The 129,920-nt window shown below is 42.8% G+C and overlaps 3 protein-coding genes across 5 annotated transcripts in view; 2 read left to right on the top strand and 1 right to left on the bottom strand.

Moving 5' to 3' along the window:
• Positions 1 to 8,869: 8,869 nt before the first annotated feature.
• On the top strand, positions 8,870 to 42,525 carry pdia6 (protein disulfide isomerase family A, member 6). The gene is made up of 13 exons (XM_060917936.1): positions 8,870 to 8,986; positions 12,128 to 12,272; positions 13,204 to 13,261; positions 14,801 to 14,927; positions 25,969 to 26,075; positions 26,154 to 26,290; positions 26,441 to 26,555; positions 32,433 to 32,573; positions 36,289 to 36,373; positions 39,412 to 39,484; positions 40,916 to 41,074; positions 41,190 to 41,286; positions 41,758 to 42,525. Exons 1-13 carry the CDS (start codon positions 8,971 to 8,973, stop codon positions 41,824 to 41,826), a joined length of 1,329 nt encoding a protein of 442 aa, XP_060773919.1. The 5' UTR covers positions 8,870 to 8,970; the 3' UTR covers positions 41,827 to 42,525.
• Positions 42,462 to 74,153, bottom strand: hpcal1 (hippocalcin-like 1). 3 transcript variants are annotated; one of them, XM_060917938.1, is made up of 4 exons: positions 73,876 to 74,153; positions 60,941 to 61,388; positions 57,882 to 57,987; positions 42,462 to 45,805 (listed from the first exon to the last, which is right to left on the bottom strand). In XM_060917938.1, exons 2-4 carry the CDS (start codon positions 61,316 to 61,318, stop codon positions 45,714 to 45,716), a joined length of 576 nt encoding a protein of 191 aa, XP_060773921.1. In that variant the 5' UTR covers positions 61,319 to 61,388; positions 73,876 to 74,153; the 3' UTR covers positions 42,462 to 45,713. The 3 variants fall into 3 exon arrangements, with proteins under 3 accessions (XP_060773921.1, XP_060773922.1, XP_060773923.1); XM_060917939.1 differs by having other exon boundaries at positions 60,941 to 61,383; XM_060917940.1 differs by lacking the exon at positions 73,876 to 74,153 and adding an exon at positions 72,160 to 72,821.
• Positions 74,154 to 110,346: 36,193 nt separating this feature from the next.
• apobb.1 (apolipoprotein Bb, tandem duplicate 1) overlaps positions 110,347 to 129,920 on the top strand; it is a 28,779-nt gene continuing 9,205 nt past the window's right edge. Inside the window, exons 1-22 of the mRNA XM_060917919.1 lie at positions 110,347 to 110,401; positions 110,630 to 110,659; positions 110,867 to 110,970; positions 111,050 to 111,195; positions 111,408 to 111,555; positions 111,661 to 111,813; positions 111,966 to 112,090; positions 112,185 to 112,270; positions 112,356 to 112,806; positions 112,908 to 113,022; positions 113,117 to 113,263; positions 113,344 to 113,555; positions 113,724 to 113,919; positions 114,018 to 114,194; positions 114,358 to 114,561; positions 117,193 to 117,360; positions 117,463 to 117,668; positions 118,472 to 118,651; positions 119,406 to 119,515; positions 119,627 to 119,834; positions 119,943 to 120,115; positions 129,718 to 129,881. Of these exons, the coding sequence (XP_060773902.1) occupies positions 110,347 to 110,401; positions 110,630 to 110,659; positions 110,867 to 110,970; positions 111,050 to 111,195; positions 111,408 to 111,555; positions 111,661 to 111,813; positions 111,966 to 112,090; positions 112,185 to 112,270; positions 112,356 to 112,806; positions 112,908 to 113,022; positions 113,117 to 113,263; positions 113,344 to 113,555; positions 113,724 to 113,919; positions 114,018 to 114,194; positions 114,358 to 114,561; positions 117,193 to 117,360; positions 117,463 to 117,668; positions 118,472 to 118,651; positions 119,406 to 119,515; positions 119,627 to 119,834; positions 119,943 to 120,115; positions 129,718 to 129,881 (3,558 nt within the window). The remainder of the gene's footprint in view (positions 110,402 to 110,629; positions 110,660 to 110,866; positions 110,971 to 111,049; positions 111,196 to 111,407; positions 111,556 to 111,660; positions 111,814 to 111,965; positions 112,091 to 112,184; positions 112,271 to 112,355; positions 112,807 to 112,907; positions 113,023 to 113,116; positions 113,264 to 113,343; positions 113,556 to 113,723; positions 113,920 to 114,017; positions 114,195 to 114,357; positions 114,562 to 117,192; positions 117,361 to 117,462; positions 117,669 to 118,471; positions 118,652 to 119,405; positions 119,516 to 119,626; positions 119,835 to 119,942; positions 120,116 to 129,717; positions 129,882 to 129,920) is intronic.

Here is a 129,920-nt window from a genome sequence, read left to right as displayed (position 1 = left end):
TACACACAGCACACACACCTCAGGACTGTGCACCTTACACACAACACACACACCTCAGGACTGTGCACCTTACACACAACACACACACCTCAGGACTGCGCACCTTACACACAGCACACACACCTCAGGACTGTGCACCTTACACACAGCACACACACCTCAGGACCGTGCACCTTACACACAACACACACACCTCAGGACTGCGCACCTTACACACAGCACACACACCTCAGGACTGTGCACCTTACACACAGCACACGCACCTCAGGACTGTGCACCTTACACACAGCACACGCACCTCAGGACTGCGCACCTTACACACAACACGCGCACCTTACACACAACACACGCACCTCAGGACCGTGCACCTTACACACAGCACACACACCTCAGGACTGTGCACCTTACACCCAGCACACGCACCTCAGGACTGCGCACCTTACACACAGCACACACACCTCAGGACTGCGCACCTTACACACAGCACACACACCTCAGGACCGTGCACCTTACACACAGCACACGCACCTCAGGACTGCGCACCTTACACACAGCACACACACCTCAGGACCGCGCACCTTACACACAGCACACACACCTCAGGACTGCGCACCTTACACACAGCACACACACCTCAGGACTGCGCACCTTACACACAGCACACGCACCTCAGGACTGTGCACCTTACACCCAGCACACGCACCTCAGGACTGCGCACCTTACACACAGCACACGCACCTCAGGACTGCGCACCTTACACACAGCACACGCACCTCAGGACTGCGCACCTTACACACAGCACACGCACCTCAGGACTGTGCACCTTACACACAGCACACGCACCTCAGGACTGCGCACCTTACACACAACACGCGCACCTTACACACAACACACGCACCTCAGGACCGTGCACCTTACACACAGCACACACACCTCAGGACTGTGCACCTTACACCCAGCACACGCACCTCAGGACTGCGCACCTTACACACAGCACACACACCTCAGGACCGTGCACCTTACACACAGCACACGCACCTCAGGACTGCGCACCTTACACACAGCACACACACCTCAGGACCGCGCACCTTACACACAGCACACACACCTCAGGACTGCGCACCTTACACACAACACACACACCTCAGGACCGTGCACCTTACACACAGCACACGCACCTCAGGACTGCGCACCTTACACACAGCACACACACCTCAGGACCGCGCACCTTACACACAGCACACACACCTCAGGACTGCGCACCTTACACACAGCACACACACCTCAGGACCGCGCACCTTACACACAGCACACACACCTCAGGACTGCGCACCTTACACACAACACACACACCTCAGGACCGTGCACCTTACACACAGCACACGCACCTCAGGACTGCGCACCTTACACACAGCACACACACCTCAGGACCGCGCACCTTACACACAGCACACACACCTCAGGACTGCGCACCTTACACACAGCACACACACCTCAGGACTGCGCACCTTACACACAGCACACACACCTCAGGACTGCGCACCTTACACACAGCACACACACCTCAGGACTGCGCACCTTACACACAGCACACGCACCTCAGGACTGTGCACCTTACACCCAGCACACGCACCTCAGGACTGCGCACCTTACACACAGCACACGCACCTCAGGACTGCGCACCTTACACACAGCACACACACCTCAGGACTGCGCACCTTACACACAACACACGCACCTCAGGACTGCGCACCTTACACACAGCACACGCACCTCAGGACTGCGCACCTTACACACAACACACGCACCTCAGGACTGCGCACCTTACACACAGCACACGCACCTCAGGACTGCGCACCTTACACACAACACACGCACCTCAGGACTGCGCACCTTACACACAGCACACGCACCTCAGGACTGCGCACCTTACACACAACACACGCACCTCAGGACCGTGCACCTTACACACAACACACGCACCTCAGGACTGCGCACCTTACACACAGCACACGCACCTCAGGACTGCGCACCTTACACACAGCACACACACCTCAGGACTGCGCACCTTACACACAGCACACGCACCTCAGGACCGTGCACCTTACACACAGCACACGCACCTCAGGACTGTGCACCTTACACACAACACACACACCTCAGGACTGCGCACCTTACACACAGCACACGCACCTCAGGACTGCGCACCTTACACACAGCACACGCACCTCAGGACCGTGCACCTTACACACAGCACACGCACCTCAGGACTGCGCACCTTACACACAACACACGCACCTCAGGACTGCGCACCTTACACACAGCACACGCACCTCAGGACTGCGCACCTTACACACAACACACGCACCTCAGGACTGCGCACCTTACACACAGCACACGCACCTCAGGACTGCGCACCTTACACACAGCACACGCACCTCAGGACTGTGCACCTTACACACAGCACACGCACCTCAGGACCGTGCACCTTACACACAACACACGCACCTCAGGACTGCGCACCTTACACACAGCACACGCACCTCAGGACTGCGCACCTTACACACAACACACGCACCTCAGGACTGCGCACCTTACACACAACACACGCACCTCAGGACCGTGCACCTTACACACAGCACACGCACCTCAGGACTGCGCACCTTACACACAACACACGCACCTCAGGACCGTGCACCTTACACACAGCACACGCACCTCAGGACTGTGCACCTTACACACAGCACACGCACCTCAGGACTGCGCACCTTACACACAGCACACGCACCTCAGGACCGTGCACCTTACACACAACACACGCACCTCAGGACTGCGCACCTTACACACAGCACACGCACCTCAGGACTGCGCACCTTACACACAACACACGCACCTCAGGACTGCGCACCTTACACACAACACACGCACCTCAGGACTGTGCACCTTACACACAGCACACACACCTCAGGACTGCGCACCTTACACACAACACACGCACCTCAGGACTGCGCACCTTACACACAACACACGCACCTCAGGACTGTGCACCTTACACACAGCACACGCACCTCAGGACTGCGCACCTTACACACAGCACACACACCTCAGGACTGCGCACCTTACACACAACACACGCACCTCAGGACTGCGCACCTTACACACAGCACACGCACCTCAGGACTGCGCACCTTACACACAGCACACGCACCTCAGGACCGCGCACCTTACACACAGCACACGCACCTCAGGACCGTGCACCTTACACACAGCACACGCACCTCAGGACTGTGCACCTTACACACAGCACACGCACCTCAGGACCGTGCACCTTACACACAACACACGCACCTCAGGACTGCGCACCTTACACACAACACACGCACCTCAGGACTGCGCACCTTACACACAGCACACGCACCTCAGGACTGCGCACCTTACACACAGCACACGCACCTCAGGACTGTGCACCTTACACACAACACACGCACCTCAGGACTGCGCACCTTACACACAGCACACGCACCTCAGGACTGCGCACCTTACACACAACACACGCACCTCAGGACTGCGCACCTTACACACAGCACACGCACCTCAGGACCGTGCACCTTACACACAGCACACGCACCTCAGGACTGCGCACCTTACACACAGCACACGCACCTCAGGACTGCGCACCTTACACACAACACACGCACCTCAGGACTGTGCACCTTACACACAACACACACACCTCAGGACTGCGCACCTTACACACAGCACACACACCTCAGGACTGCGCACCTTACACACAGCACACGCACCTCAGGACCGTGCACCTTACACACAACACACGCACCTCAGGACTGTGCACCTTACACACAACACACGCACCTCAGGACTGTGCACCTTACACACAACACACGCACCTCAGGACTGTGCACCTTACACACAGCACACGCACCTCAGGACTGCGCACCTTACACACAGCACACGCACCTCAGGACTGCGCACCTTACACACAGCACATGCACCTCAGGACTGCGCACCTTACACACAACACACACACCTCAGGACCGTGCACCTTACACACAGCACACACACCTCAGGACTGTGCACCTTACACACAACACACACACCTCAGGACTGTGCACCTTACACACAACACACACACCTCAGGACTGTGCACCTTACACACAGCACACACACCTCAGGACTGTGCACCTTACACACAACACACACACCTCAGGACTGTGCACCTTACCTTGCAATACTTCATAATGTGTAATATTTTATCTTATGTGACTGTCTCTGTGCAATACTTTTATATGTGCAATACCTCACTCCATAATATGTAACACAACACGTACACCTCAGACTGTGCAACTTACACCCCCCCTTTTTATTTTTTTTTATTTTTATTTAATTTTTTTTTTCTTTTTCCCCCTTCCCCCCCCCCCCCCTCTCTCTCTCTCTCTCTCCACGCTGTTTGCACTGTTATTGGAGATGCTTTAATCTCATTGTACATGTGTATAGTGACAATAAAGGCATTCTATCTATCTTCTATTCCATCATGGGGTGTAGGTGTGTGTGTGTGTGTGTGTGAGAGAGAGAGAGAGAGAGAGAGAGAGAGAGAGTTTGTGTGTGTGAGAGAGAGAGGGGGGGGTAGAGAAAGAGAGAGGTATGAGTTTTTAAAGGTTGCAGCCAGTACATTACTGAAAAGTCCTTAATCTCCAAATGTCCATTGTTCATCATAATCATATGGGAAAGAAAATCCTACTTGAAAGTCTACCTCCTCCACACGAACTCATTCCTCAACAGAGTCAACAGCGGAGGTTGAGGCTGTAGCAGACTCGGGCGATTTGAAAAAGGTAGTTAGTTTCAGAAGTGCAGCTGCATTCTTTTTGCTTTGTGCCCTTTTTTTCCGTTTAGCGCAAACACTGTCATAACTGCGCTTCATCTTGTTTACAGTTCCCTCTGCTTTGGTTTGAATTTCCGTCGCGCACCTGTCTACGTCGTCAGATCATGGACTAGTCCAATGTAAACCAGTGTGCGTGTGCTGGGACAAATACTATATATACACATGAATTCGATATTCTGATGCTATTTTGGTGTGTTTTTCCATTTATATCGTTGACTACTTAATATCAGAGACAAATTAAGATTACATATATATTGTTTGGTGTTTACCGTGACGGGGCTGACCGTTAGGGGCCCCCAAATTTTGGGGGCCCTAGGCAACCGCCTTGGTTTGCCTAATGGTAAGTCCGCCCCGGTTAACTGGTGCCTCTAAATTGACCATAGGTGTGAATGTGAGTGTGAATGGTTGTCTGTGTCTATGTGTCAGCCCTGTGATGACCTGGCGACTTGTCCAGGGTGTACCCCGCCTTTTGCCCGTAGTCAGCTGGGATAGGCTCCAGCTTGCCTGCGACCCTGTAGAACAGGATAAAGCAGCGAGAGATGATGAGATGAGATAAATTTGAGAAAATAACGCGGTCTTTGCGTCATTCTTTCATCTCATGTTGCGAGCTGTTGAGATGTCGGACAACGATTAGGCCAAATCCGCTTTATCCGGCAGTGTATGGATAGCGTCTCGACATCTTACCCTAGTCAACCGCTTCAGATCTCTCTGTTCTTGTTGTCTTACTGCTCATCAGCCAGAATGTTTCTAAGTAAAAGGTGTCAATGTCAATCGCTCTGCCATAGTGTATTCAACGTTTTCTTGATGTGTTCTAAAAACGGCACACTAAAACTTAGCTTCGAAGCCACAAAATGCAACCTTGATGGAAAAAAAAATAGATAATAAATTGCTTCACGTCGAAAGAAGGAGGAAAGTTTTGCTTGTTTTGACATGGCGCATTATTAACACGAGGAAATACTCGTAATTCGCAACTAAAAAGATTGCAGCTACACTGGCAGCTTGACCATGCTTTCTAGTGTGATCGTGTTGTGGTGTGCTTGCGCAGAACTGGGTTTTCACGCCCAAACCGCAAGAAGTTCATACAAGCTTATAGAAACCCTAATGAGGCTGAAGTGACAATCTAGTTTAAAAAAAAAAAAAGAAAGAAAACACAACTTTATTCATCACACACTTGTGAAATTTCCTCTCTGCATTTAATCCATCTGAAGCAGTGAACACGCACACGTGAGCAAGGAGTGCGCACACATACCCAGAGCAGTGGGCAGCCATGCTACAGTGACTTGAAAACGTGTTCATACCCCTTGAACTTTTTCACGTTTTTCCACCTTACAACCACGAACTTAAAAGTTTTTTATTGAGATTTTATGAGACGGACCAACACAGAGTAGCACATAATTGTGAAGTGAAAGGAAAATGATAAATGGTCTTCAAAATTTTCAACAAATAAAAATCTGAAAAATGTGGTGTGCATTAGTATTCAGCCCCCCTGCGTCAATACTTTGTAGAGCCACCTTTTGCTGCAATTACAGCTGCAAGTCTTTTGTGGTATGTCTCTACCAGCTTTGCACATCTAGACACTGAAATTTTTGCCTGTTCTTCTTTGCAAAATAGCTCAAGCTCAGCCAGATTGGATGGAGAGCGTCTGTGAACAGCAATTTTCAAGTCTTGCCACAGATGCTCAATGGGATTTAGGTCTGGACTTTGACTGGGCCATTCTAACACATGAATATTCTTTGATCTAAACCATTCCATTGTAGCTCTGGCTGTATGTTTAGGGTCATTGTCTTGCTGGAAGGGGAATCTCCTTTCCAGTCTCAAGTCTTTTGCAGCCTCCAACAGGTTTTCTTCCAGGATTGCCCTGTATTTAGCTCCATCCATCTTCCCATCAACTCTGACCAGCTTCCCTGTCCCTGCTGAAGAAAAGCATCCCCGTAGCATGATGCTGCCACCACCATGTTTCACAGTGGGGATGGTGTGTGCAGGGTGATGAGCAGTGTTAGTTTTCTGCCACACATAGCGCTTTGCATTTAGGCCAAAAAGTTCAACTTTGGTATCATCTGACCAAAGCACCTTCTTCCACATGTTTGCTGTGTCCCCTACATGGCTTCTTATGCCTGTCTTTCAACAATGGCTTTCTTCTTGCCACTCTTCCAAAAAGGCCAGATTTGTGGAGTGTACGACTTATAGTTATCCTGTGCACAGATTCTCCCACCTGAGCTGTGGATTTCTGCAGCTCCTCCAGAGTGATCATGGGCCTCTTGGCTGCTTCTCTGACCAGTGCTCTCCTCCTTGCTCGCTCTGTCAGTTTAGGTGGACGGCCATGTCTTGGTAGATTTGCAGTTGTGCCATACTTTTTCCATTTTTGAATGATGGATTGAACAGTGCTTCTTGAGATGTTCAGAGCTTGGGATTTTTTTTAATAACCTAACCCTGCTTTAAACTTCTCCAGAACTTTATCCCTGACCTGTCTGGTGAGTTCTTCAGTGTTCTCTAACAAACCACGGAGGCCTTCACAGAACAAGTGTATTTATGCTGAGAGTAAATTACACACAGTAAGACTATTAACTAATTAGATGACTTCTGAAGGCAATTGATTGCACTGGATTGTCTTTAGAGGTATCAGAGTACAGGGGGGCTGAATACTAATGCACACCACATTTTTCAGATTTTTATTTGTTTAAAATTTTGAAGACCATTTATCATTTTCGTTTCACTTCACAATTATGTGCTACTCTGTGTTGGTCTATCACATAAAATCTCAATAAAAAACTTTTAAGTTCGTGGTTGTAAGGTGGGAAAATGTGAAAAAGTTCAAGGGGTAGGAATACTTTTTCAAGGCACTGTAACAGCAGTTAGGAGTTGGGGGCCTCGCTCAAGGGCACCTCAGCCCAAGGCGTCCCATATTAACCTAACCGCATGTCTTTGGACTGAGACATATGCCGCTTTTCCACTACAAACGTGGCTGAGCCGTGCCGTGCTGAGTCGGGCTGAGCGGGGCTGTTGGAGTTGCATTTCGACTACAACCGCGCTGAACCGTGCTGGCTGGAAGTGGGTGGACACATTGGGTGGAGTTAGCGAAAGTGGGTGGACGTCACGTGATGTCGTTAAGCAGCGCAAACAGTGACATCAGTGAGCTTTTAAGCGGTAGTCTCACGACCCGAATAGTAAACAATAAACATGGAGGACATGGAGTCGTTAGTGTTGCTGGTCTTGGTTCTGTGGCTTGTTGTCACCGACAACGCCAACAGATACTGACAAGAGCGTATAGATGAGGCGAGGCGCATAAGGCTTCAGAAATTCTCGTAATTCGTAATTCTCCTTCTTCCGGGTTTGCGGTATTTACAGATCCCAGCGCGCTCGCGGGGCGTGTGTGGGCATGTGAGGACACTCCTCCTCACCAATCAGTGCACAGAGGAGTGTCTGCTCACGCCCCCAACCTCACTCGGCTCGCTTTGGCTCGCTTCAGCCCCACTCCAAAACGGTGCGAGTTTTAGGGGCTAAGCAGGGCTGAAGCGAGCCGAGTCGTGCTGGTTTTTGGTAGTCGAAACGCGAGCCGTGTCGGGCTGAAGCGAGCTGAAAAAGGGCCAATAGAGACAACATACAAACTCCACACAGAAAGGCCCTTGCCGGCTGCTGGGCTCAAACCCAGAACCTTCTTGCTGTGAGGTGACGGTGCTAACCACAAAAAAAAAAGGTTAGAAAAATGACACAGGCTCCGCCCCTGGTGTTTGTTCCGTAAAGCTGATGTGTGTTCTGTGTAATATCACCGTCAAATAAGACACGTGTCTCAAAAGCGTGACGTCACTGTTACTAATTTTTGCATAGCAACAAGGCGAAGAGGAAATTCGCCGTTCCTGCTCAGGAGGTTTGTCCTCTTTGGCTCCCCGTAGTTCTCCGCCTTTCAAAACTACACGGCGGGAGGTGATTGGCTGTGATTGGCCGTGGGCTTGGGAGAGCCAATCAGCGCGGGCCACGGTGAGCTGGTGCGAGCGCTTTATGGTCCTGAGGTAAAGAGAGAGTGTGAGAGTGTGTGAGGAGTTTAAAGTGTCAGCGGCGCTCTGGAAATAAACATGCGAGCTGTTTTGGGTAAGAAGCGTCTCAGTGAATTAATGCACTTGTAGTTTTGGGTTGTGAACGCGACAGAGGAATGAGAGAACTATTAAAGGTCTTTATGGACAAAATGAAAGCTATCCGGCTAATTAGCAAGTGGCTAATTGGGGGTTCTGAGCTGATGTGATTTCCTGAATGTAAATTAAAATGACTGAATTACTGCTTTTATTATTATTATCGCAATAATATCTGTGAATAAGTGATTCTGAGCTCAAATTTATGAAGAAATGTCAACAAAATCCTCAGTGACTGAGACCCGAGAGCTGATGTGAAGTAAAGTGTTATTTCTGTAAATAAGGGACTGAAATGCTAGTTTGTTTGCTAGTGATGGAGCATCTGACAGGCTACTTTAGGTGAAATATTAAATGTGGTTTTATGTCTGATCGCTGTGCCAGTGTTTATATGTTTTTCATGTCAGTAATGGAAGTAGAATGGATTAAAGTCTTGCTGATGTTTTGTAATGAGGTGTCATTTTCCTTTAATTATGATCTGATTTCAGGTCATCAGGGCTTGGTGTTAACTTTTAAACCCACTGCCCTGGGGCTCTAATCATACGCGAAAACCATAGAATAGTTGTGAATTGCAACATAAACTGAAGATCACACATTGAGTTGGAGTTTGGTTATTGGTTACTTGTAAAGGACAATTTTTCATCCAAAAGAATTAATTTTTCCTGCTTTAGTCGATTTATTTCTATTTCACATTTCACATGCGTGCAGCTGTTGTAAAGTTCAGTGTGTGTTGTGTAGAAATCATAAAACAGAAATCTATAGCAAAGTTTGTATGAAGAAAGCCATAGGGTGCCAAGACTTTTGAACAGTACTGCGTTTGAGGGTTTTTTTTGTTGCATATCATCCACCTCTAGGTTTAAAAAAAAAAAAAAAAACACCCTGTGCTGCGTCATGACAGACAGGATAATGTTTGAGTTTAAAATTTGTTTAAGCTCTGGATGTTTTATACAGACCTGGCAACCTGTAACTGAATCAGTGCAGCCGGTCTGTCATAATGCAGAGGTGGATGTTATATTAAAAAAAAACCCAAAACCTGATATATAAATATTTTGCACAGGACTGTGTTCCTCTGATACCAGAAACAAAGCTCCAGCTCTCTCTGCTCTTAATCTGTTCTGTTCTTTCAGGATTTATTGCACATGTCGCTCCTTGTTAGATTAGATTAGATTAGATTCACTTTATTCATCCCACATCGGGGAAATTCACGTGTTACAGTAGCAAGAAAATGTCAAACAGATAACAAATAAAACTGAAATAAAAATTAGACAAATGAAGGATTAAATACAGAGGGCTATTTGCATTATCTACCGTGAAAAAGTATAGAAAAATTGCCTTATTGAGAGACTCAGAAAAATTGCACATTACAGGTAGACTGTGTATATACACACGTATACATAAATTTTATATATAAAAGTATGCATAAAAATAGTTTAGGGCCTATATTAATTGCACATAATTGAGTTTTTTATGCCCGAGTTGTTTGAAACCACTATATTAATTGCACATAATTGAGTTTTTTATGCCCGAGTTGTTTGAAACCAATCTGGGTTTTCTGTGTCGAATAAGGAAGTGGCTTCACCTGTAAGAAAATCACACGCTTTCATGACAGTGCTGACTCTTAAGCAAACTCCTCCATCCTCACTTCTGATTTTTGTTTTCGTAAAATACATTTTAAATACAATCGTGAATTTCTCTGGCGTTTTCAGGCTGAGCTTCTCTCGTCGTATTCTTTAACCGCTCATTTCCTCATTGTTCTTGAAGCATTTGCTTCTATTGAACATTTTTCTTGATAGCGGGGAGACGATGATTCCTTTTATCTACTTCTCTGTTTGAACACGCAAAAATTAACCATATTGAAGACAGATTAAGCTGCTTGCATGAAAGACGGTGTCTGTCTGACCCCAGCTGTGATTATTACGTGATGCGTGAAGTCATGCACAAGGGGTCTATAAACAGTACACGTACCGTACTACAACAGCGGGGGGATATAAAATAAATGAAACCGAGACGAAGAAAACAGCCAAGACATGATGGCGGATACATAGTGAAGGACGCTTTTAGGAACTGAAATAAAAGCTCAAAAAGCCTAATTTTTGTGGTGCTAGTTCGTAATATATGCTCATTCCAACTTGCCCGAATGTGTGTTTCACTTTTCCCGGGCAATCGGGCAGTCCTTCATGTCGAGCTCTGTTCATGGCTGATCTCTCTCCTCTCCAAACCAACCCTATGTGTTCAGATAGATAAAGATTAACTTAATTTCCCAGGTTGGGATCGATAACATTACAGCAGCATGTTAAAAACATGAAAAGAGACGTACTGTATAACAGAGTTTGAAGGGGGGAAAAATCCCAAGGACAAGCCGACCGATACGATCTACAGATAAAAATGTGCGTTGTACATGTGACTGTGCATTAATAGTCCTGAAAACAAAAATTGTGATGCTGTGCAAAAATGGCAGTATTGAATGGAAGATAAATAAATAAAAAGTTCTAATGGTGTAAAGTGACTGACAGTAAAAAAATAAATAAGCTCTGATGGTGCAAAAGTTACAGGAGGACTAGGGTTATGAACAGAACCATACAGTAGAGAGGTCCGAGTTCTCTTTGTCAGGTTTATATCTGAATAGGGATCCGTCCGCATGAAATTCAGGTGTAAATTCGCCCAGTTAATCTGCATTCGAGACAGATTTCAGTGTGATCCTTCACACCATTATACAGTAGAAAGACAGAGCTGTTCACATGTTTGCAAAAGTCGACAAGTGTAAATGAACATCTTGTGGACCCTTGAAGGAAATGAAAACAGCTTGTGAAACATAAAACCAGCAAAACATAATACAGCAACCAGTCCCTTATCTGGTTAACCAAAAACGAGTGTAAAGTCCCGTCGTTAAACCTTTGAGTACAATCCATGTGCAAGCTGTATGAGACCAGCACAACACCCTGGTGATGCAAGTAATTGGCTCTGGAACTGCATGAAGGTTTCTCCTTCTCGAGCTTGTGTGTACTTTTAGTCACTCTTGTTAGCACAAAGACCAAACGTTCCATCCATGCCAGCGTTAAAGCTGAATATTTGTGAATGAGACCTAACTTACTGCTTATGCTTTCAGGTGTGCTGGTGTGCTCCTTGATGGTCCTCTCCATCCATGGACTCTACTCTGCTAGTGACGATGTGATCGAGCTCAATCCTTCAAACTTCAACAAGGAGGTTCTGCAGAGTGACAGTTTGTGGCTGGTGGAGTTTTATGCCCCCTGGTGAGTTGAGAAGGACAGTGCTTATATCCTTCCACAATTTCAACATGTATATGGATCCTTAAAGCTAGACCGCCTTTCAGATTTTTCAAGTGTAGATCATAAAAAGAATTTTCCCCGACACCCAATTATTTTTGTTTAGTGACCGAAAGCTACTGAATTCGAATCGCGGACTTCCAGTTTTTATTTTTTAAATACAATTAACGAATTAACATCACATGGCCCTAAATTCTCCGTTATTTTTTCCTGCTTCACCATGACCCAATGCTACGTCATGCATCACATCACATCACATCACGTGGTGGGCTTTCCCCGTTCACGCAAGGCATTGTGGGATACAAATTTGAAACAGGAGAGAAAAATGGAGGACGTGAGTGTGCGAATGAAACGTGAAAGACCGACTACAGTAACGGAAAGAAAGCAAGAAGAAAAGACGTTATGTTCTATACGAAGGAAAGGAAACGCAGGACCAAACTAATAAATATGGGCGCTCAGCGAGCACCTCGGTGTGATCAGCTGTTCGTTTAGCGACAGAATGATGGAACTGTCAGTGCACGCTCAAAGGGAAACCTGTAGATGGCAGTAATGCAACACTGTGGATGCCAGCTGCCGTAAAACCCAAAAGAAGAAGGTAAACCTGCGCATGCGCACACGGACTTCCTCTGTCTGCTTGACTGCACAAAGCGAGCGATTTCATGCACATTATTTGCTTTAATCCGCTTAAATTAAATAACTTCCCAGCCACAGAATGGCCTGATATTTTGAGATATTACAGAAATAAACATATTACAATCACCACAAGGACGTCCAGCTCTAATTTTGAGTCACAGTGATGAATTTGTTTAAATGGTGTTTATGTGCCTAACATTGAGGTTTTTTTTTTTTTTTTAATTCTGATTCTGTGCTTCATTAAGTTGTATAATTTCTTGAAAAGGTGCGGACACTGCCAGAACCTGGTCCCAGAATGGAAGAAAGCAGCCACGGCTTTGAAGGTAAAGTTTAATATACAGTATATTGATGTACATGTGTTCTAGCACAGCTTTTATTTTATTTATTTTTTCCTAGGCTGTTTTTCTTTTCTCATTGAGTCTCTGTGCTTCGTTGTAAGGCCAGGTTATTGAGTAATGAAATAAGCTGAGACCGTTCACAACAATGACCGCAAAGTCAAGATTGAAAGCTTAAGTGATCTTTGTTTGAAACAGGCTTGTAGTACTCGAGTCCGACTCGTGCCCTAATTTTAAGGACCTGTGACTCGACTCAGACTCGTGCGTGAACTGCATTTGGTCTCGTAAATTGGAGACGAGGACTTGGATTTTTTTTCTTTATTTTTTGTAACACCATAATAATTTGGCATAAGATATTTATATTTGCATTAATTTTATACTAATTTCATGTAAAGGCCAATTTATGCTGACAACCCAGTTCTCGCAGATGGTGTCTGCGAAGCCCCCCCCCCCCCCCCCCCCCCTCGCAGACGCTCTGCGCACACCTCCCAAAAATTGTGACCACCGCAGACAGCGTTGCAGACGAGGGCTCTGATTGGTCCACTCTACATCCGCTGTACACGCACTTCCGCTTCCCTACTTTCCCGGTTTGGTTTGTTTTCACGACCGCCATTTTTAAAAACACGAGCGAAGATGGAGCAGCACGAAGAGCGGTTGATCGAGGAAGTGAGGAAGTACGGACATCTATACGACTCCAGTTCTAGTCATTATAAGTAACCGGAGGATAAACACTCCACTAACCACACCCACCAACTACTCCTAGTGATTTCGCGACTTCGTGCCCCCTTGCGTTGTGGCGGTGAATAACATCGCGCACGCCTGTTACTCCCCACTCAACGATAAATTACAATTGTCTGCGAAAAGCTATCTGCGAAAGCCTTGTCGCAAGAGCATGCAGAGGCCTTAAGAGTGTCACACCTACGTCTTGACGCATGCATCAGATAGACTCTCGGGCGCGCTCCGGACAGCGCATGCACCAAGCGGACTCTCGTACACGCGCCGTAAATGACTCGCACCTGCACAGGATTAAGGCGCAATCAGCACCCCTATGTGAAAACACACTTGGCGAAGTATTGAGCTGCTTTGCTGACACATTACCGAGCCTTATTTCCTTGTTTGGGTTCCTGAGGCACAAACAGGCTATCGCCTGTTTCACCGTTTTACGATTTTTCCTGCCGTTCTGGATTATTTACCGCCTTCACTTGTATTAATAAACACACCTTCTGCACTCGCATCTGTCTCCCAGCCATCTCTGACAGAATACTTCACACTCCCTGATAAAGAGAAGCACATTCACCTGTTCATACGCCATGTTCAGGAACAAACTAACGTTAATGGCGCTGAAACAGACATCGTCACATGGCGCGGGTGGAGTCTTGGACTCGGAGTCCGTTTTCTTTAATAACTTGGACTCGAGGTTTAGTGACTCGACTACAGCATCTGTGTCTGGTCTGTAAAGCACAATTGCAGAAGGATTTCTCATTTGCCACATTTTTAAATTTGAGTCTGTGTTCTGTAAACCAACAGGGTGTCGTTCAAGTGGGTGCTGTTGATGCCGACCAGCACAAATCACTGGGAGGCCAGTATGGAGTCCGTGGTTTTCCCACCATCAAGATCTTTGGTGCTAACAAGCATAAGCCTGAGGATTACCAAGGTACACGTGCCGTTTTTGTTTGTCCAAAAAGCTGTTATTTTCAGAACATGCTTGAATCAGTATTTTGTAATGTTAACGTGAGAGACGATGTAAAACCCGTCAAATCTGTGCTTCCTTTTCCCTGCTCTGCTGGGATAAGTTTATTTTTTCCCCCTCTCTCCCATGTCTGGTATGTCGTGTTGCTGTAGGATGTTTTGTAATAATTATGATTTTGTGTGAGATGATGAGAAGCAATCTCTCTCTGTATAAATCACAAACATGCTCCACATCGGGGTGCTGGAATTTCAAGCAGCCTTCATATGGTGCGTGCATGCGCGATGATGTCATTCCTGAATAACAGTCGAATCTATTTTCTGTTCAGAGGTGTTGATTAGTGATGTCTCCCACAGCACAGTTTAATTATTGAATCAGAAGGTGTTTAATTTTCTAGAACAGGGCTTTTCAAAGTGTGGGGCGCGCCTCCCCTGGGGGGCGCCAGAGTTCTTCGGGGGGGGCGCAACATGAGGAAAAATAAACCAGAATAAGTTACTATTGCGGACATTTAGCGAACTTCAGCTAGCCTTTACCGGAGACAAAATGGATCGATTTTTAGTACCTAAAGCTACAGTGAGTGAGGAGACAGAGTCTGGGCTAAGCAAAAAAAACCAGAGCCTCCAGGATGTTGCGATTTGCAACTTCAACGCAAATTCAACCAATCCCCGCGAATTCAGGGCGGTGTTGCGATTATATCCAATCACCGCAACTTTCCCGCAAATTTGATCAATCGTTGGCGTCGTCTTCAGGTGACGTCGACAAACTACCTTCCGCCTTACTTCCGTGTATACGTTCAAGAGAAGCAGCATGCGCGCAGTGTTGCCAGATTGGGCGGTTTCAAGTGCATTTTGGCGGGTTTTGAACATATTTTGGGCTGGAAAACGTCAGAAGTATCTGGCAACACTGCATGATGTGCGAGTCAGTGTTTATGTAGGCTTAAATTCTGTTACTGAAAGTGTGTTATGTTTACAGTGAAGGACTGTGTGCACTTTATTTTTTTTTACTTAATACAAGAAATTAATGGATGCCAACATTTTTGCCAAAATGGTATTTTATTTTCCATTGTTTAGGCAGCTTCAGCATCATACTGTGAGATTCTGTTCAAATTGTTTTTTTCTTCTATGAAGCCTGAGCCATTTATTTTATTAGTTTATAATTGTTTAATTTAGTCTTCAGGAGAGACTGCCTGCACACAGTACTAGTATTAATAGTTTTTTTTCTTACATGAAAGCTGAGGCATTTATATTATATTTTAAGGGAACTTCATGTTGTGCTGTGAGGTTCTCTGCACTTTAACTTTTGAACCAACAGGAGCATTTGGATAAGTAAAGCCTATTTTTCTGCATTTTTGTAGTCCTGGTAATCTTTTATAGTGGTAAAGTTGTTTATAGGACCATTTCTCAGTGTCTGTTTTTTTAATCAATAGTTTTTCAGTAATAACTTAATATTTAACATATCACTCAATTTTAATCACAAAAAGAGAAAATCGCAACAATTTCTCGCAACTTTCACTTCCTCCCGCAATGTAATCGCAACAAAAACCTAAAAAACACCGCAACTTTCATCGCAATTTTTTGGAAAACCCCCGCAACATCAGACATTTTAGCCCGCAACAATCACAAAAAAGGCCCGCGGAATCCTGGGGGGACTGAAAAAAGAAGGAAGTATGACCACGATTATTTAAAGTTTGGATTTTCATGGACTGGATCTGAAGATGCTCCACTGCCACAGTGTGTTGTCTGCCAAGAGGTGCTAGCTAACGATGCTATGAGATGTTTAAAATGTGTAAAACAGAATGTTTTAAAAAGCACAGATGTTTAAAATGTGAAAAAGAGAAAAATAAAAATGTGTACAACAACCATTTTTTAAAAATACGAATGGAACATTAAAGGCGTCGTGCGGTAATTTCAGCAATCAGGCTATATCATGTGTCAAAATGTCGGGTTTGGTGGGTTATTCAAGCCCCTCTGTTTCCCGCGATCTCAGTGTCACGATGCGCCCGCTACAAGCATTTAAAGTTGATGCGCACAGCCAAATTTAGGCAGCCAGCCGTTAACTAGGTCAACTTGTGTGTGACGTCATACCAGTAACCTCCCTTGGGTGATGCTGGCCTGTCACCGTGTTTTCTCTATAGCGTGCGTTTACCAGAGTTGTTTACATTGCGGATTTTGTGGATTTATTCAGTTTGTGGATAGTTTTGAACACTCAAAACACTATGAAATGATGTATTAATATTCTGTGATACAAAATGCCTAATCGGTGTATTGTGTTTGGCTGTAACAACGAACACAACACTATTTGTGACTTTTGTTATCAATGGATCTGATTTCAAGGTCATGGCTAGGTATTGATAGAAAAAAAATTATTTTTTTTAAAAACACATTGTGGCAGCGGGGGCGTGGTCAAGCGCCGGTCTGTGACAGGAGGGCGGAGCCAGGGAAGGCGAGTGGCAGAAATCACTACACCTGACGGTAATTAACCTGTGTTTTGTGTGTTTTCCCAGTAACCGCGCCCTATTTAAGGAGGCAGAGCTCATCCCGGGACAAGAACACAGTGTGTTTCGCTGTCAGATTAAAACTGGCGGTTATACTGAAAAGTCTGGCAATAAAAAGCCTATTTGCATCTGAAGCGTTGTCCTGCCGTCCTCTGTGCTCCACCCACACTTCAGAGAGCTCTACAGTGGTGCCAAAACCCGGGACAAGGTGGAGCACCAACCTCGCAGCCCCATGGAATCCTCCCCGTTCGCGGACCTGGTCCACGCCCTCGCCACGGCTCAGCAAAGCCAGCACCAGGCGCTCGTCACGCTCCGAAAGGAGCAAGAGCGGCGCTTCGAAGCCCTGGTGCTGGCCAAGCAGGAAGATCGCGAGGCGCTCCGGCATCTCCTCGCGTCGGCGGGGTCCACCAGCGCCCCGGCCGCGGGCCCGTCTCCCCTCACCGTGACCAAGATGGGCCCGCAGGACGACCCCGAGGCGTTTCTCACATTGTTCGAGCAGGTCGCAGAAGCCTCGGGGTGGCCGATGGAGCAGCGCGCGGCGCGCCTCCTCCCCCTCCTGACGGGAGAGGCGCAGCTGGCCGCGCTATAACTCCCCGCCAACCGCCGCGGAGGACGGCCCGGTGAAGGTCCGCGTAGGCCAGCCGGCGGTTGGCGGGGAGTTATAGCGCGGCCAGCTGCGCCTCTCCCGTCAGGAGGGGGAGGAGGCGCGCCGCTCCATCGGCCACCCCGAGGCTTCGGCGACCTGCTCGAACAATGTGAGAAACGCCTCGGGGTCGTCCTGCGGGCCCATCTTGGTCACGGTGAGGGGAGACGGGCCCGCGGCCGGGGCGCTGGTGGACCCCGCCGACGCGAGGAGATGCCGGAGCGCCTCGCGATCTTCCTGCTGGGCCAGCACCAGGGCTTCGAAGCGCCGCTCTTGCTCCTTTCGGAGCGTGACGAGCGCCTGGTGCTGGCTTTGCTGAGCCGTGGCGAGGGCGTGGACCAGGTCCGCGAACGGGGAGGATTCCATGGGGCTGCGAGGTTGGTGCTCCACCTTGTCCCGGGTTTTGGCACCACTGTAGAGCTCTCTGAAGTGTGGGTGGAGCACAGAGGACGGCAGGACAACGCTTCAGATGCAAATAGGCTTTTTATTGCCAGACTTTTCAGTATAACCGCCAGTTTTAATCTGACAGCGAAACACTGTGTTCTTGTCCCGGGATGAGCTCTGCCTCCTTAAATAGGGCGCGGTTACTGGGAAAACACACAAAACACAGGTTAATTACCGTCAGGTGTAGTGATTTCTGCCACTCGCCTTCCCTGGCTCCGCCCTCCTGTCACAGACCGGCGCTTGACCACGCCCCCGCTGCCACACACATGTTTTAAGTGTTTCTATGTATCAATCATTAATTGTACAAAATGATTTTCATACATTTATGTATTTGTCATATCTTTCTTTGTCACATGAAGTGTTGTCTTGATAACATATGTGGCACATAATTTTAGCAAATGGATGACAGAAGATTAATTGAAAGATTTATGCCACAGAGCTGCCTTTAACTAATAATTATCACTTATTACTGACGATTGTACGTTTACTAAACAATACAATACAAAGCTCAATACTCCCAGCCTATAACATACTGAATATCAAGTTAAAATCAACCGCAATAAAAGGAAAATGATGAAAACTGGAATATCAAGGGGTCTACTGTATCAGAAGGCCCACTGCATTTCGCGAGATCGCAAGCTGTCAAGTTGCTAGAATTCAATCTTTCTAGCTATACTTTCACCCCCTACAGCTATCAGTATTACACATAATCATAGATTAAATCACACAGCATTCTAATTCAAGTGAAATGGTCTTTAAAAATACACACAAGTAGTGATTTAGTCAGAGAAACCAACCAAAACAAGTCTTCAAGTCGCCGGTTTTCATTCTCGTCTTCGTTTCTGTCGTCGTCAGAACTGTCCTCATTTTCTTCTGAAGATGAGCGCTCAGGTTCAGATCTGTAAGGCTGGATACCACCAGGACATTCAGCTGTCAAAATCTCTACTTGTGGGCCATTTTCTTCTTCTGTATCGGTAAAATCAAAGCTAATTTCCTCAGCATCGCTCCTATTTTCTGGTGTGTCCGTCATTGCAACTGCACCGAGTGGTTACTGGTATGACGTCACGCAGCTGTTCCATTGACCGAGAGGGGGCGCTGCGAACGCGGAAAATTTCAAGTGATGGGCATGATCAAATAAGGACCGATTACAACCATGGGAAGCTTTTGAAAAATCGACGGTCAATTTATTTCGAATCTCGAAAGCATTCTGGTGCAGAATAATGCAACTTTTATTGCCACTGCGTGACGCCTTTAAGTATAGCAACAACAAAAATTGTAAAGGGGGGGGCGCTGTTGTTTATTTGCTCTCCGGGGGGGGGGGCTGACTCTCCCACACTTTGAAAGCCCCTGGTCTAGAACAAAGCTCTGTTATAATTATTGTACCCATTATCATAAATGACAGATTTACATTAATGCACACATTTGAGTGTGTTATCGTTCCTGGAGTAACAGCTTTTTCACATAATGTAAGCGTAGTGATGAATGACGACAAAAAACTTTGAAATTTGCATGCCGTCTGGTGCGCTCTCGGCTAATACATTATTAACCATTTCCCTGTAAAACATTTGCAAAATCTGTATGAAATTTCCCTCCAGCTGTGTGCGCGCTTGGCTTTCTCAGTTCCCCTCTGTAGTACGTTGCCTGGCTCTGTAACATATAACTACATACGCTACTGTGTGGTCACGTGGTCTGGCTCGGCCAATCCAACATGGCGTCACTTCCGGTCATGCTCGACCCAAATCAAAGACAATTTTGTGGTGGAGTAAATGGATTTGCAGCGAATTATGGGCAGCGGAGACGATATAAATCGCTTGAACGTTTGAAAGGCAAGGTTTTATTTTATTTTATTTTCTGTGATTGAGTAGCCGGCACAGACCGTCTGTGTAGGCGGAGAAAACCTAATGGAAGGAGTTTGTTCCTGTAGTCCTTGTTAGTGTAGCTGTATGCAATTTTTTTTTCCTTCACCAGGCTCTCCTTTTTCATTCTGTCTCTAGTTAATGAGCCCTCAAAAAAGGTGTGTTTTTTTTTTTTGTTTAATTTAAAGCTAGACGGCCTTTCGATTTCATAAAATCGGTGAAATTTAGTTCTCTCTGAAATGTGGTGATTGTGATACATGTTTTATTTTTGTAATATTTTAAAATATCAGGCCATTCTGTGGCTGGGAAGTTATTTAATTTGAGGGGATTAAAGCAAATAATGTGCATGAAATCGCTCGCTTCATGCAGTCAAGCAGACAGAGGAAGTCCGTGTGCGCATGCGCAGGTTTACCTTCTTTTGGGTTTTACAGCAGCTGGCATCCACAGTGTTGCATTACTGCCATCTACAGGTTTACCTTTGAGCGTGCACTGACAGTTCCATCATTCTGTCGCTAAACGAACAGCTGATCACACCGAGGTGCTCGCTGAGCGCCCATATTTATTAGCTTGGTCCTGCGTTTCCTTTCCTTCGTATATAACATAACGTCTTTTCTTCTCGCTTTCTTTCCGTTACTGTAGTCGCTCTTTCACGTTTCATTCGCACACTCACGTCCTCCATTTTTCTCTCCTGTTTCAAATTTGTATCCCACAATGCCTTGCGTGAACGGGGAAAGCCCACCACGTGATGCATGATGTAGTATCTTGTATTGGGTCATGGGGAAGCAGGAAAAAATAGCGGTGAATTTAGGCCCACTTGGAGATAAATTCATGAATTGTTCTTTTCGGGGGAAAAAAATTGGAAGTCTGCGATTTTGAGTTCAGTAGCTTTCAGTCACGAAATGAAAATAACTGGGTGTCGGGGGGGGGAATTCTTCTTATGATCTATTGAGAAAGTGGAAAGCGCAAACTCCTGTGTCTTGAAGACTGGAGCGTCACGGACATTCCATAAAATAAAATCCATATGGTTGTTAATAAATTAAAAGTAGAAGAGCAGAAGAGGTTCAGCATCTCGATTCCAGGACCGACATGTAACTCAGAAGGACAGATTTGGGGAGAGAGAGAGAGAGGGGGGGAAAAAAAACAGTACTCTCTAAGGTACTTGTTTGTATACCTTTTATATACTGCTTGGGAACATGTGTACCTTTTTGGCCCTGAAAAGGTACACATGATTACCTTGAGGTCCAATAATGAGCCCTCGGGGGTACGTTAGTGTACTGTAGACTGTACCTTGGGGGACAGAAATGGACTCCTAAAAATTTCGGGGGGGGGGGTTCGGTGTGTGTGTGTGTGTGTATGGTTAACGATCTGTGGTCACCTTATAACGCAGACATCCCGAGTCTCCCGGAAGTTCCGGCAGTCTCCTGCATATTGATAGCGGCTCCCTGATGCCCGCAAATTGAAGAATATCTCCCGGAATCTAGAGCAAGCGAGCAAGCGTGTGCACGCGAAACATTAATGTCTGCATCGCGCATCTTAGAATGTGCGCATATGACGGGGAGCGCGAGAGAGAGACTGCGCGTGTGCCTGTTCATGTAGCGCATGCTAGACAAAGAGCATCCTGATTGGGTTACTCAGCAAAATAAGCCAATCAGCTTTCAGTGTGGGCGGGCTTTTATCCCTTTTCTTGAGGACCGAAGTTTTCAGTTGAGTCAGTGCAGCCTACAGGATCGTCATGGCAGAGAGAGAGCGCGCGCCCCAAAAAACCAAAATACAAAACCCACTTCAGCTCAGATTATGCAAAAGAATCTCCCTGTCTAATAAGGGTCAAAAATAATGACAGTTTCGCGTGATGTACTGTTTGCAGCAGTGGTTTCAGCATTGCCCATGGTGGCTTAAATGATTGTAAAGGACATGTTGAGGTGAGGAGTGTCATTTCATGTGCATTATATTTAGGTCAACAACAGGCTGTCATGAAAGGACCAAATTTATTGAAGATTTCCGTAAAGTAACAATGTATGAATATACATCATATCACATATATATCAAATACACGTTATATATAAGCGTGTATCTTTTATAAATGGGGTTAGCTTATGGGTCAGTCCATGAAATGATGTTACTTTTCATTGGTCCGGGTTTACATAATCATTTCATCTTTAATTTCCATGATTTAAAGAAATATTTAGCAGATTATCCATAAATATTGTTTGAAGAAATAAAAAATTTTAAAAAATGAAGTTTTCTTTTGAAATAAAGAAATGTGAAACATTTTCTTCCCCTGTGACTGGACATGGATGACACGTTTTTTGTGACATGGAATATTTGCTGACTTCGAGCTTAAATAAACCTTCATTACTTTGAGAATTTCAATAAAATTAGTTTCATGGTACTTGCAATTTAGTTTTACACTCACATAATAAAGTTAAGAAGGTTCTATAAACTATTTAGCTTCGAATTCATCCACTAAAAATAGGTTGTGAACGTAAAATTGTGGTGTCCTACCGTGTTACGTTAGAAACCAGGCTTATAAAAAATGATAAAACGAGTTGAAATCATGATTGATGTTTTTAATATAAAGAAGAATATACTATAAAACGATGTAGGTAGAAAGAAATTTAAACAAACGGCAATAAAAGAAATTATCGATGTTTTTTCTCACATCCTAACTTAGCGTCCACTCACTTCCTGGTTCGTTCACAACCTGCGAGACCTATTTACTCAATCTAGGTCAGCTGAACTGACACGAGAGAACTTCTCGCGGGATCTCACACACCACAACACGTGCTCTAGAGAAGCGCAGATATAAGTGTGACTAAGTAAAGTAATGAATTCAATAATCTCATTTACCCCATATAGGATGAAACTGTTTCCTGTTAATGACTGTTGTTATTGTTCAAATCTTAGAGATTTTATGAAGTTTGTGAAATACTGGTATTTCATATTTTCAGTGTTTATGATGTTGAACTAATATTTCTAATGAATTCTTATTCTGTGTTTTAAAGTAAGCAAATAAAAGCAAAAAATTGATTTTATCAATATTTTTCCTTTATTTTTAAAAGCTTGTTCGTGTCCTTGTTACATTAGCAACCGGGTAAATATTTATGGATTTTATCATACATTGTAGAGCAGGAGTTATCTTAACAACTATGTTTATATTTTCTTATATGGTCAATGCTTCATGGAAATAAAAGTTGTTTTCAGTTGTAAATTGTTTTAAGTGACTCCCTCTGTCACATTTTGGTAACCCCATTTCATGGACTGACCCTTATCTAATGTAGCATGTTGGGGAGAATCATAGTATCGTATCTATATTTCTGATACAATTTTAGGTATGATACCGTGTATAACTCTCCTACTTATTGCTCATTTCATAGGGGGACGGGGGGGAATTGCTGGCATGTGCCGCGCGGGAGCGTCTGCCCAAATTTTTTAGGCCGAGATGAACTTAGTTTTTGATTTTAAAAAAATTTCCAATATGTAATGCCCATTGTACATGCCTGTTCTTTAATTCAAAATCACCATCTTGATCTTCAGATTGACCATATGGTATATACATTACATTACACAACATCCTGTCCAGATAAAACCTCGTTAGTACACACAACAGTTGAAAGGGAAGTCATGAGTGATGTTGAATGTTGCCTGCTTAATATGCAAGAGCTCCTGCTACCATGAGAACACCAGAAGAAAGCTTAAGAGAATTATATGATTGAACTTTTTTCTGGTTTGCACTTCATTGTAAAGGATTAGAGTATTCAAAGACATGAATAGCAAAAATGCAGAAATATAATACTGTAGAGCTCGTTTATATTAAAAGGTGCATTGATTTTTTTGAAATCATCAAATGTGAATTGATTAAAAACAAGTCTCTTGTCCCATATTAATCATTTTCACCTGGGAGTCCACCAAGAAGGGGAATTTATTTCCAAATACATTGCAACATTTGCTGATAAAATTAATGGTTTTGGGGTAAAAAAAAAAAAAATGGCCAAAAATCATTAGCTCCCGCCCCCTGGGCCCCCACCAGGGCTCTGCCAGGGAAATCGATAAATCAAACGGGATAAAGAACTGTTTCCGATGGGCATGGCTCGATAGTAGCGTTACCGTGCAGATAGGGACACAAATTGTGACGACGTGCCTGACGGAACATATCCGAAAAGTGGACGTGCCGGGAAAGGTTCTGTGTATTCTGTGCTCAGATACGATCAATTATGGAAACAGAGGAGCTAGAAACATCCAGGAGCACATCAAAACAAAAAAGCACAAAGGTACGTTTTACTTAAATTGTCAAAGATAGAGTCAGGAGGAATCTAATACATCGTTACGGTTACCTCCATTATCACTCACGATTATATATTTGTTATCTTAAAGTTTATAAACATTTTAAACCATCATTGAATTTGAAAACATTCATATATAAGGCGCACCCCCCTTTGAAACCCCCCATGCACGCTTTGCGTGCGTTATGTCTGTCCTTGGCAGACATTTCAGTTTTTTTTTTTTTAAATGTCCCATTCTCATCCCTGTATTTCTGACAGTGTAGGTAATTTTGGAAAAACCAGCAGGAGTGTGCTAGATTTTGAAAATATTCTGTAAAATAAAATCCATATGCTCGTTAATACATTAAAAGTTGAAATTATTGGAAAATCGCTATAAACTCGGTGGTTGGTTTTCTGACCAGTCCTTTAAATATCGTCAATTTTGTTGTTCTGTATTTTGAATAGAGTCAGGATTTAGTTTTATTTAGATTTCAACAGGACGTGATGAGTGTGTTTTACTGGAGTGCCTTTTTTCTTCTTCAGTATAAGCACAGTTTCTTTTCCCATAGGATTTAACGGAGTCTTTATCAGCTTGTCAGTTCAGACAGGATTTATATCGGGGTTATTTTTGATAACTAAAAAAAATTTTTTTTAAAAATCCTGATTTGACTGATTTCAGCTAGGACTAAAATCCTAGATAATAATAATAATAATTCCATTATCCCTGTGTAAAACCAGTCCAGTCAAATATGTTTTTTTACTTTACTTTATACACAGATCCATTATTCATCCTTTTTATCCCCCGCTGGCTGAAAGACCCGAAGGGGGATTATGTCGTGGCGATGTCTGTCTGTCCGTCCGTCCCAGGAAGGGTACTCGCCCTCTGAAATCAACTCCTCTCTCAATTTTTGGACAAATTTTACCAAACTTGGCAATTGGCATTATCTGTCGATAATACGCGTATTGTAATTTCGTTCGGTTCGGTCACGTTTTACTAGAGTTATGACATAGTTGCCAGCGGGGGATGTTGTGCTCTCCGAGCACTCTTGTTAATCCACAGTCATGAAAAATCATGTGATTTATGATTTCCAGAACAGACCGTTATTGTGCGGTGTGTTGTTGCTTTGTAACATTGTTCATAGAATATAGTTTGTTTTTTCCAGAAAAAGTGTACAGAACCATACAAAGATCTTGAGTGTTTTATAATTATCTATGGTCATGCTTGTCTTCGCTGCCCAGGCTGTCCATGTGATCGCAGAGTGCTGTGTGTCTGATCTGATCTTCTCGCTGGTGTGTGGTGTTCTGTCTGTAGGTGGACGCAGCGGTCAGGCCATTGTTGAAGCAGCTCTGAATGCAGCACGATCTCTTGTGAAGGACAGACTGAGTGGAAAATCTGGAGGTTCTGACTACAGCAGACAGGTACTGAAGTGCACAAATCTCATTTTCTCCCCCCCCCCCCCCCCCCCTTAATTAATTTATTTTATTTATCTATTTTAGAGTTCTGGTGGTAGCAGTGGTGGCAATAAGAATGATGTGGTCGAGCTGACGGATGATAACTTTGACCGCGTGGTTTTGGGCAGTGGTGATGTGTGGCTGGTGGAGTTCTTTGCCCCGTGGTGTGGACACTGTAAAAAGTAAGCTTGCGTAAAGTTCTCAAGTGATTTATCTTAAAGCCCTGTAATGTCACACAGACTGAAAAGAATAATGCATGCAAAAGAAAATCTGGGTTTTTTTTTTCTTTAAGTTGTGGTCTTGGTTACTAATCTGTAATTGGATCATTTCAGCCTTGAGCCTGAATGGACGGCTGCAGCTACTCAGGTCAAAGAGCAGTCCGGTGGTAGAGTGAAGCTGGGAGCTGTAGACGCTACTGTTCATCAGGGTCTGGCAAGCCGCTACGGAGTGAGTCTGATACCTGAATTACGTGTTTCTCACTTTTCACATCACAGGGCTTTCCGCAGAAAATAATATCAGGTCAGAGCCTTCAACTCTGCTACTGGTAATATTGTAACCCAGTACAACCTGCTACATGGACGGGCGGTCGGCGTCTAAACCGGCTTCACCACCAGCCTTCGGTTGGGTGAGGAGGGTGGCGTGTCGCCCAGCAGGATTAAAAACGAGACCTGTTAAAGGGTGTAGGAGCTTCTTGCGAGCCAACATGCAAAAATGGAGCTGGGGTCCCACTGTAGGCATCCGATGTGCAGTACCACTGACTCTGATGGCAGCCCCTGCACCCAAAATCTCTCTGACGTATTGGCTGAGCCTTTCCTCTGATGCAGAGAGGTTCTGAGCGAGAGAAGCCCTGGATAAGCGACTAGGACCACCCAAGGTAGCTTTCTAGTCCTGGCAGTGTCCTTCCCACTGAGAGAAGTGAAGAGTAGTGGAATGAAGGTCACTTCAGCATTGTATTTTGCCAAACACACACAAAAAAATCCCCAGAAAAAATATCAGATGCACAGCCTGGCCCGGAAGACTGGCTGTTAGGGGGTCGGCACAATTCAACATTATTAAATTTCCTGGTGTGTGTGTGGTGGTTTTTTTTTTATTTATTTATTTATTTTTTAAATAAACCTTGTCAAATCCTGCAAGGGGCAAAATTTAAAGGGCAGAATTAGATTTGAAATGAAAACACTGAAAACTGTCAAGTCAGATGAATATATGTTATTTACCAGCTTCAGGTCGGTCCGTATGGTGAAATACCGTGACTGAGGTCTTGAAAGGACTGACCTTGGCCCAGAGGGCCTTGGTCAGTCCTTTCAAGACCTCGGTCACGGTATTTCACCATACGGACTGACCTTAAAGGAACAGTCCACCGTACTTTCATAATGAAATATGCTCTTATCTGAATTGAGACGAGCTGCTCCGTACCTCTCCGAGCTTTGCGCGACCTCCCAGTCAGTCAGACGCAGTCAGACGCGCTGTCACTCCTGTTAGCAATGTAGCTAGGCTCAGTATGGCCAATGGTATTTTTTGGGGCTGTAGTTAGATGCGACCAAACTCTTCCGCGTTTTTCCTGTTTACATAGGTTTATATGACCAGTGATATGAAACAAGTTCAGTTACACAAATTGAAACGTAGCGATTTTCTATGCTATGGAAAGTCCGCACTATAACGACAGGCGTACTAACACCTTCTGCGCGCTTCGACAGCGCATTGATACGGAGCTCAGATATCAATGCGCTGTCGAAGCGCGCAGAAGGTGTTAGTACGCCTGTCATTATAGTGCGGACTTTCCATAGCATAGAAAATCGCTACGTTTCAATTTGTGTAACTGAACTTGTTTCATATCACTGGTCATATAAACCTATGTAAACAGGAAAAACGCGGAAGAGTTTGGTCGCATCTAACTACAGCCCCAAAAAAATACCATTGGCCATACTGAGCCTAGCTACATTGCTAACAGGAGTGACAGCGCGTCTGACTGATTGGGAGGTCGCGCAAAGCTCGGAGAGGTACGGAGCAGCTCGTCTCAATTCAGATAAGAGCATATTTCATTATGGAAGTACGGTGGACTGTTCCTTTAAGCTGGTAAATAATATATTTTTAAATTTTTTTTTCGTGGTCCAAATCCTGCGCTCTGATTAGCTGGTGAGCGGGTCTTTATCCTACAGTACAGACCCCGATTATGGACCTCTGGCAACTCGCTCGTTCGCAACAACAAACAAAGCATTTTTTGTCAACATTTATCATTTTTTTAAAAATAAGATTTATAAGATTATCAGAAATCTTATAAATGTTTGCCAGCATTTCTCAGGAGAATAGCATTAATTTTACAGCATGGATAGCGATAACGACAGTGTTCACAGCGAAAGTGAGTTTTACTACCCTGATAAAGAAGAAATAAAAGAAAACATTTCAGGAGAAAGCTAAAACCTGTAACTGTTGCTAACGCCGAGCAAAAACATGGCTGAATCCTGAATGACTCCTGTTTGTATAAATAGGGGACGACATAGGCGGCAAAATGTAGTTTTTTTTCCTGCCATGGAAGTGCACTTGTATACCGAGAAGGAAGCCATTTGCATTACAGCCGTGAATGAGGATTCAAAATGTTGGCTCGGCTCAGTTTTCTCTTTCGGGCGCTCTCGTTTTCTGTTAGAATTTGGTAAAGAAAAAAATAAATGTATTATTTACCAGCTTAAGGTCGGTCCGTATGGTGAAATACTGTGACCTCGGCCCAGAGGGCCTCGCTCAGTACTTTCAAGACCTCAGTCATGGTATTTCACGATACGGACCTCTCAGCTGGTAAATAATATATAGAAAACAAAATGAGAGCGCCCGAAAGGGAAAACAAAGCCAAGGCGAGCTGCCATTTTGAATCCTCATTCACGGCTGTAATGCAAACGGCTTCCTCCTCGGTAAACAAGTGCACTTCCATGGCAGGAAAAAAACTACATTTTGCCGCCTATGTAGTCTCCTATTTATACAAATAGGAGTCATTCAGGATTCAGCCATGTTTTTGCTCAGTATTAGCAAGTTAGAAGTTTTTAGCTTTCTCCTGAAATGTTTTCTTTTATTTCTTCTTCCTCCGGGTAGTAAAACTCGCTTTCGCTGTGAAGACTGTCGTTATCGCTATCCATGCTGTAAAATCAATGCTATTCTCCTGAGAAATGTGAAAACAAACAGACACAAATTGCTACTATGTTTGTTGCTGTGAATGAGCGAGTCGCCAGAGGTCCGTAACTGGGGTCCATACCGTAGGATATGGACCCGCTCGCCAGCCAATCAGAGCGCAGGATTCGATGGAAACCGGACCGCGAAAAAAATAATTTTATTGCACAACAATATAGCAGCTGAAATTAGAATATTAGCAATGCAGCTGTCAACTACGGACCTGCAACCCAACAAGTAAAAGTCTCTCTCACACACACACAAGCCTGCAGTACAGCGCCAGGAACAGAATCGAGGTCAAATCATGCAACAGCGCCATCTAGTGACCAGCACAGAGAACGTGGCGAAGTCAGTGCACGCAGTGAAACCCTTTTTCACTTCTGGGTTGAGTATCAGGATAATCTAGACCTATATACAGGGGCGCAGATACGTTTTTTGAACTGGGGGGGACAAAGCTGCCAGCAAACCAACCCCACCCCCACCATGTGTTGTGCGAGGAATATACTCTGATGCCCTCAGGGCGGCGGCATTACTCAGCTAAGACAAAAAACCCATCACTCCTTCATCCCTGCAACCGTTAGCTTAGGCCTACTAATAAATAGAGTAGGAATAGAGCACACTTGTGATGTCTGGTGCTCTCATGTGCTATTTACCACTGACACGACAGGATGTCATGTAGGTTGAGTGTGTGTGTGTTCTGGATGACTGCTGACTGATTTGTCTACCCTTTGTATTTATCTATAGCATCTAGGTCTGTGTATCCTATGTATTGAGACTTGGACTGTCAAACTTAATTACCCATCATTGAAAGAAATAAAGCTTATTGATTCTGATACTGATTCCAATCACTCCCCAAGCATGCCATATGCCGTATGCAAAAACTGTTTTATTTAAACATTAACTGACTTTCAGCACACTGATTCTTTAAGAAAACAGAAAGAGCAGGGTGTAAAAAAAAACAAAACACCATGTAATTAAGTCATTTCTTACTTGATGTTTTCTGCCTGTTGCATACTGACTGCACTGCTCAACTGTGTGCTGATTGGCTTGCTCTCATATGCAGCTGTTGTGACAGCCACTTTGTGACCAGCTGATTTCTCATGGCTGGAACATTTTTCAAGAGCTCTTTTCCAGTTTTTAAAACCGGAACTTACAAAAGCTGGGTCTGTGCTCTTGGCTTGTGCCGGTTTTCCACTTCTATAGTATTTAGAGCAATGAAAACACAGAACACCATCAATACCAGGACTGACATGCAGCCAGGGATACCTTTCATACCATACTTTTTGGAATGACAGTGTACGGTGCTTTATCACCTGCTTTTGAACAGATTTGGGGTCGGGTTGATTTGGTTTTGTATACGACACGTCAACCTCCTCTCCCTTTCCTCCAGCTGTCTCTGCTCTTGCTTTCTCGTCTCCTGTCCGTCCTTCTTCCGACCCTTTTTCTCTCTCTCTCTCTCTTCCTTCTGCCTCTTGCAGTTGCAGGCCTAGTGCACTACTACCGTATTTTCTGGACTATAAGCCGCTACTTTTTTCCTAGGTTTTGAACCATGCGGCTTATACAAAGGTGCGGCTATTCTGTGGATTTTTCTTCCACCGCTAGGGGCGCTCTAACCGGAAGTAGAATCAAAAATAAGATAGACGAAGAATTAGCAGATCTTTAGCAGATAGAACACGCACGACAAATTACTAACTGGTAATTATTTTCAAATCCAGCGAAGATGATTAAAGTGACTTGTGGTTTCAAACACAGGAGAAATGAAGGTAAATAAATACCGGTTATTTTCTCTTGGTTCTGTTCCGTTTTAATCAGCAAAGTTGCTGCCGTGTTAAAAGGCACTGTTCGGAAAGAATCTGTTCAGGTACATACATGTACATTTACAGTACAAAATCGTTCTGTACATGCAGTAAATATCTAATTTTTCAACATAGATATCTGCGGCTTATAGCCCGGTGCGGCTTGTATATCTTTTTTAAAATTTTTTTTTTAAAAATAGAGCGGATGCGGCTTATATACAGGTGCGCTCTATAGTCCAGAAAATACGGTACTACCCTCCTGTGGATCACTTATTTCACCTCCCTCACTGCCATCACCAGGAACTACCTGCAGGCCAGGACAATGATAACATTTTAACATAGCCTATGGAAATCCAAAGTTTACACATTATCATCACGCACAGAAACTGCAAAACTAGTTTTAAAACCGCTAAGTTCCAACTGTTAAACATAGCGAGAGGCTGGGCTACGTGTGTGTGTGTGTGTGTGTGTGTAAAGTGTAAACCAGTGCATCCTGACTTTCTAACTATGCCTGAGCGGCAGTCAGTCAACAACTCTTCGCAAAGTTTCCTTATGAAACAATATGCTCGCTGAAATTATGGCAGGGAACGCCAGATTAAACATTAAAACTGCCTTCTGAGCACTGTATCTACAGGCTACCACCGAAAGAAGGAGGCTACCAGAAAGGCATCTCTACTCCGTACGATTTTACTTTCACTGCGACATTACTTTGAACAGACTATCAAAAAATTGCAAGGTGATATGATAAAGTAAGGCACAGTTTACTTACAGTCGTTTTTTGCCTTTTCGGTTTGGCACCCTTCATCATGCCGTGTTGGGGTCCTGAACTAGGAGCTGTCCCCGATATGCCTGTCAAACTTGTTGTGGGTAACCATAGCAACCAAGCTCGAGCTTGCAACCTGTGCAGTCTGCGCAGCTCAACCAACCGAATATCAGTCTTTATTTTGTTTTATGTGAGTTGTTGCAACTATGTATGTACTGCTGTGCACCTCAATAAACCGAATGGTAATTAGTCTTTTGATTTTTCCGTGAGGTTTGCCTTATGCAAAGAAAGACAGCATAGACGGTTTTTTCCTCCTTATAAGTAGGGGGGACCGAACGAGGTGAATTTAAATCTGGGTGGGACGATATCTTTGTATTTCTAGAGTTACTCATTTTCAGAAGGGGAATAAGAGAGATTTAGGTGCATAAAGCATTCTGGTTTGTTTATTTATTTTGGTGTGCAAGTGACGGACAGCACAGCGGAGTGCCGCGTATCCACGCTTTGGGGAAAGCCCTGGATCAGGTCTCAATTGGTATGAAGGATTGAAAACGCTGGGATTTTAGAATGTTGCTTGGCCTTGATTACTGATTGGTCTTAATTTATCACTTGTAGATCAGAGGATTCCCGACTATTAAGATCTTTCGGAAAGGAGAGGAGCCAGAGGACTACCAGGGTGGACGCACACGCGCCGACATCATTGCCTATGCCATGGACCTTTACTCAGACAACGCCCCTCCTCCAGAATTACGAGAGGTTTGTTCATTCAGGGTGTTTTTATTTATTTATTTTTCCTCTTCCCTTGATTTTATTAAACAGGATGTATTATGAAAAAGCCAAATATATGTACAGTGGAGTGCCTACCCACTCTCAAACTCTGAAAGACGACGACCCGGTCAGTTTCTGTCTGGCTGCCAGTTTCAGAAAACATCCGCTTCGACAAGCCGTTCAGATTCGGCTCTACTTCCTATATGTCACAGGAGACGCTAATTATTCATTCTGTCCATGTTCACCGGATATGAGCAATCGTGCACTCTGATTGGCTATTTTATTACTCGCCTATCAGCTCATGTACTGTGAGTGGAGAAAAACAAAATGGCGGAGCGTGCTGCTGAACCAACCGAGGATGAAATAAAAACTCTACTCGAGAACAAAACCCCCCAAAAAAGCAACAAAATATGGAATAAATATTTGATAGTAAGAACGCATCTTTTTATTTTTCAAGAACACCTCGCATTTTTCACAAATTGCTACCGTCATTTCGCCGGTTTGTTTACCTTCTTAGTGGAAATGATCGTCAGACGTTTTGTAGAAAGTTCTTATTTATCGAATTTGCTCGTCGGCGATCAGCTCATGTACGACTCGATTTAGTGGAATAACTGTTCGTTATACCGCCCCCTTTTCTGTCTCCATTCGTGGCTTGAGAACTGCCTCGGTGAATGCATATTCATGAGGAAAGTGTGACCTGATTGGCCAGCAGAGCGGAATGGCGTGAGCAGCACATCATGATCATTTAAAGGAACAGATGCTCAAATTGGCCGTTTTGATCGGGGTGAGAAGGGAGCCGTGGTATTTTGACTAAAGCAGGTTACAGACGTTTCAGGAAGACCTCAGGGAACTGTGGGAAAGGAGTAGGTCACATTTAAACGCATGCACGTCTTAAAGATGACTCGTCTTTTTATTAAGCAAAATTGCCGATTTGGGATATTTTTAAGTGTTGCTTTGGGTCAGTGAGAAATTTCTCAAGCAGTGAGCAGAACCTGCAGGTGAAGGGTGTCGTATCTGCGTGCGACCTGCTCATCGAGCACTGCTTTCTACAACTACACTTTTGTTTGTTTTAAAGTGAACTTAACATCGCTAAACCCTACTCTTTTCCTTGTACAAAGCAACAACCTTTGTTGTTTGATCGTGTTTTTTCAAGCCATAGCTGATCCAAAAGGCCGTAAATTAATGGGAAATCAATAAGATCAGCCGATTTTTCACGGAATCTGTCCAGACTGGACTGGAAGGTCCCGAAGCGGTGCATGACATCACGCATGTAACAATCCGGGTATCGGTTTTGTTCCCGTGCGCAGCAGTGGTAAGACCAGTCCGATATGGAATCAGGTTTTGAAGAGGATTCTGATTGTGATCGGGATTCTTGTATGTCGGATGAAGGGGCAGATGGTTTATCAAGGATATTCCGGAGGAAACGGTTATCTTTTCGAGTCCCCAAGACGAGAAACTGATGAGTCTTCTTCTGTAGCACGTGCGAGATGGAGAGATAGAGAGAGAGAGATGTGCACAACGCGGTGGTTGCCCTTAATCATGGTTTCCTGAACAAAACAAATCGAGTTTTGTAATGTTGCAATCTGAAAGCATTTAACACGTTTCTGTTAATTGCGCATGCATGGCTCTTCCCCCCCCCCCCCCCCCCCCCCCCCCTTCCTGTTAAAGTGCATCAGATATGATGTGATCGGATGTCGCGAGCGTCTAAATGTTGCTCATAATCCTGCGTCTGGTGCACACTGTGTGTGTGAGCGAGATAACGGAAATCGACGAACTGTCCCAATGTCAGATCAAATCTCATTTATTAAATCAACGGGTTTGTTTTTTGCTCCAGTAATTCCCATGTGGTCGTTCTGGCGGTGGTGAACGCTTGATGAATCAGATTCATTATTAGTCGGAAATCGGCACAAAATCTGCCTGCTTCGTTTGCACAAACCCCACCCACTGCCGCTTTAGCATTTAAAGCGTGTCGTTTCTCGGAAATTGTGAACCGAATGTCCCGTTTGTAGATGGATTTGAACATCCAAACACAACGCAGCACTTTCACATCATTATTTTTGTAAAATTCCAACAATATCCAATTTCAGTGAGTAAACAAGCACAGAGTCAGAAAAACAGAAGTGATTCAGATAACCGCAGTTCTACTGTGATGTCATGTGAGATTCGACCCGGAGGCAAGGCTGTGTTTTTGTTTTTTTTTTTCCCCTCCCTCCCCCCTCTTCCCAGGATCCGGGCGCCATGATTTTTCGATAGTTTCGTCTCATCTCATTATCTCTAGCCGCTTTATCCTGTTCTACAGGGTCGCAGGCAAGCTGGAGCCTATCCCAGCTGACTACGGGCGAAAGGCGGGGTACACCCTGGACAAGTCGCCAGGTCATCACAGGGCTGACACATAGACACAGACAACCATTCACACTCACATTCACACCTACGCTCAATTTAGAGTCACCAGTTAACCTAACCTGCATGTCTTTGGACTGTGTAGTAGAGCCCTGCACTCCCGCGGGACCCGACGCAAAGCAGTGCGGCGCGGGACAAATTTTGAAAGCTCATTGCGGGCGTGGGCGGGAGGGGGAGTGCACAATGCGGGCGGGAGAGGTGATAAGCTGCAGTCCCGCTAACTAAAAACGTGTTTAAAATAAAATTTATAAATTATTAATTTATGTCTATCATATATAATTTGTGCTGGATATTTTATTTGGCATTAATAAAAACATTTTAAGATGCCTAAATTTGCGGATGTGGTCTAATCTCGCGTACGTTTCCGATTCCTTTCCGCTCTTCCGTGTTTGAGATCTCCGATCATGGCAGAAGAGCAGAGCTCCTCTAGTGAAGCTCACAGTGCTTCAGAAGTAAGTGCTGCTTTAAAAAGAGGTACATTTACCGTTAAAAAGTCGAGTATTAGTCCAAAGTATTAAAAAGTATTAACTAGTATTAAAAAGGACTGTGTATCGCACAGATTGTTCAATTTAAAGCAAGAAATAGACAGTGTATAATCTGAGGAGCTGGTTGTGGTTGCGCAGCACTTCATATGAGAGGAGAATGAAATCGCGGTTGGAATCGTAACGCCACAGACTCGGAAGTGGGAGTGCGAGTGCGCAAAGCGAGAGCTGTCAATCAAAGCGAGAGCTGTCAATCATGAGCGCATGCAGCGCTCAACTTGGAATGTGTCAGCAGAATGTCAGAGTCTAAACAATAAACTTATAATAAATGAAGGATCGGTCAGTGGAGAGCTCAGCTAAGCTCAGCATGTTTAATTCCCCAAGCCAATGACAAGAACTTTCGTGAGAAATAATGCGAACGTCTGCATCATGCGGGATTTGCGGGCGGGAGCGGGACTGAAAATCATAATTCTTTGCAGGAGTGGGACTGAAAATTCTGTCCCGCGCAGACCTCTACTGTGGGGGAAACCGGAGCACCCGGAGGAAACCCACACGGACACAGGGAGAACATGCAAACTCCACACAGAAAGGCCCTCGCCGGCCACGGGGCTCGAACCCAGACCTTCTTGCTGTGAGGCGACAGCGCTAACCACTACACCACCGTGCCGCCCCGATAGTTTTGTGCTTGATAAATAATTTTTTATATTTTTCCCCTGGCTTTATTCATTTTGGTCGTTACTAATGATGTATTCATTTTAAAGCATTTACTTTAAGGGATTGACTTGTGTATGTTTAACATAATTGTACGCGGTCCTTTTCAGATTCTGAATGAAGACGTTTTAAAGGAGACTTGTGAGGATCATCAGCTTTGTATCATTGCTGTTTTGCCTCATATTCTAGATACAGGTATGAGAACATTAGTGCATACACAGTGGTGCTTGAAAGTTTGTGAACCCTTTAGAAAATTCTATATTTCTGCATAAATATGACCTAAAACATCAGATTTTCACACAAGTCCTAAAAGTAGATAAAGAGAACCCAGTTAAACAAATGAGACAAAAATATTATACTCGGTCATTTATTTATTGAGGAAAATGATCCAATATTACATCTCTGTGAGTGGCAAAAGTATGTGAACCTCTAGGATTAGCAGTTAATTTGAAGGTGAAATTAGAGTCAGGCGTTTTCAATCAATGGGATGACAATCAGGTGTGAGTGGGCACCCTGTTTTATTTAAAGAACAGGGATCTATCAAAGTCTGATCTTCACAACACATGTTTGTGGAAGTGTATCATGGCACAAACAAAGGAGATTTCTGAGGACCTCAGAAAAAGCATTGTTGATGCTCATCAGGCTGGAAAAGGTTACAAAACCATCTCTAAAGAGTTTGGACTCCACCAATCCACAGTCAGACAGATTGTGTACAAATGGAGGAAATTCCAGACCATTGTTACCCTCCCCAGGAGTGGTCGACCAACAAAGATCACTCCAAGAGCAAGGCGTGTAATAGTCAGCGAGGTCACAAAGGACCCCAGGGTAACTTCTAAGCAACTGAAGGCCTCTCTCACACTGGCTAATGTTCATGAGTCCACCATCAGGAGAACACTGAACAACAATGGTGTGCATGGCAGGGTTGCAAGGAGAAAGCCACTGCTCTCCAAAAAGAACATTGCTGCTCGTCTGCAGTTTGCTAAAGATCACATGGACAAGCCAGAAGGCTATTGGAAAAATGTTTTGTGGACGGATGAGACCAAAATAGAACTTTTTGGTTTAAATGAGAAGCATTATGTTTGGAGAAAGGAAAACACTGCATTCCAGCATAAGAACCTTATCCATCTGTGAAACATGGTGGTGGTGGTATTATGGTTTGGGCCTGTTTTGCTGCATCTGGGCCAGGACGGCTTGCCATCATTGATGGAACAATGAATTCTGAATTATACCAGCGAATTCTAAAGGAAAATGTCAGGACATCTGTCCATGAACTGAATCTCAAGAGAAGGTGGGTCATGCAGCAAGACAACGAACCTAAGCACACAAGTCGTTGTACCAAAGAATGGTTAAAGAAGAATAAAGTGAATGGTTTGGAATGGCCAAGTCAAAGTCCTGACCTTAATCCAATGGAAATGTTATGGAAGGACCTGAAGCGAGCAGTTCATGTGAGGAAACCCACCAACATCCCAGAGTTGAAGCTGTTCTGTACGGAGGAACGGGCTAAAATTCCTCCAAGCCGGTGTGCAGGACTGATCAACAGTTACTGGAAATGTTTCATTGCAGTTATTGCTGCACAAGGGGGTCACACCAGATACTGAAAGCAAAGGTACATATACTTTTACATATAAAGATATGTAATATTGGATCATTTTCCTCAATAAATAAATGACCAAGTATAATATTTTTGTCTCATTTGTTTAACTGAGTTCTCTTTATCTACTTTTAGGACTTGTGTGAAAATCTGATGATGTTTTTGGTCATTTATGCAGAAATATAGAAAATTCTAAAGGGTTCACAAACTTTCAAGCGCCACTGTACACCTTCAGATTATCCAGTCGTGGTCAGAAGTTTACATACGCACACACGGACATGAACATCATGGCAGCAGCGGGCTTTTAAGGATCTCTTTGAACGGTTCTTTTTCTGTGGCCGAGTAATTATACAACACACACTGGTAACGGGGAGAAGAATTTGGTGTGGGGGTGTGTTTAATCCGTTTTGGATTTTCTGAAATCAACACATGGTCAAAAGTTTACATACAGCACTCAATATTTGGTTAAATGTCCCTCTGCATGTTTCCCTCGACCCAATGTTTGTTTTTGGCAGCCATCAACAAGCTTCTTGAAGAGTTATGGTTGGATATTTGACCACACTTCTTCAGAGTTTTTGGTAGAGCTCAACTAAACTTGTTTCCTGGCACAGACCTGACTTTTAAGCGCACATGTGCAATAGGGTTGAGGTTAGGACTTGATGTTAATTTGCTTTATCTGTTCTACAGCCACATCTGCATGTTTTGGCTCGTCATCCAATTGTGTCCACATTTCTGATGGTTTGAGGTTGTGCTGATGTATCCTGACGTTGTCCTTTTTCATTATTCCATCTATTTTGTGCAATGCACCAGTTCTACTGGCAGCAAAACAGCCCCCGAATGTGACGACGACGCCACCACTATGCCTGACATCTCATCCAGGCATAAAACTTTCCACCAGAAGGCTTGTTCTTTGCTTTGAGAAACTTCAAGGTGTCGATTTTGGCACAGGAGCTTCTTTCTTGGATGACAGCCTCTCAGTCCATGGCGATTAAAACTCGCTTGACCGTAGATGGTGTTCCAGCAGGTTCCATTTCATGGCAGGCCTGTGGCTTGGTCGTTCCTGGGTAGTTCCTAACCATTCTAACTGATTTCCTCTCAGCTTTTGGTTTTTCTTCCGGACCTTGGCAGAGTGGCTACACCTCTCAATAACTTGTACTTGCATGCAGTTGTCTGAACTGATCTTGGAATCTGCACTTGTTTAGAAATGGCTCCAAGAGACATTTCCTGAGTTGTGTAAATCCATGATCGTCCTCAGATCTGCCGTGAGCGCTTTAGACTTTCCTATCATACTGTGTGTTGGTCAATCCGATGAGTGCTGTGAAACAAACACACTTTGTTTGTTTGACACAGAGAAGCTACCAGCTGTAGGCACTCGTGATCACGAACAGGAATTTAAAGGACCTTATTGGAGCTTTCAGCACCACTGAATTTATGATCGGAGTGAGCGTATGTAAATGTTTAACCCTGTATGTATAATTTTGGCCCAGTGTTGATTTCAGAAAACCCAAAATTTAATTTATGTAGTACAATCATTCTGTCCCAGAAAAAGAACAGCTTGGAGAAATCACGGTCATGGCAATATTGGGCTTTCGTTCATGCAATGTACGTAATCTAAATTAACTGTTATTTATTGTGTTTGTAGGTGCAGCAGGAAGAAACGCTTATCTGGAAGTCATGATGAAGATGGCGGAGAAGTACAAGAAGAAGATGTGGGGGTCAGTGCGTATAGCCCATTTCCATATAGATTGTTTCTTTATAAAGTGGACAGAAGAGATAAATTTAGATCATGGACAAGACTGCAAGCTGCACGAGTTAAAGCTAGACCACCTTTCAGATTTTTCAAGTTTTAGGTCATAAAAAGAATTTTCCCTGACACCGTTATTTTTGTTTAGTGACCGAAAGCGACTGAATTCGAATCACAGACGTGCATTTTATTTCCATGTAGCCCTAAATTCTCCGCTATTTTTTCATGCTTCACCATGACCCAATTCAAGATACTACGTCATGCATCACGTGGTGGGCTTTCCCCGTTCACGCAATGCATTGTGGGATACAAATTTGAAACAGGAGAGAAAAATGGAGGACGTGAGTGTGCGAATGAAACGTGAAAGACCGACTACAGTAACGGAAAGAAAGCGAGAAGAAAAGACGTTGTTCTATACGAAGGAAAGGAAACGCAGGACCAAACTAATAAATACGGGCGCTCAGCGAGCACCTCGGTGTGATCAGCTGTTCGTTTAGCGACAGAATGATGGAACTGTCAGTGCACGCTCAAAGGGAAACCTGTAGATGGCAGTAATGCAACACTGTGGATGCCAGCTGCCGTAAAACCCAAAAGAAGAAGAAAAGAAACCTGCGCATGCGCACACGGACTTCCTCTGTCTGCTTGACTGCGTGAAGCGAGCGATTTCATGCACATTATTTGCTTTAATCCTTTCAAATTAAATAACTTCCCAGCCACAGAATGGCCTGATATACACTACCGTTCAAAAGTTTGGGGTCACCCAGACAATTTTGTGTTTTCCATGAAAAGTCACACTTTTATTTCCCACCATAAGTTGTAAAATGAATCGAAAATATAGTCAAGACATTTTTCTGGCCATTTTGAGCATTTAATCGACCCCACAAATGTGATGCTCCAGAAACTCAATCTGCTCAAAGGAAGGTCAGTTTTATAGCTTCTCTAAAGAGCTCAACTGTTTTCAGCTGTGCTAACATGATTGTACAAGGGTTTTCTAATCATCCATTAGCCTTCTGAGGCAATGAGCAAACACATTGTACCATTAGAACACTGGAGTGAGAGTTGCTGGAAATGGGCCTCTATACACCTATGGAGATATTGCACCAAAAACCAGACATTTGCAGCTAGAATAGTCATTTACCACATTAGCAATGTATAGAGTGGATTTCTGATTAGTTTAAAGTGATCTTTTCAATGAAGAACAGTGCTTTTCTTTCAAAAATAACGACATTTCAAAGTGACCCCAAACTTTTGAACGGTAGTGTATTTTGAGATATTACAGAAACATCACTGATTTTTTTTTTTTTTTATGAAATCAAAAGGCCATCTAGCTTTAATATGCCTGGTAATGGTTTTTAAATAGTGGCTTGTTTTTTCGTTTAATTGATTTTCCCGTCTTCTGTAGCTGGCTGTGGACTGAATCCGGAGCTCAGATGGAACTTGAAGCCTCTTTGGGGATCGGTGGTTTCGGCTACCCAGCCATGGCAGCTATTAACGCTCGCAAAATGAAGTATGCCCTTCTTAAAGGCTCCTTCAGTGAGACGGGAATCCATGAGTTCTTAAGGTAAGGTAACGCTACGCTACCCAACCCCCACCTTCTGTTCCCACATTTAGCCACATGTATTTCATTGAATGTTATATGATCCCCACCCCCTTGTTTTTTTTCTCCTCGACCGTAGGGATCTCTCTGTTGGGCGTGGTTCCACTGCCACAATAGCAGGTGGGGCTTTACCCAAGATCCACAGTGTAGAAGCCTGGGACGGGAAGGATGGAGTCGTGAGTATTTTTAATTAGAGCTGAACCACCTTGAAGCGTTGCTTTAGTGTGAAAATGTGAATCGGTATGTGGTGGAGCTTTCCAACATGGTGGAAGTTTCTCGGGGGGGGGGAACTCAGTACAGATTAAAAATACAGGGTTAGTCAAAATTATATGAACACTTAAATGGTCAACCATTTATTCACAAAACGTACATCACGTGCAAGATGACTTACAGGACGGTCTCAACCCGTTCGCCATCGTGTTCAACACGTATAAAAACCACCCGTGGCGGCCGTCGATCTGCAAGAGAAAAATGAGCCGTTCGTGTTCACATAATTTTGACTAGCTCTGTATTTATTGGTCCTGATTTCATTTGCACGATGAACATAGATTTTTATTAATTAAATTTTTGATTCCCATCAACACCCTTTCTCGTCCTTTTCACTTAATTTCCTCACAAAACATTCTCTTGTCTGTTCCATCCCCCAGCTTCCTGTGGAGGATGACATTGACTTGAGTGATGTGGATCTGGATGACTTGGACAAGGATGAATTATGAGTTCATGGGCAGTGCAAGGCTTGTCCAGTTTGAGCCGGTCTGCGAGCTACCTCTCCTCTCCCATGGATGAGGGGAAAACTGGGACATTAAGTTACTGAACACTCTTGAAACAAAGACATGTCTCACTTTTAACTTCTCTCCAATCGTTTGAAATGAGGCGGGATGGGGGTTTAAACCGTGGTTGCTTTAGCTTTGCCTCACAGGCCTCCTTTACCTTGATTTGGGTTTGCTGATAAGGATATAGAACAGAATTATTATTATTTTTCCCCCTCCCCTGTCCAGTTGTTCCCAGCATACATGGCTTCATAATAAGGTTTATTTGCTCTATTCCAATAAAATCCCAGATGGTATTCCAGTGACGTCCGTTCCTCAGTGAACAATGCCTGAAACAGGATAAAGCCCCATTAATTACTGACACAGGCCGTTTGCTGAGGAAAGGAAACGACTCTAGACTACCGGATGCAGTCCTGAGTGGTTTTCCACACCTCGTCCTGGATTTAACCTGCCGTTTCCCCTGCTGAAAGTCCGATTGAGGTTTTCCTTTCAAAATAACTTTTTAATGTGAGAAGTGAGTTGGTAAATCTGCTTTCCGCTGTATTTGTGCTGGACAGGAAGTAAAGTGAGGACTGTGTAGATTTTTTCTTACATGAGTGTGTTTAATGTTTTTGTTATGAAAATAAAAAAGGAACATAGATAAAATGACTGCATTATTATTATTTTTTTTAATTATCAACATGCAAATACTACTGAGCTTTATTTACTACTGTTTGCTGGTCTTTTCAGGACATAATTATAAATACAGTATTCAGCTGGAAAGGTGCTCACGTACATATCTATTGCTAACTACACTGAGATGCGGTAATATAGAGCGGCGGCTACAATTATCAACAGTCCATGATTATCGACACCTTTTTCAGATTAACCAGTAAACAGGTGAGTTTCAGGTATAAGTTGTTATTGGTTAATCGGGTGATTCTCATGAAGCTGCAGTGAACATGTCCAGGACGCATTTTCCAAAATCAATACTTAATTCACATAAACTCCTGATATTTTGTGTAAAGAAAATAGGGAGCACTGTATGGACAAATGGTTTTCATCATATAAACTAATTTTTATATCTATGGAAATTCTCATTACCGTTATGTGTCCGCATCCCTTTTTAAAATGTTTACTTTAAATCATATAAAAATTCCTAATTATATAAAAAAATAATAGTGTAAAGTTATTTTAAAACATCTATATTTATGCATAATATTTTTGTGTTGAACAAAAAAAGGTACTTGATTTTAAACAAAATAACTGTGTCCGCACCAAATGTTTCTCATTACCGTTTCATGATTTCGCCCCCCCATAAAAAGTACACCGTGCCTTTAAATTGATCAGCTATCCCATGGTGCATCACTTCAGATATAAGATTCAAAATGGAGACAAGGTCAGTTGCTCACTCTCTTTTCTCTTACTTTGTGATATTTATGTTGCTAAATCTGTCCTCAGTTACACTGTCTATTATCATTACCGTTATGGTTTAATACTCATTACTTTAAAAAAAATTTTTATGATTATTATCACAATATAAGGCTTTAACATGTGGCAAAGTTATAGGTTGCTAGCATTTCAGGTTATTTGTGAAATTAGCCAAGAATATCTCATTACCGTTACTCAATATTCTCATTACCATGCACTGTGAGGGCAATAAATAAATGTCAAAAAAATATAAAGTAATTGTCATGGACTGTGCTGTTCATTTAATGGGATATTTTTAACTCATGATCTAGTGTCATCATTTACTGTAACGGTGATGAGAATTATTCTGGATCATGTAAGCCTCAAATAAGAATAAAATTCCATTAAAATATTTTTCCATTAAAAAAAGATCAACATAGTAAAGTTCACACTCTATTTTAGGCTCTCAACTTGAAAAAATACTGAAATGAGGTGAAAAACTTTGTTAATGTGAAGGTCTTCATGAGAATCACCCAATCAATCAACCGGAAGACCTCGCCCTCGCCCTTTGATCTTGTCGTCTGATGACACGGCTCGTTACCTGAGAGAGAATTTTTTTTTTTATATCAGCTATTTTTTTTTTTTTTTGGAAAACCCGGACATTATCATCGCAGGTGAGCACGGTGGAAAGATCATGGACGTGTTTTTACTGATCAAATTCACCGATATTTCATGATCTCCTCGTCGAAACCGACTTTGTTTCTTACTCTTTCGTTTGACAGCCGCCATTTTGCATGTGAGGTGTCAATAATGGTGATCACTTTCACCGGTGTCCATCATTATCGACACCCTGTGGAATTAAGGGACATTTACAACTGTTATGGATCGATCTTTGTGTCACGTTGAAGTCAATGAAGTACTTTAAAAAATATATATAAAAAGTGCTGTGATTTTATAATTTTTTTTTTTCTGATTCATAACAGAATGGAATAATTGCAGTAAATAGAATTAGACCAGAATTAAATTCCTAATGTATGTTTAAAAAAAATTACATGCTTTAAATATTCAGATTTTTTTTTTTCAGTTTGTTGTAAATATCGACCACATATTACAATATCAGTCGACGTTTTATATTTCGGTTTGAGGAATGAGATGTGACCTTTTGACCTGGATTGTCATGTGGTTACAATCTCAATTGCCTGTTGACGTTTATTGGTAAACTAGAAATTAATACAAACAACAACGGATGATCAACGAACAATGTGATCTACGAAAATACTTAGTGGAACAAAAAGATTTTCTGACGCAGGTTAAACATTTTGTTTACAAACGTTAGAATCACTTCCACATTTACGTAAACACTGACATTTGTATAAAATAAAATATATTTTGTACTAAATGCAAGTATGGATGTAAAACAAATTTTAAATAAATCTGTTTTGTTACCTTAATACCACATACTTATTTTTAAATAAACATCTGGATGTCAATAATTGTGGAACGGTGTCATGTGATCTGATACGCTAAGTAATCTGGAATCAACTTTTTTTCCCCCAGTGGAAGTTTGAGTCATTATTCCTGCACAGTTTACATACTGAGGGTCTTTTCTACTTTTGCGATGGCCAAAAGATCGTTAAGGTGTCGATGACTGATTGTAGCCGCCGCTCGAGCTTTTTGCTCAGGTGCACAAGCCTTGATTACTGACATGTTAATGAACCAAGGACTCAACATAAACACTCGTTTTGGCAAATCACTGATGAAGCACAGCATAGTGGCAGAACTTTAAACTATAAAGCTACTGTATGTAAGCTGGCAAAGAGCAACAGTCCAAAAACTGAAGTCTCAAACAAATTCAATTCAATACAAAACTAAACACTGAAAGTTTTATCATTTTCCGTAAATGGATGCGGGTACGGTTACATCTGCAGACCCAAGTTAATCCTACACGTGCTTTGTATATTAGATTTTTTTTGACTGAGCTTCGACCTCCTGTTACATCTACTAAGCGCTACCTATCGATCTGCTTGCATATTGAGTTTAAAAGTAAAAAAACCCCTCACACGCGGATGTCTTATTCCCGTGGCTGTGACATCCAGATGAATTCATCTAAAACCAGCTGATGCTTTGACCCCAAGCTGAGGTCCCTTTTATGATTATATATTAAGTGGTTTTCTTGACTCTGTCTGATATTCCGTACATTTTAAATAAAATTTGACACTTTAGGAACTTGACATACCAAATAATAAGATCCTTCTTTAACTAGATTAGGCTAAATCTGGGCATCTGAGTAATAAACCAATCAGATTTTGTGACGATCATTCACTGTGAAGCTCGTTCATTACTCAAATGCAGCTCGTGCCTGAGAGAACAACCAGCTGATCCTCCTCTGTAAGTGTGAATATACTGTATGACGTGGTTTTCTGAGTGTGTTGCTGCTGTCGTGACTAGCGAGGCGTGCTCTGATCAGACTGGAGCAGTCGGACGATGGAGGGGTCGCTCTTGGCACCTTTGATGAACTCCTCCAGGGAAAGCCTCCCTGCAATTGGAGGAAAAGATCAGATATCATATATATTTTTATATATACAGTGGTGCTTGAAAGTTTGTGAACCCTTTAGAATTTTCTATATTTCTGCATAAATATGACCTAAAACAACATCAGATTTTCACACAAGTCCTAAAAGTAGATAAAGAGAACCCAGTGAAACAAATGAGACAAAAATATTATACTTGGTCATTTATTTATTGAGGAAAATTATCCAGGATTGCATATCTGTGAGTGGCAAAAGTATGTGAACCTCTAGGATTAGCAGTTAATTTGAAGGTGAAATTAGAGTCAGGTGTTTTCAATCAATGGGATGACAATCAGGTGTGAGTGGGCACCCTGTTTTATTTAAAGAACAGGGATCTATCAAAGTCTGATCTACACAACACATGTTTGTGGAAGTGTATCATGGCATGAACAAAGGAGATTTCTGAGGACCTCAGAAAAAGCGTTGTTGATGCTCATCAGGCTGGAAAAGGTTACAAAACCATCTCTAAAGAGTTTGGACTCCACCAATCCACAGTCAGACAGATTGTGTACAAATGGAGGAAATTCAAGACCATTGTTCCCCTCCCCAGGAGTGGTCGACCAACAAAGATCACTCCGAGAGCAAGGCGTGTAATAGTCGGCGAGGTCACAAAGGACCCCAGGGTAACTTCTAAGCAACTGAAGGCCTCTCTCACATTGGCTAATATTAATGTTCATGAGTCCACCATCAGGAGAACACTGAACAACAATGGTGTACATGGCAGGGTTGCAAGGAGAAAGCCACTGCTCTCCAAAAAGAACATTGCTGCTCATCTGCAGTTTGCTAAAGATCACGTGGACAAGCCAGAAGGCTAGTGGAAAAATTTTTGTGGACGGCTGAGACCAAAATAAAACTTTTTGGTTTAAATGAGAAGCGTTATGTTTGGAGAAAGGAAAAGACTGCATTCCAGCATAAGAACCTTATCCCATCTGTGAAACATGGTGGTGGTAGTATCATGGTTTGGGCCTGTTTTGCTGCATCTGGGCCAGGACGGCTTGCCATCATTGATGGAACAATGAATTCTGAATTATACCAGCGAATTCTAAAGGAAAATGTCAGGACATCTGTCCATGAACTGCATCTCAAGAGAAGGTGGGTCATGCAGCAAGACAACGACCCTAAGCACACAAGTCGTTCTACCAAAGAATGGTTAAAGAAGAATAAAGTTAATGTCAAGTCAAAGTCCTGACCTTAATCTAATCAAAATGGTGTGGAAGGACCTGAAGCAAACAGTTCACATGAGGAAACCCACCAACATCCCAGAGTTGAAGCTGTTCTGTACGGAGGAACGGGCTAAAATTCCTCCAAGCCGGTGTGCAGGACTGATCAACAGTTACCACAAACGTTTAGTTGCAGTTATTGCTGCACAAGGGGGTCACACCAGATACTGAAAGCAAAGGTTCACATACTTTTGCCACTCACAGATATGTAATATTGGATCATTTTCCTCAATAAATAAATGACCAAATATAATATTTTTGTCTCATTTGTTTAACTGGATTCTCTTTATCTACTTTTAGGACTTGTGTGAAAATCTGATGATGTTTTCGGTCATATTTATGCAGAAATATAGAAAATTCTAAAGGGTTCACAAACTTTCAAGCACCACTGTGTATGTGTGTGTGTGTGTGTGTATATATATATATATATATATATATATATATATATATATATATATATATATACACACACACGCACACTACCGTTCAAAAGTTTGGGGTCACCCAGACAATTTTGTGTTTTCCATGAAAAGTCACACTTTTATTTCCCACCATAAGTTGTAAAATGAATAGAAAATATAGTCAAGACATTTTTCTGGCCATTTTGAGCATTTAATCGACCCCACAAATGTGATGCTCCAGAAACTCAATCTGCTCAAAGGAAGGTCAGTTTTATAGCTTCTCTAAAGAGCTCAACTGTTTTCAGCTGTGCTAACATGATTGTACAAGGGTTTTCTAATCATCCATTAGCCTTCTGAGGCAATGAGCAAACACATTGTACCATTAGAACACTGGAGTGAGAGTTGCTGGAAATGGGCCTCTATACACCTATGGAGATATTGCACCAAAAACCAGACATTTACAGCTAGAATAGTCATTTAGCACATTAGCAATGTATAGAGTGGATTTCTGATTAGTTTAAAGTCCTCTTCATTGAAAAGAACAGTGCTTTTCTTTCAAAAATAACGACATTTCAAAGTGACCCCAAACTTTTGAACGGTAGTGTATAACGAGCCATATTTCTGTAATTACTCATGCACCAAGGCAAATAAATATTATATATTATAGCATGCCATTCAGGAAATTAATCTTTGAATATATTGAATGAAACTCTGAATATATGGAATGAAACTTGGCTGAACCATGAAGGCACTGCCGCCGTCCTGCAGCAACAATGAGTCAGTCGGCTCAGGATTTGGTTGCGGCTATTTTAAACAATAAAGACGTTGTTAACACTCTGGCGAATGCTTGTGGTTTTATTAGTGTTTACTTCTTTTATGTGCAACGAAGCTACGGTGACAGTCATTTCCCTCGTGGATCATATTTGTATAACGGTGTTTTCTGTATATAAAACTAACTTGTAAATTTTGTTTGTCGAGTTTTACAGCGTTTCTCAATATACTCTAATACTCTTCTCTGAGTCAGAGTTTTTCTTGGGACCTGTTGTCTATCTGCCGAGCTGTAGGAGCGGGGGCAGAATACAAAGTTTCATTCTATATATTCAAAGATTAATTTCCTGAACAGCATGCCATTTTATATATATATATATATATATATATATATATATATATATATATATATATATGTGTGTGTGTGTGTGTGTGATTAGAGAAGGTAACAGTCCTGGTTCTACTGATAATGCTGGTAACGATTTGTCTTAAAGCAGAACTGAAGTCATTTTTAAACTTGCTTTATTTCTTAATTAACGTGTTATTCAATTACGTTTTGGGTTTTAGTAACCTTATATCGTGACTCGTATTGGCAACTAATTGCAATTAAATATTATACTTATCGGCCTGTTCGGTGTTTAGCCGTGTTGAATTGAGTTCGTTTGGTCCACGGCAGGCGTCGCTTATCCGCGCGATCTTCACGAGACTTGTGCGAGACTTCCAAACGTGAAGCGTCAGCCAGGTGTCGGCGCCGCCATTTTGAAAACTGTTTTCCAAATGAAATATTGCACAAAAACGTGTTTAAATGACGATTACTGCCGACTTTTTTCAAACTTTCCTGATTGCTATCAAAACAAACACAACTTCTGGCTTGATTACATCAGCGTTCGAAAGAGGGCGCGCGCGGCTTTTGACAACCCCCGTGTCCGAAATCGCTCCCTACTCACTATATAGGGCACTATATAGCGACGACGCCATTGTGTAGTGCTGTCCGAAACCTTAGTGAGGATTATTTACACCCTATATAGTGCACTCAAAGTATCCCACAATGCATCATGAAAAGTAGTGTAGAACGATGGTCACTAACCAAAGCAATATATCCCATCATGCATTGCGGTCGCGCTGAAAGAAATCAAATTAAAAGCCTCAAATGTGATTTAATAAAAGTCAGCGGCAAAGAAGAAAGAATTCAGCCTTGATTTAAAAGAACTGAAAGCTGCAGGTACTTTGTACTGATTAATGTGGGAAATGCGCTCAGTATAATATGGATTTATCACAGAAACACACGCATGCATTTATTATTTTTTGAAAACCTACCAGCCGACTGATCTGGCACGTTTTAATCGTGTGATGGCCTAGTGTCTGAAAGTGTTTTAATTTTACCAGTGAGCTCACTGTATAGTCCTGTATACAGTAATTCCCTATATAGGGAAGAGTGAGCGATTTCGGACACAGGGAACATTGGCACACATCGGTCACTTTGATTTCCGCTGTACGTTTTACTTCCGTCCTACGATGTCTCGCACAGGTCTCAACGAATCTCATCAAAAATGCATTCCTATATTTAATAAAATGAGAGAAATAGAATTTTGATGATGAATTTGCCTTCAGTTTTCCTCTAAGGCTGGCATGATTCACCGATGCATCAATATATCACGATTTCTGCAGCCACGATTTGTGTATTGTGTCGTCCACAAGTATTGTGCGATACCTTACCCTAATTGGTCATTTTGTTCATTTTTGTTTTAAAACGATTTTCGTTGAAGAAACTCGGAATTTTTACGTCTGTTCAGCTCTGAAGCGTCTTGCGACGGAGGCCACCGTTTTAGATCTTGCAAAATCGTGCTCGATTAAACAGGCATCTGTTGGAAGTGGATGTGAATGTGCGAGATTTCATTTCTAAGCCATCTATCATTTCTGCTTTACATTTTTAACCCTTTGATGCAAAACATACTGTATGCACACCCCTTCCAATGCACAACATGGGTCAAAAATGACCCGCATTCATTTTCCAGGTTATTTCATGCTGACTGAGTTTTTCTTTGCTCTATCTTTTGAAATCAATTTATTTTATGATTGAATATTCCAAGTATTCTTGAAATATCTTGTTTTTAATTACCACAAATCATTAATTTAATTTTTTCTTTCCTACTTTATGAACAAAAATACTTTTTATATTACTACACATAGGTCATCCAAGTGTGATTTTAAAATTAAATGTCTTAATACTATAATAATAATTTGTTTCAAGTAATTACTTTAGCAGTGAATGGGGCCAGTTATTTATTTATTAAGTATGTAGTTAGCTAAGCCAACTACAATAAAATTAGCGAACTAAAGCTGGGCATACACTGTGCGATTTTTTTTTTTTTTTTTTCAATCGCGGTATTCAGCTGCTGCTCACACTGTAGGAGTGAATCGCAGGGGTAAACAGCACGCAGCTTACGATTCCTGTTCTCACACTATACGATCCGATGCTCGGATGCGATCTAACTGCTCACACTGTACTTCCATACACGACTCGTCGGATTCTTGTATCCGGAACTACTACTACTACTTCTTCTGTCGATTTCTTGGCGGTTAACAATCGATGTGTATTACTGCCATCTACCGGGCTGAGGTGTGATCTCAAGGGATATTAATCATTGCAAATGTCTGCATGAGAATAAATCAAAACTGAGCCTGTAGTCAGACCTTGAGCAGGTCACGTCCTGATAGAATGTTCAAAAAGATATCAATATTATGTCTCGAGCAATGTGTCATCACAACAGTACAGTACACAGTGAGACACAAGGTCACAGAAGAATTCTAGCTGAAATAGTAAAATAGAATGGAGTAGAATATTAGATGTATGCTTGAGTCAATCCTTGCTCTTCTTGACGTGTATTGGTGCTCAGAGGGCGGGCATGCCCTATCAGCCCTCGTCCCACCTCACCGGAGCTTAGAGAAACTCCGGTCAAATTGTCTAGAATTTGTGTAACCAAAAAAAAAAATCTTCCCGTAAACCAATTACGAGGATAACCAAACAAAAACTTCCCGTAAGCTAATTACGAGGATAACCAAACAAAATCTTCCCGTAAACCAATTATGAGGATAACCAAACAAAAACTTCCCGTAAACTAATTACGAGGATAACCAAACAAAAACTTCCCGTAAACCAATTACGAGGATAACCAAACAAAAAAATCTTCCCGTAAACCAATTACGAGGATAACCAAACAAAAAATCTTCCCGTAAACCAATTACGAGGATAACCAAACAAAAAATCTTCCCGTAAACCAATTACGAGGATAACCAAACAAAAAATCTTCCCGTAAACCAATTACGTGGATAACCAAACAAAAAATCTTCCCGTAAACCAATTACGAGGATAACCAAACAAAAAATCTTCCCGTAAACCAATTACGAGGATAACCAAACAAAAAATCTTCCCGTAAACTAATTACAAGGATAACCAAACAAAATCTTCCCGTAAACCAATTACGAGGATAACCAAACAAAAAATCTTCCCATAAACTAATTACGAGGATAACCAAACAAAACCTTCCTGTAAACTAATTACGAGGATAACCAAACAAACTTCCCGTAAACCAATTACGAGGATAACAAACAAAAAATCTTCCCGTAAACCAATTACGAGGATAACCAAACAAAAAATCTTCCCGTAAACTAATTACGAGGATAACCAAACAAAAAATCTTCCCGTAAACCAATTACGAGGATAACCAAACAAAACCTTCCTGTAAACTAATTACGAGGATAACCAAACAAAATCTTCCCGTAAACTAATTACGAGGATAACCAAACAAAACCTTCCTGTAAACCAATTACGAGGATAACCAAACAAAATCTTCCCGTAAACCAATTACGAGGATAACCAAACAAAACCTTCCCGTAAACTAATTACGAGGATAACCAAACAAAACCTTCCTGTAAACTAATTACGAGGATAACCAAACAAACTTCCCGTAAACCAATTACGAGGATAACCAAACAAAAAATCTTCCCGTAAACCAATTACGAGGATAACCAAACAAAAAATCTTCCCGTAAACTAATTACGAGGATAACCAAACAAAAAATCTTCCCGTAAACCAATTACGAGGATAACCAAACAAAACCTTCCCGTAAACTAATTACGAGGATAACCAAACAAAAAATCTTCCCGTAAACCAATTACGAGGATAACCAAACAAAACCTTCCCGTAAACTAATTACGAGGATAACCAAACAAAATCTTCCCGTAAACCAATTACGAGGATAACCAAACAAAACCTTCCTGTAAACCAATTACGAGGATAACCAAACAAAATCTTCCCGTAAACCAATTACGAGGATAACCAAACAAAACCTTCCCGTAAACTAATTACGAGGATAACCAAACAAAACCTTCCCGTAAACCAATTACGAGGATAACCAAACAAAAAATCTTCCCGTAATCAATTAGTATCCGGAACTGCAACGTGAAAAAGAAGAGGAGGAGACCGGAAGTCTGTTTTCTCTTCCGTATCTGTGTTCGCGCGTGTGTAGTGTGACAGGTTGAGGTAAATCGGCTCGTGACACTGCTTCAACAGTGCGATAGCCTCACGATGGGCGACCAGGATTTCAAACGGGTTTGATTTTCATCCGATCGATCGGGAGGAGGTCGTGAGGTGTTAATCGCTTGTCGTTACCCCATGTATACTACACAATCCGAGACACACGATTGAGCCAAAACTCGGCCCAATCTCCAAAATAGTCGCACGAGTGAAAATCGCAGAGTGTTTGCCCAGCTTAAAGTAGAATATGTCGACAGCTCGGTAGCTAATAGTAATTACTTGTAACTTTCTGACAAGTAATCTACTCACTCTCAAGGGAACCTAAACATAATCCATTTTTTCCTAAGGTAATGTTAGAACAATTGAAAAACATTCCTTGCATGTATGAGATGGGCAAAGGGCGCTGTGTGTGCTGAGCTGTGAAATGTCTGACACAAGCACAATTCACAGTTCCCACCAAACGCTGGAGTAAATGCATGCGGGTCGGTTCTGACCCATGTGTGTAAACTCGATGTAGAATTACAAAAGCTGTGCTTGTTCATAACTTAAGAAAGGAAAAATAAAAATGATGATTTGTGCTAAACGAAAAGATATTTACTGCATATTTGGAAAAGTAAATGACAAAATGAATTTATTTCAAAAGTATATCATAGAAACACTCAGCCATACATGAAATAACCTGGGAAATGAACGCAGGTTGTTTTTGACCCATGTTGTGCATTAGAAGGGTAGCGATACAAAAAGGGTTTTTATTCAAAAAGTAAGAAAGGAAAAAATAAAATAAGGATGTATGATGATCAAAAACAAGTTAATTAAGGAATACCTTGAATACTGAATGATGGAATTAATTTATTGCAAAGATATAGAAGATAAAAACTCAGCCGGGTCACTTTTGACCCATGTTTTGCATCAAAGTTAATGTAGTGTGGTGATAACTCGCTCGTGGCTAGTTAATCCGTAATAATTTGACACATATTTCAGAAATACTTCACAAATCCTATCATATTTGTTAGAAAAGTGAAGGAGGATAAAACGTCCATATTGAATGCTCCAATTGGGTACACACCTCCAGTTTGGAGATATTTTGGGGTTAATAAAGGAAATTAGCATTTTCAACCATATTTTTCTTGTTTTTGTCTTTTGAACAGAGGTGGACAGTAACGAAGTACATTTACTTGAGTACTGTAAGTAAATTTTTTTTTTTGGAAACTTATGACTTTAACTTCACTACATTTGAAAGACAAATATCGTACTTTTCACGCCACGACATTTCTATCAAGGTCCTCGTTACTCGTTACTATGAAGCAGCTTTGAAAGTGTATTTTTTTTTTATTTTCTACAACCCCGATTCCAAAAAAGTTGGGACAAAGTACAAATTGTAAATAAAAACGGAATGCAATGATGTGGAAGTTTCAAAATTCCATATTTTATTCAGAATAGAACATAGATGACATATCAAATGTTTAAACTGAGAAAATGTATCATTTAAAGAGAAAAATTAGGTGATTTTTAAATTTCATGACAACAACACATCTCAAAAAAGTTGGGACAAGGCCATGTTTCCCACTGTGAGACATCCCCTTTTCTCTTTACAACAGTCTGTAAACGTCTGGGGACTGAGGAGACAAGTTGCTCAAGTTTAGGGATAGGAATGTTAACCCATTCTTGTCTAATGTAGGATTCTAGTTGCTCAACTGTCTTAGGTCTTTTTTGTCGTATCTTCCGTTTTATGATGCGCCAAATGTTTTCTATGGGTGAAAGATCTGGACTGCAGGCTGGCCAGTTCAGTACCCGGACCCTTCTTCTACGCAGCCATGATGCTGTAATTGATGCAGTATGTGGTTTGGCATTGTCATGTTGGAAAATGCAAGGTCTTCCCTGAAAGAGACGTCGTCTGGATGGGAGCATATGTTGCTCTAGAACCTGGATATACCTTTCAGCATTGATGGTGTCTTTCCAGATGTGTAAGCTGCCCATGCCACACGCACTAATGCAACCCCATACCATCAGAGATGCAGGCTTCTGAACTGAGCGCTGATAACAACTTGGGTTGTCCTTCTCCTCTTTAGTCCGAATGACACGGCGTCCCTGATTTCCATAAAGAACTTCAAATTTTGATTCGTCTGACCACAGAACAGTTTTCCACTTTGCCACAGTCCATTTTAAATGAGCCTTGGCCCAGAGAAGACGTCTGCGCTTCTGGATCATGTTTAGATACGGCTTCTTCTTTGAACTATAGAGTTTTAGCTGGCAACGGCGGATGGCACGGTGAATTGTGTTCACAGATAATGTTCTCTGGAAATATTCCTGAGCCCATTTTGTGATTTCCAATACAGAAGCATGCCTGTATGTGATGCAGTGCCGTCTAAGGGCCCGAAGATCACGGGCACCCAGTATGGTTTTCCGGCCTTGACCCTTACGCACAGAGATTCTTCCAGATTCTCTGAATCTTTTGATGATATTATACACTGTAGATGATGATATGTTCAAACTCTTTGCAATTTTACACTGTCGAACTCCTTTCTGATATTGCCCCACTATTTGTCGGCGCAGAATTAGGGGGATTGGTGATCCTCTTCCCATCTTTACTTCTGAGAGCTGCTGCCACTCCAAGATGCTCTTTTTATACCCAGTCATGTTAATGACCTATTGCCAATTGACCTAATGAGTTGCAATTTGGTCCTCCAGCTGTTCCTTTTTTGTACCTTTAACTTTTCCAGCCTCTTATTGCCCCTGTCCCAACTTTTTTGAGATGTGTTGCTGTCATGAAATTTCAAATGAGCCAATATTTGGCATGAAATTTCAAAATGTCTCACTTTCGATATTTGATATGTTGTCTGTGTTCTATTGTGAATACAATATCAGTTTTTGAGATTTGTAAATTATTGCATTCCGTTTTTATTTACAATTTGTACTTTGTCCCAACTTTTTTGGAATCGGGGTTGTAAAACGTGATGGTTTTTCCGCAGGTGACACTGAGACAGCCGATCAGTAATCACTAGGGTCACGTCACGTCCATAGACTGGATAAAATCAAGATCAGTGATTTCTCAGCAGCGTTATTTGAACCCGGTCAGTTGTTGGCCGAATGGAAGGAGGCGGTTCTTCTGGAGAACGCACACGCACCCATGGCCCATGAACCCATGTTTCAGTTTTCTGTACGGATTAAAGATTTGTTTCGTTTTAAATGTTTGCCGAAAACGAAGCCTACAAAAACTCACCGTCCGACCTGCGGAAGCATATTGAGGGATATATATACGTTTTATTCCAAGAGAAAGCTTGCAATGAAGTTGTCTGTGCTTTTAGAGCTAGCGATAACGTTGCAAACAGAGCTATGCAGTCTGGTTAGTCAAATGACTTTCTATGGATTTGCCCGCCAAGTTGCCGTAGCCTTGTCCACGGCTAACATTTACACATAGCTAGTTAACTTGGACACTGTTAGTTAGCATGTAAAAATGAAGTTACGCTAACATGAATAACGTTAACTTATCTGAAGTCCTTTCAGAAATATGTTTTAGCATAATCTTGCCAAATAAACAATGTAGAAATCTTTCTTTTCTAGTAGCGTTAGCTACCCAATATGATTTTGAGTTTGAAAAGAGTTTGCTAGCATGTCAAGTGGAGCGTCACTGACTAGCTAGCGTAACGTTAAACCACCATGATGCACAGCATGAGTTCATTTTGTGAATCCAGTCGGTTGCTTCAGAGGCATTCGGTACTGAAGCGTTGACAGAAAATGTACTTAAGTATTTTTAAAAGCAAGTACTTTAACTTAAAGGGGTACCAAATATAATATATACAGTTGCTGATGTGACAAAGTAACGTATTCTTAAGTATTCTATCAAATTTATATACTAGAAAACAACGAAATATCTTGGTAATTGTAAATATAATACTTTATACACTAAACCGCACAAGAGTCGCCATTTTTAAAAGACCGTGACGTCAGCGCTACCCACTGCACTAGCGGAACTCTCCGAAATAGAGGAGATAAGCGTGTAATCATGGCGTCGGGCGCATCAAGTGAAAGCGACAGCTCTGTCGAATCATACGAAGAGATCCCGCAAGACACACTGCAAGCAGGCTATGGCTTAGAAGGGTACCAGTTTGAACCTAGGAGAGGTACTCTCGACTCCGGTGATGAAATAAGAGAAGAAAGCTCGGATGACGGCGAGGATGAGACTGATGCTGACCATGGGCATGGCGAGCGTGGGGCAGAGCGTCTGCGTGCAGGTGACACGGCGTGGTGCTCGTGCGGAAAATGTAACGTGGAGTTGCTCACGAGTCCAGCAGAATTTATTTGCTGCAATGAGATAGGCGCCACCCGTGGACTTGCGAAATCGTCGCAAGAGGCAGAAACGGGTATTTCACACGTGCTATTCCCAACCTCAATGAGCCAACACGACTGGGCACGTACATACGTCATGAGTGTTACGCAGAGAAAATGAACGTGCATTCTGATTGGATAAAATTAATATCATGGCGGGCTGTTCAAACTGCGGAAATAGTTTGCTCGAGCTACTTTCAAAACACTATAACTTTCCAACCTTAGAACAAAAAACTTTTGTAAGTCTTGAATAAGGTTCGTTAATGTGCGTTTTATTGTTATATTTACTCTATATATTGCCCTCTGTTCCCCTTTAAGTAAAAATTTGACTGGACAACTTTGGCTTGTATTTGACCAGCGGGATCTGTACTTTGACTAAAGTAATGAAGTTGGGTACTTTGTCCACCTCTGAGTACTTTATTATTATTATTATTATTATTATTAGACGAGCACAGTCGTTTATTTTCTAGACAGTGGATACTATAAGCACTGAACTTACAAATGCCACAGAGTTTATATAATATTCCTGGGCTTTATTTTCCGCTCCCAGTGAGAACACAGCCAGCTGTGTCCTCGAGGGCTTCTGGAGCTCCGAGCTGAATCCCAGGTGTTTAATGCTTACTGAAGCGTGAACGTGCAAAACAAAGTACAGACCTTTCAATAATCCGCTTCTGCTCACTTGAATGTTTCTTCATCATGTCGCTATCTTTACAATAATCACTGAATGAAAAAATACAAATCAGTTTCGGATTGTTTTTGTTTGTTTGTTTGTTTGTTTGTTTGTTTTTACCATCCTTGTCTGTGTCCATTTGTCTGAAGATCTTGTCAGTGCGTTTCTCCGGGGTCGACTCATCCTCTGGCATCTTCATTACCGAGGACACCATTTTGTAAATCGCCTGCGTATGTGATATAAAAACCTCGGGTTAGGGTTACCGAATTTAAAAAAAAAAAAAAAAATTGGTTCTGCAAACAATTAATTTGCTCGCTCATTCTGTAAACATTTTTGATCAGTTAGTTCCAGGAAATATACTTTGTATTATGAAGAACAATCACAGACAGTCAAGATTATTTTTTGTTAAATGCACACAGAGCCTTTGGACTTGATTGCCATTTTTGACACAACCGTATGGCCTGTGGAACAGCAGCTCGACGTGTTCTGTTTATTCAGCTGACGATATCACCAAACGTTCAACTGAACCAATACTGATATGGAACAAACTGCTGTAGCAACAGGGACCTACAGTGCAAACAGAGCAGTGCAGATAAACAAGATCAACTGTGAGCTCCTGCTCCCTTACGTATCCCCCCCCCCCCCCCCCCCCCCCCGCTCTCGCTTATATCAGAACGCAAGTGATCGAAGGAATAGGAGACTTATTATGAACGTTGACTTCAACAAATAATGAACCCTGAAACAAGTAAAGAGCAGCGTCTCTCCCCAGGGATTTCAAACAGCATCCTGGTAAACAGTCATTCTGAAACAACGTCAAAATCCACCCCGTGTGTTTCATAAATACATTCAGTCGGTAAACAGGAAGTTGATGTGCGACAGACCTGAAAACAGCATACATGGTACAAAACCCCAAGCTGAAGCTCCGTACCAAATATCAGCAAGTTGTGATTTGTACAACCCCGATTCCAAAAAGTTGGGACAAAGTACAAATTGTAAATAAAAACGGAATGCAATAATTTACAAATCTCTTGTATTCACAATAGAACACAGACAACATATCAAATGTCGAAAGTGAGACATTTTGAAATTTCATGCCAAATATTGGCTCATTTGAAATTTCATGACAGCAACACATCTCAAAAAAGTTGGGACAGGGGCAATAAGAGGCTGGAAAAGTTAAAGGTACAAAAAAGGAACAGCTGGAGGACCAAATTGCAACTCATTAGGTCAATTGGCAATAGGTCATTAACATGACTGGGTATAAAAAGAGCATCTTGGAGTGGCAGCGGCTCTCAGAAGTAAAGATGGGAAGAGGATCACCAATCCCCCTAATTCTGCGCCGACAAATAGTGGAGCAATATCAGAAAGGAGTTCGACAGTGTAAAATTGCAAAGAGTTTGAACATATCATCATCTACAGTGCATAATATCATCAAAAGATTCAGAGAATCTGGAAGAATCTCTGTGCGTAAGGGTCGAGGCCGGAAAACCATACTGGGTGCCCGTGATCTTCGGGCCCTTAGACGGCACTGCATCACATACAGGCATGCTTCTGTATTGGAAATCACAAAATGGGCTCAGGAATATTTCCAGAAAACATTATCTGTGAACACAATTCACCGTGCCATCCGCCGTTGCCAGCTAAAACTCTATAGTTCAAAGAAGAAGCCGTATCTAAACATGATCCAGAAGCGCAGACGTCTTCTCTGGGCCAAGGCTCATTTAAAATGGACTGTGGCAAAGTGGAAAACTGTTCTGTGGTCAGACGAATCAAAATTTGAAGTTCTTTATGGAAATCAGGGACGCCGTGTCATTCGGACTAAAGAGGAGAAGGACGACCCGAGTTGTCATCAGCGCTCAGTTCAGAAGCCTGCATCTCTGATGGTATGGGGTTGCATTAGTGCGTGTGGCATGGGCAGCTTACACATCTGGAAAGACACCATCAATGCTGAAAGGTATATCCAGGTTCTAGAGCAACATATGCTCCCATCCAGACAACGTCTCTTTCAGGGAAGACCTTGCATTTTCCAACATGACAATGCCAAACCACATACTGCATCAATTACTGCATCATGGCTGCGTAGAAGAAGGGTCCGGGTACTGAACTGGCCAGCCTGCAGTCCAGATCTTTCACCCATAGAAAACATTTGGCGCATCATAAAACGGAAGATACGACAAAAAAGACCTAAGACAATTGAGCAACTAGAATCCTACATTAGACAAGAATGGGTTAACATTCCTCTCCCTAAACTTGAGCAACTTGTCTCCTCAGTCCCCAGACGTTTACAGACTGTTGTAAAGAGAAAAGGGGATGTCTCACAGTGGGAAACATGGCCTTGTCCCAACTTTTTTGAGATGTGTTGTTGTCATGAAATTTAAAATCACCTAATTTTTCTCTTTAAATGATACATTTTCTCAGTTTAAACATTTGATATGTCATCTATGTTCTATTCTGAATAAAATATGGAATTTTGAAACTTCCACATCATTGCATTCCGTTTTTATTTACAATTTGTACTTTGTCCCAACTTTTTTGGAATCGGGGTTGTAGTTGCTGAGAAAAATGTTATGAAAATTTTGTAAATCCACGCTATATGCTTTGTAAATACATTCAATCGGTAAACAGGAAGTCAATGTGCGACAGACCTGAAAACAGATACATGGTACAAAACCCCAAGCTGAAGTTTGGTACCAAGTACCAACTGGCTATGATTTGTAGTTGCTGAGAAAAGTGTTATATGTTTCGTAAATACATTCAGTTGGTAAACAGGAAGTCGATCTGTGACAGACCTGAAAACGGTAAACACGGTATAGAACCCCAAGCTGGAGCTCGGTACCAAATATCAAGCAGCTGTGATTTGTAGTTGCTGAGAAAAATGTTATGAAAATTTTGTAAATCCACACTATATGCTTTGTAAATACATTATGTTGGTAAACAGGAAGTGGATGTGTGACAGACCTGAAAACGGTAAACACGGTATAGAACCCCAAAGCTGAAGTTTGGTACCAAGTACCAAGTGGCTATGATTTGTGGTTGATGAGAAAAAGGGTGTTTCGAACGGACGGACAGAGGTAAAAAAAAAAATAACACTATAACCGCCCCGTCCTTCGGAGTAGGGGTATAATTAACCAAATTAATGAAAACAAACAGTTTCTTCAGAGCTCTTGCTGTTCTCTCACCTGCACTATTTCCAGCATCTCGGCTCGGCTGATGTATCCGTTTCCATCCAGGTCATACATGCTGAAGGCCCAGCGTAGCTTCTGTTCCAGACCTCCGCGTGACGTCACACTCAGGGCTATGATGAACTCCCGGAAATCAATCGTCGCGTCGCTGTTGGTGTCGAAGGTACGGAATACGTGTTCTGCAAATTTAGAGGCGTCTCCGTATGGAAAGAAGTTGGCGTAGATTTTCTTGAACTCATCCACGGTTAAGTGGCCGGTCGGGCAATCTTTCAGGAAGCCGCGGTACCACTCCTGCAACTCGTGGTCTGTGAACTCTGTGTTTTCCCGCAGGTCATTCAGAACCTCAGGACGCAGCTTGCTGTTCTGTTTGCCCATGATGGTAACACACTCTTACACCAGGACCCCTCTGCTGGATCAGTGTGTGTCTGGGTGTCTCACGCCTGCTCTGCACAATGAGAACAATCAATAAAAATAATCAGTCAGTCAGTTCAACATTCTCAGACATGTTTTTTTTTTTTTTTTTTTGTATTTCCATTTTTAGCCACTTCTTTTTTTTCCCTCTCTTTTGTCAGATGAGGATTTGGCCAGATGGAGAAAGATATTACATCTAGTGTGATGACAGAAAGGTGTCTAGTATCCATGGATACCATTTAATGGCCTATTAAGGTGAAAATTTCTCAATTTCTCAGTGCTGGTGGGGTGGGGGTGGTGAGCTGATGGCCATCTGCTGACAAAAGGTCGTGACTCGCATTAGATGACCTCAGAAACCGCCAAGATGTTGAGTTACAAGCCAGATAATGAATACAAAGGCGCTTACAATCCTGCTGTACGAATAAATGTTTGTGTGTGTCACAAGACACCAAGTCACAGTTTTACACCTTCTGCATTCTCTCCATCTCTATCCTAAATTCTACAGACACACTACAACAGTCGGAGCTGTTTCGTTTTTTCAGCATGTGATTTTTCTCTGGTCATATTTCATTCTTGAATGAATGAATGAATGAATTTATTTTTATTTAGAACATGTATAAAATATTTATGTAACTATTTGTACATACAAAAGAAAGAAAACGAGAAATAAAAAAAATAACAAAGAGCTAAGACATTACAAAACACCGCACATTGTTCGAAAAAGGAGTGGGAGGAAGTACAATACTTTTTTAATTTCCCACCCCTTTTTAACGACCCCAAAATCCAAACTACATTAATACACCTATAAAAATATATACCATATATACACTTCATGAATATCTATATAAATATATAATTACAAAAATAAATATATACTACATACCATATATATATATATATATATATATATATACTTCATAAATATCTATATAAATATTTAATTACAAAAATATATACTACATACCATAGATACACTTCATAAATATCTATATAAATATATAATTACAAAAATATATACTACATACCATATATACACTTCATAAATATCTATATAAATATTTAATTACAAAAATATATACTACATACCATATATAAACTTCATAAATATCTATATAAATATTTAATTACAAAAATATATACTACATACCATATATACACTTCATAAATATCTATATAAATATATAATTACAAAAATATATACTACATACCATATATATATATATATATATATATATATATATATATATATACATACACACTTCATAAAAATCTATATAAATATATAATTACAAAAATAAATATATACTACATACTATATATGTATATATATATATATATATATATATATATATATATATAGAGTATGTAGTATATATTTATTTTTGTAATTATATATTTATATAGATTTTTATGAAGTGTGTATGTATATATATATATATATATATATACTTCATAAATATCTATATAAATATTTAATTACAAAAATAAATATATACTACATACCATAGATACACTTCATAAATATCTATATAAATATATAATTACAAAAATATATACTACATACCATATATATATGTGTATATATATATATATATATATATATATACACTTCATAAAAATCTATATAAATATATAATTACATATATATATATATATATATATATATATATATATATATATATATATACTTCATAAATATCTATATAAATATTTAATTACAAAAATAAATATATACTACATACCATATATACACGTCATAAAAATCTATAGAAATATATAATTACAAAAATAAAAATATACTACATACCATATATATATATATATATATATATATATATATATATATATATATACTTCATAAATATCTATATAAATATATAATTACAAAAATAAATATCTACTACATACCTATCCCTGTAAATATGAAGATATAAACTATCCCTATAAATAAATATATACCATACATACCATATACTAAGTTAGTTCTAATATAACAATCAACCCTATTCTATTTGTCCCTCATCATCCTCCGTTAACATACTTCCTCTTCTATATACTTGTTTAAAAATATTTTTTTGTACCTTTTTTAAACAGATTTACGATTCTTAATATTTCATAGTCATTATGGTTATTATACTCATGCAGAAACTTTTCAGCGTCGCTAAGAACGTGCCATGCGCCGTATTAGAGGAGCGTTAACTGTTGAAAAGGTGTGATCTGAACCCGTTAGCTCTCTTTATAACCTCGGCTCTGAAAGCAAGATCTTGGTGATCTGGAAGCAGGCCGCTCAAGGATACAAACACATTTTGGGACTGTACCGGTGAAATGGTTAAGCGAGGCGAAAATGTAATGCCTCAGTTCATCTACAGCAGGGGTCCTCAAACTTTTCTACTTTAAAGCCCACGTATTCATACTTGTAACGAGTCGGGGCCCGTTAAAAAACATCCCCGGTTATTTTGGCTCATCTATTCTGTTAGAATCTAATAATCTGTTGTCAAGTGGATTAATGGGATGCGACATCACTCCCTGTTACAGATGGGAGTCCAGGAATTAAACAGATACAGTAAAAACTATTTTTTTAATTGTAGATATTGTATTTAAAATGGTCTGGATGTCCCAGAAGCCGAACCCATGCATGCAGGGCATTCTCAGTCAAAAGGGATTAATGATCCAAAAGTGGAGTCTGGTTTATTAACACAAGAACTTATTGCCATGTTTGTGTTCAGCAAACACGCAAGTTATTAAAACCAAGAAGTCCACTCAAAAGAAGTGGATATACTGTAGAACCCACTCATTAATTTACTAACTGACTTTAGTAGAATAAATTTTGATCCTACTGTAGCTGTAACAAAATACAATAGTTATGCATACTATTAATTAACTTAATGTGAAGATAATTAACAGATAATCAACATTTTTTAATGAGAACTGAAGGCAAATTTTTATCAAAATTCTATTTCTCATTTTATTAAATATCGGAATGCATTTTTGATCGCTATTTTGTCGCAAGTTCTGAGTGTTTGAAATATGCTCTGTAATATATATCAGTCCATATGTCAAAGCAATGGCCGTAAACGAGATTCATTGAGACCTGTGTGAGACATCGTAGGACGGAAGTAAAACGTACAGCGGAAATCAAAGTGATCGACATCTGCCAACGTTCCCTGTGTCCGAAATCGCTCACTCGTTCACTACTCCCTACATAGGGAATTACTATATAGAGGACTATATATTGAGCTTGTTGGTAAAATGAAAATGCTTTCAGACACTAGTCCGTCACGCTGGTATTTACGTCATTACTGTCGCACGATTAAAACGTGCCAGATCAGTCGGCTGGTGGGTTTCAAAATAATAAATGCATGCGTGTGTTTTTGTGATAAATCCATATTATACTGAGCGCATTTCACACATTAATCAATACAGAGTACCTGCAGCTTTCAGTTCTTTTAAATCAAGGCTGAATACTTTCTTCTTTGCCGCTGACTTTTATTAAATCACATTTCAGACATTTAATTTGATTTCTTTCAGCGTGACCGCAATGCATGATGGGATATATTGCTTTGGTTAGTGACCATCGTTGTACACTACTTTTCATGATGCATTGTGGGATACTTTGAGTGCACTATATAGGGTGTAAATAATCCTCATTAAGGTTTCAGACAGCACTACAAAATGGCGTCCTCACTCTATAGTGCCCTATATAGTGAGTAGGGAGCAATTTCGGACACGGGTTGTCAAAAGACGCGCGTGCCGTCTTTCGAATGCTGATGTAATTTTGTTTGTTTTGATAGCAATCAGGAAAGTTTGAAAAAAGTAGGCGTCGTTTAAACTCGTTTTTGTGCAATATTTCGTTTGGAAAACGGTTTTCAAAATGGCGGCGCTGACACCTGGCTGACACTTCACGTTTCGAAGTCTCGCGCAAGTCTCGTGAAGATCGCGCGGATAAGCGACGCCTGCCGTGGACCAAACGAACTAAATTCAACATGGCTACAAACCGAACAGGCCGATAAGTATAATATTTAATTGCAATTGGGCCATCCTTAAAAAAAATCCGTTTCCTGTCCACGGGATGAGCAAAAAAATTTTGTCGGGAGGGAGGGATTTTTCATCTCATCTCATCTCATTATCTGTAGCCGCTTTATCCTTCTACAGGGTCGCAGGCAAGCTGGAGCCTATCCCAGCTGACTACGGGCGAAAGGCGGGGTACACCCTGGACAAGTCGCCAGGTCATCACAGGGCTGACACAGAGACACAGACAACCATTCACACTCACATTCACACCTACGCTCAATTTAGAGTCACCAGTTAACCTAACCTGCATGTCTTTGGACTGTGGGGGAAACCGGAGCACCCGGAGGAAACCCACGCGGACACGGGGAGAACATGCAAACTCCGCACAGAAAGGCCCTCGCCGGCCCCGGGGCTCGAACCCAGGACCTTCTTGCTGTGAGGCGACAGCGCTAACCACTACACCACCGTGCCGCCGGGAGGGATTTTTTATTTTTTATATTATATATGGATGGATAAGAAATTGCAATGCTGTTTGTTTTTTCTTTCAGTACTTTTTCATTACAAAAGCAGACACATTTAATAAAATGACAGTTTAATCAACTGAAACTTGTACAAAAACTTTAAGGTAGCATTTTAAATGCTGACTGCAACATTTGCAAAACTTTTACAAAGGTACTTAAAATGTCCGACACACGGACTTTTTGTAGTTCTAAATCGAGCGTTAGGCCTAGTTCGGATGAAATTACACTATTAAAATGATCACTGGATGATTTGTTTTTCTGAATCTTTACTATTTTGTTGTTCGCTAGAATACCATTTTGCGATTTCACACTTAAGCAAATGTTTGAAAACTCCGGATCTCCTTCCTTCATGGTGGCTGCCATTTTTTTGTGCCGCACGGCGCATGCGCAGAGCTGATTCGACAGGGCTTTCCACAAGCGCCGGCTGCGGCCACACAATTAAGTCCAGCCGGCTACTTTAATGACTATTATTTCTGTAGCCCACAGGCTCTAAATATTAATTTTCGATTTTAATAAAATTAAATGTTTATCTAACGGACTGACAATAATGTCAAACTGAACCGCACTCATTTAAGTTGTGATTCGCGCTGTTTGTACCGATAATAACCACAAATTCCCCGCCGACTTCGTTGATCAGGGGAGAGTAACTCATCCGTGGCCCCGACATGCGGTGTGCGCGTGCACTCGGCGGAGGCAGTATGAGCCTTAGTGGAAAGCCCTGGGAATGTGTAAATGTCAAGTTCGGGTTTAGATTTACGAGCCCGAAAAAAATGTCGAAAAAACGGCGTTAAAAAAAAAATTTCACCCGCACAAACGGCACTCACCCGGCCGGTGGACCGGAAACAGAACATTTTTTAATAATGGCCTTAGTTGCCAATAAAACCGAAAACGGAATTGAATGAATAACCTGTTAATTAAGAAATAAAGCAAGTTTAAAAATGACTTCAGTTCCTCTTTAATGCCTGGTCTTGAGCTGCAAATATGAAGCCCTCCGTCTCATTCTTCAGGTCGCCTGTCTTTACCCGATTCCAAGATTTGTTCGACAAGTCTTCTGTCCCTCTCTTATACTGCCCATGCATTTCTTTTCCAGTCCAGTCATCGATTCTCTCCCTCTTCTTCCTGTCTTTATACGTCTTTGGTGTTTCAACTTCATCAACATTTTTCCTCTGCCATGCAGCCTTCAAGAGAGGTTTCTGGCTTTGGCTGACATAAACATGAACATTTTCTTTTTTCAGTATTGACGGCATCCTCAACACTCAGCAAGCCACGCCCTCCTTCTCTTCTTGATAGGTACAAACAGCTCACATTGGCCATTATTATTATTATTATTATTATTACTCTTTGTTAAATTTAGTACGCTTGCCTTTATTTCTTACGATTTAAGGTGAGAGGTTTTGTCCAGATTCTAGTCATGGTTTTTGTTTTCTGTTTTTTTTTTTTTTTTTCCAGTGTCACATGTCACTGCTGCTCTGCTTCTTGGAAGTTGCAGTTACGTAACCACAGGCGTAGCTGAGTTTTACTCACTCCCACTTTCCTTCGAATGCTTGCCAAGCCACTATAAAACTCAGAACTTTCCAGTCTGCAGAACAAAATGGAAAAAAGACAGACATACTACATGCCTGGTCTCACACGACCTTTTTTTTTTTTTTTAGTTCAAATAACGATGACATGGGGGTCGTACAAATAAACAGCTGTGTAGAGCAGCGCAGTGACTTTTTTTTTTTTAATAAAAGACACCAAATTAAAATCTTGAACAAGCGAGTCAAAAATAAGCCATTTTCAGGGACGGGGGTGTAAAATGTCGAATTTGTGTTGTGTTATTTGTGGATAATATGATTTACTAGTCGTATAAATAACTAATCACTATTACAGAGAAGGTCTACTGTAGGACTTTTCAAGCCATTTTTCCAGATGTTTTCCAGGTGCTGTGCATTAACAATTGAAGCTACATGCATTCGAATAAAAAAAGTCCAAATCTTATAGAAAAAAAAAATCATATTTGTGAAGTTTTTAATTACGCTAGAGCAAATGGAATTAATCAAAACAGACCACCATTGAAGCTAGACTGTCTTTCAGATTTTTCAAGTTTTAGGTCATAAAAAGAATTTCCCCCTCCCGACACCCAATTATTTTTGTTTAGTGACCGAAAGCGACTGAATCCGAATCACAGACTTCCAATTTTATTTATTTATTTATATTTAACAGAACAATTAATGAATTTATCTCCACGTGGCACTAAATTCTCTGCTATTTTTTCCTGCTTCACCATGACCCAATACAAGATACTACGTCATCCATCACGTGGTGGGCTTTCCCCGTTCACGCAACGCAAACAACTGTGGGATACAAATTTGAAACAGGAGAGAAAAATGGAGGACGTGAGTGTGCAAATGAAACGTGAAAGACTGACTACAGTAACGGAAAGAAAGCGAGAAGAAAAAACGTTATGTTATATACGAAGGAAAGGAAACGCAGGGCCAAACTAATAAATATCGGCGCTCAGCGAGCACCTCGGTGTGATCAGCTGTTCGTTTAGCAACAGAATGATGGAACTGTCAGTGCACGCTCAAAGGGAAACCTGTAGATGGCAGTAATGCAACACTGTGGATGCCAGCTGCCGTAAAACCCAAAAGAAGAAGATGATAAACCTGCGCATGCGCACACGGACTTCCTCTGTCTGGCTGACTGAAAATGTGCATATGGGTAAATATGTGAAATATTAAACTCATTAGCCGAGGTGTTCAAACGGTCCAGCGTACATTTTTCTGCTCGTCAGGCCTTGATTGTGCACTGTGTGGAGATGTTTATGTAACACTGGTGCTCTCCAGGCCATGACTGCTTGTCTTTGTTGTTCTGCCTCTTCTTAGAGCAGTCCACATTGCCACCGCCTAAACCTCACCCATGCTGTCCTGGCTCACCACAACGTTCTTTTGTACTCGGTCACAAAGTTCACACCATCACGCGACATGGAATTCCTTGCAGGACATCTGCGCAAAAATCAAGACCGAAACAAAGCTCTGCACTAAATGTATCACTTATATCAATTGTTTATTAGCTCATATTTGTTCACGCGGGACACTTTAGCATGTGTAGGCTTGATGACATCAGCTCTCTTGATAACAGTACAATCCTCCTGGTGGTTGGAGAGTAGTAGGGAGTCAACTCTGGTCCATCATGCATAAATCATCAAGCCCATTAACCTTTGTGTTTGTGTGAGCCTCATTATGTCCCTGGGCTTGAAAGCAGGCGAACCGAAATCTATCCTGACTGGTGTCAAAAGATCAGCAGAACACAAATCCGACGGCTTTCTCCTCCACTGGACCAGAAGCTGAGCCGAAAAACCAACACCTCCTGTGCCAGCTCATCAGATAATCCAAAGGGTTTTTTTTCTCTTCTTGGGATAGCTTGCTTGTTGAACTTATCAAAAGGTCAATGTTTCCCCCCCCCCTTACTGATTTCTCCACTGAAACGAAGTCACTGCACGTCCAATTGTGTGCCATCAGATCAGTCACAAGATCACGTACACATAGGGGGTACAGTAGGAATCCATTTCTGTCCCCCAAGGTACAATCTACACTAACGGCTCATTATTAGACCTCAAGGTAACTATCAGTGCGTTTACATGCACATCCAAATCGAGCTGCTGTCGGTAATCGAGCTGAGGGTCCCAGCAGGGGTGCCAGAGAAATCCAATCCTACATGCACACAAGGAAATCGAGCTATTGTGTGAGGTCCATTGTGCACCCGAGCCACAGGTGGCGCTACACGCCCCATCGTGTTGGTACACTTCCGGTTGTCATCATGAAGAAGAGCTATTCAAGAGTATAAACAAAGTTATCAGTTCCGTGTTCGTTCGTTCTCCTTGTTCCTCCGGACCTCTTCTGCTGCTCGCTACTACTACTGTTGTCATGCTGACCGAGGCTGTTGTGTTTCCCGCTTGTGGTCTCGTCACTCGTCACTTCCGGAAGGGGCAGTGCTGAAGTAAGTAGCTCGACTACGTAGCTCGATAGGGTTTACATGCACTAAGTAGCTCGGCTACAATCGCATAATCTAGGTCGCGTAGCTCGATTACGAGAAATCCAGTTCGGTTCGATTTCAGCCGAGCTAAGGTGTTTCCATGGCATTTAGAACTTCGATTTCAGTCGAGCTACGGCAGAAATTCGATTTTCTCTATGTGCATGTAAACGCACTGACTGTGTACCTTTTTAGGACCAAAAAGGTAAATACATGTTCCCAATCAGTATATAAAGTGTACAAATAAGTACCTTTAGACCAGTGGTTCTCAACCACTGGGCCACAAAACACCGTGTAGTGGGCCGTAATATTTTTTTTTTCTCAAGTTGAAGCTAATTTTCACTTGTCGTAGGGTACAATTCCTGATTTGAGCGCAATTAGCACGCACATATAAGGACGCTGTTTTCACTGAGGCTTTGAGAAGTATCCTCATTATCACTGTCACGTTTCTTTCGAGTCATGTTTATAACGCTGTTTAAATACTCTGCTTTATGATTCGTTTTTGTAAATATCACGCCTGGTCATAAACACTCTTCCTGCACTTAGATCTGTCTACCGCCACCTATCTTGTAGTGTCCTGATCCCCAGATCTTTAACCCAGCCACATATAAAAAGTCGTACTCCTCCATGCTCTTCCAGCTTTTCATCTGTGTGTCTGTGTAGAACGATGTCTGCACTGCAGCACCAGGTAGTCTGAGATGTCGTGGAACTCAACGGATGGATAATTTTCCAACTTGTAGGAAAAATACTTCTTTTAGCGTGTAAGGATCTAATCCCATTGAGTGGGTTCTGTTGTTGTTGGCACCCATCAGTCTTGGGAGCTTATGGGGTCGCGCTCTTGTTGCCTGGTGCAGAGTTGACGATCCGCTTGTCGGTTTTCACCTTAAACCCCATGCACCCAGTGTGGTTAATGGAGCGTGGCAAGCTAGCACCTTATTGGCTGGGGGCTGCCCAGCTTGAGGCGGGCGGTAGCTACCCAATGAGGCACAAAGGCCTCTCCCACCGGCGGAAGCAACCCCTAGCGTCACGCTCTGCGTCAATCGAGCTGGAGACTTATTACCGGTATACTGCTGTTTCCCGTGTTGTGCCTACGCTACATAGCGAAGCTGGAGTGTCCTCTCCAGTGTGCACGAAGCCTGGGTAGGAAAGATATGGAGGATAGGCTGTTACCCATGCAGCAAATCCCCCCTCTCCAGGTCACTAAAATGGTCCAATGGAAAGGCAAAGGCCAGTATGCTTGGTTCCAGCAGCGTCGCAGGAGTTGCCAGCACATGACCGTATAAAGCCATTTACTGCCTAACAGACTACAACTCTGGATTTTGCCTCGAGGTTGACTCCTGAAACCTTTTCCACGACTGGATGTAGCCACAAGGCAGCAGAGGTTTGCGATCAGAGTTTTCCTTCTCTTAGATGGGCTGCTTTCCCAGGCTAACGAGTCCCATCTACCCGAAGAGTGGGTTCTATATCCACTTCTTTTGAGTGGACTTCTTGGTTTTAATAACTAGCTTGTTTGCTGAACACAAACACGGCAATAAGTTTTTGTGTTAATAAACCAGACTCCACTTTTGGATCATTAATCCCTTTTGACTGAGAATGCCCTGCATGCATGGTCCAGCTTCTGGGACATCCAGACAATTTTAAATACAATATCTACAACTAAATAAAAATGTTTTTACTGCATTTATTTAATTCCTGGACTCCCATCTGTAACAGGGAGTGATGTCGCGTCCCATTAATCCACTTTACAACAGATTATTAGATTCTAATAAAATAGATGAGTCAAAATAATTGGGGGTCTTTTTTAACGGGCCCCGACTCATTACAAGTAAGAATAGGTGGGCTTTAAAGTAGAAAAGTTTGAGGACCCCTGGATTAGACCATATTGACCCAGTAACAAGCCATTGTACCCATAAAGGTACAATAATGCATGTACTTTCTTTTCTGACCATGTAGGTTGCTGGATTGTCTCCCGGTCCCAATTTTTCTGCTGGAAGAAGCCCTCAGTCATGGTGTAGGAGTTATATGTCATAGAAGTGACCCCAGAATGAGCAATTATTCACAAAAATGATAAGAAATCCCCCCTCCCCCCCTGTAACCTTTGCATGTTTTGTTATTCATGCCCAATTTTCACTTCTGTCTGAGAGACCTGAATGTGGTCATGACTCAGTTAGTGACATTTACAGAAGACACACAGCCTGTTTATTTCTTTCCTTTCACACGAGTTAAAACTGGTTATACACCAATTCTTTTTTTTCTCACCATGTTTTAACAGGTTTTAGAGTGAAAAATAATCTCCAAGCTGACCTCAGAAGAATTTGTGTACAGGATGTTTGACAGATAAACACAGCTGGGCCAGACCTACCATCACAGATCATCACAGACCATCACTTACCGTCACAGACCATCACCTACCATCACAAACCATCACTTACCGTCACAGACCATCACTTACCGTCACAGACCATCACTTACCATCACAGACCATCACTTACCATTGCAGACCATCACCTACCATCGCAGACCATCGCAAACCATCACCTACCATCGCAGACCATCGCAAACCATCACCTACCATCGCAGACCATCACCCACCACCACCTACTATCACAAACCATCACAGACCATCACCTGCCAACACAGACCATCACAAACCATCACAGACCATCAACCATCAGACCATCACCTGCCATCACAGACCATTACCTACCAACGCAGACCATTGCAAACCATCACAGACCATCACCCACCATCGCAGACCATCACCCACCATCACAGACCATCACCTGCCAACACAGACCATCATCAACCATCAGACCATCACCTACCATCGCAGACTATCACAGACCATCACCTGCCAACACAGACCATCATCAACCATCACAATCACCTGCCATCACAGACCATCACCTGCCATCACAGACATCACACACCATCACAGACCATCACACCATCACAAACCATCACAGACCATCATCAACCATCACAATCACCTGCCATCACAGACCATCACCTACCATCACAGACCATCACCTGCCATCGCAGACCATCACCTGCCATCACAGACCATCATCTGCCATCGCAGACCATCACAGACCATCATCAACTATCAGACCATCACCTGCCATCACAGACCATCACCTACCATCACAAATCATCACAGACCATCATCGACCATCACAGACCATCACCTGCCATCGCAGACCATCACCTGCCATCGCAGACCATCACCTGCCATCGCAGACCATCACCTGCCATCGCAATCACCTGCCATCACAGACCATCACCTACCATCACCTGCCATCGCAGACCATCACAGACCATCGCCTACCATCACCTGCCATCGCCGACCATCACAGACCATCGCAGACCATCACAGACCATCGCAGACCATCACAGACCATCGCAGACCATCACCTACCATCACAGACCATCACCTGCCAACACAGACCATCACAGACCATCGCCTACCATCACAGACCATCGCAGACCATCACCTACCATCACAGACCATCGCCTACCATCACCTACCATCACAGACCATCACCTACCATCACAGACCATCACCTGCCAATACAGACCATCACCGACCATCGCCTACCATCACAGACCATCGCAGACCATCACATACCATCGCCTACCATCACAGACCATCACCTACCATCACAGACCATCACCTACCATCACAGACCATCACCTGCCAACACAGACCATCACAGACCATCGCCTACCATCACAGACCATCACCTGCCAACACAGACCATCACAGACCATCACCTATCTCCCCTGTAAACGGTTCAGAGATGTAAATAGCCAAAAAAACGGCGTTTCTTTACTTTTAAACACCGTTATTTCCTCTTCAACAAGAAGTGTGTGTATTTTGTGTCAGTAGCGCCACCAGGGCGGCGAGTTTAACTCACAGATGTTGGATGTAAACATGTAAAAACCCGACACTTATACTCAGCGTGAGCGGCTCACCCTCAGAGGCTGAAGATGATCCGTAAACTCCGGCAGGCTTACACAAGAGTCTCCTTAGCAACGGGCGAACCGACCGAAACCTGTTTATCCGTAACCAACACACTTTTAAAGTCGATTCCCAAACGGATATTCCATTGTCGCGTAGCTTTAAGAAAACATTATTTCACCGCCAATCAACACTTTTCACTTTTCCTCTCTGACAGAGCGCTCCATCATCATCATCTTCATCACTCTGCCCGCGCGAGACTCGATACTCTGGACCAGCCCGCTCGCCTGTCCATGGGCGCGACCAAAACTATTCGTAGGGGGGACGTGTTTAAAGACGTCTGATTATTTTGCTACTTTTACCTTTCGCAAATTAATTTTTTCTTCAGAAAAAGCAAATCACGGTGTATTCTGTAGGAATATTCAAATATATTCCTGAAATGAAAGTGTCGAAAGGAAATCATCCACAGTGTTTTTGAGATAACCCCCCAGGGCGTGAAGTGGTCCGGTCCAAATATGCTCCTCATCGGAAAAAGCAGCTGTGGCGACACATTGTGGAAAGAAGCGTCTGCCTGGGGGAAGTGGCTTCCGCACTGGGCTGAACTGTCTTTCGACAAGTAAAATGAGATGAATAAAAGTTTTTGTCAGCTGTTTTCGACGTCTAAACGTCAGTCGAAACCAGATTAATCGGATGAGAGATTGTAGCTAATAAAACAAATGGATTATTTTCCACAAAATAAACAAATGAAGGAACCTAGTAAACTCACAAACCTTGGTTTTGGAAGCCATGACTTGTGTGGTGAATAGTGTTCCTGAAGGAGAGTAGTCAAATCAAGTCAAGTTTATTTCTATAGCACTTTTAACAATAAACATTGTCGTAAAGCAGCTTTACAGAATTTGAACGACTTAAAACATGAGAGAATTTTATCCCTAATCGATCCCCAATGATCAAGCCTGTGGCGACGGTGGCGACATGAGCAGAGCTGGACAAAGAACCCAGCTTCATTACTTAAAGCCCACCGCACACCTTCCCGATTCGCTTACGATTTTGTCGGGCCGATTAAATCACTTGCGAATCGGTTCTCAGTTGCTCGGTTCAGACCAAACTGGTCTCGATATTTTCGGACGCGATCTCCTCATGGGGGCGGCACGGTGGTGTAGTGGTTAGCGCTGTCGCCTCACAGCAAGAAGGTCCGGGTTCGAGCCCCGTGGCCGGCGAAGGCCTTTCTGTGTGGAGTTTGCATGTTCTCCCCGTGTCCGCGTGGGTTTCCTCCGGGTGCTCCGGTTTCCCCCACAGTCCAAAGACATGCAGGTTAGGTTAACTGGTGACTCTAAATTGACCGTAGGTGTGAATGTGAGTGTGAATGGTTGTCTGTGTCTATGTGTCAGCCCTGTGATGACCAGGGGCGTGTTTAGCCTATTTTTGGGGGTGCTCAAGCACCCCCAAAAACGAGCTCAGCACCCCCTAGCTCAGCACCCTCAAAAACACTGCTTTCGGACGTAATTTTCAGAAATAAGTGCCCTTGCGCACTGCGCAATGAATGTGTGCGCGGGCGTGTGTGTGTTCTTGAATTCACCTGTTACGTGATAGTTCTATGACCAGTAAAATACCTCTCCTCCTTGCGTCCCCTCTGATTGGGTTGCCTGTCCACGCGAGTGCTTGCTACGACATGGTGTTTTTTTTAACTGGATTCCACGCCGATGAGGAACTCGAAGTAGCACCTGAGTATTACTGGCATAGCGAGATGTGAAGGTACGGACTGGAGTTACAATTGTTAAACACAACACAATAATATGCATAATGCAATATTGATGTTCCCTGGTCTATGAACAGAATGATAAAAATGACATTTATCATCCATATCGAGATACTTTTGTGCAGAGCTGTACAAGTGCTATGGTGCTAGACCACCGTGTGTTAGTCAATTTTATTTAATGTAACATAGCGTTTACTAATGTAAACTAATGTAAAATCATAATAATACACACTATTATTACACAATATACAATAACACTTTAATTAACAATTACCACTGTTCAAAATGAATAGCTCCAACATTACAAATGCAGTAGTAGGTCTTATTTAGTTAAAAATATAATGTAAATATTTGTGTCAGTGGTTGTAAATGTGTAGATATCATAGTTTATTGGGTCAGCTTCTGTTCAAACATTGCATAAGTCTAGTCTTGTCTAGTCTAGTCTTCTTGTCTAGTTAAGTCTAGTCTAAATGCGGAATTAATGTGGAAACACTGTCGTTCAAGCCAGGTGCCTCTGTCAGCTCTGGGGGCTAAGCACCCCCAAAGATCAGATGCTAGAATCGCCCCTGGTGATGACCTGGCGACTTGTCCAGGGTGCACCCCGCCTTTCGCCCGTAGTCAGCTGGGATAGGCTCCAGCTTGCCTGCGACCCTGTAGAACAGGATAAAGCAGCTAGAGATAATGAGATGAGATGAAATGAGATCTCCTCATACGCAACACAATCGGTAGTGTGTGCGTTCTTACAATGATCTCATCGGTTACTATAATTTTAAACAGCCAATTGGAGGGCCAGGATTGATCACATGGTGTAAATAAGGCAAAATGGCGACTTGCGACAATCACACGTGGACTGCAGACCGGGAAGCACAACTTGTGTCACTTTGGGAAGCGTCCACCTGTCTTTATGACGTTAGTTCACCTGATTACAGCAAACGGGAAAAGAGGAACGAGGCTATGGCTGTAATCATGTCAGCTTTGAAAATGCCTGGTAAAGTATTATAGCATTGTCAGTGGTACAGAAATCGCTTGTCTGGAATCCCAGAACAAGTTGAATTTTAAGAACGACTGAACAAATTAGAATCAATTCTTATTATTGATTTGTCTAGTTGGGATTATTATCCCTTTTTGATTCTAATATCTCATTCTCATCTCATTATCTCTAGCCGCTTTATCCTGTTCTACAGGGTCGCAGGCAAGCTGGAGCCTATCCCAGCTGACTATGGGCGAAAGGAGGGGTAAACCCTGGACAAGTCGCCAGGTCATCACAGGGCTGACACATAGACACAGACAATCATTCACACTCACATTCACACCTACGGTCAATTTAGAGTCACCAGTTAACCTAACCTGCATGTCTTGGGGGAAACCGGAGCACCCGGAGGAAACCCACGCGGACACAGGGAGAACATGCAAACTCCACACAGAAAGGCCCTCGTCGGCCACGGGGCTCGAACCCAGACCTTCTTGCTGTGAGACGACAGCGTTAACCACTACACCACCGTGCCGCCCTGATTCTAATATTCAAAATTTAATACTTCTCTATGCATGTATGTATTATATATATTGTACTATCACGTGATATCTTGAGCACGTGACCATCTATTCGGGCTGAACGTGTACGATGTCTTGCAAATGTGTGTGGGGAATTTTGAACCGATCAAATCAGGCCCGTATACTCATAACCGATCGCCCGACACACGAAGCCCCGATGAAATCAGGAAGGTGTGCACTGGGCTTAAGTCAAAGTACAGATCCCACTGGTCAAATGTTACTCTGATACAAGTGAAAGTCAAATTTTTACTTAAGTTAAAGTACTGAAGTACTTGCTTTTAAAAATACTTAAGTATTAACCGTACATTTTCTGTCAATGCATTGTTGTATTATTGCCACAACGCTTACGAAACCTAACGCCGTTACCAAAGACAGAAATGTGAATTCACAAAATGAACGCATGCTGTACCATCATGGTGGTTTAACGTTACACTAGCTAGTCAGTGACGCTCCACCTGACATGCTAGCAAACTCTTTTTTGAAACTCAAAATCATATTGTGTAGCTAATGCTACTAGAAGAGAAAGATTTCTACATTCTGTTTATTTGGCAAGATTATGCTAAAACATATTTCTGAAAGGACTTCAGATAAGTTAACATTATTCATGTTAGCGTAACTCCGTGTTTACATGCTAACTAATAGTGTCCAAATTAACTAGCTATGTGTAAACATTAGCCATGGACAAGGCTACGGCAACTTGGTGGGCATATCCATAGAAAGTCATTTGACTAACCAGACTGTATAGCTATTGCAACATTATCACTAGCTCTAAAAGCACAGACAACTTCATTACAAGCTTTCTCTTGGAATAAAACATTTTTATCCCTCAATATGCTTCCGCAGGTTGGACGGCGAGTTTTTGTAGGCTGTGATGTGCTCCATTTTCAGCAAAGCAAACATTTAAAATAAAATGAATCTTTATTCCTTTCAGAAAACTGAAACATGGGTTCTAGCTATAGCCACGGGTGCGTGTGCATTCTCCAGAAGAACCGCCTCCTTCCATTCTGCCATCAACCGATTGTGTTCAAATAACGCTGCTGAGAAATCATTGAGCTTGATTTTATCCAGTCTATGGACGTGACGTGACCCTAGTGATTACTGATCGGCTGTCTCAGTGTCACCTGCGAAAAAACCAATCACGTTTTAGAAAATAAAGAAAAAAACATCCACTTTCAAAGCCGCTTCATAGTAACGAGGACTTTGATAGAAATGTAGTGGAGTGAAAAGTACAATATTTGCCTTTCAAATGTCGTAAAGGTAAAGCCATAAGTTTAAAAAAAATAATACTCAAGTAAAGTACAGATACTCAAAAAGTGTACTTAAGTACAGTACTCAAGTAAATGTACTTCGTTACTATCCACCTCTGGACATGAGGAAGAAACCTCAAGAAGAACCAGACTCAAAAGGGAACCCATCCTCATTTGGGCAACAACAGAGAGGAGAGGTAGTCTCCTCTGCCGACTACGGCAATTTCATCTACCAGTACATGACCTGGTAATTGTCTACACATGTTTTGTACATCCGGTCCTGGAGTATGCTACACCTCTGTGGCATCCAGGCTTAACTACTATCCAACGAAAGAAAATAGAAAACATCCAAGTGCGAGCGACAAAAATCATCCTAGGCAACAATTTTACCAGTTACTCTGCGGCTTGTGAAACTCTACATCTCCAAGAACTCGAAGATCGATGCGTCGCTTTGTGTCTGAACTTTACCAAGAAGTTGTGCAAGTCTGAACTGTACAAACACTGGTTACCTCAACTAAGGGGTGAGGTGAGCAGCAGGATCACAAGACAAAACAAAAAACTTGACCAATTGCCAGCACGCACCTCTCGTTATGCTAAAAGCCCACTACCCTACCTCGTTAAACTTTTAAATAATTTAATGTAGTTCGACCTGCCTATCGGTATGTATTTACTGAAGATTATTGCCACAGTACTTGTAGTTACCTAATTCAATGTGTAAATTTCACCTACGGATTTTCTACAATAATAGTAAGGTTTTTAAGTGGCAGTTATTTTAGACAGGGCGGCACGGTGGTGTAGTGGTTAGCGCCGTCGCCTCACAGCAAGAAGGTCCGGGTTCGAGCCCCGTGGCCGGCGAGGGCCTTTCTGTGCGGAGTTTGCATGTTCTCCCCGTGTCCGCGTGGGTTTCCTCCGGGTGCTCCGGTTTCCCCCACAGTCCAAAGACATGCAGGTTAGGTTAACTGGTGACTCTAAATTGAGCGTAGGTGTGAATGTGAGTGTGAATGGTTGTCTGTGTCTATGTGTCAGCCCTGTGATGACCTGGCGACTTGTCCAGGGTGTACCCCGCCTTTCGCCCGTAGTCAGCTGGGATAGGCTCCAGCTTGCCTGCGACCCTGTAGAACAGGATAAAGCGGCTAGAGATAATGAGATGAGATGAGTTATTTTAGACAATTGTATATGTTGATATATTGTAAATGTTTGATAGAATGTCACCTTTTACTCTTTTTATACATGTATAATTGCTGTATGGAACATGTAATTCAGCCCTTGGGCTGCGAGTTGTTCTTAAGAATAAAACCCAGTTGCTAACAGACAACATGACTATAACATTAACAGTTTTAACATGAAGTCAGTTTTGTTGATGTTATAAATTCTTCATTGATGGAAACTTGAGTGCAAAACTGTTCATGACAACTGCAGTCCTAAAGTTAGCAAGTCAACTGTAGTCCTCAACCATGAAAGCATTACTGGAAGTGTCCAGAGCGTCCTCCAAATATGACTTTCAACTGTCCATATGGGGCCGTCCTCCACAGGAGCGATGTGATGAGACTCCAACCAGACGTACGGCATCAGGCGGGTCCGAGGGGCAGAAGAGGTTCAGCATCTCGATCTCAGGATTGACATGTAACTCAGAGGGTCAGATTGGGGGGAAGAGAGAGAAACCACAGGTTGTTAGGTATGCCCAATGTCACCTGAATAAGTAGGAACAGTATACATATTGTGCTGAGCGCAAGCAGGGACTCCGGCAAAACTAACTATGACAGCATACCTAAAAGGGGAGAGCCAGAAGGTAACACGGGCATGAGGGAATCCCGGGACATAAAGCAGCCAGCCACTACACCGTCAACAAACTTGAGTGAGTTTCAAGTGAGTATACTTTCACAAATCTGTTATGTCAATTAAAAACACTTTTAAATGGCTCCAGGGACTCACACTGAAACTGTACAGAAATGGAAACTTTGACACAGACCAATCGCCCTACATAAAACGATGGGAGTGTATCACAGCCCATAGAAGGCTTTGTATATATTTTATGAAATTTGGCACAGACAGTGATAGAGAACAGTGTTATGTGAAGGTCACACATAGCCGGTTGATCCGTAAAGACAAACGTTTCACTTTCTGCAGAATGTTGTTCCGTCAACATTCTGAGCTTGATTGTTGTGATGGAATGCTACACTAACCCCTGGTAGCACACGTAAGCCTCATATACGCCTAAAGGATGCTTACGGATGCATTTATGGTTGCAACAGATGAATTCATCCAGCGCTTGACCCATGGCAATTTTCAACATGACAAAACTTTACAGGGATGGAAGCCACGTCCTCCCGGTTGTCAAGGTAGCTCCTTGGCTGTCACATATTCTGACGGAAGGGCCCAGAACACATGCTGATTGACCCCTGGAAGGCTCAAAATTGTCTACCGGTGTCTACCATGAAGTGATTCCAGCTATGTGAAACCTTAGCATTAGCTACAGAGCAATTTTGGTGTACACCCCTCAAATCCACTAGCACAACCATCGGGGCAATTTTGCGCATACATTTGCAACACTAACTCTGCAAACAACACTGTATAAGTATGTTTCCTCTTTCCTCTGATTTGGGTTGTACCAAGTCCAACATCAAAGTCCTTCTTGTGCCAGTGCCTGGTATTCCCAGGCAGGTATTCCCATCCAAGTACTAACCAGACCCTTAAGTCACATCAGGTGGTGCAGATCTCCGTTTCCATAGCCCTCGGCCTTTCGTCTATTACATAGCTAGGGTGACAGTGGAGGGCTGGTCCTCTGTAACTGTGAGAGTTTGACTCCCCACTCACCAGATGGCATTACCATTTTTATGATGACCTTTGGTATGAACCGACCTTGAGTAGAACTCACAATCTCCCACTAGGCCAACTCGCACTAAGATCAACATACACCATGATAATTTCTGCTATATTGGATTTTCCACCATTCCTTAATTTTCCATGTTGCTTATCCCTTTTGGGTCACGGGTGGGCTGGAGCCAATTCCAGCTGACATTGGGTGAGGCAGGGTACACTTTAGACAGGTTGCCAATCTATCGTGGAGCGAACACAGAAAAACAGACAGTCAATCACACTCACATTCACACCTACAGGCAGTTTAGCATTAGTCTGGCTAACGCGACTTCAAAACTCTGCGAGCATTTGGTCTGGCAAAGATATTAAGCCCAACCGTTTCCCAAAGTGCGTGGTTGACCCGCCTCCCTGAAATGCCTCAGTTTGCTACTGGTCGAAGCCAGAAAAGGCTGTGACAAAGCTTAAACCAATCACATCACTCTTTCCTCTGACGTATGTGACGCGACGGGGCTAACTGGTAGATTAAACTCTTACCGAAGCCGGTCGGGAGCAAGGTGAAAACGTCCTTCCTTTCAATAAATACCTCCAGGGCTGCTCTTTGCTCCGTTTTCAATGAGAACTTGCTCCATGTTCGTAATGTTTCTAGTGAATGAAGCGCTTCCGGCATAGATTCTGTAAACAATCTATGGCTTCCGGTCGCAGTTCTACTACGTCAGTGCCTTGAACACACCTCTACCCAGGGCCGTTGGAGATGCTCAAAGTTGATTGGCTCCCGATTTTTCGGGAGCTTGGAAGAGCTGTAGATAGCTTGCCTTACACTTAGGATGGGCGGGCCCAGACTAGTTTAGCATAGCCATTTAACCTAATCTGCATGCCTCCTGACTGTGGTAGGAAACCTGCACAGGCATGTTCAGGAAAGACCCGGATTGACCTGCATGTTCAAATCCAGAACCTACGTACTTGCTGTGAGGCGACAGTGCTAACCATTGCACCATCGTGCTGCCCAAACTTTGTCCAGTCATCACAAAATGTGGCTCACAGCATCGAAACAAACCCAAACAAAACTTGTTTCTTGGAGTTTTGATATGCACAAACAAATTTGAGGGTGAGGTTGCTAAACAGGATGTGAAGGTATATCTCAGCAACAGCTTGACATTTTGTTATCAAATTTAGTCCATCTCCTTTCCAACAACTACTGATAGTCACAGTGGTTTCTGGTGTTCCTCTGTTGCTAAAGCAAGAAAATGCTTGGCCCCTTAACTGCTCTAATCCTAATTCAGCATCATTAAATTGCTTTGTTTATTCCATCATTATATTACATTAAATAAAGCCTGTTCAAGGGGAAAATGCACATAGGAAGTGGTGAACAATCTTTTAGTAGCATTTTGGTGAACTGACATGTGAGACTTGATTAGAAAAAAGCTAGGCCATATGAAAATCTAACACATGACGGACTGAAACTAGGGCCCTTATTATTCCGCAACTGAGTTCCGGTTTACGTATTGGTCAGTCAACAAAACATCTGGAAATTTCCGCTAGGGGGCATGTTTGCATGTTTTTGCTCAGATGTTGGAGTTGTTGGAGCTGAGTGAAGCAACAGGTCACACACACACAGTGCAGTCAACACCACCGTAATAGAGGATAACAGGAAAGACGCACATATGTAACAAGGCTGTTATTCTACTCTTATCCATTCTTACATAAGGCATTCCGCCTGTTTGCTAGTCCTTTGCACCATTTTTGCTTGTGTATTCAATAAATTATCTCCTTTTTTAAAATTGTATGCACACAAACCTTCGAGCATCTGGTCACTCATGCCAGAAAACAAAAGCAGTTCTCTTAGAATGTGTTACTTCAATTGCTCAAAGGTATTTGCTTAACTATAATTCTTTACTGGAGCATGTCATCAAATCGCAGTGTTTTGTGCAAGATAGATTTTATGTAGATTTGATTATCTGTCCAACAGCCTGCTAATGTAAGAATTAGGAAACTAAAGTTAAAAGCAGTCTCTACAAACAGCTATTTCATTCATTTATCTTTAGTAACAGATTTATCAGGGCCATGCCCTGATAACTCCAGAGCCTCGCCCGGGAGCACTGGAAATACACCCTGGATGGAACTCTGGTCCAATAACACCCAAGAATAACTGTGTCATCACTTGTTTATCACAGTGCATTATGGGGGATAGCTGGGGTCTGTAGTTGTGCAGTATAGCAGACGTTTGATTAACTTTTACGTGAAAGTGATGTGAGAAGGGCGATTTTGCCATGCTCTGTCGTGGAAGACAATGAAATTGGTGATTTAAAGAGGTGGAGAACATGTCGAGGGTTTACAGCAGGAAAATCGGAATCCAGATCAAGCTTGGCGAGAAGGTAAGACGTAAGTGACAAGAATTTGTACAACCTAGAGACTGACCAAGTCGACCACACTGTTCAACATCAAATCTCAGAATGTCTTCTCAAAACATTTATAAATGAGTGATTAGTTAAATAAAACTCGATATCAGGAAACAGTCCAAAAAAAAAATCTTTGGAAACCTGCTGATCTGCCATGTCATGTTCAGTATAAATGCATTTACTTCAATAAATGGCGCTAGTGAGGTACACTGAACATTATACAGACCCGAAAGAGAACCCTTGATGGTTTGGGAGTTTTATCGGTCCGACGGGCTCGTTCGGCTGCCGAATGCTTCAGTACATTGAGAGGCAAAGGCCGAAGAATGCGTCTTTGTTTTACAGGCTTTGGAATATCGCTAGTTTCAGACAATGAACAGTGTTGATTGTTATAATCTTTTATAACCGAAGGCCGTTCTGCAGACCATGGAAATATCACTGGGTCACAGTTTAAGTCCGTCTTTTTCCCACCAGAGAAATGGAAGCTACAAACACTTGTCCATTTCGATTCAGTTTGAAGGTTTTCATTGCGGATTAAACTTATCCATTTCTTTCTTCTCCTCGACCGGCAGCTGATAAAAGCTCAAATTAGGTGTTCTCTTTGTTGTGGTGACACAGTCAGGCACACAGCAATTCACTTTAGGCGGCATGGTTCAAACCGGTTAGACAGAGCAATGCAGTGTTTAACAAAGGCAAAAGTAAACAATATGACGGAGCTGACCCTAGGTATCATCCATAATGCATTGCGGTAAATAAGTGGTGACATAGTCAGGGTTAGGGTGTAATTATTTTGCATAAACCAGTCTGCCTAGCAGCATTTTTGGGAGGTGGAATAAACCACAGAATCCAAAGGAAACCCAAATGAAAATGGGGAGAGGACGGAAAACTCCATACACACTAACCCAAGCTCAGGATCAAACCAGGGAGTCTGGAACTCTGAGGAAGCAGAACAGTTAGTGCCTAAATTATTCATCACACAGATATAGGCAAAAAAAAAGTGCCATTATCTAAAAATATTCACATACCGTTGCAAATACAGAGAGACACAGGTCTCTGTTAACCTCAGTGAGAGGAAAAAAGGATCACTTTGACCTTTTAAGCCATACAATCTATCACTTGCTGCTAATCCATTTTACTAATGGCAAAGAATAATTATTGTGCTGTTACCTGCAATCAGTTTATATTGCACAGAAGAACGAATATTATATGCTCAACTATCAATTATTAGCCACTGATCCTAAAATACGGCTTCAGGAATTGGCAACTGTATCTACGACAGTCCTCAAAACACTTCGAAAAGATCTTCGTGCTGCAAATTACAAAGAAAAAAAATTGAAATGCAAAAAAAAAAAAAGAACCTTTCTATCAACTACATAAGCACACTGTATTTCTCAACTGCAGCTGGGAAAACTCAACCCCCTAAAAATACACCTCAGAAAACCGACATGGGAAGGCTGATGGATATCTTCCTATGAATTAGCAATGTTGATCAAAAAAATAAAATGGCTTTTATATATATACATATATTATTATTAAAGTACTATAGCGAGAAAAGAATATTTAAAAATGTTCATTTATTTAATCCGTAGAAAAATAAATCAAGCAAGAATGATATCAGCAGGTTCTAGAGTTTGTCATTATTGATTTTGGATTCTGCATTTGTTTTCAAAACCACACTGACTGGATCAGCATTTACCAATCAGATTACAAAACCAGTCTCGTTGCTACCTCCAATAGGGATACAGGACAAAGTTTAGAATTATTTGTTTATGATGTTGAGCCATTTTAATCAAGGTTATTATCCTAAGTTTGCAATTCTTGGGTTAAAAAGCTAACCAAATATCCAGTGTTGCACAAAAAATGAAATTGCTGTAGAGAGGCTGAGAAAATGTTGGGAAGAAAAAGTCTATGAAGTAGTCCACACACACACACACACACACACACATACATATGATGCTATGAAAACATGAAAGTATTTTTCCAGGGGTTACAGAGACACATCTGGGGCTTTTTTTTTTTAAAGAAACTTCATCGTCAATAAAATATTATATTTGTTGCGTTCATAAGAGTATAGTTTGAAGAATGACTGTGCATTTCATGTGTATAATGAAGTCAAGTGTCTCATACAATAACAAACTGATTACAGGATACAGGGTACAGTCTGTACCATGGACCGAAGGAATTTATTTAACTGTCTGACTAACACGAGCTTATTTCATGATAATAATCATTTAGATGACAGTGAAGTGATTAGAGGGGAACTCTGACCACTGCACTCTTTTCAATATCTTTATGACATGCAGCATACATGCAAAACCTATCTGTATCTATGCTACTCTACACGCACTCTCTCTCTCTCTCTCTCTCTCTCTTGCTTCATAATCCACTTTCATATTACACTCCCATGTATGATCATATTTAATTATATTATATGAACACAAGTGTTTTACTGGGAAATACGGCACTCATATATTTCATACGAGCTCTATCCGGGACATGGAGAACCAAAATAAATCTCTATATATCATCTCATCTCATCTCATTATATGTAGCCGCTTTATCCTGTTCTACAGGGTCGCAGGCAAGCTGGAGCCTATCCCAGCTGACTACGGGCGAAAGGCGGGGTACACCCTGGACAAGTCGCCAGGTCATCACAGGGCTGGCACATAGACACAGACAACCATTCACACTCACACTCACACCTACGCTCAATTTAGAGTCACCAGTTAACCTAACCTGCATGTCTTTGGACTGTGGGGGAAACCGGAGCACCCGGAGGAAACCCACGCGGACACGGGGAGAACATGCAAACTCCGCACAGAAAGGCCCTCGCCGGCCACGGGGCTCGAACCCGGACCTTCTTGCTGTGAGGTGACAGCGCTAACCACTACACCACCGTGCCGCCCTCTATATATCATTCATGAGGAAATTGATGAACTGTTTTGATAAATTTGGGGACTTTGTGAATGTGTCGATATAATAAAAAGAAAATCACATGTTTGCTTGAAGATATGAAGTTTATCTTCTCGTGTTGAAAAACTCGCATTTTTCATACAAAATACATCCTGGATCTGAGTGACATCTTTGAATAATATTGGCCGGCTTTTTCCGTGGTATATCAGATAGATTCCGTTCAGCTAGCATGATATTTATTGAACAAGTCGAAGCCGAGTAGCTGAATGGAATCTATCTGATATACCACAAAAAAGCCAGCCAATATTATTATTATTATACATACAAATTCCTTTCGGGTGTTCAAGGCGTCTTTCTCTTTCAAAAATCTCTCAAAATCTTCCGTATTTAACGACGCAAACCTGGCGGCGGCCATGTTTGTTTGTCCCAGTCGCTCGCTAGCATGGAAGTTTTACTTCTCTGAAGCGTGACATCATGTTGTCTTGATGACCATGGAATATCGTAAACCATATTCAACGCTCATTCTCCATTGGGTAGAGTGACGTAATACATGTAAGATAAGCGATATGCTAACAATATTGCATGCTATCGAACCAAAAGGATGAAAGCTGCTCGAAGGGAATAGAACACATGTTTTTCTTCCATGGAAAACATGTCCTGTATATATAATAATTCCTGATATTTCACTCCGATGATGTCACTCCCAGTGTTTTCCCGCTGACTGGATGCACATTGTTAAAATGGTGAACCGGCTCAAAATTAAAATTCTTTTGATTAACTTTTATTATTATTATTATTATTATTATTGTGGATGTATCCATATAATATAAAGAACATTACACGGTTGCACGAAGATATGAAGTTTATCTTCTCCTGCTGAAAATATTTTCTCTCATTCACTTCGTTCACTCGTGATATATACGGTACATTCACCACTTGAAGATAAACTTCATATCTTCGTGCAACCGTTTAAAGGGGTACCAAATATAATATATACAGTTGCTGATGTGACAAAGTAACGTATTCTTAAGTATTCTATCAAATTTATATACTAGAAAACAACGAAATATCTTGGTAATTGTAAATATAATAGTCGGTACGCTAAACGGCACAAGAGTCGCCATTTTTAAAAGACCGTGACGTCAGCGCTACCCACTGCACTAGGAGAGAAGCGTGTAATCATGGCGTCGGGCGCATCAAGTGAAAGCGACAGCTCTGTCGAATCATACGAAGAGATCCCGCAAGACACACTGCAAGCAGGCTATGGCTTAGAAGGGTACCAGTTTGAACCTAGGAGAGGTACTCTCGACTCCGGTGATGACGAAAGAAGAAAAGAAAGCTCGAACTCGCTTGGTGTTTTTCAGTGGAAATGAGTGAAAAGACACGTCTGGAGGATCGTTATGCTTTCCATCGGTCCTGTTATTACACCCGAAAGCAACACACTGTGGCATTGTGTAGCCGATCACTTACAATTCATCCTACTTTTCGATTCACACGTGCTATTCCCAACCTCAATGAGCCAACACAACTGGGCACATACATACGTCATGAGTGTTACACAGAGAAAATGAACGTGCATTCTGATTGGATAAAATTAATATCATGGCGGGCTGTTCAAACTGCGGAAATAGTTTGCTCGAGCTACTTTCAAAACACTATAACTTTCCAACCTTAGAACAAAAAACTTTTCTAAGTCTTGAATAAGGTTCGTTAATGTGTTTTTTATTGTTATATTTACTCTATATATTGCCCTCTGTTCCCCTTTAATATCCTCTCTATAATATATTCTAATTTGGTTTTTTTTTTAACTGTCTCTACAGTTATAAATGCCTATCCCTAGTTTTATACATCATACACACCTGGCTATATGTAAGTGGTTAATATTAGGTCTAGAAGTATAACTAATCGTTTTATTTCAGAGCCTCGCACGCTTGCAACTGATCCAGAATGAGTTTCAACAATAAAGTAAAACTCATTATAAATGAATGAAGTGTTACTTTGTTGTTCTTCAGTAGATAATGGTGATGTGGAACATTACTGTAATATGAAACACATGGAAACTCATTAATAATTAGTGTTATTATGTAGTTCTTTGGTAGTTAATGACAATGTGGAACAGCGTTACTCACAATTACTCATTACTAGGTTTGATTATTTAAAATATTTTTATAAACAAATTTGAAAATATGGTATTGAAGAATTCGCTACTGATTGGTACATTACAGCCATGTAGGTTATTGTTATCCATTTATCTCTTTCGATGTTGGCTGGCTAAATAAAAACAACACTGTAACCCTGTGTTTCTCTGACGAAACCGATAATAACTCATATAAATATTTACATTTAAGGTACGAGATACATTATACATTTTTGGTGTGATTAGTAATTAATCAGCAGGTATTATAACAGAACCAAAGTTGGCTAGTTGTTCTGAAGGAGAAATGTAAGATTCAGTAATTACTGCTTAAGACTCCATTAATTATTGGCTAGTTAAGAACAATTCCAGCGTTATGGACGTGACACTTGAACTCAAAATGGCAACAAATGACCCAGTGCATGTTTTATTGTCTCCCAGTATTTAAACAGGCGTTGCATATTTTAAGGCTGTACCATACTGGAGAAGTGATAGAACAAGAACAATTCCCATAGTACATCTAGGGCATGCCAGAAAACGCCAATAAAAGATGCGTTATGGATGTGACAGAAAAAGTATCACTTTTCTTGGGTGACTGTAGATTTTTATCAAACTCTGTGAAATTGTAAACCTAATGTCGAAATGGAGATATCCATTTGATAGAGGGGTCCAAGGTGAATATTAAAAAATCTCTGTTTAAAATATTTTGTATTTCATGCAGAGTTTCGGAAGGAAAAGTCAGCATTATGGATGTGATGAAATTCCGTTATGGATGTGACGCGTCTGAAATAGACATGGCATAAGTTTAGAAAATCAGCAATTTAACCACCATAACCCTTTGAAAAACTCTCTAAATATCAGCTAAAACTATCAAAGTTCTTAAATAATATTTAGGATGGCTATTGTTTTGCTGTTTTGTGGATTTTAGCATACATTTCTGTGGCTTGTGGCAAGAATATAGAATTGTACATGATCAAAGTTGATTTTAGCTTGGGGTTTACATTATAAGAAAGAAAGACTGACAGTGACATATTAGGTGATCAAAATATTTATTTATGTATGTATTTATTTATTTGTTTATTTATTTAGTTTGTTTAGTTTGAAATTTGGGATCTCCTGTGAGGTTGACATTTACATGGAATTGACCTTAATGGAGAACTTCTATTATCATTCGGTATTTACGGAATAATTGACTAGTAGTTTTTAGTTTTTTATACAGTAGGTGTTAATGAAGAACGACTAATCTATTCCAGCTTTGTTTCTATGAGTTGCTGAACAGTGATTTAAGGTATTACCATTTACTGTTATACGTTTAAGCGAGTTTCACTGCATGAGAATTGTATAACCAGAGGTGGACAAAGAACCCAACTTCATTACTTTAGTCAAAGCACAGATCCCGCTGGTCAAATGTTACTCCGATACAAGTGAAAAGTTGTCCAGTGAAATTTTTACTTAAGTTAAAGTCCTGAAGTACTTGCTTTTAAAAATACTTAAGTATTAAAAGTACATTTTCTGTCAACACATCGCTGTATTATTGACACAACGCTTACAAAACCTAACGCCTCTGAAGCAACCGACTGGATTATTTTGTGAATTCACAAAATGAACGCATGCTGTGCATCATGATGGTTTAACGTTAAGCTAGCTAGTCAGTGACGCTCCACCTGACATGCTAGCAAACTCTTTTCAAACTCAAGATCCTATTGGGTATCCAACATTACTAGAAAAGAAAGATTTCTACATTCTGTTTATTTGGCAATATTATGCTAAAACATGTTTCTGAAAGGACTTCTGATAACGTTATTCATGTTAGCATAACTCCATTTTTACATGCTAACTAACAGTGTCCAAGTTAACTAGCTATGTGCTAACGTTAGTCGTGGACAAAGCTACGGCAACTTGGCGGGCAAATCCATAGAAAGTCATTTGACAAACCAGACTGCATGGCTACATTTGCAACGTTATCGCTAGCTCTAAAAGCACAGACAGTTTCATTGCAAGCTTTCTCTTGGAATAAAACGTTTACATCCCTCAATATGCTTCCGCAGGTTGGACGGTGAGTTTTTGTAGGCTGTGATGTGGTTCGTTTCAGGTAAACAAAGCAAACATTTAAAATAAAATGAATCTTTAATCCTTTCAGAAAACTGAAACATGGGTTCATGGGCCATGGGCGTGTGCATTCTCCAGAAGAACCGCCTCCTTCCATTCTGCCATCAACTGATTGTGTTCAATTAATGCTACTGAGAAATTACTGAACTTGATTTTATCCAGTCTATGGATGTGACGTGACCCTAGTGATTACTGATCGGCTGTCTCAGTGTCAACTGCGAAAAAATCAATCGCGTTTTAGAAAAGAAAAGAAAAAACATCCACTTTCAAAGCCGCTTCATAGTAATGAGTAATGACGACTTTGATAGAAATGTAGTGGAGTCAAAAGTTCGATATTTGTCTTTCAAATGTAATGAAGTTAAAGTCATAAGTTTCCAAAAAAAAAACTTAAGTAAAGTACAGATACCCAAAAAGTGTACTTAAGTACAGTACTCAAGTAAATGTACTTTGCTACTGTCCACCTCTGCGTATAACACAGTTTTGCTATCACAAGGAAAACCTTCCCAATGAAGAAACACAGCGATTCAAAAAGTAGAATCCATCTGTCTCTGGCTAACACCAGATGATAAAATTACAAAAGGAAAAGTTCAAATATAGAATACAAGTGTTATCAGTGATAATCCAAAGCCAAGCTGAGATAGGAAACAAAAAGGTTAAACTGACCAACTGCTAGCCGGCTTGAGGTATCATTCAGGTTCCACAATAGTCTGTTTCCCTAAATAAAATAAAAACACAGCATTTCAGAAGTTTGTTCGTGTAAATATTAAATCCTTTAAGTCTAAAGCTTGTCCTTGAAACTTTAACTGATCAGGGATTTACCATACTTTATCTAACCTGAAACTTGGACAAGACCAAATGAGTGCATAGCTTTAAATGAACCTAGCCCTCCTGGACAAAGCTATACAGACCATCCTATTCTAACTGGTTGAAGAGAAGGCATCAGGTTGAAGAGGAGTGTCGTTATTTATAATACCATTACTTATAACGATACTCTAGCCATTACATAGAAATCCATATATGAATTTTAACTCTTACTGCAGGTAAGCCACAAAAAAAAGAAGTATGTGAAGTCCACCCATGCATTAACTATACCATGTCAGAGTTGTGGGGAAAGCCAGTCCCAGTTGGTAAGATTTGGAGTAGCCAGTTGACCGAATTGACAAGTCTTTAGACTATGGGAGGAAACCTTCCCAGGCATGGGGAGAACATGCAAACTCCACACAGAAAGGCCCTACCTGGCCATGAGGTTCAAACCCAGAACCTTCTTGTTGTGAGGCAAGAGTGCACTGCACCACCATGCCACCCAATCTGTGAAATTGTTTCCACTTCATATTTATGAGCCACCAGGGCCCTATTCTGAAATTCTACAGGAATTTTAATCCATCCATCCATCCATTATCCATAACTGCCTATCCTGTGCAGGGTCACGGGCAAGCTGGAGCCTATCCTAGCTGACTATGGGCGAGAGGCGGGGTACACCCTGGCTGGACAAGTCGCCAGATCATCGCAGGGTTGACACATAGAGACACACAACCATTCACACTCACAGTCAATTGAGAGCCACCAATTAGTCTAACCTGCATGTCTTTGGACTGTGGGGGAAACCGGAGCACCCGGAGGAAACCATGGGGAGAACATGCAAACTCCACGCAGAAAGGCCCCCGTCGGCCACTGAGCTCAAACCCAGAACCTTCTTGCTGTGAGGCAACAGTGCTAACCACTACACCACCGTGCCGCCCAGGAATTTTTAATTCTTGTAAAATCTAGTTGTTTCTTCTCATGGCATTTCCTTCAGTGGCACGTCCTTCAGCTCAACTTGACTGGACTGACAGCTCCAGATGGCAGAACAGAACTCTGCCATGTGCCACTCTCTGTATTCAGTCCTTGGGATTTAATTGAACCACGCAATAATCGACGATATAAGTCTGATGGATTTGACCAGTGGATTTGTAGAAATTGGACAGAATTGAATCTGGATTAAATAATGAATGGATTCATTGTTTGACTTTACTCTTATGTTCACATATTACATGAAGACAAGAATGAACATATAGTGGCATGCAAAAGTTTGGGCACCCTTGCTGAAAATGTCTGTTACTGTGAATAGTTAAGTGAGCAGAAGATGAACTGATCACCAAAAGGCATAAAGGTAAAGATGACACATTTCTTTTCAGCGTTTTCTGCAAGATTTGTGTATTATTTTTGTTTTGTACAATTGGAGAGTGAAAAAAGAAAAGGAACACTATGCGAAAGTTTGGGCACCCCAATACATTTGAGTTCTCAGGTAACTTTTACCAAGGTTCCAGACCTTAATTAGCTTATTGAGCTGTGGCTTGTTCAAATTCTTCATTAGGAAAGGTCAGATGATGCAGATTTCAAAGCTGTATAAATTCTCTGACTCCTCAAACTTGTCCCTAAAATCAACAGCCATGGGCTCCTCTAAGCAACTCCCTCGCATTCTGAATAATAAAATAATTGATGCTCACAAAGCAGGAGAAGGCTACAAGAACGTAGCAAAGTGTTTTCAGATAGCTGTTTCCTCAGATTGTAATGTTATTAAGAAATGGCAGTTAACAGAAACAGTGGAGATCAAGGTGAGGTCTGGAAGATGAAGAAAGCTTTCTGAAAGAACTGCTTGTTGGATTGCTAGAAAGGCAAATAAAAAGCCCTGTTTGACTGCAAAAGACCTTCAGAAAGATTTAGCAGACCCTGGAGTGGTGGTGCACTGTTCTACTATGCAGCGACACCTGAACAAATATGACCTTCATGGGAGAGTCATCAGAAGAAAACCGTTCCTGCATCCTAGCCACAAAATTCAGCGCCTGAAGTTTGCAAATGAACATCTAAATAAGCCTGATGCATTTTGGAAACAAGTCCTGTGGACTGATGAAATCAAAATAGAACTTTTTGGCCACAATGTGCAAAGGTATGTTGGAGAAAAAAGGGTGCCAAATTCCAGGAAAAGAACACCTCTCCAACTCTGAAGCATGGGTGTGGATCGATCATGCTTTGGGGTTGGGTTGCAGCCAGTGGCACAGGGCACATTTCATTGGTCGAGGGAAGCATGGATTTGAATAAATACCAGCAAATTCTGGAAGCAAACATCACACCATCTGTAAAAAAGTTGAAGTTAAAAAGAGGACGGGTCCTACAATAAGATGATGATCCAAAACACACCTCAAAATCTACAATGGAATACCTCAAGAGGCCCAAGCTGAAGGTTTTGCCCTGGCCCTCACAGTCCCCTGACCTAAACATCATTGAAAATCTGTGGATAGATCACAAAAGAGCAGCGCATGCAAGACAGCCCAAGAAACTTGTAGAACTGGAAGCCTTTTGCAAGGACAAATGTGTGAAAATCCCCCAGGTAAGAACTGAAAGATTATTAGCTGGCTACAAAAAGTGTTTACAAGCTGTGATACTTGCCAAAGGGGGTGTTACTAGGTACTAACCATGCAGGGTGCCCAAACTTTTGCTTCGGGCCCTTTTCGTTTTTTGTCATTTTGAAAATGTAAAAGATGAAAATAAAAAATTGTTTTTGCTTAAAATATAAAGGAATGAGTCATCTTTAACTTTATGCCTTTTGGAGATCATTTCATCTTCAACTTGCTTAACTGTTCACAGTAACAGCAATTTTGACCAGGGGTGCCCAAACTTTTGCATACCACTGTACATAAATAAATAAAAAGTTTAGAGTTTAAATCAGTTAAAAACTTGTTAAAAGATTAATCGGAATACGTCTGAATTAAATCTTTGCCAGTGTAAAGCAAGACACAAACTGCTCTTACATAGCACATTTGGAGCCATACATTTGTCATAGAAGATTTGCTTTCCTTTCTTAATGGCTGTTCAGCAGCTTGTCTTCCTTCTTAGATGTTACCGTCCTGATTTGAAATGGATGAGCTCATCAGTGCTCGTACAAAGGTTGAATCCAACTCAGCTGTGAGGGTCAATGTTCAGCTGTAATATATGCATGTTGTCTGTTTGTCGAGTAGTATAATACATTATGACACCAGTGTAAGCACAGAATGTGTGTGTGTGTGTGTTTATAGCCTGTTGGCTATATGCTCTTAAACCATCCTACTGTACTTATTATTTAACTTAGTTCTTAAGATAAATTTAAAGTTCCTGTAGAAGGGGAGGGGTTTCATTCACCTCATGAATGGACTTCACTCATTCATTCATTCATTCATTCACTGCAAATACAGCAATTTCATTCTCATCTCATTATCTCTAGCCGCTTTATCCTGTTCTACAATGTCACAGGCAAGCTGGAGCCTATCCCAGCTGACTACGGGCGAAAGGCGGGGTACACCCTGGACAAGTCGCCAGGTCATCACAGGGCTGACACACAGACACAGACAACCATTCACACCTACGGTCAATTTAGAGTCACCAGTTAACCTAACCTGCATGTCTTTGGACTGTGGGGGAAACCGGAGCACCCGGAGGAAACCCACGCGGACACGGGGAGAACATGCAAACTCCACACAGAAAGGCCTTCGCCGGCCACGGGGCTCGAACCCGGACCTTCTTGCTGTGAGGCGACAGCGCTAACCACTACACCACCGTGCCGCCTACAGCAATTTTACAAATAAATTTAGAGTTGGGCCTCATTCTTATATTCATAACATTTGCTTTCATGATTAATTGTAGTGCACCAAAACAAACAAACAAACAAATACTAAATACGAAGACACAGAACTCAAATTCAAATTCAATTTTACTGTGTTCGCTGTACGTTTGAATAACTTGGATGCCCACTTTTTTATTCTATGGACTATATTTTAGAGTCAGGTATATAGTGCTAAGGTATTAAAGTGCCCTCTGTGATTATTGGCACCCCTTATAAAGATTCATAAAAAAAGTTAGAAAAAATCCACCTTTGGGTGAAGTCGCTTCGTCTCACACTGAAACATGTCTGTGTAGATTCTCAGTCATCCAGGTCATAGTAAACTGTGGGTGGTAAAAGAGAGCAACTGGACTTGCTTGAAGACTCTTGAAGACGTTTCACCTCTCATCCGAAAGGCTTCTTCAGTTCTGTCTGAATAGGGAGCATCAGGTATTTATCCTCTCATGGATGAAAAGCAATCCTAAGGTGTTGTTGAGTCAACCTGTTGGTGTGGGCCACTGGGGGCTGGGTGTGAACAGCCTAGAACGTCGTTGGGGTGATCAGTGGGTTGTTGGTTCTCTCTGTCCTCCTATGAGTCACTGAAAACAGCTGGGTTTTGGTGTGCATTCAGTTGTCTGGGACGTGTGCCAAGGACTGCATTGTAGGTGGCTGATAAATGGTGTCTTAGACCACCACCTCTGTTCAGTGATGGCTGTTCCAGGGTGACAAAAATGGCTTCTTTAACTCCTCACTCATACCAACGATCCTCTCTGGCTAAAATGCGTACGTTGCAATCCTGAAATGAGTGTCCTTTGTTGTTAAAATGAAGATAAGCCAGAGAGGATCGTTGGTATGAGCGAGGAGTTAAAGAAGCCATTTTTGTCAACCTGGAACAGCCATCACTGAACAGAGGTGGTGGTCTCAAAGCCAATTTATGCTGACAACCCAGTCCTTGCAGATGGCATCGCAGATGGCGTCTGCGAAGCCCCCCCCCTTCGCAGACGCTCTGCGCGCATCTCCCAAAAATTGTGACCACCGCAGACAGCCTCGCAGACAGCGTCGCAGACAAGAGGGCTCTGATTGGTCCACTCTACATCCGCTGTACACGCACTTCCGCTTCCCTACTTTCCCGGTTTGTTTTGTTTTCACGACCGCCATTTTTAAAAACACGAGCGAAGATGGAGCAGCACGAAGAGCGGTTGATTGAGGAAGTGAGGAAGTACGTACATCTATACGACTCCAGTTCTAGTCATTATAAGTAACCGGAGGATAAACATTCCACTAACCACACCCACCAACTACTCCTAGCGATTTTGCGACTTCGCGCCCCCTTGCATTGTGGCGGTGAATAACATCGCGCACGCCTATTACTCCCTGCTCAACGATAAATTACAACTGTCTGCGAAAAGCTATCTGCCTTGTCGCAAGAGCATGCAGAGGCCTTCAGACATCATTCATCAGCCACCTACAATGCAGTCCTTGGCACACTTCCCAGACAACTGAATGCACACCAAAACCCAGCTGTTTTCAGTGACTCACAGGAGGACAGAGAGAACCAACAACCCACTGATCACCCCAACGACTCTCTAGGCCAGGGGTGGGCAAACTTTTTGGCTCAGGGGCCACATTGACTTTTGAAATTTGCCAGGCGGGCCGGGCCAGCACCAAATTCATACATATCGAACATAAACCGGAAAAGCTTTAGTGTTATTGTAAGGCCTTCACTGACAGAGACCCAAATGCAGATCAGATTGACATTTATTTTAGTTCTCAGTCAACAAAGGCAGAGCAGAAAAATGCTTGCAGTTCAATAGATTGGCACTGGATCCATCCAGAAAAGTAACACACACACACACACACACACACACACACACACACACACACACACACACACACACACACACACGTGACAGTAAGAAAAGTAGCACACTTAATTCTTAAATTACATTTTTGAGCTGCCAGGATGAGTAGGATGCCAGTGTATTTGTATATTTGTATCATTTTATACATACAACTAAATTGCATCTCATCTCATCTCATTATCTCTAGCCGCTTTATCCTTCTACAGGGTCGCAGGCGAGCTGGAGCCTATCCCAGCTGACTACGGGCGAAAGGCAGGGTACACCCTGGACAAGTCACCAGGTCATCACAGGGCTAACTAAATTACATATCAGTACATATCATTTTTGTACATTTCACTGAACTCGTAGATTTACACCTGAGTGTTTTTTTTAACCATCCACTTCCAGCCTGCCAGTACAATCAACCACCATTAGTAGGAGAGGTACCACACCATTCCAAAATGTTTGCAGTTCAACAGTTTGGGTACCACACCATTCCAAAATGTTTGCAGTTCAATGGTTTGGCACTGGATCCATCCAGCCCACAAAATCAAACAAAACAGCTCAAGAAAGCAAAAAACTCCAAACTGGTTTTCAGGTTCAAAGTCACTCACCGAAATATTTCCAGTCCTTAAAAAATCAAAACACAAGTTCCAAACAGGTTTTCATATTCCAAAAGGCCACTCATAGATCAGAATAACCTCCACAGGCAAAAGTCCAGGAACAGATATAAGCAGAAGCAAGGTCAGCTGCTCATAATAGACAGGGACATAAATGAGGGGCGGAGCAGACACCCAAAAGCACATAGTACTTAAGCCTAGGTCACAACCGGACGTACGATTTTTTGGGCATGCGATTTTTTTTGTTCGTGGAGAAAGACGCGCGTTGGCTGTAAGTTTGTCTTGCAACCTGAAAAAAACGTAAGCGCCCATAGAGTTTGTTTGACATGACAAAGAACCTCTGCGGACAGTCTACGGCTCGAAAATCAGCACGTCACACGCGCGCCCTCCGTACGTTTCTTGCGTTTTTTGCACGTAGACCGGCCGTAGGAGCACGTACGGCCGGTTGTGACCTAGGCTTTAAAAACAAACGCCAGCACTACAGCAGCCACCCACGACAACCAAAATGACTAAGAGTTATACTTTTTATATTATTATGTCTGTAAACATGTGACTACCATCTTATTACAGCTCCAACATAGTTTTAAAAAGAGAAAGCGTTAATACTCACATTCACTCAGCAACCGCTGAGCTGTATTCGTCCGTGCTTGCGCTGACTGGTTGTTAGCATAATTAGCATGCTTGGAGGAAAAGTGCCGTTTGATGTTATATTCCTTTAAAACTGCAACGGTTTCTTTGCAAATAAGACATACAGCCTTTGATCGGACTTCAGCAAAAAAATACTTAGTTGTCCATTCTTTATTGAACACCCGGCACTCACTGTCCACTTTTCTTTTTTTAGGACCACTCATTGTAAAGTTTTATCCTGTGTTCTCGAGATCATCAGTGGCACGGGCGCCAGAATGACTTCCATGGCACACGCTGCACCACTCTGCAAATGTAATCTCGCGTGAATACGACTGACTGGAAAGACGGATCTCTAGAACACCTGTCTACGTGATAACACTGACGCTTATAGTTTATAGATCTGCTCAATCGCGTTTATATGATTGTCTTCCGCGGGCCGGATTAAAAACGCCAACGGGCCGGATGTGGCCCGCGGGCCGTAGTTTGCCCACCTCTGTGCTAGGCCGTTCACAGCCAGCCCCCAGTGGCCCTCACCAACAGGATGACTCAACGACACCTTAGGATTGCTTTTCATCCATGAGAGGATAAATACCTGATACTCCCTATTAGTCAGACAGAACTGAAGAAGCCTTTCGGATGAGAGGTGAAACGTCTTCAAGAATCTTCAAGCAAGTCCAGTTGCTCTCTTTTACCACCCACAGATCTCACACTAAAAAAATGAGAAAAAAAATCCAACCTTTAATTGAAATACATTTATTCAGAGAAAAACAAATCCCTCACCAAGAAATAATCATTTTCAACAAAAACACATGTGCCACTATTATCGACCCCTGGAAATTATAGTGAATACAATCCAGGGTTAACGGAAGCATGCTTCCCATTTAAATTGTACAGTATTTTTGAGTTGATTGGAGTGTGTAGGAACTTTCAAGCTGTAATCCATGACTTCTTGATTAAGTGGAGTACACATTTGAGATGACACAGAGGCCAATTTCCCTTAGTCATCCATCAACATGGGAAAGATAAAAGAACACGCACACCAAATGAGGGAGAAGTGCGTTGACCTTTATAAGTCAGGTAATGGTTCTAAAAAAAGCTACTTGACAGAAAATGTCCATTTCTACTGTCAGGGCAATAATAAATAAACTGGACACCAACTGGAACTGTTACAGACTCGTCTGGGAGAGGACCCAGGTTTATTCTGCCCTCACGTACAGTGAGGAGGAGGGCAAGAGAGGCAAAAAAAATCCCCAAGAATCAGTGCTGGTGAATTACAAGGTAAAGGGTTTCCAAGTCTCCAAAACCATCATCAGACTCCACCTCTACGCCAACAGGTTATTTGGAAGGTTTGCCAGAAAAAAAGCCTTTTCTCTCAGTTAACCACAAACATAAACACCTGGAGTTTGTGAAACACTGCTACAACTTTGACTGGAACTGTATTCTCTGGTCTGATGGAACAAAAATGGAGCTTTCTGGCAATAAACACTCAAGGTGGGTTTGGTGTTTAAAAAAAAGGATGGCTATAATGGAAAGAACCCGATCCCAACTGTAAAATATGGTGGAAGTTCTGTGATGTTTTGGGGCTGTTTTTCCTCCAAAGGCCTGGAAACCTCGTTAGGGTCCATGGCATCATGGTCTCCATGAAACACCAGGACATTTTAAATCAAAATCTGTCTGTCTCTGCCAGGAAACTAAAACTGGGTCGTCATTAGATCTTCCAGCAGGACAATGATCCAAAGCATATATCCAAATCCAAATCAACACAAAAATGGTTCACTGAGCACAGAATCAAGCTTCTGCCCTGGCCATCTCAGTCCCCTGAGCTGAACCCCATTGAAAACCTGTGGGGTGAGCCAAAGAGGAGAGAGAGAGAGCACAAGAGAGGACTGAGGACTTTGGATGATCTGGAGAGATTGTGTAAAGAGGAATGGTCTCAGATGTCCTGCTCTGGATCTCCAACCTTATAAAATGTTACAGGAGACTCAGTGCTGTTTTACTGGCAAAGTGAGGTTGGACAAAATGTTAACCGCAGGTGTGCCAGTAATTGTGGCACATTTTTTGTTGAAAATATTTCTTGATGATGGATTTGTTTTTCTCTGAATAAATTTGTTTCAATTAAAGGTTGGATTTTTCTCTTTTTTTCAGTGTGCGATGAAGCGACTTCACCAAAAGGTGGCATTTTTTTCGAACCCTTTTTACTAATCTTTACAAGGGGTGGCAATAATTATGGAGGGCACTGTATATAACATGCATTAACCAAGTTTAATAATATGTTTTTGTTTCTTACCTTTGACTATGAATTGTAATATTTGCATATTCTTTGTAAGTTCTTTAAAAAAATCATGATTCATGTCTTTTTATTTTTTATTTTTGTATTTTTTTTAAGATTGGTGACTATGAGATTGCATGTTTTCTACATTTTATTCCTCTGGTAAAAATAATTTGACATAGAGTGTAATAAACAGGCTCAGAACACAGAAATATCCAGTGTTGGTTGCTAATCGTGCTTGTAGTTCACTTCAGATCTGATAGAGTCCAGCTAAGAGAAAACATGGCACATTGCATTGGCCAGTGGCAGAGGTTTAGAAGTCAAGACGCCAAGAAGCCTTTATTTGTCACACGTACACTCAAGCACAGACTTAAGCACACAGTGAAATTTAACCTCTGCATTTAACCCATCCGAAGCAGTGAACACACACATGCGCACACACAAGTGAGCAGTGAGCACACACACATACCCAGAGCAGTGGGCAGCCATGCTACAGCGCCCAGGGAGCAGTTGTGGGTTAGGTGCCTTGCTCAAGGGCACTTCAGCCCAACCTCAGGTCATGGCTGCCCCATCTTTGAACTGTGGAGGAAACTAGAGCACCTGGAGGAAACCCACACAGACACAGGGAGAACATGCAACCTCCACACAGAACCCAGAACCTTCTTGCTGTGAGGCGAAAATGCTAACCACTACACCATCGTGTAATGGTTAGCACTGTTGCCACTATATGACCAATATAGCCAATGGAATCAGTGGATACATTGCATGCTAAAGCAAACGTTTGTCAGTTTCTGAGCTTTAGGAAATTAATAATCGTTGAGCAATACATGAGAAGAAGACCAGGGACCAGACCAGCCACTTACAAGCAAAGCAAAAACAAAAAACCCAAACCCTTATGTATGAACTTCATGGTGAAAACACACCTACACACCTCATTCATTCATTTTCAGTACGCCCTTCATCTTGGTCAGGGTATTGGTCGATACAGATGCAGTGCTCTCTGTCCTTTGTGAGTTTCTGTAGCTATAAGCTTTTACATGGCAGGGAAGCTGCCCCTGCGCAAAACTCCCAACCTGGAGGGCCAGGATCTATATATCTGACCTGGACTACGCAGATGATATTGCCATCCTGGATAGCTCTCCATCAGGCCTGCAAGAAACAACCTCGCTGATCTCTGACACCGCCAAGAGTGCCGGTCTGAAAATCAACTCCAGCAAGACAAAAACTATGCTCATCGGGAAATATCACATTCAGCGCCCATTCCACTTCTCTGAGATGCTTGACATTGATGTTGACAGGGTGAGTCTTGAGCAAGTTAACCACTTTCGGTATCTTGGCTCGACGATCTCCAGCAATGGCTCTATAGACAGGGAAATCGATATCAGAATTGGCATCGTATCAAACGCATTCAACATACTTAATCGCGTTTGGATTAACCGTGGTGTGTCCCTTGGTACTAAGATTAAGATCTATGAGTGCAGGGTTGTTACTCCCCTCCTCTATGGCTGCGCATCTTGGACCCTGAAGCAACAACAAGTGCAACGTCTTGACTCTTTCCATCACTCATGTCTGCGGAGACTCCTACGGGTTCGTTGGGAAGATCGCATCACTAATCGAGAGATCAGGACAAGAGCTGGTTGTTGCAGCCTCGGCATCATCATGCAGCATATTCGCCTCATGTACTTTGGACACCTGGTCCGGATGCCCCGCCACCGGTTTCCTAAATTCTTGCTCGACTGGATCCCGAACTACGGTTCTCGAAGTGTTGGCCGCCCGAGAAATTCCCTCCTTAAAGTTTATCAGGATGACCTTGTAGCTCTTGGTCTTGATAGCACTCTAGCTTCCCTTAGAGCTCAAGATCGCTCCAACTGGCGCCACATCCTGCGCACTGCTAAGAATCGTGCGTCAGCTCATGAGCAGGCAGACCCGGACGGGTAGTGACCTGATCAAGGTACAAGGTAAGGTGCTCCCTGTCCTTGGAACACTGGGACAAGGCAAGAATCCAAATAACTGCATCTGTCTTCAGAGTTAAATCAGAAACGGTCTGCTGGAAAAAGAAGTCATTGTTCATTCACAAAATATTACAACAAACTTCAATTTGCAGAAAATTATTTGACTCAAATCCTGAGCTTCTATAGTTATCTGTAATGTGGCTGAGTAAGCTATCTAAGTATCCTTCAAATTAATAATTTCTTTCCCAAATCATGGAACTGTCGATTATAGTTGACAACATCCATCCATCCATCCATTTTTCTGCCACTTATCTGGGTCTGAGCTGCAGTTCCAGCAGAGATATCCAGGCCTCCCTCTCCCTGGCCACCTCCTCCAGGGCTTCTGGGGGACAACGAGGCATTCCCAAGCCAGCCAAGTGATCTAATCTCTCTAGTGTGACCTGGATCTGCCCCGGGGTCTCCTCCCAGTTGGGCATGCCCAAACCACCTCAGCTGGTTCCTTTCAATGCGAAGGAGTATTACACAATGCACAAAATCATTCAGATACAGGTCAAGAACTTCAGTTAACTGGTTCTCCCTCACTGTCCTCTCCCTCTACATGTTCTCCAACATGTTCTCCCTTGTTGTGTTCTCCCTGTACATGTTCTCCAACATGTTCTTCCTCACTGTGCTCTCCCTCTACAAGTTCTCCAACATGTTCTCCCTCACTGTGTTCTGCCTCTACACACTTTCCCTTACTGTGCTCTTTCTCTAGAGGTTCTCCCTCAACATGTTCTCCTTCACTGTGTTCTACCACAGCATAATCTCCTTCACTACATTCCCCCTGACAGTGTTCTTCCTCACCATTTTCACCTTCAGCATGTTATCCTTCACCATGTTCTATCACCATATTAGCCCTCATCATCTAGTGTGGATTTCAGTAATCTAGACTATTTTTTTAAAAATAAATTACCACAAGAAGACAATGTATTATTTGTACATGTTTCCTTTATGAAGATTCATGTGAAATGAAAGTGTTATATTCTCTCTAGAAGGCTGAAAGAAACCTTCCCCATGCCGTTATCAGAGCTATGAACTTTGTGGTGAACTTTTACACACGATCATGATAAGACTTATATCGAGTTGGGTAGCAAAAAAAAAAAAGTTTTGCCCTGTACTCTGAGAGCACATACTTGTGAATGTGTAGTGATTAATAGGATCTCCAGCACTGTTGTTCTCTATGAAACTGAGGGCCATGTGTTTCATACCAATAGATTTTAACTAGAATATGCTGGCATAACATTACAGCATGTTAGGGAAAAAATATGGCATTAATTTTTTTTATTATAATGTGCTTTATTACATAGACACAAGTGTTTTACTGGGAAATATGTCACTTGTATTTTTCGTACGAATTACATCTGGGACATTGAGTAACATATTTTCCAATGTCTTCACTCATGAGGAAATTGATGACTTGTTTTGATTAATTTGCGTACTTTTTGTTTGTGAATGTGTCTATATAATAAAAAGAAAATCACACGTTGGCTTGAAGATATGAAGTTTATCTTCTCGTGTTGAAAACCTTGTATTTTTCATATGAAATACATCATGGATCTGAGTGACATATTCATCAAATATCTCATGCACTGAGAGACTCTGGTTGAAATGATGGATTCTCTGAGGTGACTGTGAAGTAATATTTTGTGAGGGACGCAGCCCCGAAGAGAATGCCAGTCACCGAAGAGAATCCATAATTTCAACCGGCGCCTCTCAGTGCATGGTATATTTGTTTTATATCCCTCATCAAAAAATTCCAAACTAAAAGTGTTAAGTTGAATCTTGGCATACAGTGTCTATTCACTCACTCACTCACTCACTCACTCACTCACTCACTCACTCACTCACTCACTCACTCACTCACCCCACCCCCCAAAGTCAATACTTTGTAGAGCCACCTTTTGCTGCAATTCCAGCTGCAAGTCTCTTGGGGTATGTCTCTATTAGCTTAGCACATCTATCCACTGGGATTTTTGCCCATTCCTCAAGGCAAAACTGCTCCAACTTCTTCAAGTTAGATGGGTTGCGTTGATGTACAGCAATCTTCAAGTTATGCCACAGATTCTCAATTGGATTGAAGTCTGGGCTTTGACTAGGCCATTCCGAGACATTTAAATGTTTCCCTATAAACCACTCCAGTGTAGCTTTAGCAGTATGTTGAGGGTCATTGTCCTGCTGGAGCGTGAACCTTCGTCCCAGTCTCAAACTTCTGGCCAACTCGAACAGGTTTTCCTCCAGAATTGCCCTGTATTTAGTGCCATCCATCTTTCCTTCAGTCCTGACCAGCTTTCCTGTCCCTGCAGATGAAAAACATCCCCGCAGCATGATGCTGCCACCACCATGCTTCACTGTAGGAATGGTGTTCTCAGGGTGTTGGGTTTACACCACACATGGCGTTTCCCATGATGGCCAAAAAGTTCAATTTTAGTCTCATTTGTCCAGAGAATCTTCTTCCATGTGTTTGGGGAGTCTGCCACATGCTGTTGGGCAAACTCCAAATGTGTTTTCTGAAGCAATGGCATTTTTCTGGCCACTTTTCCATAAAGGCCACTCTGTGGAGTGTACGGCTTAAAGTGGTCCTATGGACAGATACTCCCATCTCTGCTGTGGATCTCTGCAGCTCCTTCAGTGTTATCTTTGGTGTCTTTGTTGCATCCCTGATTAATGCCCTCTTGCCCGGTCTGTGAGTTTTGGTGGGCGGGGCCTTCTCTTGTCAGGTTTGTAGTGGTGCCATATTCTTTCCATTTTGCTATAATGGATTTAATGGCGCTTCATGGGATATTCAAAGTTTGGGATATTTTTTATAACCCAACCCTGATCTATACTTCTCCACAACTTTGTCTCTGACCTGTTTGGAGGCTCCTTGGTTTTCATGTTGCTTGCTTCGCAGTGTTGCAGAGTCAGGGTCCTTCCAGAACAGGTTGATTTATACAGACATCATGTGACTGATCATGTGACACTTTGATTGCACACAGGTGGATCTTAATCTACTAATTATGCGACTTATGAAGTGAATTGGTTGGACCAGCTCTTATTTAGGGGTTTCACATGAAAGGGGGTGAATACCTACATATGGACACTCCAGATTTATAGGGTTTTTTCATCTTAATTATTGTTTGTGTCACAATAAAACAACAATTTGCACCTTTAAAGTGGTAGGCATGTTGTGTAAATCAAATGGTGCTAACCCTCTGAAAATCCATTTTAATTCCAGCTTGTAATGCGACAAAACAGGACAAACACCAAGGGGGATGAATACTTTTGCAAGACACTGCAGCTCTTCTGGTTACTCAGACCTTATTCACAATAATAAAGAACTGCTCAGCTCAGGATTCTTATTTGCATCTCCTTTTCTTTTTTATTCCTGCAACTGTTTTTTTTTTTTACAAAAATACATATGGTCACGAGGGCGGCACGGTGGTGTAGTGGTTAGCGCTGTCGCCTCACAGCAAGAAGGTCCTGGGTTTGAGCCCCGGGGCCGGCGAGGGCCTTTCTGTGCAGAGTTTGCATGTTCTCCCCGTGTCCGCGTGGGTTTCCTCCGGGTGCTCCGGTTTCCCCCACAGTCCAAAGACATGCAGGTTAGGTTAACTGGTGACTCTAAATCGACCGTAGGTGTGAAGGTGAGTGTGAATGGTTGTCTGTGTCTATGTGTCAGCCCTGTGATGACCTGGCGACTTGTCCAGGGTGTACCCCGCCTTTCGCCCGTAGTCAGCTGGGATAGGCTCCAGCTTGCCTGCGACCCTGTAGAACAGGATAAAGCGGCTACAGATAATGAGATGAGATGAGACATATGGTCACCGTTTGGATGCAGTTTAAACATATTACGTCCTTAATAGATAAAAGAATGAATGAATGGCTTTTAAGTTTGAAGCAAAAAAAGCTTTTGATCCTTTATATAAATTTTCTACCCCAGTTTATCTGTATGTCTAATTTTGCCTTTCTATCATTTCACCCCTTTTCTTTTCTTCATCTTCCAGGACACTTTCTCTCTCTCTCACACACACACACCAACCTTCTCATTCTTCATGCCTATATACAGCCTGTTGTTAGAATATGTGTTAAAAAGTGTGGGTAGGGATATCGAATCATATTCAGGAAGTACGGTGTAAATGTTTTCATTGGGTGATACCCAGTGAAATACTCAATGTAAACACAATGCTTCCTCTGCTAGACAGATCCTTAAAATTCCTTTAGTGCAAAAATGGTTAATAACTCAAAGGTCTTTGAATGAAAAGATCAATGACTCTCACGTGACCATGCATTGATTGAGTGTACCTTGTCCAACAACAACAACAACCAGGATCAGATGAAATGAGTGGTAGCTTTCCTATCAGTAAGCACAGTATTTACAGAATATACAGTTTGGAGTACAAGCCCAGAAGAGATACCTCCTTTCCTTTTGCTGAGCCATCAGCTTCTTAAAAGGTCAATGATAGGTTGCAGTGATCTGTTCAATAATACCCATTTGAAATACTGTTTTCATCATGCACTCATCAAACACTTTATCAGGAACACCTGTACACCTACTCATTCATGCAATTATCTATCATGCCATGCATAAAATCAGGCAGATACGGGCCAGCAACTTCAGGTGACGTTCAAATCAACCATCAGAACGGAGAAAAATGTGATCTCAGTGATTTTGACTATGGCATGATTGTTGGTGCCAGATAGGCTGGTTTGAGTATTTCTATAACTGCTGATCTCCTGGGATTTTCACACACAGCAGTCTCTAGAGTTTACTCAGAATGGCGCAATCAAGTAAAAACATCCAGTGAGAAGCAGTTCAGCAGATGGAAATGCCTTGTTGATTAGAGAGGTCAATGGAGAATGGCCAGACTGTTTTGAGCTCACAGAAAGGCTGCAGGAACTCAGATAACCACTCTGTACCATTATGGTGAGCAGAAAAGCATCTCAGAATGCACAACATGTAGAAACTTCAACAGTAGAAGACCACGTAGAGTTCCACTTCTGTCAGCCAAGAACAGAGAGCTGAGGCTGCAGTGGGCACAGGATCATCAAAACTGGACAGTTGATGACTGGAAGGATGTAGCTTGAATTGATGAATCCTGATTTTTGCTGATGCACATAGCTGGTCAGAATTTGGCATGAACAACATGAATCCATGGACCCAACTTGCCTTGTTGGTTGAGGTGATGTAATGGTGTGGGGAATGTTTTCTTGGTACACTTTAGGCATCTTAATACTAGTCAATCATTGCTTGAATGCCACAGCCTATTTGAGTATTGTTGGTGAACATGTGGACGGCACAGTGGTGTAGTGGGTAGCACTGTTGCCTCATGGCAAGAAGGTTCTGGGTTCAAGCCCAGTGGCTGACAGGGGCCTTTCTGTCTGGAGTTTGCATGTTCTCTCTGTGGTTTCCTCCAGTTTCCTCCACAGTCCAAAGACATGCAGGTTAGACTAATTGGTGGCTCTAAATTGACCATGAGTGTGAATGGTTGTTTGTGTCTATGTGTCAGCCCTGCAATGATTTGTCGACTTGTCCAGGGTGTACCCCACCTCTCGTCCATAGTCAGCTGGGATAGGCTCCAGCTTGCCTGCGACTCTGCACAGGATAAGCGGTTACGGATAATGGATGGATGGATGGTGAACATGTGCATCCCTTCATGTCCACAATTTACCATCTTCTAATGGTTACTTCCAGCATGATAATGCACCATATCACAAAGCAAAATACATCTCAAAGTACTCAGGCCCTGTCCACATGGCAACGGATTCAGGTGAATCTGATAAAATTGTTTATCGTTTCGGCCTGGCGTCCACACGGCACCGGAGTTTTGGGTGCCCCAAAACGAAATCTTTTGAGAACGGGTTCCAGAGTGAAAAAATCTGGCAACGGCGCCGTTGCGAAGTCGTCTGGATGAGTAGAACGGATTTGTTTACGATGACGTCACAACCACATGACTGTCAGTGCTTCACGCCGGGTAGAAGTGTAACGAACTCGATGCGAGTTGTCAACAAATCCTATAACTTGGTTCATGAAACGCGCTTACAAAATATTTTCACTGTGAATATTTATTGTGTAATGGTGCAAAGTGAGAGAGAGAGAGAGCGAGAGAGAGAGAGAATAGCCCTTAGGGCAGAGTCTTTAGTCCAAACACTGCGGAAGCAGTATAACCGCGCACCACCCGTGCGCTTTCTAAAAACAAAAACAATCCCGCCAGCAAAAATAGGAAAAAAAGGAGCGATCTCACCTCTTCAGATGTTGGTTTAAGTCCGACAATACATTCCTCAAAAAGGGCGTAGAAGAACAAAGTAATCCATCAACGTGTAGCATTCAATTTATTCCGGACCATTAAAGAATTCTGGAGGATATCAGAATGTTGGCGTACCATCTTCCATCTACCCCCATTCATTCCTCTTTCCATGTCTTTCATTTTATGCTACTGATTAATAATCAAAACTTTATGTGGCTAATGCTATAGATAGAAGAAGGGGTTTATGCGCATGCGTCTACTTCTTCTATTGTTCTGGTGTCTCCGATGGGGCCGTCTTACAGCGCACGTAGAGGTGTGGAATGTGTATTGCATCATTTTCAGCAAGCGTTGCGTTGCCATATGTACCTGAAATTTTACTGATCCGTTGCCCATGTGGACGCGATATTTAAAAAAAAAATCTCGTTGCCGTTGTCGTGTGGATGTAGCCTCAGTGAGTACATGTCCTATGTATCCTATGTCACAGGGTCTATCCTCGGTTAATAAGCAAAAAAAGTCTTTTGCCAGTAGTGTTTACTATAATCTGACATGATACCTTATGGCATACATTAGATAATAACACAGCCCAGACAGTTGACAAAGTAAAATCTAATTGTATACATTTTCATTTCGGTTCGTTCGTTTTGGTCAGGTACCACCCGAACTGATGATCACATCATCAGCTTTTCTTTGGCTAATCAGACACAAGGTACGCCACCACTCTTGCCGAAGCAGTTGGGGGTTAGGTGCCTTGCTCAAGGACACTTCAGCCAGTCCTGCTGGTCCAGGGAATCAAACCTTTTGGTCCCAAAGCTGCTTCTCTAACCATTAAGCCATGGCTTTCCCAAATTTTATACTGAAATTTCTTTTTCCTGCTTGGACAGTAGCATTTAATGGTGGTTTCATTCAACATCAACGAGAGAGAGAGAATATGCTAAGATCTGAGTAAACAAATAATAAATGTTCTTAAGGAGAATTCCAACACAGTAAAGAAGTGCTTGTGTAAATGAGTTTAATGAGAGATCAGTAGTAATAATGATGTAGAACTGGTGAAGCATAATGATGAAAAACATTAAAAAATAATCGAAACATCTAATCTTGTGCCTATCTGACGTCTATAGGAACTAAATTATTGAAGCTAAGTCGGACAAAAAGCTGACATCTGCAGTCCATCAGTTGACCAACATTAAACTAGTTCATTTAATGAAAGTATAGCCTTTGTCCTGCCAGAGAGGTGGATGGTCTGAACTTTGGAGCAGGGCTGAACTGTTTGCTGCTCCAATCTCACCTCCCACTCTGGCTGGAGTATAAAAGACCAGGAAAAAGACATAAGTCAGTCCATCCAGAGTACTCAGCTGCCGTTGCAAAGCAAGAGTTTATTGAACCCGTCATGGGGGATACTAAACTCTTTGTTTTGCTGCTTTTCTGCATCATCATCTTTACTGGTAGGTATTAGTATATTTTTTTTTTCTCTGCCAGAATATTGAAAAAAAATCACATCAAAAAACCCCAGAAATTTACATAATTTTAAATGAATAAGAAATCATAAATGTTTTATGTGGAAGTGTGTAAAAGGCATAAAGCTGTATCTGAAGAGAACAAAGGAGCAAATTTGTTTCTACTTTTGATTAATATCATTTTTTTCTAAAATGCGTCTTAATTTTTGCTTGCAGATGCTCAAGATGACGAAGCAGTCTGCCTTTGTATGTACCTTGTATTACTGCCAATAGAAGATTGCTATCTAGATTTCTATGTGATCAGTATAGAAATATTAACTATTTACATTTAAGATAAATAATGCAATTAATTATGAAGCAAGCAAAAAAATCTCTGCTGGTTGCATCTTTTACTTCTGTGGTATAGAAGGTCTATCAAACAGGTGCAATTAAATGTTGCTTATCTCCCCCTAGTGGCTAAAAGATACAAGAGCTTTCACAAGTACGAGTACCTCTATGAAGCAGAGTCTCTGAACACACTGAACGGAGCTATCAACGGACCCAAGTTCAGCTGCAAGGTACAAAGGACCTCAGTGTTCAGACTGTCCAAGATCTACTCTGGAAAAAATGGCCCCTGACTATTCTAATGTATTCTAGGTTGAGATTGAGGTCCCTGGTACATGTCACTTCATTGTGTACACCAATGAATGCACGCTGAGTGAGGTCATCAATGTTGATGCAGATGGGAACCCAGTCTTTGGACCCACCGCTGGTGCTGAGGCCTTCAAGGCTCAAATGGAGAAGTACGTTGGAATAACGATGTGCAAAAGGATTTTTTGTTTTTTAGTCTTAGTGGTGCACCAAAAATCTTTTAATGTACCAAAGTAAAGCTCAATTTCTGCCAAGATATGATGTCAGAAAAATGTGACAGCAAACTTTTCAAATTATTTATTAAGGTGAAAGATAAGAATTTGATAACACACACACACACACAAATCTGTGCTTTCTTACTCAGGAACCCATTAAAGGTCATTGTAGAAGGTGATAATGATATTAAGCTCTTCCCTGAGGACGATGAGCTAATCAACATCCTGAACATCAAGAGAGGTATCATCTCTGCTATGGCTGTGCCTGTGCTCCAAGAAGAAAAGAATAAGGAAATGGTCAGTTTAGATTAAAAAAAAAAAATACATACCATTTCCTGTTGGGATAAAACAACGTACCTTTACTATAAACCTACGATAATTTTAACTTTGTTCCCAAACCAGCCTACCATCTATGGTCTGTGTAATACTGATTACACTGTGAACACCAGAGAAGATATCGCCACTGATGTGACCCTCAACAGGGACTTGTCGAGATGTGATCAGTTCAGGCCAATCAAGGACCACACCAGCCCCCTGGCTATCATTACAGGCATGGTAAGTTTACTGTGAGCTCTCTAAAAGTTTTTTTTTTTTTTTTGTAAGTGGTTTGTAAGTGAATTGCTCAAACTGTGTGATTCAAATATCATGATGGCAGTGCATTAAGGTCAGATGCTGTGTTTAAAGACTTTCTTCTTTGTCTCCTTCAGCACTACCCACTTGCTCAGTTTATTAGAAGCAAGCAGACTTGCAACTATAAATTTGACAATGAGCAGAAACACATGACCTCTGGTGTTTGCACTGAGGACCATCTCCTTGTGCCCTTTTCTTCTAAGTGAGTAATATAAACCATAGCTTATGTAAGGTTGCTCTAAATTATAATCATTTTAATCACTGTCACATGATGTAATTTCATTAATCACCAACAGGGGGAAGTATGGAGTTACCAGTGTTGGCAAACAGATGCTGTATCTGTTGGGAGTGACTGAGTACAACGAAAGAGTATTTGATCACAGTAAGCCCCATCTGAAAGAGCACTGAGTATGTCTTATGTCAGAAAGAATAGATGTACTGACTTTAGACTTTCTGATCTTTGTTAGAAGAGGCCAACATGAAGACCCTGCACCTCGATGAGAGTGTTGATATGAGCCCAAGTCAAGATGAAAATGCTATCCTTGCTGTTCTGAGGGAGCTGTCTGGCCTTTCGCACACTGCCAACGGACAAAAGAGAGCTCACTTGGCTTACAAACTTGTATCCGTGAGCCGCAAGATGAATGCTGAGACGCTATCTGCTGCTTTGCCCGAGGCTCTGGAAATCTCTCGTTCTTTGACCTACCAGGCTCTGTTCCAGTGTGGCACACCAGAGTGCAGCAGTGCCTTGATGAAAGTCCTCAGGACTGTCAAAAGTTCAACCACTGAAATTGACACTGCGGTCTATGCCATGGGAATGGTGCCCAACCCATCTCGTGCACTTGTCAAAGAAATGCTAGAGATGGCCAAGTTTAAGTCAAGCAAACTCATTTACTATGCTACCAGTAATGCTGTTAGGAGGTAGGGTATTAAAACATTGATAAATAATCATTGAAATCATCTTGAATCTGCTCCTGAGTTGTTACCACTTACACGTTACTGTTATCATGTGATTATACCAGGCTCTATAAGACAGAAGGAAGAATCACCCCAGAAATCCAGGCAGTGGCAGATTATGCCCGTAAAAATATTGGGGACTGCACAGGTGATCAGGAGCACATCTATTTGACTCTAAGGGTAAGTTCACTGTATTTCTATTCAATCTCTGTGTGGAATCCCTGACATTCCTGTGATTACATATAACCATATACTGTAATACTTTTTTGTGCAGGTCATTGGAAACATGGCTGAAGCTGTGGGTGCTGCCAGTCCTCCCCTGAAGTCAGCTGTGATTCAGTGCATTAACCAACCTGCTGCCTCTGCCAAGGTCCAGCAAGCTGCCATCCAGGTCTTCAGACTGACCCCCATCCCTGATGAGGTATACAGCTCCCACCAAAGCAACACTCATCACAACTTGATTCCTTTGATCAATCTAACACCACTGCATGCTGTTTACAGGGCAGAACAGTGCTACTGCAGGTTCTTCTGGACAGAGAAGCTCCTGTTCAGAAACGTATTGCTGCTTACCTCATCCTCATGAAGGATCCTCAGCCTGCTGAACTTGCACAATTGACCACAGCTCTACTGAGTGAAGAAAACCTGCAGGTCAAGAGCTTTGTAATATCTCATCTCACCAACATTCTGAGCTCTACTGCACAAGAGACCAAAGAGTGAGTAAAATAAATGAAACAAAGTTGAATTTTGCACAAAAGTTCACTGAGACCACTTATTGTATTAGAGCTCTTTTGTGTAAGACATAACTTTGAATTAAATCTGGGAAGTCCAGACTTGCTTAAGGATATAAAACAAAGGCTTAATTTTTCTGTTGCTTTTCTTAGACTGAGGCAGAAAATTCTTGACACCATTCAAGGCAATGAGGTTGGAAATCTCATGGCTGCCACTAAGTACTCTCGTAACTACAAGATTGGATCTCTGGAGGGAAACATGATCTTTGACAAAGAAAACAAACTGCCAACAGAAGTCATGCTTGAAATGACCCTTAATGCTTTTGGATATGACATTGACATGGTTGAGGTACACACACACACACAAATTAAAAGTCAGTGGTTCCAACCATAGCGCCATCAAATGTAGTTTCTTTATTTTTCATTCTTTGTTCTTCTCACTTGCAGGTTGGCATGGAAGGTAAAGGATTTGAACCAACTGTTGAGGCTTTGTTTGGTGCAAATGGTTTCTTTCCTGATACTGTAATGAAGACCATTTACTATGCTACTGATAAGATGCCTTCCCAAGTTAATGAGATCCTCAAGACCATGATCCCAGCCTTGAATGACAGAAAAAAGAGACAGGTATGTCAGACATAATTAACAGGCACTGGTGTTTTGGGATCTGGATAGATAGTGCTCTATCTATCAAATCCTTCCACACCTCCTCCTCCTCCATCTCCTTCTTCTGTTTTATATCTACTGGTGTGTTAAGGATGTGTTCATGGTTAGTATACAATTTTTTTAGGGATCAAAAAATATCATCAAAGAAATTAGCAAAAACGTTGACAAGCTAATCAAGAACCTGAAGGCCCAAGATGCCCCTGAAGCCATGCTCTACCTGAGGTTGCTAGGTGCGGAGCTTGGCTATCTTAAAACCAAAGATTTGGAAGAAATGGCCTACTCTGTGACAAAGGTGGCCGAAAACCTCCTGAGGATGTTCCCCAGGGATGTGAGTACTGTTTTTCAGACCTTGATTTCATAAATGGGTAAAGTAACTAGAGTACATGAATAAAACTTCATGTGCAACATGGATAAGTGCAATTATTCTATCCACATTCACTGGATATGAGCAATCGTGCATTCTGATTGGCTACTCTTCTACTAGGATATCAGCTCATATACCGTGAGTAGAGAAAAACAAAATGGCGGAGCGTATTACTGAACCAACCGAGGATGAAATAAAAACTCTACTCAAAAACAAAACCACAAAAAAAGCAAAATATGGAAAATTATTTGGTGATAAGAACATATCTTTTTTTATTCTTCAAGAATTATTATTATCACATTTTTCACAAATTGCTTCTGTCATTTCGCTGGTTTGTTTACATTCTAAGCGGAAATGATTTTGTCGGACGTTTTGTACAAAGTTTTTATTTATCAAATTTGCAAAAAATAAAAATGCTCTGTTTCTCAAAATCCAGTGAATGTGGATAGAATAAAACAGTTATTCCACTCAATCTCATCGTACATGGATTATAGCCAACTGTGTGCTACGCGTCTCATTGGCTATCAGCTCATATATGACTCGATTTCGTGAAATAGCTGTTAATTATCCATCCAGCCAACTATTAAGTTTTTTTTTAAAAAAGTAAATAAAGCAAATATATAGTTCTAAATGACTGTAAAGAACAAACAGAATTGCCATGTAACTCATAACCTAGACATAGATATCTATTTTTTTAAAATTTTTTACCAAGCCTATTTACACTGCAACACAAGGTGTGAGGGAAAGTGTATTCTGTTAACCTGTAAGTAAGTCTGTAATGGTTTAGACATTACAAAAAAATCCAAGTAGCTAGGGGAAGGACAGCAAATTGAATCACTTACAGTGTCTTGCAAAAGTATTCATCCCCCTTGGTGTTTGTCCTGTTTTGTCGCATTACAAGCTGGAATTAAAATGGATTTTTGGAGGGTTAGCACCATTTGATGTACACAACATGCCGACCACTTTAAAGGTGCACATTGCTGTTTTATTGTGACACAAACAATAATTAAGATGAAAAAACAGAAATCTGGAGTGTGCATAAGTATTCACCCCCTTCCGTACGAAACCCCTAAATAAGAGCTGGTCCAACCAATTCACTTCATAAGTCACATATTTACTGATTAGGATCCACCTGAGTGCAATCAAAGTGTCACATGATCTGTCACATGATGTCTGTATAAATCAACCTGTTCTGGAAGGACCCTGACTCTGCAACACTACTTAGCAAGAAACATGAGAACCAAGGAGCCTCTAAACAGGTCAGAGACAAAGTTGTGGAGAAGTATAGATCAGGGCTGGGTTATAAAAAATATCCCAAACTTTGAATATCCCACGGAGCTCCATTAAATCCATTATAGCAAAATGGAAAGAATATGGCACCACTACAAACCTGACAAGAGAAGGCCCCGCCCACCAAAACTCACAGACTGGGCAAGGAGGGCATTAATCAGAGATGCAACAAAGACACCAAAGATAACACTGAAGGAGCTGCAAAGATCCACAGTGGAGATGGGAGTATCTGTCCATAGGACCACTTTAAGCCGTACACTCCACAGAGTGGGACTTTATGGAAAAGTGGCCAGAAAAAAGCCACTGCTTCAGAAAACACATTTGGAGTTTGCCCAACAGCGTGTGGCAGACTCCCCAAACACATGGAAGAAGATTCTCTGGTCAGATACATTAAAATTGATATATTTGGCCATCATGGGAAATGCCATGCGTGGCGCAAACCCAACACCCTGAGAACACCATTCCTACAGTGAAGCATGGTGGTGGCAGCATCATGCTGTGGAGATGTTTTTCATTTGCAGGGACAGGAAAGCTGGTCAGGACTGAAGGAAAGATGGATGGCACTAAATACAGGGCAATTCTGGAGGAAAACCTGTTCGAGTCGGCCAGAGGTTTGAGACCGGGATGAAGGTTCACATTCCAGCAGGACAATGACCCTAAACATACTGCTAAAGCTACACTGGAGTGGTTTAAAGGGAAACATTTAAATGTCTCGGAATGGCCTAATCAAAGTCCAGACTTCAATCCAATTGAGAATCTGTGGCATAACTTGAAGATTGCTGTACACCAACGCAACCCATCTAACCTGAAGGAGTTGGAGCAGTTTTGCCTTGAAGAATGGGCAAAAATCCCAGTGGCTAGATGTGCTAAGCTAATAGAGACATACCCCAAGAGACTTGCAGCTGGAATTGCAGCAAAAGGTGGCTCTACAAAGTATTGACTTTGGGGGTGAATACCTATGAACACTCCAGATTTCTGTTTTTTTTTCATCTTAATAATTGTTTGTGTCACAATAAAACAACAATTTTCACCTTTAAAGTGGTCGGCATGTTGTGTAAATCAAATGGTGCTAACCCTCCAAAAATCCATTTTAATTCCAGCTTGTAATGCGACAAAATAGGACAAACACCAAGGGGATGAATACTTTTGCAAGACACTGTACAGAAGACTAAAAAATTTATGCATTGCATAATATCAATATGCAACTTGAGATGAAGAAAATTCTGTTTATTGACAAATATATTTGTATAAAAGAATAAATGATTGAAAAAAGTGACATTTGTTAATCTTTTCCTTGTGATCCAGCTTGTCAGGAGTCTGTTCTCAAGTGCTGACAATGAGCTTTTCCTTCACTACATCTTCATGGACAACGAGTTCTACCTGCCTACCGGTCCTGGTTTTCCACTGAGGGTTGCATTGTCTGGGACCTTTTCACCTGGTGTTAAAGGAGGACTCAGATTTACTCCAGAGATGGTGTCTATTATTTTTTGAAAAATCATTTTTAGAGGCATATATTTAATGCTCCATTGAGGATGCAAATATTAATTTAAACTGTACATTTGTTCTAATCCACAGAGTGAGATTGCGTTTATGCCATCTGCTAGTGTTGAGTTTGTGACTGAAATTGGTGCTCACCTCCCAGACTACGTACACACTGGCCTGGAGATGCACACCAACATCTACCATGAGAGTGGTATGAGAGCTAAAGTTGCCATGACCCACAATCAGATCAAGCTGACCATCCCTGCTCCTGAAAGCCCAGTGAAGCTTCTTAGTGTGAGGTAAAACATTTCTACGTAACATTTAGACCTCCACCTGGAGTTCTGTGAAGCTGTTTTGTGACAATGTCTATTTAAGCATTATACAAAGAAATGTAATTGAAAATAGAAATTCATCACAAGCATGGAATAAAACATGAATAGTTGTGTAATTACAGTATTATAAGTACAGTATTATATACACTGGGTGGCACGGTGGTGTAGTGGTTCGCGCTGTCGCCTCACAGCGAGAAGGTTCTGGGTTAAAGCCCAGTGGCAGGCGAGGGCCTTTCTGTGCGGAGTTTGCATGTTCTCCCCGTGTCTGCGTGGGTTTCCTCCGGGTGCTCCGGTTTCCCCCACAGTCCAAAGACATGCAGGTTAGGTTAACGTGGAGCGGCCTTGGGCTGAAGTGCCCTTGAGCGAGGTACCGAACCGCTAACTGCTCCCCGGGCGCTGTAGTGTGGCTGCCCACTGCTCTGGGTGTGTGTGCATGTGTGTGTTCACTGCTTCAGATGGGTTATGCAGAGGATGAATTTCACTGTGTGCTTGAGTGTCATTGTGACAAATAAAGGCTTCTTCTTCTTCTTCTTCCTACTACTACTACTACTACTACTACTACTAATAATAATAATAATAATACACCCTGTGATGACCTGGTGACTTGTCCAGGGTGTACCCCGCCTTTCGCCCGTAGTCAGCTGGGATAGGCTCCAGCTTGCCTGCGACCCTGTAGAAGGATAAAGCGGCTAGAGATAATGAGATGAGATGAGATAATAATACAGCATTACAGATTAACAGTATGATGTCTTGTTCTGTAATCTATACAGTAACTCCATGGTGTCCGTCACTGGTGAAAAAATTAAAACTATTCCCGCTATGATGGATCACGTTGATGTGAAGGAATGTAAACCTCTCTTCCCTGGTCTGAAGTACTGCAATGCCCGTCAATATTCAGATGCCATGTTCAATGACGCCTCCCCATACTTTCCCCTTTCTGGTGACAGCAAGTAAGCGTCTCTCTCTCTCTCTCTCTCTCTCTCTCTCTCTCTCTCTCTCTCTCTCTCTCACACACACACACACACACACACACACTCTCTCTCTCTCTCTCTCTTTCACTCTCTCTCACTCTCTCTCTCTCTCTCTCTCTCACACACACACTCACTCTTTTACACACTCACACTCTCTTTCACACAAGCACACTCTCTCTCTTACTCTCTCACTCTCTCTGTCTCTCTCACTCTCTCACACTCACTCTTTTACACAATCACACTCTCTCTCTCACACACGCACACTCTCTCTCTTACACTCTCTCTCACACTCTCAGTCTCTTACTCTCTCACTCTCTCACACACTCTCTCTCTCTTACTCCCTCACTCTCTCTGTCTCTCTCACTCTCACTCTCACACACTCTCTTTCTCACTCTTTTACACAATCACACTCTCTCACACACGCACACTCTCTCTCTTACACTCTCTCTTACACTCTCACTCTCTTACTCTCTCACTCTCTCACACACTCTCTCTCTTACTCCCTCACTCTGTCTCTCTCACTCTCACTCTCACACACTCTCTTTCTCACTCTTTTACACAATCACACTCTCTCACACACGCACACTCTCTCTCACACACGCACACTCTCTCTCACACTCTCTCTTACACTCTCTCTCTCTTACTCCCTCACTCTCTCTGTCTCTCTCACTCTCTCTCACACACACTCTCTCACTCTCTGTGTAAGTTCTGAGCTAGTTTTTCCTGTATTTAGATTTGCCATTGAGCTGCACCCCACAGCCGATGTCTCTGAGTACTCAGCCTCTATTAACTACGCATATGAAGGGAACACTGATAAAATCACATTTGATGTAAAAGCTGAAGGTATGATAGAATATTAATTTTAAAGCAGCAGAATATGCCTAAATCTGTCTGGCTGAACATTGGCCTCAATCCCAAAATGAAACCATAAATATCTGCTTCCACTAATCCCAGGAACTACCTTTGAGGCCACAACCAAGGTCCTGTTCAATAGAAAGAAGTATACCATTTCTGCTGAACTCCAAATTCCTGACTATGACATCGAGGCTGGGATTCGAATTGGTGCTGCCGACCCAAAAACTAAGAGCAAAGGCACACATTCCATCCAGATTGACCTCCTCAACAAGAACATCCCTCAGGCGTCTCTGATTGGCCAGGCAAAGTATGCATTTTAACTGTATATGTTGATGCAACTTAGAGCATATAATTTTAAAACATATTGATAGTATGGAACGCTCACATCATCCCAAACGAATATCCTCTCTTCCAGGATTAAGGCAATGAAAGATGCTCTGCTGCAGGTTCAGTTGCTTGTCCCATCTCTTGAGACCGATGCAAAAGTGACTGCCAGTCTAAAGCGTGAGGAGGAACTCACACTGGAGCTTGAAAGTGACCTCAAGGTTTTTGATGCATCATCAGTGCAGAAACTCATCCTAAAATATGGTATGTTTCTACAAACAACTACAGCTGTAATAATACTAATACTAATATTAATGATAATAGACGTGCATAATCAATCAATGCTATGCCAGACTCTCTGAATCATTGTCATCATCTAATGATATGATAATCATTTAAAGCTAGACGGCCTTGGATTTCATAAAATCGGTGAAATTTAGTTCCATCTGAAATGTGGCCCTTGTGATATATGTTTATTTCTGTAACATCTCACAAAATATCAGGCCATTCTGTGGCTGGGAAGTTATTTAATTTGAGGGGATTAAAGCAAATAATGTGCATGAAATCGCTCGCTTCGTGCAGCCAAGCAGACAGAGGAAGTCCGTGTGCACATGCGCAGGTTTACCTTCTTCTTTTAGGTTTTACAGCAGCTGGCATCCACAGTGTTGCATTACTGCCATCTACAGGTTTACCTTTGAGTGTGCACTGACAGTTCCATCATTCTGTCGCTAAACGAACAGCTGATCACACCGAGGTGCTCGCTGAGCGCCAATATTTATTAGTTTGGTCCTGCGTTTCCTTTCCTTCGTATATAACTGTAGCGAGTTTAACGTGTGGGTGGAGCACAGAAGATGGCAGGACAGAGATCAGGATAAATATCGTCTTTTATTGCCGCACTTTTCAGTCGGGCACTCAACAAGTAACACTCGGAGATTCTTACACACACACACTCCGTAATCTCCTCTCGGCAATCTCCCCTCCGCTCTCACTCTCCCTCCTTAAATAGGACGCGGTTTACTGGGGAGAACACACACAAAACACAGGTTAATTACACTCAGGTGTAGCGATTCTGCCACTTACCTTCCCCAACTCCGCCCTCCTGTCACAGACCGGCGCTTGACCACGCCCCCGCTGCCACATACCCCCACCGCCCGACTCAGGCCGGGCGCCCGTCCGGCCCGCAGCCGACTCCCCCCCCCTTGACGGGAGAGGAAGTCCGCCACGACCATCTGCTTCCCCGGCCTGTGGACCACCTTGAAGTTGAAAGGTTGGAGCGCCAGATACCAACGGGTGATCCGCGCGTTGGCATCCTTCATGCGGTGGAGCCACTGGAGGGGCGCGTGGTCCGAACAGAGGGTGAAAGAGCGCCCCAGCAGGTAGTAACGGAGGGCGAGGACCGCCCACTTGATCGCCAGGCACTCCTTCTCGATTGTGCTGTAGCACCCCTCACGCACTGACAGCTTTCGGCTGATGTATAACACTGGGCGGTCCTCTCCCCCCACCTGCTGGGACAAAACGGCCCCCAGCCCTCTGTCCGACGCATCCGTCTGTAACAAAAAAGGGACAGAGAAGTCAGGGGAGTGCAAAAGTGGCCCCCCACACAGTGCAGCCTTTACCTCAGAGAAAGCCCGCTGGCACTGCTCCGTCCACTGGACCGGATCTGGCGCCCCCTTTTTAGTGAGGTCAGTCAGTGGGCTGGTGACGTCCGAATAATTAGGTATAAACCTACGATAATAGCCAGCCAGCCCCAGGAACTGTCTCACCCCCTTTTTGGTCTTGGGCCTCGGGCAGGCCGCAATCGCTGCTGTCTTATTAATTTGGGGACGCACCTGCCCGTTACCCAAGTGGAAGCCCAGATACCGTACTTCCACCCGCCCAATCGCACACTTCTTCGGGTTGGCAGTGAGCCCCGCCCGCCTCAGCAACCTAAGGACGGTCCTCAGGTGTAGCGATTCTGCCACTTACCTTCCCCAACTCCGCCCTCCTGTCACAGACCGGCGCTTGACCACGCCCCCGCTGCCACAATAACATAACGTCTTTTCTTCTCGCTTTCCGTTACTGTAGTCGGTCTTTCACGTTTCATTCGCACACTCATGTCTGACATTTTTTTCTCCTGTTTCAAATTTATATCCCACAATGCCTTGCGCGAACGGGGAAAGCCCACCACGTGATGCATGACATAGTATCTTGAATTGAATCATGGTGAAGCAGGAAAAAATAGCGGAGAATTTAGGGCCACGTGGCCCTAAATTCATTAATTATTCTATAAAAAAATAATAATAAAATTGGAAGTCTGTGATTCGAATTCAGGAGCTTTTGGTCCACTAAACAAAAATCATTGGGTGTCGGGGAAAATTCTTTTTATAACCTACGCTTGAAAAATCTGAAAGGTAGTTGTAGGACTCCCTATGTGTGGGTGGAGCACAGAGGACGGCAGGACAGAGACCAGATTCCAAAATAGCGTTTTATTGCTAGACTTTTCAGCTACACAATCATTCATTCAAACAGCCAGACAGACACACACAACCGGCGTCTGGTTCAGGGCAGAGCTCCCTTCGCTCTCACTCTCCCTCCTCATATAGGGCGCGGTCACTGGGAAGACACACAAACACGTTAATTGCTCTCAGGTGAAGTGATTCTGCCACTTACCTTCCCTGACTCCACCCTCCTGTCACAGACCGGTGCTTGACCACGCCCCCGCTGCCACATACCCCCACCGCCCGACTCAGGCCGGGCGCCTGTCCGGCCTGCAGCCGACTCCCCCCCCCCTTGACGGGAGAGGAAGTCCACCATGACCATCTGCGCCCCCGGCCTGTGGACCACCTTGAAGTTGAAGGGTTGGAGTGCCAGATACCAACGGGTGATCCGCGCGTTGGCATCCTTCATGCGGTGGAGCCACTGGAGGGGCGCGTGGTCCGAACAGAGGGTGAAAGGGCGCCCCAGCAGGTAGTAACGGAGGGCGAGGACCGCCCACTTGATCGCCAGGCACTCCTTCTCAATCGTGCTGTAGCGCCCCTCACGCACTGACAGCTTCCGACTGATGTAAAGGACCGGGCGGTCCTCCCCCTCCACCTGCTGGGACAAAACGGCCCCCAGCCCTCTGTCCGACGCATCCGTCTGTAACATAAAAGGGAGAGAGAAGTCAGGGGAGTGTAAAAGTGGCCCCCCACACAGTGCAGCCTTTACCTCAGAGAAAGCCCGCTGACACTGCTCCGTCCACTGGACCGGATCTGGCGCTCCCTTTTTAGTGAGGTCAGTCAGCGGGCTGGTGACGTCCGAATAATTAGGTATAAACCTACGATAGTAGCCAGCCAGCCCCAGGAACTGTCTCACCCCCTTTTTGGTCTTGGGCCTCGGGCAGGCCACAATCGCTGCTGTCTTATTAATTTGGGGACGCACCTGCCCGTTGCCCAAGTGGAAGCCCAGATACCGTACTTCCACCCGCCCAATCGCACACTTCTTTGGGTTGGCAGTGAGTCCCGCCCGCCTCAGCGACCTAAGGACGGCCCTCAGGTGTTGCAGGTGCCGCTGCCAGTCATTACTATAAATGATAATATCGTCCAAATACGCGGCCGCTTAGGTGGCGTGGGGCCAGAGGACCCTGTCCATCAGCCGCTGAAACGTAGCGGGCGCCCCAAACAGCCCAAACGGAAGTGTGACGAACTGGTGTAAGCCAAACAGTGTGGAAAAGGCCGTTTTCTCCCAGGATAATGGAGTCAAGGGGATCTGCCAATATCCCTTTGTCAAATCCAGTGTCGAGTAAAAGCGAGCCGTGCCTAGTCGATCGAGCAGCTCATCAATACGAGGCATTGGGTACGCGTCGAATTTAGACACCGCATTGACTTTTCTATAGTCCACACAGAACCGGACCGAGCCGTCAGCCTTGGGAACCAAGACCACCGGGCTGCTCCAGTCACTGTGGGACTCCTCGACGATGCCCATTTCAAGCATGGCCTGAAGTTCTTCCCGAACCACTTTTTTTTTGTGTTCGGGTAGCCTGTAAGGGCGGCTACGCACTACCACCCCCGGGGGCGTCTCTATGTGGTGTTCTATGAGGTTAGTGCGACCGGGCAGGGGCGAGAACACGTCCGAAAACTCGGCCTGCAACTGGGCGACCTCCGTGAGTTGGGTCGGGGAGAGGTGGTCTCCACAGGGGACCGGAGAGGTACGTGATGCCAATGTCCCTTTTTGAACCTCCGGCCCCAGCTCCGCCTTCTCCGGAACTACCGACACCAACGCCATGGGGACCTCCTCGTTCCAGAGTTTCAGCAGATTGAGGTGGTAGATCTGTAGCGCCCCACCCCTGTCTGTTCGCCTCACCTCATAGTCGACGTCCCCGACTCGCCGTGTGACCTCAAAGGGCCCTTGCCACTTGGCGATCAATTTGGAGCTCGACGTGGGCAGCAGTACGAGTACTTTATCTCCCGGTGTGAACTCTCTAAGGCGCGTACCCTTGTTGTACAGGCGGGCTTGCCGTTCCTGGGCCTGCCCCAAATTCTCCTGAGTTAGGTGGGTGAGCGTGTGGAGCTTTGCGCGCAGGTACATAACGTACTGAATTTCATTCTTACTTTGTGAAGGTCCCTCCTCCCAATTTTCCCACAGCACGTCCAGGATGCCGCGCGGCTTACGCCCATATAATAATTCGAACGGGGAGAACCCTGTGGAGGCTTGGGGGACCTCTCGCACTGAGAACAGCAAGGGTTCGAGCCACTTATCCCAATTACGTGCGTCCTCACTTACGAATTTTTTAATAATATTTTTGAGGGTGCGGTTGAACCGTTCCACTAAACCGTCCGTTTGTGGGTGATATACGCTGGTGCGGATCGGCTTAATCCCCAATAACCCATACAGTTCGCGCAGTGTTCGTGACATAAACGTAGTGCCTTGGTCAGTCAGAATCTCTTTCGGGATTCCAACTCGGGAGATGACGCGGAAGAGCGCCTCTGCAATACTACGTGCTGAGATATTGCGCAGAGGCACTGCTTCCGGGTATCGCGTTGCATAGTCCACCAGAACTAATATAAAGCGGTACCCTCGTGCTGACCGATCTAATGGCCCGACGAGATCCATCCCAATTCTCTCAAACGGGGTCTCGATTAACGGTAGAGGGCGCAAAGGCGCTTTTGGAATGGCCACTGGGTTTACTAACTGGCATTCGCGGCATGCCGTACACCACCTACGGACATCGCCGCGAATCCCCGGCCAATAGAATCGGGCCATTATTCGGGCTAGTGTTTTATCCTGCCCCAAGTGTCCAGCCATGGGATTAAAGTGAGCCGCCTGGAATACCAATTCCCGGCGGCTCTTTGGAATCAAAAGCTGCGTGACTCGCTCTTTAGTTTGAGTGTCCTGCGTCACTCGGTATAATCTATCCTTCAAAATCACGAAGTAGGGGAAGGACGGGGTGGCGTTCGGCGGGAGCGTTTGACCATCGATTACTCTCACTTGGTCAAACGCATGCCGCAGAGTCTCGTCTCGCGACTGCTCTAATGGGAAATCCGCGAGGGATTCCCCAATAGAGAGAGGAGGAGCCGGTGGCTCCTCGCTCTGACGCGGAGATGACGTAGACGGCTCTGTGACAGCTGCTCCCGCCAAAGCGACACCGGGACCTCCCCCTGTCAAATGGCAGGACCCACTCTCTACTAGGCGCGTCATTAACCCCCGAAATCCCGGCCAATCCGTCCCCAAAATTAAAGAGTGGGTAAGGCGAGGATTAACCGCCGCCTTCACTATAAATTTTTCCCCTCTGAAAATAATGTGGACCGACACCAAAGGGTAGCTGTGAACATCCCCGTGCACACACAAAACCTTCACCCCTTGTGCTCCCCCCAATGCCTCGTTTTGAACCAGGCTTTGGCGAATCGAGGTCTGATTACAACCAGAATCCACCAACGCCTGATATGTAGCCCCTTGGATACTCACCGGTATGCGATACGCTCCGGCCCGATCGAGGGCGGCCTCTGGCGCGTCGGGGATCCGAACCACCGCGCCCACTTCCATTGCTGTGCACTGCTGTTGAAGGTGGCCCGGTTCCCCGCAGCGCCAGCAAACCGGCCTGGGCTTTCCCTCTGCACCGGTGATCTGGGGCTCACTCACCTGAGGTGGGGGAGAGACAGACACAGAAGGGAGAAATGGGAGGGCACCGCGGGTGCGGCGGGCCGGCTGGGGTGGTGCCGGTCCCCGCCTCCGCGGTGGGGGAATGGGGCAAGGACGGGACACAGGAGGAGGGGGAGAGAGAGAGAGAGAGGAGAGAAGAGATGATGTCATCTGCTGTCCTGCCGCCGGGACAGCCGCCAGATGATCCTCCGCCAGCTCGACTGCCTGATCCAGCGACGCCGGGCGGTGGCACTGGACCTACTCCGCGGTTCCTGCTGGTAAGCGGGCAACGAACTGTTCCAGTACCACCTGGTCGACGATTCCCTCGGCGTCGCGATCGCTGGCCCTCAGCCACCGCCAGCAGGCGTCCCGGAGCTGCTGGCCGAACGCGAATGGCTGGCCGACTTCCTCCAATCGCAGCGCGCGGAAGCGCTGGCGCTGTTGTTCCTGTGTGTGCCCCACGCGCTGGAGGACGGCCCTGCGGAGGTCCGCGTAGGCCAGCCGGCGGTCGGCGGGGAGCTGTAGCGCGGCCAGCTGTGCCTCTCCCGTGAGCAGGGGGAGGAGGCGCGCCGCGCGCTGCTCCATTGGCCACCCCGAGGCATCGGCGACCTGTTCGAACAACGTGAGGAACGCCTCGGGGTCGTCCTGCGGGCCCATCTTGGTGACAGTGAGGGGAGACGGGCCCGCGGCTGGAGCGCTGGTGGGCCCCGCCGACGCGAGGAGATGCCGGAACGCCTTGCGATCTTCTTGCTGGGCCAGCACCAGGGCTTCGAAGCGCCGTTCTTGTTCCTTTCGGAGTGTGACGAGCGCCTGGTGCTGGCTTTGCTGAGCCGTGGCGAGGGCGTGGACCAGGTCGGTGAACGGGGAGGATTCCATGGGGCTGCTGGGTTGGTGCTCCACTTTCCCGGGTTTCGGCACCACTGTAGGACTCCCTATGTGTGGGTGGAGCACAGAGGACGGCAGGACAGAGACCAGATTCCAAAATAGCGTTTTATTGCTAGACTTTTCAGCTACACAATCATTCATTCAAACAGCCAGACAGACACACACAACCGGTGTCTGGTTCAGGGCAGAGCTCCCTTCGCTCTCACTCTCCCTCCTCATATAGGGCGCGGTCATTGGGAAGACACACAAACACGTTAATTGCTCTCAGGTGAAGTGATTCTGCCACTTACCTTCCCTGACTCCACCCTCCTGTCACAGACCGGTGCTTGACCACGCCCCCGCTGCCACAGTAGTCTAGCTTCAATACAGTATATATTATTGCTGAAGTCATCCATTGTGGAATCAGGAGATCTGAAGTGAGATGTGCATGGATTTCACTGTCTTTGTCTTCTGTGTCTTATGGTATTCACCTTATATATATATATATATATATATATATATATATATATATATATATATATATATATATATATATTAGGCTTGGCACGGTTATGGGAAAAAAAACGAACCGTACGATACGCCTGTTGCGGTGCAATACGCGTATAAACCGCAGTACCCCTATTTAAGACGTTCGCCAAAAAAAAAAAAAAGCCGAATGCCCGTATGAAACCACGTGGTTCTCTTTCGCGCGAGAATTGAAGTGACAGCGGAGTGTGGATGGCAAGTGCAAAAATGGCAAGTGGGAGTGGAGAAGGCAGGTCGTCGTACATAGAGGATGCCCCCGCGGCATTCAAATCAGGTGTGTGGGAACATTTTGGTTTTCCCATTACATGCGATGACGCCGGCAAAAAATCAATTGACAAAAACGTCACAATATGCAAGCTTTGTAAAGTACGAATGCCGTACACTCGTGGGAATACTTTAACACACACATCTGTTCAAAAGTAAGCTTTAAGAACTCATTTTTATTTCTTCCAATTATGAAAACTCTGTATGTGACAAAAGACACCTGGTTCCTCTAGATGCCACAACATGGCAGCAAACACTCCTGACACTTTGTATAAATACTGTAGTAAATAAAAAAGCTGTTGAAATCATCCATGTCTTCCCTCTTGCTGTTTCAAAATACTACCTGGCTTTTCATCAGAAATTGTTCATAAAATGTGCTTATGTCAACTCAAACTCAGTTTGTGCATGATTATTTCATTGTAACTATAATTTTAACCTCTCTTAAATGCTGTATCCTAAACTATGTTTACTTAAGGTAAATAGTAGGCTATATGCCCAAATACAGAGTACTTAAGATTTAAAAAAAAACAAACGCAATACGTACCGAACCGCAGACCTCAAACCGCAATACGTACCGAACCGCGACTTTTGTGAACCGTGCCACCCCTAATATATATATGTGTGTGTGTATATATATATATATATATATATATATATATATATATATATATATATATATATATAAAATACATTTTATTTGGCAGCGCCTTTCACAGCACTCAAGGACACTTTACAGATAAACACAATAAAAATAATAAAAACAGACAATTAAAAAGAAAACAATGAAATTACAGCAAATATGCAGATTTAAACAGATGAGTTTTGAGTCTTGATTTAAACTGGGATAAAGAAACAATGCTATGGCTGTCTGGTGGAAGAGAGTTCCAGAGTTGGGGAGCAGAGCGGCTGAAAGCTCTGCTCCCCATGGTACTGAGGCGGGCGGATGGCATAGAGAGGTGAAGGGAGGAGGAAGACTGGAGGGAATGAGAGGGGGTGGTAATACGGAGGAGATCAGCGAGATGGGGGGCGAGGTTGTGGATAGCTTTGAATGTATAAAGAAGGATTTTGAACGTGATACGAAATTTGACTGGGAGCCAGTGGAGCTGCTGGAGGACGGGGGTGATGTGGTGAAAGGAAGGGGTTCGGGTAATGATACGGGCTGCAGAGTTTTGTACCAGTTGGAGCTTATTGAGGGATTTGTGGGGGACACCGAAGAGGAATGAATTACAGTAATCAATACGCGAGGTGACAAGGGTGTGAACTAGAATGGCAGTGGTGTGAGGGGTGAGAGAGGGGCGGAGATGATTAATGTTGTGTAGATGGAAATATGCAGACCGAGTGATGTTATTAATGTGGGAGTGGAAAGAAAGTGAGCTATCGAGGATGACACCCAGACTCTTAACCTGTGGGGAGTGGGACACTGTGGAACTGTCTATGGTGAGGGAAAAACTGTCAACTTTGGATAGGGAGGATTTAGTACTGATAAGAAGAAATTCAGTTTTATCACTGTTTAATTTGAGGAGGTTTGCGGTGAACCAGGATTTGATTTCAGAAAGGCAATGAGTGAGGGAGGAGGGAGGGAGAGTGGAGTTTGGTTTACTGGAAAGATAGAGCTGGGTGTCATCCGCGAAGCAGTGAAAGTGGATACCATATTTACGGAAAATATTGCCAAGGGGGAGGAAGTACATGATGAAAAGGAGGGGCCCCAGGGCAGAGCCCTGAGGCACACCTGAAGTAACGGGGGAGGGCTGTGAAGTAAAAGACTTGAGCTGAATGAACTGAGTGCGGCCAGTGAGGTAAGAGTAGAACCAGAGAAGAGGAGTGTGAGTGATGCCAATGGAAGAAAGTCTACTAAGGAGGATGGGGTGAGAAACGGTGTCGAAGGCCGCACTCAGATCAAGGAGGATGAGGATGGAAATCAAACCAGAATCAGATGCCATGAGGAGGTCATCTGTGATCTTTATCAGGGCTGTCTCTGTGCTGTGGCGGGGACGGAAACCCGACTGGAATTGTTCATATATATATATATATATATATATATATATATATATATATATATATATACACACAACAAAGCATATACTGTTTTTTTTTAGATGATGAGAAAGTTGCAGCTCAGATTAAGTCAAAGGTCAGCTCTGAAACCCAGAACATCATTGCCAAACTTGACAACATCAAGGAAGACATCAGGGACCTCTTGGATCAGCATTTTGGAGAGACTAAAACAAAGATCTGTGATGTTTTAGCCTCATCAATTGAGGTAAGATTAAAAAATATGTATTACTTCTCCTTAATTCAA

This window comes from Neoarius graeffei, chromosome 3 (assembly GCF_027579695.1).
Source record: "Neoarius graeffei isolate fNeoGra1 chromosome 3, fNeoGra1.pri, whole genome shotgun sequence".
In the NCBI taxonomy this organism is placed as follows: Eukaryota; Metazoa; Chordata; class Actinopteri; order Siluriformes; family Ariidae; genus Neoarius; species Neoarius graeffei.
The sequence above is the reverse complement of the archived record's forward strand: the minus strand, read 5'-3'. Positions and strand labels throughout refer to the sequence as shown.

Bases quoted from the DNA above. Each gene is read 5' to 3' on its own strand.
- hpcal1 (XM_060917938.1), bottom strand. From the start codon at position 61,318: ATGGGCAAACAGAACAGCAAGCTGCGTCCTGAGGTTCTGAATGACCTG. The intron at 57,988-60,940 runs GTGAGAGAACAG...TCACATACGCAG, and splicing joins AGATGCTGGAAATAGTGCAG to GCGATTTACAAAATGGTGTC. The intron at 45,806-57,881 runs GTAAAAACAAAC...CTCCAATTGCAG, and splicing joins AATGGACACAGACAAGGATG to GGAGGCTTTCCCTGGAGGAG.
- pdia6 (XM_060917936.1), top strand. The intron at 13,262-14,800 runs GTAAAGTTTAAT...GTAAACCAACAG, and splicing joins AAGCAGCCACGGCTTTGAAG to GGTGTCGTTCAAGTGGGTGC. The intron at 32,574-36,288 runs GTTTGTTCATTC...GGTCCTTTTCAG, and splicing joins CTCCTCCAGAATTACGAGAG to ATTCTGAATGAAGACGTTTT.